This window comes from Martes martes (assembly GCF_963455335.1).
Source record: "Martes martes genome assembly, chromosome: 12".
Taxonomy (NCBI): Eukaryota; Metazoa; Chordata; class Mammalia; order Carnivora; family Mustelidae; genus Martes; species Martes martes.
The window spans coordinates 53,408,481-53,552,659 of record NC_137900.1 but is presented as its reverse complement, the minus strand read 5'-3'; the positions used below and the strand labels follow the sequence as shown (position 1 = coordinate 53,552,659).

The following is a 144,179-nucleotide window of genomic DNA, read 5'->3' as shown; positions in this document are numbered from 1 at the left end:
AAAAAAAAAAAAAAGAAGTCTCTAGTCAGTTAATCTACAGTCTGTGTTAACATCTACATCTGTATCCTACTTTTTAACGACTATGGGTAGTCAATTGTATAGAACCTATAATATTGATATTCCATTGTGTGAAATGTATAATACAAATGAAATAGACACATCTGAGTTTTTAGGTTGATTAGGTGTTTTTTCTGCCATAAATTCTGTGATTAATGGAGTGTGAAATCTAACATTTCCTCATATTAGAACAGGTACATCCTTAGCATAAACGCCTGTGCACAGAGTAGCTAGCAGAAAGGGTCTGCATGTTTAAAATTGGTAAATACTGCAAATGCCTCCAGAAAATGTTCACCCTTTACATCCCCAACTAAAAAGATAGGAGTATATGTGTTTGTCCTCACACCTTGCAAAAGTTAATCATTTATCCTATTCAGAGTGTGAAAGTATAGGCTAGAAATGAAGTTATTTAAATTATTACTATGAAGACCTTCTTTTTCCTCTCATTTTTTAATTTCCCTTTTTGCATCCTTCTGCTCCCTCTTGTTGGCCCATTCATCTGCAACAACTTTTTGCATCTCTCCTTTTAATGCGTTGCAGATGTTTTCCTCAGTTTGTCACTTGTACTTCAGCCTTATTCATGAAGTTGTTAATAATATAGAAGGTATTTTCTTTTTTGGTTTCTGGGTTTTGTGTTATGCTTAGAAAGGCTATTCTAATTTCAAGAATATAAAAACTGTTTATAATTTCTTTATGATGTTTTAAAAATATACAGCACTGCAAATAGACTTAAACATGCATTAAAATACACAAGGTCACATGAACAGACATTTCTTGAAGACCTACAGATGGCCAACAGACACATGAAAAGATGTTCAACTTCACTCATCAGGGAAATAAAAATCAAAAGTACAATGAGATACCTCCTCACACCTGTCAGAAGGGCTAAAATAAAAAACATAAGAAACAACAAGTATTGGTAAAGATGTGGAGAAAAAGGAACCCTCATGCAGTGTTGGTGGGAATGCAAACTGGTGGAGCCACTGTGGAAAACAGTATGGAGGTTCCTCAAAAGAATAAAAATAGAACTGCCCTATAGTATGTACTACTGGGTATTTACCCAAAGAAGAAGAAAACACTAATTCAAAAGAATCTAAGCACACCTTTGTTTACTGTAGCATTATTTACAATAGCCAAATTATAGAAGCAATCCAAGTGTCCATCAGTAGATGAATGGATAAAGAAGATATGTACATACCTTATATTATATATACCTACATATATGTACACATACATATATACACAATGAAATATTACTCAACCATATAAAAGCATGAAATCTTCGCTGTTTGCAACAATAGAGATGGATCTAGAGTGTATTATGCTAAGCAAAGTGAGTCAGGAAAAGACACATACCATATTGCACTTGTATGTGGAATTTAAGAAACAAATGAACAAAGGAAAAAAAGAGACTAGCCAAAGAACAGACTCTTAACTCTGGAGAACAATCTGATGGTTACCAGATGGAAAGTGAGTGGGGGATGGGGGAAATAGATGATGGGGACTAAGGAGGTCACTTGTGAGGAGCATGAGGTGATGTATGCAAGTTTTGAATCACTGCATTGCACACCTGAAACTGATACAGTACTGGATGCTAACTATACTGGAATTAAAAACTTAATAAGATAAACATTTAAAAAAATATACAAGGTCATGTAGGTTAGTATTTTTATGGTATTCTAAATTACCCCCTTTTCAAATTAAATACAGCACACAGAAATTGAACATAGAGGTCTAAGTACATATTTTGGGATATTTGCAATGGAAATAGAAAGGATTTGTAAATCATTAGGGTTGTAGTCAATGATGATGAAAACTCATTGACTCACATTTAGACATACTCTAGACAGAATACAAAATACATTAGCTTTGGAAACTATGAAATCCTGATCTAGTTAGTAGTTCAGTAAACATAACTTTATTCCTAAGTTGGAATTGGTTATGAAGATGTTTAGTCTCACTTGTTGGGTGCTTGTTTTAAGGTAAAGATAAAGTCTTGACTATGCTATATACCTTTCTTGTGTTCTCTTATTTTTTATGAAGCAGAAAAAAATAACTCATGGTGTAGATTTTCAGTGCCATTCCAACCAAAATTCCACTGGCATTTTTCAAAGAGCTGGAGCAAACAATCGTAAAATTTGTATGGAATCAGAAGAGACCCTGAATTGCTAAGGAAATGTTGAAAAAGAAAAACAAAACTGGCGGCATCACACTGCCTGATTTCAAGCTTTACTACAAAGCTGTGATCACCAAGACAGCATGGTACTGGCATAAAAACAGACACATAGACCAGTGGAACAGAGTAGAGAGCCCAGATATGGACCCTCAACTCTATGGCCAAATAATCTTCGACAAAACAGGAAAAAATATCCAGTGGAAAAAAGACAGTCTCTTCAATAAATGGTGCTGGGAAAATTGGACAGCTATATGTAGAAGAATGAAACTTGACCATTCTCTTACACCATACACAAAGATAAACTCGAAATGGATAAAAGACCTCAATGTGAGGCAGGAATCCATCAGAATCATAGAGAACATAGGCAGTAACCTCTTCGACATCAGCTGCAGCAACTTCTTTCATGATATGTCTCCAAAGGCAAAGGAAACAAAAGCGACAATGAATTTTGGGGACTTCATCAAGATCAAAAGCTTCTGCCCAGCAAAGGAAACAGTCAACAAAACAAAGAGGCAACCCACGGAATGGGAGAAGATATTTACAAATGACAGTACAAACAAAAGGCTGATATCCAGGATCTATAAAGAACTTCTCAAACTCAACACACACAAAACAGATAATCATGTCAAAAAATGGGCGGAAGACATGAACAGACACTTCTCCAATGAAGACATACAAATGGCTATCAGACACATGAAAAAATGTTCATCATCACTAGCCATCAGGGAGATTCAAATCAAAACCACTTTGAGATACCACCTTACACCAGTTAGAATGGTCAAAATTAACAAGACAGTAAACAACGTGTGTTGGAGAGGATGTGGAGAAAGGGGAACCCTCTTACACTGTTGGTGGGAATGCAAGTTGGTGTAGCCACTTTGGAAAACAGTGTGGAGATTCCTCAGGAAATTAAAAATAGAGCTTCCCTATGACCCTGCAATTGCACTTTGGGTTATTTACCCCAAAGATACAGATGTAGTGAAAAGAAGGGCCATCTGTACCCCAATGTTTATAGCAGCAATGGCCACGGTCACCAAACTGTGAAGAGAACCAAGATGCCCTTCAATAGACGAATGGATAAGGAAGATGTGGTCCATATACACTATGGAGTATTGTGCCTCCATCAGAAAGGATGAATACCCAACTTTTGTATCAACATGGATGGGACTAGAAGAGATTATGCTGAGTGAAATAAGTCAAGCAGAGAGAGTCAATTATCATATGGTTTCACTTATTTGTGGAGCATAAGAAATAACACAGAGGACATGGGGAGATGGGGAGGAGAAGGGAGTTGAGGGAAATTGGAGGGGGAGACGAACCATGAGAGATTGTGGACTCTGAAAAACAATCTGAGCGTTTTGAAGGGGCAGGGGGTGGGAAGTTGGGTGAGCCTGGTGGTGGGTATTAAGGAGGGCACATATTGCATGGGGGCACTGGATGTGGTGCATAAACAATGAATTCTGGTACACTGAAAAATTTAAAAAATAAAATTTTTTTAAAAATTCATGGTCTCAGGAGAAAAGTTCTTGTATGTTCTAGATGTGTCCGGAAGCAGTAACAGCAGCAAAACAACTGAATTGAAAAAGAAGGAAAAGAGAAGTGGTAAGCTTAGGGTAATGATGACAGACCCTTGACCGTGTCACCTTAAAGAACTAAACATAGCATAACGCAATTACTAAATTGCTGTTGTTTATGAAGGATCATCTGCACACCATGCATACTTGATATCCTTTTTAAAGTTAGTATAAATAGATGAAGAAATGGGCTATACTTAGGCAGCATTTGAATTCTCAACCTCTTTTTTTTTTTGAGAGGGTGAGAGCTAACATACATCCAGTCAAAAAGAGTCCTGCTTCTCAAACTCAACATGCATGTAATTGCCTAGGAATTGTTAAATGCAGATTCTGCTTCAGCGGGTCTGGGAACAGCCTCAAAGTCTGAATTTATAACAAACTTCCAGGAGCAAGAAACTAGAGAAAAGGTGTTACTTGAATTTGGTTGTATTTTGAATAAAACAAGATGGTAGTACTTGTCCTCCAAGTACTTGTCTGAAACAAAGTAAATGCTTCTAGAATCTCTTAATACTTCTTACACAGAAGAATTCTTCCTTTTATAAAAAAGATTTGCCAAAGGTGGTCTAGCGAATTCTGCCAGTTTTAAATAATGTATTAGGAGAAATTTTAAGAATCCATTAGTGTGAGGCACTTTAAGGGTTAGTGATGCTGGGAAGAGAACCTTGAACTTGTGCATTTTGCCCGTGTGAATGTCACCATGTTTCCTGCTTGTCAGCTTTTGCACTCTTATCTCTGTGACTATTAAGAATCAATAAGCATGATTTGGAACCAGAGGACCTGAGTTTATATATCAACTGTGCTATGTAACCCTGGTCGTGTGTCTTCATTTCCCTGAGCTTCATCTCCCTCGTCTATAAAAATGAGGTCAATATGTGTGCCCTTCTGGGTTAATATAAAGTTTAAATCAAAGTCATTAGGATGGTTTTTGGCATGCTTAATATGCACTGGCTGTTACTGACCTGATTCTTACTTTCCCTTCTCTTATCCAAAGTATAGGACATCATATGATACAGGGAACAATATATATGTATGCATGTATATGTATATATGTCTGTATATTCACACGTATGTGTATATGTGTGTATGTATGTGTGTATATATATATCTTTTTGTCAGAGGATATGGAGACTTGGATTCTTTTAGGCTATTCCCTTACTTAATGTTAATTAGCATCCTAGCTTTTCATGTCTGGAAGGATTAATAGACTCTAACTTTACCACTCCTTTAAATGTACTATTTAAATTTTATTGAACAGCCCCCCCGCCTTTTTTTCTTAGCACTCACAGGAATTATTCTCTACAGATCTCTAAAAGACTGCCTTCGAACCAAAGAACAGTTACAGGAAAATAACTATCCCCACCCCAACCCTGACAAACCAGGAAGTGTTCTTTTAACCCCAGGCATGACAAAAGCTCTTGTGAATGATAGTAAGTCTATGGGGACCAAAAATGATCTTCGTTACTTGCTAAGGTTGGAACACTGAAAGGACTATTTCCCTTTCCACTTCATTTCCATTACCTATGTAGTTTAGTTTATTTTCATAATTTATTGTATTGAATATTAATCATTTCTGGTAAGTACTAGCATTATCTCCATTCACAGGTCAAATGACTTGTCAGAGTTCCCTCTGAAAATAAGTGGTAGAGCCAGGATTTGAACCCAAGGAGTCTGATTCTGGAGTCCTTACTCCTAACTACTATTCATATACATATGCAGTGTCATCTTTGAATACTTTACATCTTTGGTTAGGAATTCTTATCAAAAGATTTACAATTGCATTATTATTCTACATTTTCTCTAAATGCTAGGCATGGTTACTTAAAACTCATTCCATCCCCCCACCACCAAAAATAAGAAAATATAGGATACTTGATACCACAACTGTCAAATCTTAGGTCCATTAGAGTTTGAAATGCAATTATAGGTATATTTTTCAGTGACTATAAAATACCTTTTGTATCTTTAGAATTTTTCTCGGGATTATCTTCACCATTTGTGATACCTTTTTTTTTTTTTCTAGATCCCCTCACCCAGTTAAGAACACAGGCTCTGAAGGAGGAAGGCAAATGCAGGTTTGGATGCCGGTTAGATGTGGATAAGTCACTTAGCCTCTCCCAGCCTTGGTTTTCCGAGTTCTGGGTAATGGAGCTACCCCATCAGGTTGTTTTGAGCATCTGTTCCAGGAACGCATGTGAAGCACTTGGCACAGCGTGTGCCTCAGAAACGCATAGTAGGCCTTCAGACAAGAGCTGCTTTCATCATCATGGCCAGTTTGAGGAATATTTTTCAGAAACGGGTCTAGTGAATAGCTCAGATATACACCCAGCGACTTAACAGGTATATACAGGTCACCGTGTGTCTGAAAGGGATAAAACAATACAGAAGACTTGCATCCTGTTTCAGGAGCCACCATGGGCTAGCTCACATGGTTAATCAAGTTGGCTGCAGTCTGACTGTGGGGCTAAACCGGCAATTCTCTGGCGCTGGGCTGACTCTGGAGGCAGACGGGGCATGCCTGTTTGAGGAGGGGCCCGGGCTGCCATGAGCAGGTCACCGGCAAGGATTCCTTGGAGTCGCCCTGCGACTTCTCCTGTGACTTCATGGTCAGCGCTGCACGTGCTGTCCATGCACGACCAAGAACACGCGGGCGGTTCACTCCCTGCACTTCCATCCGTTCTTCTTTTCTCTCCATAGATTCACAAATAATGTCACTTCCTGCTTGGGTTGAGCTTCCAGGAAGATACATTGTCGTTGTGGGGAAACACACGGCGTGTCCCCCGCAGGCAAACACAGCAGGGTGGAAGACTGTCACTACCACTTTGGCCCGGTGCTGAGTCATAAAGGCACGTGCTGGGTAGCTCGGCTGCCCTTCGTTGACCAGCCAGTGCCCAAGCTGTTGAGAGAAATGTGGAGTCAAGTATTCCATTTGCTGTATGTATAAACGCGGTCCCGTAGCGAGAGACGCACCCACTGAAGTCTGCGCCTCTGACCACCACTTCCTCCCCTTGCGGCCCGCGGGCTCAGGAACTCCAGGCCGGGACAGTTGGGCAGACGGACCTGCAGGCGGTCAGCTCCACCCCCCCCCCCGCCCCCACCGACTTCACCTGCTTTGCACCTGCTGGGCTTGGAATGGTCTTTGCCGCTCTGCCCAGCAGCGCCGAGCGAACATGAACCCTTGATCTCTTCCCCCACCTGCAACACGGTAGATCCACTCCAGTCCCCTCCGCTGGGCGGTCTGCCTACGCAAACTGGAAACCTGGGCTCGGTCAGGAGTCTCCTTGTCGCGCACATTTTCGTCCCAGCAGCGCGCGTCTCCTCTGCTCTCCCTCAGGAATGTAGCTTGAGCCCGAGCGGCTCCACCTCTCCTACCCCTGCCCAGGTGCTGGCCACCCCCATCTCTGTCCCCGGTTGCTGCACCGTCCTCCTGCTCAGTCTCACGGCTCCTCCCAGCCCCCCTCCCATCTATTTTTCACCCCCAAGCCCCCAGGATAACTTTTTGACAACACATCTGCTTTTGACATCACTCTGCCCTACTTTGATGAGAACAACTTTGGTTTCTTGGCTGACCTTGCCTGATTCTTCCTCTGCCCCCATCTTCCACCCTGTTCCTTGTTCCCTTCCCAGCGCCCCCTCCCCCGCCCCCGCCCCCGCCCCCCTGCCCAGAGCCTCCTCCCCTGTCGTTCCCTGTGCTTGTGCTGTGGCTCGGGCCTTCTTACCCTCTGTGTCTCTGCTTAACTCCTCCATCATTTCCCAGCCCCATCCCAGCTCCGGGCCTCTTGCTTTCAGAGTGTGTAACCATGTTTAATAACGATCTGGTCCTTTATCTGCCATCTCTGAGAGACTGTAAGCTCTGGGAGGGATGCCCGTCTGTTCCTGATTTCTCTCCCCATTGTCTCCCCAGCACTTAGCATGGTACTAACGCATAGGGACTGTCAGTAAATCTTTGGGTGGGTGCGTGGACACGTGAATTATTTATGTAGAATTTATGTAGAATTATTTATGTATTATGTAGAGATGGGCATGAATACAAGTGAGTGTACGGAATACTATGAAGAAGATAACAGAGCAGCGGGCTTGATTGAATGACAGAAAAAAATATGTGGATAAAGAATAAAGTAAATCAGGCAGTTTTGGCCCCAGTGTTTAGAGCATGGAGGGCTTAGTTTCACAGGGTGGAGGGACTGTGAATTCCCAAGGGAGGAGAACAAAGAGGGAAGATGCTACAGGAGGAGTCAGTGTAGCAGGGAGACCGGTTGGGCTAACCAGGCAATACAGCATAACAAGCAGAACGAGGACTCTGGAGCCCGCAGACCCGAGATTTGGGGATTTTTGCCACCTGCTTCCTCTGAAACACTGGGCAAGTTACTTGAGCTTTCTGAGAATTTGGTTCTACCTTTACAGAATGAGCTTTGTGTGGCAATTTGGTGAGCTGACGTGTGCAAGTCCTGGCTTATGATAAATGCTGCGTTAAAACTGGATCTCTGCCTCCCTTTCTCATCGCGGGAGGAAGGAAGATGGAGCTGTGGGGTGTCAAGACCGGACGAGGGAGGTAAGGCTGGGTGAGCAAGAGCCTCCGGGGCCAGCCTGAGAAATTCGCATTTGATCAGTCATGTGCAAGGGAACAACTTGAGGAAAGTGATAGAATGAATATGTGTTTTAGGAAAGTCTCTCTTAACCACATTTTATAGGAAAACTGGTGCAGAAACCCCTGGAGGCAGAAGGATTTAATAGGCAGCAGTTGAGAGAACGTTGCCTTGGCCAGAGGGAAATGGGCTGAGGTGGATAAGGAAACAGATGGGACGGCAGATGGTGGTGGGGTAAGAAAAGAGTTACGAAGGCTTGGGATTATGGCTGTGAAAATGGGCAATGTGCCTGAACGAAGATCCAGAAGGAGAGGGCATCAGGGTTTCGTAGGTCCAGCCAAGGCTGGAGGGGACATCTGAGTTGTAGTCTCAGTCTGTATAACTGGGTGATGTTTCTTGGGTCGGATCAACAGCTCAGACACGGGAAGGGAGAAGCTGGTCGTTGATAGCCCCAACCAGAGGACTCCAGTAGAGAGAAAACGTCAAGGAGTAGAGAAGGTCAAAAAGAGAGTCGAGGTAAAGTCAAAGCAGAATAAAGAAGCCACACTAGGGGCACCTGGGTGGCTCAGCTGGTGAAGTGTCCGACTCTTGATTTTGACTCTGGTCGTGACCTCAGGGTCCTGGAATCAAGCCCCTTGTGGGCCTCCCCACTCAGCACGGAGTCTGCTTGAGATTCTTTCTCCCTCTCCCTTTGCCCCACCCCCACTCTCATGTGCCTGCACTCTTTCTCTCAATAAGTAAATAAATAAAAATCGTAAAAAAAAAAAAATGATGCCAGAGGATTGCTGAGGGACCAGGGCAAAATGAGGGAAAGAGGAAGGAAGGGAATGGAAAGCGTTCAGGACATTGGTAATTGTACTTCACCTTCCAAGTGGAACCCATAAGAACTCTGCTTCCAGAAGTTGATTTTTCTGCTTATTATGGAATATCTAAAACTAAGACTATGTGGAGTGGTACCATCAGATCACGTGCACAGCAATGTCCTTAAAGGTCTTTGAGGCTAAGGTAGGACACATGCCCTGGGGGAGAGCCACTTTTGCTTTATAGAGTTGGGCTGTTTTGATTTTTTATTTGTTTCTGGTTTGCAGTCCTTGGTGGCTTAGAGACACAGTACAGCTGTTGGGAACGTGTCCTTGGACCTGCTGGGTGTCCAGTCACCAAGGTAGGGCTTGTCACCAAGACCGCTGCCTGGGTGAGGACCAGAGGTTTGTCTCCAGAGATCAAGAAGCCTTTGAAAGAATTTGAAAGAATTCATTAACTAATTTTTAATTGATGAAATTTTTATGAGCGTAATCGCCCCTGCAGGAATATACAGTAATTTATTTGGCCCTGTTTATTTCAGCTTCATGTTCATGACCGGGAAGAAAACCTAGAGGGCTTCGTGAAGACTTCTATCAAGTGCCCACCTGCCAACGGTAATCCCAGTGTATTTGCTGTGAATTGTGAGGTGGTATGTCAGTGTTTTCTCTCTTACCCTTCTTGGAGTAATTATAAGGAAATTATGGTGGCGCACCCTTTGTAGCATGACAGTACTTCACTGGGCTTTATCCCCATCCCGCATAGCTCTGCGGTGTAGTTCATGTATTTTCAGAAGCAACTGAAGCTGAAGAGAGTTAGGCCACTTGGAGGAATTCTATACTTAGTAAGGATAGAGCCAGGAATTGGCCCTTGGTCCTCCTTTGGGTTATTAATTTTTCTTTCTATATTACCAATGGTGTTTCTACTCCTCAAATTGCTGAAATTATATGGGTGGAAAATATTATAAATAGTGCTGTTATCCCCAGAGTCAACATAAAAACTTGAATAAAATTTTCAGAAACTATTGTTTATAGAGACAGTAAAATATTTGTAGGGACTTGACTTCATATGAGAATCAATACAAAAAAGTAGGGAACAAACAGAACTTGGAATCCTATGACCTCAGAAGCTCCACCCCTCCCCCACAGTCACCCCTGAGCAAGAGTCCCAGATGCTCTAATCTGTGAAGTATGGGGTTAATCATTACTCCATGGTTACTGTGAGAATCAGATATACTAAAATAGGGGAAAGTACATTGGATGTGTCAAACAGCATGTGAACAGTTGTCTCTCCCAAAACATAAAATTTTTATTCCCTGTAGTATATTTGGAGAGCAGATTTGTAGAGTTTAATTATGATAAATATATAAGGCATTGTTCAGTTTGAAGCTTGGGTCTTTAACTAGAAACAATTAAGACTGCTTCAGGCTTTGAAATCCAGTATCCTTACTATGTTGTCCTCTACAATGCCATGTTTATACATTTATGGTAAAGATTTTCTTTTTTTCATTGAGTAAGATCTGTAACTGCATCATCCAATATGGTAACACTCAGTCACACTAGCCATATTTCATTCTGTTTGAGAGAGAGAGAGGGAGCACACATGCAAACAGGGGAGGGGCAGATGGGGGGAGGAAGAATATTTTTAAAGATATTATTTATTTATTTGAAAGAGATTATGAGGGTGCCTGGGTAGCTCAGTGGGTTAAAGCCTCTGCTTTCGGCTCAGGTCATGGTCCCAGGGTACTGGAATCGAGCCCCACATCGGGCTCTCTGCTCAGCGTGGAGCCTGCTTCCCTCTCTCTCTGTCTGCCTCTCTGCCTACTTGTGATCTCTGTCTGTCAAATAAATAAATAAAATCTTTAAAAAAAAAAAAAAGACCTATAGGACTACACGCTCATTTGCTTATAAAAAAAAAAAAAAGAAAGAAAGAGATCATGAGCAGGGGGAGAGGGCGGGAGAGAAGCAGGCTTCCCACTGAGCAGGGAGCCCGATGCGAGGCTGGATCCCAGAACCCTGGGATCAAAATCTGAGCTGAAGGCAGACCCTTAACCAAGTGAGCCACCCAGGTGCCCTGGGATGGAGAATCCCAAGCAGTCTCCATGCCCAGTACTGAGTCCAGTGCAGAGCTCGGTCTCAAGACCCTGAGATCATGACCTGAGCTGAAGTCATGAGTCATATATTTAACTGACTGAGCCACCCGGGCACCCCTCATACCTGTGGCTACTGGCTGCCATACTAAACAGCATAGAAATAAAACATTTGGTCATCATGGAATGTTCTACTGGATAGCACTGATTCTAATAAAAATAATCATAAAGACTAAGCCAAGAAAATGGAATTATTTTATTAGCAGAAATACTACTAACATTAAAGAAAAGATAAAAGTTTAGAACATCTTTTATAAGACTGTCAGACTGGCTCTTTTTTTTTTTTTTTTTAAAGATTTTATTTATTTACTTGACAGAGAGAGAGAGATCACAAGTAGGCAGAAAGACAGGCTGAGAGAGAGGAGGAAGCAGGCTCCCGCCAAGCAGAGAGCCCGATGCGGGACTCGATCCCAGGACCCTGAGATCATGACCTGAGCCAAAGGCTAAGGCTTAACCCACTGAGCCACCCAGGCGCCCCCAGACTGGCTTTTGTTAGAAATCCAAACAATACTAAATTGTCTATTCTAGTCAGAAATACTCCTTTGGGATATCTCAGATGTTAAAATGTTTACTCTATATGCTGTGTAAGTTTACTATGTCCCCCTTTATAGTGCTGTACAGCCAGAGGTTTGGAACGTACTCAAGTGACCGTGGTTGATCCCAGCCTCCAGGTAGTCTGTGATACGTTTGTGAAACCAGATGAAGAAGTCGTTGACTATAACACCAGGTATATAAAAGGGTTGACTTTGAGAATGTAGAATATTCAACATGTAGTTTAGGTGAGTTTTAGCTTAATTCTTTTATTGAGTCAATGTTACAGCAGGAGTTACACTATTTTCCTTTAGTTCATTCATTTGTTCAAAAACATTAATATTTTATGGAGTACCTTGCTAAAATTATGCAGACAGACACTGTGTTAGACCCCCATGTTACAACCGTTAATAACAGGGTTTCAGCCCTCATGATGTTGACGTGTGGAAGTGGTAGGTAGGAGCTAGAGAGGTAAAAACATTGAATAAAATATTTTATTCATTGTTCCATCATTAATCAGTTCCTTTTGAAAATGCCCTATTAGCCATTTCCATTAGGTAAAAATTCCCATTGGATAAAAATTTCTGCAATCTTATAGACATGTCCCTGAGTATACATGGCTTTGATATAGCAGGCAAAGTAATGGTTCGGTGCAGATTCTATTCTGTGAATCATTATTATTAAAATAAGATGTATTTCTGACCCAAACTCAGTGCTAACTTGAAGTGGTACAATACAGATGGACCTTTAATTTTTTAAAACCTCATATGAAATAGCAGTGATAGCACTGATAAATTGAATTTGGGTTTCCTAAAGGTTTATAAGCCATATAACATGACCTATTTATATATTCCCTCAAATATAAAATGGCAAGGATCTAAATTTTCACTTTAGAATAAGAAATATTCATTATTGATGTTACTGTATTTATTGTTCAATTTAACACATTCTCCAAAAGTACTTAAAATTACTCAATTATGTGTGTGTATATATATATGATTTGTTTACATATATAAACAAATATGACTTGTATATACACGTACACATACGTAGTATATATAATGTATATAATATACATAATATAGTATAGTATATATACTATCTTACATAATATTGTATGTAAAGTGTATATCATATAATATATAATGTGTATACATCCATAATTTGGGAACACAACAAAGCAAAGTGGTCATGTAAATTAAAAGTTGTTTTGATGATAAATATTGAGAATATGTATAGAGAATTCTAATAAGCATTTTTAAACCTAAATTCCCTCACAGTTCATAAAAATGGTTATATGCATAGAAACTTAGTAAAGGTTGCTATGATCAGAAAATACTAATATTTGTATACCAATCTTTCTCCTGACCTCTTTGGATTTTTTTTTCCTACTCATTTTTGCCACATTTAAATAGCCCTATCGATTTAACTGGGGTGGTTTTTTTTTTTTTCAGCTTTATTGGGGTATATTGATAAACAAAATTGTAATATACTTAACGTTACTATACTTCCAATGGTACTTATTCTTTAATGGTTTTAATGGGATCTTTCCTAACTGCATTTTGGAAATATTTGGTAATTATTGATACTCATAGTGACAAAATGATAACTGAAGGGCTTGCATTATAAATAATTTTTGAGTCTCAAAAAAACTTCAAATACATTCAATGCATTGAATTTTTTAAAAATGTTTTAAAATAAGTCCAAGTACCCAATGATAATTTCCTCTTAATCCAAATATTTGATTATTTATCAAATTCTCTAAGCTTGATGATGGAGCTAGGTATCTTTTTTTAAACTATTCAGGTATAATTGGCATACATCATCAGTTTCTGGTTATATACAATATAATGATTTGTCATTCACATGTGAAATGATTAAAATAAGACTGGTTACCATCTGTCACCATCAAAAGTTTAAAAACTTTTTCCTTGTGAGAACTTTTAAGATTTACTTTTTAAACAACTTTCAAATTTACAGTACAGTCTTAATGATTATAGTCCCCATGGTGTACATTACATCCTCTTGACTTAAAAGTGGAAATTTGTACCTCTTGGTCTCCTGAACCCATTTTTTTCTACCCTCAACTGTCCTCCCCTCTGGAAACCACCATTCGGATCTCTGTATCTGAATTTTGCTTTGTTTGTTGATTTTTTTTTATTTTTTATTTTTTTAGATTCTACATATAAGTGAGATCATACAGTGTTTTATCTTGCTCTGATTTATTTCACTTAGTCTAATACCCTCAAGTTTCATCCATGTTGTCACAAATGGCAAGATTTCATTCTTTTATAGAGCTAAGTGGTATTTCTTTGTAGATATTATGTTGCATCTTCTTATCCATTCATCCATCAGTGATTACTTAAGCTGATCCATATCTTGACTGTTGAAAATAATGCTACCATAAACACTGGAGTACATACGTCTTTTCAAGTTAGTGCTTTTTATATTCTTCAAATAAATACCCAGAAGTATAGTTAGTGGATCATATGGTAGTCCTGTTTTTAATTTTTTGAGGAAGCTCCATGTTTATCATAGTATATGGCTATGCATCATATATACTGTATACTGGCAATATATTGGCTGCACCAATTTGTATTACCACCAACAGTGCACAGAGGTTCCCTTTGCTCTACATCCTCACCAACACTTGTTACTTTTTATCTTTTTGACAGTAGCTATTCTAACAGGTGTGAGGTGGTATCTTACAGCGGTTTTGACTTGCATTTCCCTGATGAGTGATATCGAGCATCTTTTCATGAGTCTGTTGGCCGTCTGTATATCTTTGCAAAAATGTCTATTCAGATCCTCTGCCCATTTTTTAATCAGGTTGTTTGGGATTTTTTTGTTGTTGTTGAGTCGTCGGAGTTCTTTATATACTTTGGGTGTTAACCATTCGTTGGATAAATGATTTGCAAGTACCTTCGTCCATTCCGTGGGTTATTTTGTTGATGGTATCTTTAACTGTGCAGAAGCTTTTTAGTTTAAGGTGGACCCGTTTGTTTATTTTTGCTTTTGTTGCCATCACCTATGGAGTCAGATCCAAAAAAAAAAAAAGTCTAAAACCAATGTCAAGGAGCTTTTTGCCTGTTCTAGGAGTTTTGTGGTTTCTGGTCTTACAGTCAAGTTTTTAATTCATTTTGAGTTAATTTTTTTAGTGTGATATAGAATGGTAGTCCACTTTCATTCTTTTGCATGTGGTTGTCCGGTTTTCCCAACACCAGTTATTGAAGAGACTATCCTTTCTCCATTGTGTAGTCATTCTTTCTTTGTACTAGACTAATTGATCATATATGCATGGGTTTATTTCTGGGCGATCTATTCTGTTCCATTGATCTCTGCATTTGTTTTTATGCTAATACCCCTTACTGTTTTGATTACTATAGCTTTGTAATATTGCTTGAAGTCAGGAAGTGTGATGCCTCCAACTTTGTTGTTCTTTTTCAAGATTGCTTTAGCTATTCCGGATCTTTTGTAGTTCCATACAAATTTTTACAATTGTTTGTTCTGTTTCTTTGAAAAATGCCATTAGAATTTTGATACAGATTGCATTGGATGTGTAGACTGCTTTGAGTGGTATGGCAGTATTTACAGTGTTCTTCCAATCCATGAACATGGAATATCTTTGCATTTACTGGTATCCCCTTCAATTTCTTTCATCAGTGTCTTAGTTTTCAGTGTACGAGTCTTTTACCTCCTTGATTAAATTTATTCCTAGGTATTTTATTCTTTTTGATGCTTGTAAATGGGATTTTCTTCATTTTTTAAGTGAAATTTCATTATTAATGTATAAACAATGCAATAGACTTTTGTATATTGATTTTTGGGCCCTGCAATTTTTTTTAATTTTTAATTTTTTTATTTTAATAAACATATAATGTATTTTTATCCCCAGGGGTACAGGTCTGTGAATCGCCAGGTTTATGGGCCCTGCAATTTTACTGACCTCATTTATTCTTACAGTTTTTTGGTGGAGTCTTTGGATTGTCTATATATAAAATCATGTTCTTGTTGCTCTAGCTAATACTTCCTATACTATGTTAAATAAAAGTTGAGCCATATATATTTTGTTCACAGGAGACAATAATATCAATATACACTTTAAGTTAAAAATACCTTCCCAGGGGTGCCTGGGTAGCTCAGTTGTTAAGCCTCTGCCTTCGGCTCAGGTCATGATCCCAGGGTCCTGAGTTCGAGCCCGCATCGGGCTCTCTGCTCGGCAGGGAATCTTCTTTGCCCTCTCCCTTGGCTTGTGTTCCCTCTCTTGCTGTCTCTCTGTCACATAAATAAGATCTTAAAAAAAAAAACAAAAACCTTCCCAGTACTTTTATCTCTTGGTTTTCTCCTAAATCACAATAAAGCATAGAAGTAGCCATGCTTCTGGACAGTTATTTAGAATGGGCTTCATGGAAGCCACTAGAGTGTTTTCTGCATGTATTTCACTGGTCCTCATAAGCCATTAAGATTGGTAATTAATTCTACAGATAAGACTAGACCAGAAGGTTAAGTAACTTTCTGAAAATCAAATATAGTAACTGTAAAGAAGATGGTGTGTGTGTGTATGTGTGTGTATACATACATACATATATATGATATTATTCAGCCATAAAAAAGAATGAAATCTTGCCATTTGCAACAACATGGATGGAACAAGAGAGTATAATGCCAAGGGAAATAAGTCGTCAGAGGAAGACAAATACCATATGGTTTCAATCATATGTGGAATTTAAGTAACCAAACTAGTGATCGTGGGAGAGAGAGAGAAACCAATAAACAGACTCTTAACTATAGAGAACAAACTGATGGTTACCAGAGGGGAGGGGGGGAATGGGGGAGAGGTGAAGGGGGGTAGGAGTACACTTACCATGATGAGCACTGAGTAATGTGTAGAATTGTTGAATCACTATATTGTCCACCTGAAACTCATGTAACACTGTATGTTAACTATCCTGAAGTTAAAATTAAAAAAATAAATAAAACAGTAAAAAAAAAAAAAGTAAGTAAGTAGTAGAGTCATAGCATAATTCAAACTTAGGTTATCTGAACTCTCCCTAGGACTCTTCCATGCTACCCATATTTCATGGTTAGGCTTTATTATTTTTTATTATTTGAGTATAGTCAACACACAATGTGGCATTAGTCTCAGGTATAAGAGACTGTGATTCAACATTTCTCCGTTATTCTATGCTCACAAGTATCACCACTCAACACTACTAAAATATAAACTATACTCCTCATGTTATACCTTTTATTCCCAGAACTTAATTTACTTTGTAACTAAAAGCATGTATCTCCCACTCCAATCTGCCCATTTTGGCCATCCTCCCATCCCGCTTCCTTCCGGCAACCATTAGCTCTTTATTTTTATAGGTCTATTCCACATGTGAGTAAAAACTCAGTCTGACTTATTTCACTTAGCATAATACCCTCTAGGTCCATCCATGTTGTCATAAATGGTAAGATCTCATTCTTTTTTAATGCTGCATAACATTCGTGTGTGTGTGTGTGTGTGTACCACACCTTTATCGATCAGTGGACACCTAGGTTGCTTCCATATCTTGGCTATTACAAGTAAGGCTGCAGTAAACACAGGGTTGCACATATCTTTTTCAAATTGTGGTTTTGTTTTCTTTGGGTAAATACCCAGTAGTGGAATTACCGGATCATATGGTAATGCTATTTTAATTTTTTCAGGAACTTCCATATTGTTTTCTGTGGTGGCTCTTTGAGGCTTACTTGAAATGGGGGACTAAAACTCAGATTGTACAAAGAGAGTTCAAAGGAACTCTGTGAACTCTTTGTCTCCCTCCTCCCAGCTTTCCATTAATTAATCCACATTACATTTTATAAATATAAGCTGGTAAAGGATAGCTGATGATCATAAGTAAGATCATTGTTTTGTTCAGTGAATATTTGTCACGTTGGGTCAGTGATGTGTTCTAACTCTAACGGATGAAATCCAGCGAGTTACTTTCTTGCATTGTGTGTTTTACTGGGGCAGGTTTTCTGGTGTCGAAGATGACCTGAGGAACACTAGAATATCGATCCGGATGTCCAAGCCACCCTGTTGAACCTATTCAGTGCTGACACTGTACTAATTGAAGATAGCTTTGAACGGAGTCTGTATGCTCTTAAGGTAAAGAACTACAGCCTCGTACTTTTACAGAGCAGTATGAGTTAAGATGGTAGTCCTTACTATTGCGTTATCATTGATGGTTGATTTGCCCTGTTAACTAAGAAGGAAAGAATTGCTGTCCATGTTGATAATATAGTCCAACCATCAAAAACTAGAAGCAGTATAAGACAGCTAAAGTCGGGGTGCCTGGGTGGCTCAGTGGGTTAAAGCCTCTGCTTTCGGCTCAGGTCATGATCCCAGGGTCCTGGGATCGAGTCCCGCATCGGGCTCTCTGCTCAACAGGGAGGCTGCTTCCTCCTCTCTCTCTGCCTGCCTCTCTGCCTACTTGTGATCTCTGTCTGTCAAATAAATAAATAAAATCTTTAAAAAAAAAAAAAGACAGCTAAAGTCATTTGGCTCATCCAGATCAAAAAGAAAATCCATTAGTTAGAATTAAACCAAAATCATTGTTTGATATTATCTTTAATATTCAAATATTCAAATGTTAGATAAACTAAGTTTATCTAACAGGTTATTTTATTCACCTACTTGGAGATACTTTCTCGTGTTAAGTCCAGGTAGTTCTTACAGGTGGGCTCAAAATCAAATGTCATGTTCACTTTTCTTGGCATGATAGACTTGAAAAATCTACCCCTTAATATACTTCAGGTTAAAATGATCTATTCTTTGCTCTAGAACAGGAGTCCAAACACTGCAGCTGGTGCTGGCCACCTAGTTTTGCAAATATTTTTGTTAGACCCACTGCCCCCATTCACCTCTGTATTTTCTGTGGCTGCTTTCATGCTACAGCAGCATTGTTAAAGAGTTACGACAGAGACTGTGTGGTCTGCAAGCCCAAAATATTTACAGCTTGACACTGTGAAGAGGTTGGTGGCCACCTCTGTTCTAGAACACTGGTATCCAACAGAACTTTCTATATTTTCACTACCTACTACGGTAGGCACTAGCCACACTTGGTTATTGAACATTTATAGTATGTCTAATGTGACTGAGAAGATGATTTTTTCATTTTTATTAAATTTAAACAGCCACATGCAGCTGGTGGCTTACCACTTGCACAGCACAGCTCTTGAACTTTGGAGACATTTGCTGATTATTTGTTTTAGCCACCCCTAGGACTTACCTTCATGCTGAGAAGGGCTAGTTCTTCTTTAGTGCAAGAATACAAATACAGCTATTTAAATTTCATAGGTGAATGTCAACCTCCTTCTCTGTAAAGCACCTGGCATTCAAAGTATAGATCTGTTTCCCATAGCAGTGTTGTCTTTGCACGTGACAGGTAATACTAGGATGTGCCTCCCCCCAGACCTACCAAACTATGCGAAAAGAGAGGTGGGGACAGACCTAAGTTGTCTTTGAGAAAGTTATTCCAGGGACGTCCTTCTGTGGCCCAGAGACCTCACCGCTCAAACTGAACTTCTCACCATGACTCTGTCTCTCCTTTTTCAGGAACCATTCTACCCCACCTGTCTCCTGGATCAGAAAATGTCAAACTGTCACGATTCTTCACTGTAATCAGTCTGTTTCTTCTGCCGAGGTAACTCATGGATGTTCCCGTTTTCCTCTATTTCTACCACCATCTTCTTTTATTTACTCAATACCCCACAGCCAGGAACTGGTGTCTGGTTGGTAGTTGACTCATTAAGGGAAATTATACAGTACTTCACAAACATGGCATACTAGGCGCTTACTGTTAACTTTCCAACTCCTCATTTTTCAGTGAGTGTCTAAATTACTCTTGAAGCTCATCTTCTCCCATGCTCCTTTCAAAATACAGCTCCCCTCCGCAAGAATCCAAACTGGTACCTGACTTTCTAGACTCTCAGTTATCTGACTGCTCTGCTTTTCATCCTATTTTCTGCTTTATGAACTTCAGTGGAAATGTATGCATCATCTTTCATGTATAAGCACAGGAAACTTGGACATAGATGGGACAGGGTCCTTGTCCATGCCGCCTCCCCAGAAGCAGACACGTAAACACTAATATGTGATGGGACATGTGCTAAGTTGAGGGGTGTCCCCTTCAGTGGCGTCCCAGGGTGAGAGGAGCCTGGCTCTGCATCTACCCGTCTTGGTTGGAACCTGTCTGCACATGCTGCCCCCTGGTGGTGCTTCCCGCAGGAAAGTGGATCCGCAAGTCAGACTGCTTGGGTTTGATTCCCCGGGACTCTCCTAACTCTGTTTTTCATCTCTCAGAGCTGCAGTTCCCTGGGCTGTAACAAGGGCCAATATCATAAAAGGGACAATAAAATATCTACCCCATTCGGTTGGTCTGTAGGTTGTACTGGATAATCTATGTGGAGAGCTTAGTGACTGATAGGTCACAGCTGCCTCACATTCCTTGCCCGCGGAGCATAGTTCTCCCTCTACAATGATCATTGCTGCTATCAGTGTGGTTATTTTGCGGGGGGGAGCTTCTGATAGCATTTTCTCGTTCACTTGACAGCTAATTCCTACTTCAGTTGTGGACACGACAATTCTGTTTCCTCGTTGGGGACGCTTGCCTCACAAAAGATCCCTTGAGTCTAGTGGCTGACCACCTGCAGAGAATCATTCAGGACTGTGATAAGAGCCTGTTCCCTCATGATTAATATCAGGATCCTAAGTCTGACTTGAGTAAACAAACCATGGGATTCGTGGTAAAAACTTTGCTCCCTGAAATGCTAAATGTAGGTTTTTCTTTACAGATTCCCTCCTAGGGTGGAGAACCCTAAAGCATCTGCGTATGTAGACACCACTCAAATACCCACTGCCTGGTGTCGTCCTGGATCTCCCACAGGCATCAGAACAGCCAGGCCACAGAGAATGGTGGCCAGGTCGCTGTTCAGCAAGTTGCCTGGTCTTGGAGTTCACGTATAAAACTTCGGTGGGTGTGGAGGTCTAATTCCAATCTAAATTTTGCTGGGTACCTCTTTTCATGCCAGCTCTTCATTAAATGAGATTCCAAAATGTACTGGGGTCAGGTAAATTACACCCAGAGTAAATTGTGTGTGTTGTGTTAGAAAAACTATTGTTCAAATTCAATAGATTTCATCATATGTGCATATTATTTGTACTGGCTTGGTGTGTATCTTGCTCTCATCACATCTTGTTTTTTTCTGATGAAATACACCCAACAGTAAACAAGTTAGTCAAGTACATCGAGTATAGCTACAACCACACTGTTAGTGGCATTGCCATATGCACAGTTGAGCAGTGTCTGCCTTGGAAGGGAGGTTACTCTGTACATTCACGCATACCCATGTAGGCTCCTCTTTGGCACAATAGAGAATTCTAAGAAAACTAATTCTGCCTATTTTAAAATTTGTTACAGTGCTGTGTTTCTAAAGATAACTAAGATATGGGAAGGCCCTCTGACCGTGTCATTAATTGTACAACATACCAGCTGGACCCTGTGGTCTTTATTCTTTGATTCTTCATCTGTTAGACACTACTGCTATCTCACGGTGGGTCTTTATCTGTTTTGCTAAAAATACTCACATCTCAAAAAATTCCCACAACATTCTATTATAAAATGTAATGTGTTCTATTGAAAACCGTCTTGAACCTTACACAGGAAAATATTTCATGTAACAAAAAACAGCTTATATAAACATACTACCCCATTTTTTCCAGAATAACACAAATGAAAAATACCATACCATTTTAGACATGGTGATCATATGATTTTTCTCATTTAACCTCCTACATCATTTATTATTCTCATCAGAACTGTAGGCTTTATATTTGGGGTAAATTTTATCCCCTTGTACTTCGGGTCATTCTCTGTGTAGAAAGTTGCACTTTTCAAACATAGCACTATGTTTGGCTTTTTGCCAGATCTTTTACTAATACCTCCCATTTTTTTGTTCTCTGGAAAAGGGGTTTACAGAGAAGGTAGCAATGTGCTATCTTGTCACAGCAAGGTAGTGACAATGTGGGGAGAGCCTACATAGGAAAAGGGAGAGGTTTGCTAATCTAGATTTATGTATAATCTTTACAAAGCATTCAGAATCGTGTGTTGGTAAGTGCCCAGTGTTAATTTTTTATAAACATGAACTCAAGGCTTCGTTTTGAGAACCGCTGTGGGTAGTGTCATGGATGCAGTCATTGTGGGTCTAACACGTTGTCTTCTATTCTGTACTGTTTGGAGGTCATAGTTCAAGTGAAAATGCAACCACCTTCATGGAACTGGTTCTCTGGAAGGTTAAACAAGACCTGAAAGGAAAGGAGTGATCGCTCTGCCCAAGCAGATCTTAAATTCCTGCAGTGTGGTTTCAGGGACGCCTCTGCGGCTGGCAGTAGAGTTGGGTCTATGACGGTAGGAAGTTTCTTGACTTTTTTCTTCAATTTCCACAGTTCATTTCAAAAGTTGTGAGTGGGGTGGGGGGCGGTTAATGGGGAGGATTAAGTTGCTTTGAATTTTCAACTCCTCTTGATGGATCTAGGGTGACAGGTTTACAAAGGAGTACAGTATACAGTTGAGCACTGACCTCCTCAAGGGTCACGTCTCTGGTTACGTACAGTTCTTTCTCTCCAAATACCAAAAACTATCATTACCTAACACATTTTTTTTAGGTCTCATATATAAATAGATTTTCCTCACAAAGTAAATGTAAACTTTTCAGTGTACTCTGTTAACATAAAGCTTTGGGTCATTTGGCTGTTGGGTAATGTGTTTGTATTCTAACTGGTGTACTGTGACTGGATTTTAATTCATAACGCATTTTCTTCAGGCAATGTCCTAGAGATCTTCCGAACACACTAACCTGTGTTCAGTGCTGGACCTGTCTCATTCCTGTGAGGGGTTAGCTCCAGCTTTCTTGCTTTCTCATCATGGGGAAGTACATGACTTGATTCAGTTCGATTACCCTCAAGTATGAACCTTCATACTTTGTATGTATGTATGTTGCTAACATGCTACAAAATTACAAAGGTTTCACTGCCAGTAGTACAGGAGAGTCAGAGTAATTAATAGGAGGGCCTCTGGTGCAAAGTATACCTGTTACCTTCTGACGGTTGCTTGTGAGGAGATGCCCTCAAACATACGTCAGTTTGGCTGCCTTCATTGTGACTTACAAGTAACTCAGTGATGCCTGAACATCTTTTTCTTGCTGTCCCAGGTACTTCTCAGCTATCTCTCTTGTCATGTACTTGATGTAAAGTAAAATAATACAAATTTTGATCATTATGAATTTAAGTAATATATAATGAAGAAAGTCAGACTATGGCGGGGGAGATTTGTTCCAATGCCATATGCAAAATTTGAAGGGATTATCTGCATTTTCAGGTCCTCCTTGCTTAGTTCCACATACTTTCAAACCAGGGGCTGTCAGGAGTATCTCTACAACATGTGGTAAAAAGCCCAAGGAGCTAGTGCAGATACCTGGACCTGTCAAGGGCTCTTCACCGCATTTCCGGCTGCTGACTCTGTCTGCTGGCAGCCTCGCGTGTGTTCTCTCCCCTGGAGAATGCCGTTGGGAACAAAGGGCCCTGCTATCATCTCTGAACACATGAGGTGGATCAAGTGGCAGGAACAGGGAATTTTATGCTCTGTGTAGACCAATTTCACACTATCCCAGTTAAGAGATTGCCGTTCTGGGGCACCTGGGTGGCTCAGTGGGTTAAAGCCTCTGCCTTCGGCTCAGGTCATGATCCCAGGGTCCTGGGATCAAGCCTGCATCAAGCTCTCTGCTCAGCAGGGAGCCTGCTTCCCCCTCTCTCTCTGCCTGCCTCTCTGGCTACCTGTGATCTCGTCTGTCAAATAAATAAAATCTTAAAAAAAAAAAAAAAAGATTGCTGTTCTAAGCCCTCAGTGGACATTGGCGCATTACTGGAGGCACAGGGTGCTGCTGCAAGAGAATGCGCTTGCCAGAACACTTCTCCATGTTTCCAGTCCTGCCAGCTGGAGGCCCCACCCACCGCGCTACAGGCATCTCACTGACACAGTTATAGGGCGGGAACTTGACATCAGGCATGACCTAGGAGAAACATTCCCAGACAAAAAACAGGTACGCAAGACATTTATTCACTTACTATGAGATCTCACGGCAATGTGTGCCTACCGTATAAACTGCAGACTCACAGCTGATCAGCACGGGAACTTTACAATGTGCAGTACGTGCAGGGGTGTTCTGTTGGTACGAATGTCACAGGTCTCCCAAATAGATCCCCAGGCTTCCTACTCAATTTCTTAAAATACACAAAGCAGTGTCACCAGAGAAACTAAAACTAAAGTCCATTGATTTACCAAACTTGTACTTCTTTAAAGTTCCTTAGACACGCACTGAAGGAGAGTTGAGTCCCCTTTTAGACGGTAGCACTCTGGATTGACCCGTGGGCTCTGGACACACATGACAGAGGGGTCCAATGACTAAATGACATTGAAATGGCTTCTACAGTTGAGGGATTGAAGAATCCCTTTTCAGTGTTCAACTATGTCCTGATAGAACGAACATGTTTCCCCCACTTTCCTCACCGGTGCCATAAGGGTTGGTGTGACGTTTATTAACATCTTTCTTCTATACAGCAAAACATTTTACAGCATTCACTATGAAGGTAAATATCCAAAAAAAATCCAGAATGATAATGAGTTAGGCATCATAATAATTGTACTCACACACCTTCCTGTAAAGTCCATATTTTTAGAAAAATATATTATTGCATATGAAACCACAAACAGGCATTCTGAGTTCAGCACATTCTTACTCACAACGGTATATACAGTCCTAGTAGAGTCGAAGGGTCCTACAGATTCACACGCACAGGTTTTTGTGGTCTCGTCCCAGACATACAGCAATATATATACATTTGTATATTCTGTGTCCCCTCTCTTGGCAGAGTCTTGCTGGCTTTCTTGGCATCAAGGGTCTGACGGGCCGGGGAAGGGGCAACATTACGTACAGATGGGTGTGGTTTGTTCTAGGCGGCTTCCTCAGCGGAGCAGTCGATCCCGGCGTAGGCGAACTTCTCATAAAGCGTGGTATTCACGTAGGTCTACGAGAGCAAGAGTGGTGTAGAACCACAGTGGTTAGAACTCAACAAGTGCCCTGCCACTGCCAGGGGCAGGAATCATCAGACCCTAGTTTTCTTAACTTGTTTTGATTCAAATACTAGGTACCTGGGTGACGTTTTTCTGTCCCCAGACCCCCATGTTGTATTTGCCGGCTTTCTTCCTGAAGTGCATCCCTGGCCTTCTGCACCTAAGACTTCACACTCGTACTCTCCTCAGTCTCTAGGCCATTCTTTCTTGTCCCGGTGTGGTCCTCCCCAGAAATGTCCCAGTCTCTCAGGATTATTTCTCAGTCCCCATTTCTCTCTGACCTCACCCACATCTCTGGTTTAATTACCACTCGGGTGGTGGTAACTTTCCGTCCAGTTCCATAACCTAGATTTGTCTTTTCACCCTCAGATCTGTACAGCCAACCACCTGCTGGACCTTTTTATAGAATTCCTGCCCCTGCCCCCTAGAAACCTGCACACCAGGCTGTACCGGTTACCGGCTGTGTGCCCTTGGACACATCATTCTCACCTTTGTATAGATTTCTTCTGCAAAATTCAAGAGTCAGGCTCCATTCTGATGAGGTTCCTTCTAACTCAGAGGTAATTCTATCTGTTGTACTGAGTGACTCTCTCTTTAATGGGAATCTGATTAACTCGGACATTGTAACATCCTCAGAGCTGGGGGCCATGTCCTTTATGTCCCTCTATTGCCTCAGGCTACACCCAGCCCGCCTTGTTGAACTGTATCAGCTATTTCTTTTTAACGATACGGGACATGTGATGAACTGTGACTCAGGAGCCTGCCCGGAACTCTGCACTCACCTTGCGTTCTTCTAACATCCTGTTTAAGGACACCAGGATCTGGGCAAACGAGGGCCTCTCGTAGGGCTTCTCCCGCCAGCACTGTCTCATGAGGTCATACCTGTGAACACAAAGGGTTAAGCAGTGAACTCCGTGACTCTGCTTCAGTCCTGGGCCTGTCCTGCTGTGGGGCACCGAAACGGGAGAAGAGAGGGAGCCATTTCACACGTGGGCATCTGCGCTTAAGCGGCAGCACAGGAGTACAGCATCGAGTTTCTCTCTGGCCTCCCCCCTCCCCCCACCGGTCCCCGTTTCTTCTGTCAGTAAAACTAGTGCCCATCCTGAGTGCCATTCCTGCAGGATCTTGGTCTCAGCTCTTCTGATCTGGAAAGAACCGACTCATGCATGCATCTAGGGCAGCATTTCCCTTGGAATGCCACATCTCTCAAAATGTTAATAATTCTTTTTTTTTTAATCTTTTAAATAAATCTTTTAAATAAATTTGCAAGATTCCCACCTATTGCGTCTCCTCCTTAGGGAGTAGTAGAGTCAAAGCTTGAGAAGTCTTGCCCTTACAAACAAAAAACCTGTGTAACCTGACTTAACCTGGAACTTGCCCAACGTAAGCAACCATAGAATTCCGTCCCTCTTATATTACCTCTTTGCATCTTGTATGTCCTGGGAACACCATGTGGAAGCACTGGTCTAAGGCAGTACACCCCCCAATGTGGTCAGCACCATTTGCATTAAAATGCAGATTCCTGGGACCCACCCTACACCTATAGAAGCAATGTCGGACTATCCTACTATCTCTCTGATATGAGGAATTTGAGAGGCAGGATGGGGGGCTGTGGAGGGTAGGGAAGGAAAAAATGAAACAAGATGGGATCGGGAGGGAGACAAACCATAAGAGACTCTTAATCTCACAAAACAAACTGAGGTTTGCTGGGGGGAGGGAGGTAGGGAGAGGGTGGCTGGGTTATGGACATTGGGGAGGGTATGGACTATGATGAGTGCTGTGAAGTGTGTAAGCCTGAGGATTCACAGACCTGTACCCCTGGGGCTAATAATACATTGTATGTTAATAATTTTTTTTTTTAAAAGAAGCGATGTTGGAGGGTAGGACTCAAAATTTCACATAGGAAACGAATGTCTTAAGGGAAACCTACAGGCACAGAAGTCTAGCAACCTGGTGTAGTCTAGGTTCATGCCTCTCGTACCAGAGACCTAAGGAATACCACGCTTTCTCAGAAAGTAACTCCATGTGGACAATAAATTCTTCGCGGAGCCCAGCGCCTTGTCCTTTCACATCATGCCCTTCAGGCAGCAGCTCCTTCAGGGAGTTCTGGGAATGGTGGTTTCACAAAAGCTACTCATTCGTCCCTAGGAAATAATTCTTATTCCTGGAAAATGATCCTTGCAGAATCAAGATTCTGTGATTTTAAAGAAATCCATCTTCCTAACGTCACAGCTCTGAAATCTCTATCTCCAAAGCTAGCCTCAAGGTTTCATGCATTTATTTATGAATTTCAGATCTTTTCTGCATTTGGGGGCCTTTCCTCATTTCCATCTTCCTGATATCATTGCCTTAAACTCCTGCTGGATTTCTATGCCGATAAAGCTCTTCACTCCCTGCCCACTGCACCATGCTCTGAGTTTAAGGAGCCCCCTACCCCCCTCCTCAATTTTGGCTGTTTGGGATGGCGACGTGTGTATGATTCAGATACCCCTTCCATGAGAGTCTGTGTGTTCAAGAAATGCGGGGGAGGTCAAGATGAAATGGCCCCAGTGCGGAGGCTGACTTACACCTCATCATCACAGTTCAGGGGCTTCTCCAGTCTGTAGCCCTGGGGCAGCTTCTCGTAGAGCTCTGCACATGTCATCCCGCAGTAGGGGGTGCCACCTGGAAGACAGAAAACCACGTCACCCTCAGGCCCTACTAGCTGGCACACAGGGTCTCCTGCCTCAAGCCTCTCAGGCAGAGAGATGGGGAGAAAGGGTGTGGCAAGGGAGGTGCCCACCCAGCGTGACCCTCCCCTCTGAGCAAACCCACCACACAGCACAGCTGCCCAGATGCCACCAACCGCGTCACAGGGCGGCCATCCCCTTGGTGGAAAGATCCAGTTCAGGGCTCCCAGGGCTATTACTCACAGGGCTATTCTCCTCCCTGAGTCAGCCCACACAACTTGTCTAGCGCACCAATGAGCGGTATCTTATCCCTACTTGGGAGTCTGCCGTTAGGTTATCCACTTCCTGTTTGATCTGTAATAGTTACTGTCCAATGATAGAAAACTTGGAAAGTACAAAAAAGTAGGGAGAGAGCAAGCAATAGTGTGTATCACTCTGGTGTAGTCTTTCCGGGTTTTTCATGGGCAGTATTTATACAACGGGGGTCCTAGTGTAAGGCAGTTGCTGAGTTTTGACACACACGTTTTCACAAGCTATTAACTGGCCTTCGGAAAGGACTTCTCACGGCTGTGTAGTGTGCCGTCTTCAAGTTGTACGAGCGATAGTTCTGGGACATCTCTGCGCCCACAAAGACAAGCTCTAGTGTAGCTCACAGCCACCAGGTTGTTAGTATCAGGTATGACATTAGATACAGGGCTCTCAAAAAAGAAAAACGGGAAAAAACAGAAACCTATCAAATTCTATTTCCCAGTCCTATCTGGTGGTGCCACGTAAATACAGAAATACGTAAAAATGGCACCAGTGGAATGACACAGCAAGGGGGCCCGGGAGGGCCGGCTCCAGGCGCCTGAAGCCTCGCCGTAGATGAACGTGGACACTCACCCAAGGAAACGATCTCCCAGAGCAGCACTCCGTAGGACCACCTGCAGGGGACACAACGGGGAGACCAGTCACCAGCAGACAAGCTGACAGGTTAGTTTCCTGCCTCAAAAGTCAGGGTGACTGATACTTTGCCGAAAAGGAAGTGTTAAGTGTGTGCTCCCTGGGACAGGGCCCCGCGAGGGCATGTGCTTCTCTCCTCTTCCACCAAGATCAGGAATCTAACAGGGAAACCGCGTTAGAGGCCCCACTCGCTTCAGGCGGAGAGCACGGGACAGCGTCAGGGCGGCAGGGGCAAGTCCAAGCTGACAGACTAGAGTTAAATTCCAGCTCTACCACCTTGACACTCGCATGACCTGGGACAAGTTACTGAACCGCCTGAGGCCTCTTCGTGTGTTCGGAAAGTGGGGACACCAGCTGCTGCCTCAGTCACAGAGAGGAAGTGAGAGGACACCCCAGAGGCATGTTGCATGCAGTGAGGACACAAGTACTCGCCAGCCCCCGGCCCTTCCCCAGGCAGAAGTTAAACTCCCTGGACAAGTCACCTCAACCCTCAAGGCCTCAGTTTCTCCTGCCGTCAATAAAGGTATGGGCCAGACAGCCGAGGTCTCGCTCCCAACCCTCCCTTCCACCGCCAGCCTGAGACTCGTCCCTGCAGGCTGCGAGCAGAGACGCTCTCTAGACCCAGCCTGCCTTCTGCCCCTGCCACCTCTGACCCCAGCAGCTGGTCTGGGCTGCCCCCTCACCCCCCACCTGTAGGCGGAACTCAGTCGGGGATGTGGAACCACAGGAAACCCCACACGCCCCTTGACTCTCTGGTGATCGAGAAGTCACCACTTTCCCTTGACAGGCAGAAGGAAAACCACAACCTGCCCCCAATGATCTTGACCATGAGAACAGTCTATCTACTCTGAGGCTGTATTTTGTAGACTATTAATTTATTTCCTGGGCTTACAAACTAGCTTTATTCTACAGAGGGACATCATATTCCTGCCTCTCATTAAGACCTCTGTCAAATGCTTACTTTCCTGGGGGAAAAAAAAACCCTCAAAATAAAAGGCGTACTCACACGTCACTGTTGGTTGTATACACACTGTAATTTAGTGACTCGATCGCCATCCAGCGCACCGGGAGCCTTCCCTGGAGAGAACAAAGTGAGATGCCACTTAGTCAAGACAGGGACCCTGCCCAAGGCATGTAGCTTGCCTGGAGCCCTGCTTCACCCAAGCACCACGGGGAACTCTACTTAGAATTCCCAGACATATGGGGTGGTAGAATCAGGAATTGCTGTCTGTATGTGCCACGCACAAGAGCATTCTCAAATTCAAAGACATGCAAAGATTAAGCCCTGCTTATTTCAAGGAGTCCCTACAGGAGTTTTACGTAAAGAAGAAGAATTGTAAGCATGGGCATGTATGTGTGTGGATGGCTGTGTGCTCTCTTGGTGGGCATTTCATTTATTCACTTTGTGTCTCTCAGAGGTTTGAAAGGGGAGGGAGGCAGAGAAACCAGGAATTAAACTGTAAGGTGGGAAAGGCTCAGGCGATGTCAGGTGACCAACTGTGCCTGGAGGAGATGGGGCAGACTTTCAGACAAGGGGACCTCGGAGTTGGGTCCTATAAGATGTGTAGGTTCAGCAGGTGGCCTGGGGAGAGAAGAGCATTTCAGACCAAAGGGAACGGTGCGCATGCACATCAGTGGAGGAAGAAATAATTTCCTGTCAGTGCAGTTTTCACTGGGTTTGGAGTGTGGTGAGAGACACTCATCCTTTGGGGGCCCGGCCCTGACTCTATCCAGACTGTCCCCATTTCTTTAAGTCCAACCTGGGAAAAATGAATGTGGACTGGACACTGGGAAGTTTGACTTCTAGGTTTTAGTCCTAGTTTTACAGTGATTTGGGGGCTGCCTTCCTAAAGACCCACCCAGAGAATTTCATGGGCCCTCCTGAGAGATGGCTGCCTCCCTTCCAGGGTTTTGTCCAAGCTCCAACAGTGGTGTTTCAGCCCACAGGAGCCAAGAGGTGGGGCCACACCAGCACTATGTGGGGGGTCTTTTCAGCCCCCCCGAAACAGGAGCAGGCATTCTCCCAGACCAACCATCCTGAGACCAGCTGTGCCCTGGTCCGCAAAAACTATTCCTGAACGTGCCCTTGTCTCCCAGATCTTTGTGAAGTAGTGATATTCTGAAGCAGTGATATTCTGAAGCTCTTTCCGATCGTAAGGCCTGATTGCTACCTTACAGGTCAGTTATAAAACTGTCTCTTCTCAAACCTCCTCCTTCAGTGTATCCTCAACATTCGCGCCTCCCTCCACTCCATGCCCACCACTCCCCACCACCAACCCGTTTTCCTAGCTGCTTCTTCCCCTCCACAGGAACGGAAGGCGTCATCGACATTTTCTGTCTTGTCTTTGCTTCTAGGTACCTGCTAGCTTCTGACCTTACTTCTGACCTCACACCTCCCAATGACTAATTTCCATGTTCACTTTTTTATTTTTCTCATTTGACATCTTTTGGGTCTTTCCACTTCCACCTGTTCCCCTTGCTCTCTCTCCTGGGTTTAGGCCACCATCGCCTCTTACCTGAGGACAACCTCTTAACTGAGCTTCCTCCTTCAGAGTTTACTCCCTAAGGATCAGTCCTCCTCACCACGGCCAGACCGATCACTCGAAATGGCAAATCCAGCCGTGTGGTTCCTTTTCTTAAAGTTCTTCAGTGTCCCTTATTGTCCCAAGATCTCAAGTCCCTAATTGAATCCAAAATGTTTTAGCTGGAATTCAAGAATCTACAAGAAGACGTTATAACCCTTTCCTCCTCCCACCCTAAATTTTAACTCTCCTTCTCTGCATTACACTCCAGCCGCATTGAATTACTTGACCTGAATGTTTGCCTCTAAGTGTTTATATAGACTGTACCCTCCAGGTCATCCAATTCATTCCTGTGTCTCCAATATCTATTTAACATTTGTAAAACCCAGGAGCTGGCCTCCTCCAGGGAGCCCTCATGACTCCACTCGGGCTCAGTTCAGTGTGTGTTCCTCCTCTGTGCCCTCCTGGCCCTTGGCACTCACCCACCGTTAACAATTGTTCATTGTGCGTCCGAGCTCTTTAAAAGTGGAGACTAGCTCAATTTATGTTACCCCAAAACCTAGCACAGGCATGAAACACTGTAGTCATAAATAAACCAATGATAAGGGGATGGATCTATCCATGATAATAAAAAGCCCCAAATCACTTAGTATGTTGGTTTCCAGCATTTCCAATATTAGCATCACCTGGGGGACTTAAAAAACAGAAACTGATGTAGGAGCCTCATCCCAAGGCAGCTGAATCATAGTATCTCAGCCATAGGACTCCGCATCCGTACTTTTTGAAAGCTTCCCAGAGATTCTGGAGTGCAAGGAGTGGAAAATCGCGGATTTAAAGGGTAGGCCAGGGAAGGTGGCCACTCTGCCCTCTGGTGGTAACTCGCCACACTACACCCTTCTTGCCGGGAGCTTGCTTCTCTCCATTCCCTCACCTTTCCTCAGCCCGGGCTGTCCCTGTGTCTTTCCTCCTAGACCTGGTGCTGCCACAACACTTCACCCAGCTGCTAGCAGACAGAATTAAGTTCTGACCTACCTAAGTGCTCTAACCCTCTAAGCATTTCCCCCAAACCTTCCAAGACTGCCGAAATCCCTGCCCTTTATGAAATGCCAAGCAAAGCAGCATTTTTCTTAGGAATCGGAGGACAGGATCCAGATAAAATGTGTAGGTTGTGGGGTAAACTGTGTCAGTGCCTCTACCCCATCACCCAGAGCACCACAGCCCCCCAAATGCCAGACAGAAGCAAGGAGAGGAGCTCTGTGAAGGAGAGCCCAAGCTTCAGGTGGCCCAGAAGGAGCACGGACAGTGGGAGTGAATGGGTGAGGGGCGGGTCCTGGTTCCTTAAGACAAGCCCAGTCCCTCTGCAGAGAAACATTGCCTGTTTGGGGTCAGGCAAATTCAGAAAAACTGAAAAGAACAAGAGAAAAAAGTATTACATGGAAGCCAGCCGTCAAGGAGGTGGCTATGGCTTCTGAAAGCGTTGCCATCGATAAGCATCTGGAGTCCCACTGGTTGTGTGCAATGGTCTCTACAGGCCGAAGGGGCCCCACTTCAAACCCCCATCCAAAAAGGGACTGGAAAGATCCAAAATGGTTATGTTCACTGGGATGGTAACCATATAAAAATATGTATGTTTGTGGAAGGCAGTAAGTAAAGGAAAAATAAAATGGGTCAAGGGAGTGAACAATGGGTCATTTCCTTTTCAAAACATTCTTGAATATTGTTTATTATCTTGTCAGTAACTAAAATAAGTATATTGGGAAAAACAAGAAACAAAAAAAAGACCTGAATAAGAGGATAAATACAGAAGCCTGAGCCTGGCGAGACACCTTGTTACCCACAAACATAAAGGGACCGTGTGAAAACTGCCGTAGTCACAGGGAAGCTGAGCCCGAGCAATGTCCATCAACCCTCGGGAAGGGGGAGCCGTGCCACTGGGGTAGAGCCACCAAACACATGTGACGACTACAGGATTTGTCAGTGCCAAGGTCCCGCACTCACCCACCCACACAGGGAAAGCAAGGGTGGCGCCATGTTGTCACCCAGCTCTCACGTCCCTGGGAGGGGCATTTCTGGGGCTTTATGATTTACACTGGGCCACAAAAGCAGAAGGAGTCCACTTCTCTCCTACTGGGGGGAAGTTCTCCTGGGATCTTGTACGTCTAGATTGAATATCACTATCTGGGAGAGGAGGTATCATCAGGAGAATGTGGATTCGATGTGGGCTTGGAGAGACAGTGGAGAACTTGTGCTGAAGAGGGACATCTTCCGTAGGCTTTAGAAGTTATGAATTTCTCTCCAGGGCCTCCTTGTGATTCAGGAACCTCATTAATTTATTTCCTTTATATTTGGAAAGTATGTTAAATGCCTTTTTTTGCCCTTCCTACGCTTGCTGTACATGAAAGGGGGTTGAGGGAGCTCCTCAGAGGTTTCTGGGTGAGATACTTAAGGGTCTGGCCTAGAAGCAGACCAGAGCCCCTACACCATGAGATTTGCGTATACCATCCCTTGGCCACATGTGACGGTGGCTTTTCACTGGTAAATGTGGAGCCCTCGGTCATTTTAGGAATCAAAACTCTGAAGGGATGTTTGCTGGGCCAGGGCACTAACTCCTGGGGTACACAATCAGGTGCCCGAGTCACCAAAGAATGGAGGTATTCCAAGAGAAGGGCCATCGCGAGAGGGAGGGGCCCTGGGGAGGACGTTCTCCGTGTCTGTGCTCTGAACTTACCATCGTCTTTTTCACATACACTTCTTGACCTCGGGACAATCCAAAATCTGCTATTTTGGCTACATAGTTTTCACCAACTAAAATGTTCCTGGCAGCCAGATCCCTGTGGATAAACTGAAATTTTAAAAAACATCATGTATTTTCAGCATTTTTGCTTGTTCGCTTCATTCTGCTGGCACAGAGCCAGTGGGGCAAGAACTCTGGGAAATAGAGAAGGGAGGATCCCAAGTCCCTTAAACTTCCCCCTCCAAAATCCTCAGTGGATTCTGCCAAATGACCATGTCTTGCCATGTCTTGGGAAGCATTTCATGGGGGAAAAGAAAGAAAAAGAAAAAAGAAAGAAAAGAAACCCAGGTCACTAAATCTTCCTGTTGTCATGCAAGTCCTCTGCTACCGTGCGTCGTTTGGACCCAGGAGAAGCTGGGTTAGGCACCCCACCAAATGCATGTGCCGACATTCACTAAATACAGGTATTGCCAGTGTTCGGCCTTAACTTCTATACAAATAGAACGGTAACAAAGCCATGAAAATTTGGGAGATTCTAAGGGAATTGCTGGGGAAGAGGAATTGAAAAATGCATAGATTTAACTCAACTCTAATTCTGGAGAGAATTCTAAAGGAAAGATGTCCAAAGCAAGGTCCTTACAACAAACCTGTTTTTGGCTCAAGTAGTCCATACCCCGGGCCACATCTGCTGCGAAATGGAGAAGCTGCTGGGAGGACAGTGTGGAGGCGGTGCTGTTGGCGATGGCAAAGGCTGGATCGGTCTCCAGCACTCGGCTCTTGCGCAGGAAGTCCAGGAGGTTTCCATGGGGGGCATATTCGATGGCCAGGTACAGGTAGCCTGTGGCGAAAGGGAGAGACATCACCTTCTCAACAGCTGTGAAATTTCTGAGATGGGCGATGGTCCTGGGAACTGCTTATAAAACTCGGTATCTAAAAGCAATAGGTCTAGCGGTACCAACCTCAGGAATGCTGGCGACAGGAGGAATGGAAGTTCCATGCTCCTGTCATGCTTAAAGGGCACCATGCTTGAACCCGGGGTCCCCTCTTTCCCACACCCCTTCCTCCCGCCGCCAGTGGACTAACATGGAGGCTTCCTGAATGCTTTCACCCTCTCAGTAAGAAGAGCAGAATGAAATGAACGTGTTTCCCTTCAGAAGCTCTAGGACAGCAGGTGCACGTCATCTTTTTTTTTTTTTGTCAATATTGATGGAGAACGAATATGAGCCAGGCATGTTATTCCATTTAGTCTCTAACTTTTCTTGAGATTATTTTAAAAAAAGAAAAAGATTCCGTATCCATGGCAGAAGGACTCACACCAGGTAACATTCTCTCTCCTGCTTCTACTCCTCCCTGGAAATTCGTACTCAGTCACCATATTGCTGATTAGCTCACTGGTCAGCACAGTCTAATGTCAGAAACTGCATCTTGCTTAGAGAGATCAGAAAATTCAAACTTTTAGAGACAAATAAAACAATAGATCCTCGAACAAGTTATGGTCCATTGTCTTGGTTTTATTCCAAATTGTTTGTTTTAATAAAATTACTTTCTTCCATAAAAACATTGATCTCTAGAGTCAATGAAAAGTAGACTGATTTTACTGTCTTTTAGAGGTAAATTTTTTTGGTATACCATTTTTTTTTAATTTAAAATGTCAAGTGATTGTAAACTTCAATGACATTCTAAGACAGTGAAATTCGGGCCAAAAAAAAAATGTCTAACACTGTACCATGTTGCACTGTAAGTCAAGATACACCTCAATGCTTTCTCACTTCCTTACTGAACTATAAATTTTAAGAGCCAACCAGTTATGGGCTAAGGTGATGACAGAGCAAAAATTTGGAAGATACATATTTTTCTGTTGATGGTGGTTACTTTTTTTTTTTTTTTAAACTTTTCATTTACTGTTGTCCCATGCTGATTACTCTTTTCAGGAAATACCTCAAAAATAAATGTCATTACTTCATTATCTAACCTAAGGGACATGATCTGGCTTTCAGAATTACACCCTTATTGGATCACAGAATGATATATTGTTTGAAGTCCCAGTATTTTTAGTTTAATAAATTGAGGAAAAGGAAGTAGTCTCTTTTCTATTGTTGCTGTTTGTGCTGCAAAGTCAACAAGAGGTTGTCAAGTTTGTAAATAATGGCTATGTGGAGCTTTTTCGTGGACGCGAACTTTTCCATGAGAGATTAAGTGAAAGCATTCCTGCAGAACTAGAAACCCAGGTAGCCTGGAGATGTAAACTCATGGAAGTACTCAGTAATATCTGAATTAATAACATAAGTTGAAGGGCGCCTGGGTGCCTCAGTGGGTTAAAGCCTCTGCCTTCGGCTCAGGTCATGATCCCAGGGTTCTGGGATCGAGCCCCACACCAGGCTCTCTGCTCAGCGGGGAGGCTGCTTCCTCCTCTCTCTCTGCCTGCTTCTCTGCCTACTTGTGATCTTTCTCTGTGTGTCAAATAAATAAATAAAATCTAAAAAATAATAATAATATAAGTTGAACTTTAAGAGTGTGACATAGGGGGGCGCCTGGGTGGCTCAGTGGGTTAAGCCTCTGCCTTCAGCTCAGGTCATGATCTCAGGGTCCTGGGATCGAGTCCCGCATCGGGCTCTCTGCTCCGCAGGGAGCCTGCTTCCTCCTCTCTCTTTCTCTGCCTGCCTCTCTGCCTACTTGTGATCTCTGTCAAATAAAAATCTTTAAAAAAAAAAAAAAAAGAGTGTGACATAGGGTAGTTGTAAAGCTCCACCATAATTATACCAGTAATGGTTTTGGAAAAAAAATAAAGCTCAATCAGATATAAGCTTATTATTGTTCTTATTTTATCCTAATCATCACCAATGCTTTCACATTACAGTTGATTATTGGCATTCATGGATTTCACATTCAGAGTATCAGTGTCTTGGGTTTGGAGGAATTAAGCAATTAAGCAATTAAGAAGAGCCAAAGCACTTCCTGATGCTGAAGGCTTCCCCGATTTACCTAAGCAACAGCAACCAAGGAAACCTCTGGGTCAGCAAAGATGGGAGTTTGCAGCAACCATGGGAATGTCCGGGCAGTAATGATGAACCACATCAGAGGGCAAAAGATCCAACCTCGAGACCTACCTCCAGAAAGTTGTCAGACTTCAGCACAGTTTATAAATGGGACTAGACATTCCAATTGAGATGGCAACTTTTTTTTTTAAAGATAACATTCTTAAGATTATTATCTTTACTGATTTTAATAAGGACTGTGCCTGTTTCAAAAGAAAAAATTCTGGCAGGAAAGATAGGAAAAGTGCATCTTACCACGATGTTCACACGCTCCCAAGAGATTGATGATGTTTGGGTGGTGGCCAAGTTTACAGAGAACCTCCAGTTCCCCAGCGAAGTCCCTGTGGTCATCTTTGGAGGCATATTCTGGGAAGAAAGTCAAGAGTTGTGATTCCCTCTCTGTTAGACCTCTTTGGAAACAACTGTCCTGTCCTGCTCCCCTCAAAGGAACTTCAGAGTCACCATCAGGTCTAGAAAACTGTACAGAAACCAGAGATTACTCTAGGAAGAGTACTTGGAACTGCTGACACCCTGGGCTGACACTTCTTTGTTGTTGGGAACTGTCCTGTGCACAGTAGGATATTTGGCAGCACGTCTGGCTTCTCCCACTAGATATCAGCAACCCAGCCAAAAATGTATCCAGATGCTGCTGAATGTTCCCCCAAAGGGCAAACCCACCCCTGCTTGAGAACCACTGCTTTAAACTTTTCCTCGTTTCAACTCTCAAATACCCCGTGAAATGACTTGGTAGCGACAGAGTGGCCTCCGCTTTAGACTCTACCTATTCTAGCTGAAGCTGCTGTCCAGCAATAAATATGCTGAGCAGGAGAACCAGTTTCAGGGCAACATCACAAAGAATGCAGACACTTTGCTTTATTACCATAATTATAACTCGCTTTTCCACAAAGCAGTCCTGCTAAAATAGAAACTCAAATCCAACAGCATTTATATGGAAGTGCTTGGTGGTCAGGAAACTGAGTTGCATTTGTTTCTAGTCTTTTCGTCCTGTCTCTCCCTTAGCACTTGGGTCAGAAGAAGGATCACCAGGACCAACCAGGCTGAAGGGAAGGCGCTCTCTGGTTGTTGCACAAACCGATCAGCCTTGGTCAGTGACAAAGCACTCTAACTGCTTTTTTAAAAATAGCATTGCATAGGAAAGGTGGGAGAGGGGGACTGTTAGGTGCTGGTGGCTCTGTGCTGGCCTGGATGTGCTTGGAAATTACAGGAATGTTTCATAGGGGCTAAGGGTACCCATAAAACTAGCTAGTAGGCAATCATAGGCCAGATACCCTGTTCTTACCACAAGAAGCCCGAAGGTCAATGCCTTGGGAGCATTTTTAAAGATTTTTTATTTATTTATTCAACAGACAGAGATCACAAGCAGGCAGAGAGACAGGCAGAGAGGAGGGAAGCAGGCTCCCCACCGAGCAGAGAGCCTGATGCGGGGCTCGATCCCAGGACCCTGAGATCATGACCCGAGCCAAAGGCAGAGGCTTTAACCCACTGAGCCACCCAGGCGCCCCCCCCCTTTTTTTTTTAAGATTTTTTATTTCTTGGGAGCATTTTTAAAATGAAGTTCTTTATAAGCAAGTTGTCCCCCTACTTCGGTAATTGTCCTCCTCGGAATGCATCACTCTCCCCATGACAGTTTCTGCCCTGATGCCCCATTTAAGCTATTTCACCCCTTCACATGGGCATGAGACAATCAGGTTCAGTTCAGATTTTAAAAGCCTGGCTTTTACAAGATTCTATACTCTGTTCTCTCATTCTGTCCTTACTGTACGCCAAAACTCCCCATGACTAACGTAGCAAAACGAAAAAGAGATTTATGGATGCTAAGCAAGATTGTGCGTGTTTGTGTGTGTGTGCTTGTGTGTGTGTGTTTGAAACATACTACTATCCCTAAGCACAGACACTATTTTATTTGTTTTATTTTATTTCTTTTCTGTCAACACTGCAAAAAGCAGCAATGACATAATGAGATTTAGGGTTAATTCCAACTTTAGGTTCCATATTGTCATCAAAAAGGAAAACCTAGCAGCAACCTTAGAGAGCCCGCTTTGTGAAGGTGACCAGCAACAGAAGCTCATGACATTCCCTACTCCAATTCATGGCTTTCCAAGGCCGGATGCTATACAAACAACACTGTGGCTTCCTAGTCAAGCCACACATAAACTCCTCACGCAAGAGAACACAGCCGGGACCGCCAGTGAGCTAGTCAGTCTGCTTTCTCGCAGGAGGTATATTAGCCATCTTGGTAAGTGGGTAAGCACCAAGCAGTCCTGAGATGAACACAACTGGAAAAGATTTAGTTCTTCTGACCTTAGGTCGGTAGCTTTCAAACTGGAGCATACAGAAGGATCACAGAGCACACATGTTAAGAACACAGATTTTCACATGTCCCCCCAGAAATTCACCTACACTAGACCCGACAGTGGGAGAGGCCAAGAAGATGAATTTCTAACAACGTCTCCAGGAGCTCTGTTGCAGATCATCCACGAAGACAGTAGTTTGCAAAGTGTGGTCTCCAAACCCTGGCATCAGCATCACCTGTGAGCTAATTAGAAATGCAAATCCTCTGGCTCTGCCCCAGACTTACTGAATCAGAAACCAGGGTGGACCCCAACAGTTTGTTTTTAACAAGCCTTCCAGGTGATTCGGATACTCACTCCATTTTGAGAACCACTGCATCAAGAGATACAACGGTGCTCCCCTGAAGTTAGCCGTGTGTGACAGAGATCTATCTATATTGTCCCATCCCAACGAGTCGAGACAGTAGCATGTAAACAGCTCATGCCTTCATATTTATGGCCTGGCCCTATCACTGGCTGACCTCAAAGGAACTACCACCTGCCATTGTTCAGAACAGCTGTATTTGACATCATGCCAATTTTCTGTTTAAATAATTTAAGACCATAGCGGAAAGATTTGACAGGAAGTGAAGTTTTCTCCCCACCCTAGTGAAATGCTGACTTGATCTGGTCAAGCACTGACCTTTCATCCTCTTGATGGCAGCATCCATCCGTAACCCATCCTTCTTGATGCGCGCCTTAAGAACCTGGCCAAAATTACCCTCCCCGATCACATCTTGAAATTTGATGTCATTCCAGTCAAGCACTGGATAAATTGTAGGATCCGGGTTGTTTTTGGCCTTCCTGTTCAGGGCCAGAGTTCCTGAGTTGAACTGCACAGCTGGCTCTTCCCTCTGGAGAAACAATTTTTTCATGGTTTCGTGTCAGGATTTTTCATAATTCTAATGTGCATAAATATTCCTGGTTTGTATCCAGACCAAGTAAAACAAGAAATTGTCTAATTCTAAAATGCAGATGGAAATAGGTTTCATCTAACAGGCTGTCTAAAGGGCTGCATGACGTAATTCCAGGCCTCAGGTGGGAGGCACGCTGCAATCGATTAGCAATGTCTGCAGAGCACAAGGCAGAGGGGAATAACAGCAAGTATGCCACAGGATGGCACATCCCCGAGTTAGTCACACTTGAGTTTCTGCTGAGCTGGGGAATGAACAGGTGTTCAGTTCTGCTTTGGAAAAGAACTCAGAGATCCTGTCTGGGGCAGTAACAGGCCGTGCATCGCTAAGAGCTTTCCTTGCATTATCTTGGTCTACTATTGACTCTTACTCTCTCTGACTTATCCTAAACTTTTGAACCTCTCAAGCCCACTCTGGGGCAGACTCTGGCTCCAGGATGACAGATGCATACAGTAAAGCCCAACATAGCATCCCCTTTTCTCCTGAGTTTGAAAGACTGTTGACATATCAGGACAAAGCAGTGGGACCATGAGCAGCTCCAGCACTCCCAGCCCCCTTGCTAGTATTTCTTCTCCAGAGACAGCCTGAGTTGAGTCACTTCTGGCCTGGAGTCAGATAACAAAGCTCCCCTCATCCTCCAAGGAGGGGACTCTCAGGGATTTGTGGACAGGAAGCTGCACCTCATCTGGAATGTATAATTATACCCAATGGTTTAAACATGGAATTGATAAAGTCAGGTACAAATTCATTTTACAGAATTTGAAACCATAATCGAGTTTCTAGTTTGAAACCACAAACTAGAAAAACGTTCTAGTTTTAGAAAAATGTTCTAGTTTTAGAAAAACATTCAGGCTATAGCATACCAAAGGAATCAAACTGGGTGTATACTGGTCAGGTATGATTTTGTAAGCCTTGGTTACTGGTCAAAATTTCTAGATGAAAGAATGGGGCTGTGCCAGGTATTATAAACTATGACTGCAGACTGATGGGTACACAAGAATGGAGAGACACATGTGAACATAAAAATTCACATATATTACACATATAATATATATAAGCAATAATAAGACTGGGAGATATTAGAAGAACCAAATAGGAACTGGAAGTAGGAAATGTGGGGAAAATTTGTCTAGCACAATACATCGTTACCCATCACACTGAGGTCTGGTTATGTTCATGTCCTTCCTTATTAACAGCATTCAATTCTTCATATTGCAAGACTGGTCCTCCTGGTGACTCATCACTATGATGATAATACATCTCATTTCGGCAGGGCAATAGTTCTGTTTTAGCCCTGGTTTCCTAAATAATTATTAAGAGCAAACTTTCCACTCTCAAATTCATTCCAGTTTGGACAACAAATTACATAGTCATATTGTTTATCTCCCATTTCATAATGGAAGTCAAAGAGAAGATGAGACCTGCCTAAGGGAAATATTTGCTTTACAAGTAAATTTCCTGGTCCACATCTTTTTTTTTTTTTTTTTTTTTTTTTTTTTTTTAAGTAGGCCCCACACCTAGCGTGGAGCCCAACATGGGGCTTGAATTCACAACACTGAGATCAGGACCTGAGCCGAAATCAAGAGTTGGTTGCTAAACCAAGTGAGCCACCCAGGCACCCCTCCTGGTCCACATCTTTAAAGTGAAGATTCTGTATACATGCAGACTTGTACTTAATAGCTAGTAGGAAGATGAGGCACTACCACGTTTTGGAAAGCTTGGGCCATTCTCCTTTGGACATTTGCCCTCTTCAATTGCAACATGATCAGGAAAGCCAACAGCACCGTCAGGCAAGTCATTCCCGCCGAGCCAAGGATGGCTATAAGCAGCATCTTCCCACCTCCAAGGTCCACTGGTGCTGCACAGAACACAGGAGAAGCAGCAGGTTTAGTTTAGGAGAGAGAAGCCAAGACCAACCTTGGGCAACATCATGGTACAATGGATATGTAATGGCAGCCCTGGCTCTGCCAACTAATTGCTATGGGATGTTCAGCTACTCATTTATATGTTCTGAAACTCAGTGGAGAGGAGTCTGACTCACAGGACTGTTAGAAGACCTAAAAAAAGAAAGGGAAAAGTGCTAAGCATTAGTTATTACCATTTGTCTCACTTTTACTTCCAAGTAAAGGCCCAAGCAGTAGCACATAATCAAGTAGCATCAAGAATCACTAACTAGATAAAACTTTGGGAAGGTGGCTAAACATCCCTGCACAATTTCCCTAACTAGAAAAGCTCTCAAGTCTTAAGTTGCTGAATTTAAATCTGTAAGTTATCTTGCCTTTTTTTTTTTTTTTCTTGTTTAAAAGCTGATGGAGAAAATCCAAGAATACCATTGGGAGAGTGAAGGAAAGGAGGAGGGGAAGGAGGGAAAGACAGAAAAGAAAAAACATTAAATTAGGGCTTAAGTCAAAATCAACTGTTAAAGATTATGCTCTAACCCATTTCCCTTTATTTAAACAAAAAAAAATTAAATGCAATATATTTTCTGAAAAACAGTATGTAGAGCAAGACCCTATGTTCTTACAAGTACTCTTTTGTGATCACCTCTCTTTCCTTCCTTCTCTCTCGAAGCATGGTACATAAAGACACATCTGGAACAGAATGGTGAGGATTTTGTTGCTTTGTTATGCCTTGTTTTTAATTTTTCTGTTTGTATTTTACATATAGCTTGGATTTAGGGCCTGTATACATTGTACCAAAGCACAAATAATTGTAAAAAACAGGCATTAATTAAGGGTGTCACCTGAAAACTGCAACTCTCTATAACTGGCAGACTCCTCATTCCTTGGACATTTCAAAAATATTCCAAAGAATCAGCTCTGAAAATATGGCATGGTTCCTTTTATTTCTTTTTTTTTTTTTTAAATATTTTATTTATTTATTTGACAGACAGAAATCACAAGTAGGCAGAGAGGCAGGCAGAGAGAGAGGAAGGGAAGCAGGCTCCCTGCTGAGCAGAGAGCCCGATGCGGGGCTCGATCCCAGGACCCTGAGATCATGACCTGAGCCGAAGGCAGAGGCTTTAACCCACTGAGCCACCCAGGCGCCCCGGTTCCTTTTATTTCTTAAGTAACCCTCAAAAACCAAGAAGTTTTTACTACCAGAAGATTTTCTGTAAAAATAAACTCTAGCCCAGATTATAAATCTGCAAAACTCTCCATCTAACCTCACTCTGTGTTCCCCTGCACACATTGCCGAGGGCTGGCAGGTGCCATTGCAGACAGAGTTCAAAGGGAAGGTGCTCTGGGAGCTGCAGCGCCCCCTCCCCACCAACCCTGGTCCCTTATCCACTTAACTACATTCAACTCGCATTATCAGCCATAAACACTGAGCATCGTGTGCCTGGCACTCTGAGAGATCTCCAGCTATCTCAAAAAGCTTACTCTCACTGGAATGGGGTTTAGTGGTAGACATGGAGACATCATGATTTGGATCCAAAAAGTAAAAACAAAACAAAACCAACCAACCAACCAACAAAAAACCCCAACTTAGAAGAGCATAGTGTCCTCAAAGCTAAAAGAGGAGTTCATTTGAGAAAGAATGGAGTTGGTTCTTAGAACCTCCCACTGAAGCACCCGCACAGGCCTGCCTTCGCTAAGCAGGTTCCACGTTCTTTATCCATGGAACGAAATTCATATTCCTCTGAGCCTCCATTTCTGTATGGGGAGTGCTGATGGGCTAATTTAGGCTTAACAAAAGAAAATGGATCAACAGGGTAGCCCTCCCAGGGGCATTTTCATTTTAAGAACCTATCTAGAGTGGTGCTTGGGTGGCTCAGTGGGTTAAAGCCTCTGCCTTTGGCTCAGGTCGTGATCTCAGGGTCCTGGTATCAAGTCCCACATTGGGCTCTCTGCTCAGCAGGGAGCCTGCTTCTCCCTCCTCCTCTGCCTGCCTCTCTGCCTACTTGTGATCTTTCTCTCTCTCTCTCTCTCTCTCTCTCTTTCTGTCAAATAAATTTTAAAAAATCTTTAAAAATATAAAAAATAAAAATAATAATTATAAAAAAAGAACCTATCTAGAGATGGTGAAGCCTATTTGGACAAATGAATTATGTCACATCACATACATATGAGGTAAGTATCTTAATGAAGATAATGGGGCTTTTCTAATACTCTCCAGAAACAATCCTAGGTAAATACCTGTCTACTTTACCAACCTTGAGATTTAGAAAGGGTCATCAATTCATGAGAAAAGGTTGGGTTGCTTGACCCTATGTTGTTCTCTGCAAAAATGTCCACCTGGTAGGCTGTTTCAGGCTCTAGGCCCTTGAGCTGATACTGGGTAACGGTGGCATTCTTGATCTTCACATCAATGTGCTGGTCTTCATTCTTGCCCTGAACCTTGTAACGGATGATGATAGAAGAAATAGAATAGCCATCCAAGATTGTCCAAGAGATCATGGCTGTGGAGTCTGTGATGTTAGAAATCCTGATATTTTCTGGTTGAGGAGGGAGAACTGGAAATTTAAAAAAAAAATTCACTTAAGTTACACTACCATCTCTTAGATTATTATGGTTTTAATGGCTACTTACTGTCAGCACATAAACCAAGAAAGGCAAATAGGTGTTTTCTTGGGTAGTAATTCCAATCAACTGGAAGTGGACTCCATGCAGACTTGACAAAATGGCACAACACAGGAAAGTGGCAACACATATTTCATCATATATTTTCTCATCCTTGCATTAAATTAAGACATCAAATTCTGTTACAACTAGTAGAAATTGGGCAAAGTGTATGGACAAATTCATCAAAAAGCAGAAATCCAAGTGCCAAAGAAAAGATACTCCACATTGCTAGTTATCAAGAAAATGAAAATTGAAATTAACATTGGGGTACCATTTTTTACCTTTGAGATTATGAAAAAATAAAAAGGTCTCCACCATCAAGTGATAGAGATATAGGGAAAAGATATATGAACAGAGATGGATGTAGGGAAAACGATACTCTCATATACTCCTGGACATTGCACACATTGAACGAGAAACATTGCCCATCAGTTCTACTTCTGGACATATTCTCTAGGACAGCTCTCACATCTATGCACCTGGAGACATGTACAAGGATGGTCATTGCACTTTTGTTTGGGATAGTTTAAAAAAAAAAAAAAAGAGGGGAGAACATGGTACACAAAGGAAACAACCTAAATGTCCACCTCAAAGAGAACAGATAAATAAGACCATATGGTCAGAACATAGAATGTTATGCAGAAATTTTAAAAGTATATGTCAGATCTCAACAATGAACATGGATAAGATAGAAATCATAGTGTTAATTCAAAAAAGCAAAATGAAGAACAGTCTGTATACATATGTGCACTTATGGATGAATCTAACGTATCGAGCTGATTCAACCTTGAATGGAAAGATACACAGCAAACTCATAATTGGATTGTCTCCGGGGAGCCAGCCGTAAAATGAGAGTAGGGATGACAGGCCAAGGGCCCTGTGATCTGGATTGTGCTTTTACTTCCACAAACCAACAAAAGAGCTGAAAACAAGTATGACAAAATAGTAACAGTTGTTAATTCTGGGTGGTAGGAATGTGGGTGTTTGTTGAATTACTCTGTGAGTATTCTGTAAATTTCACGAATTTTTAAAAATTGATGAAGAATCCCTGAATGCCACCATAACAGGTGAGACTTCCACATGTCACTGATACAGGAGAGTGGCTGGAGGACCACAGAGCCCGTTTCTACACCTGGTATTGAGCAAGTGGAGATAGGCAGCTGCAGAGGGGAACCTCAGACATCGGGTGTTGGCAAGGGACCCCATGATCCTAACCTAAGTGAGAGTCCGTGTGGCCAAGACATATTTTATCTTTCCAAGGACTCCAAAATACACAGACACAGTTCTAATGCAGTGACGCAAAACAGAACTCCTTGCTTAATGACGAAAATCTTTCAATACTACCAAGAAGTTCCATCAATTTTAAATGACCAATCTGAAATAGAGGAAATCCTGAGTTGCAGAATATTTTGAAAGAAAAGAGGTTTTATTACTCTCAAATGTATTTTATAACCCTAAGAATTGTCTACTATGAAGATTTTTCAAGCAGAATTCTTCGACTTTTAAGATTAGGAAAGACCTATCTAATTAACCAGCATCTGTGGGTCTGAAGAAACAAGACGATCCTGAAAGCTGTCCTATAACAAATTAAACATACCCTAGAAGCCTTATTCATGTTATTAATTTACTTAATAGATAACCACATACCAAGGAAAGGTAAATTTTAGCACAGTCCTGCCTGAATTATTGCAAATCTAAATACATGGGGCTTTCTTAAATATTACAGGTTATTTAAATGGTTTGGTGTGTTGGGATGGGGACACTAATTAACCTCCATGCACACTTAACTGCCTTTTATGATGTCTAGCAAACAGGCTGGACTTGATGGTAGCTAAGTCCAAGCAGCAGCACCCAAATGTCATTCGGGCAAGGCTGGTGCCAGGTGAGTTACTTACTGTCGCTAAGGGTCCAAGCGATGAGGTCTTCACTCCATTCCCCCTGGGCCTTGGTGTTGACTCTGGCTCGGACTATATACTGCTCCCTGGGGTGTAAATTGTTAAGGAGCACTGAAGTCAGGTTGCCTGGAACTTTGATATTCTGCTGGTCACTATTCATTTGCACAGACCTTCTCTCCACTTCAACATAAAAGTCATCTTCTGAAATTGGAAATATTGGTTGCCAGGTCAAATTTAGAGTGGTCTGACTTTTCGGTAGGAGGATGAGACCTCTTGGAGGTGGGAGACCTGGGAGGAACCAGAAAGATCATGATTTCTTTAAGATTTTATTTTTAAGTAAACTCTACACCCACCATGGGGCTTGAACTCACAATCCCAAGGTAAAGAGTCACATGCTCTCCATGTTGTACCAGCCAGGTGCCCCTAGATCATGATTTTTGTATCAGGTGAAGCACAAACAGCCCCAAAGAGCAGCTTTACAGAGTAACCTTGGCATCTAGAATAATAGACAACTTCACAAACCATCGAAGAAACACAAGCTAGCAGCCATGCCATACTTTTTTTTTCTATCAAAATAGCAAATATTTATAACAATTCTATTTTTTTAAAGATTTTATTTATTTATCTGATAGGGAGAGACACAGAAAGAGAGGGAACATAAGCAGGGGGAGTGGGAGAGGAAGAAGCAGGCTTCCCGTCCACGGAACAGGGAGCCTGATGTGGGACTGGATCCCAGGACCCTGGGATCATGACCTGAGCCGAAGGCAGACGCTTAACGACTGAGCCACCCAGGTGCCCCTTTATAACAGTTCTAATTTGTAGTTTGAGTAATTATAATACAGGAACCCCCTTAGAGAACAACTTGGGAGTATTTTCAAGAGTTCTAGAAGTAACCGTCTGCTTTGGCCCTATAATCTGACTATAGACTATATCCTGAAGAAATAATTTTATCCTGATTTATCCTGAAGAAATAATCCAGAAGAAGAGAAAAACCTAAGTGCATGAAGACATTCATTGTGGCATTATTCAATAATAGGAAACAATCAGGAGAAACCTAAATGCTCAAAATAGGAAAACACTTTAATAAATTATGATATAACCATCCAATGGATTAAAATAGATCATTGGGAGTAGCATGGGAGGCCAGTAAAAATATTTGTAATACATGAGAAAAAACTCTAGTTGCAGTTTGGTAGAAGTCCTGGATACAGTTGGTGAAGGATAGGGAGGAAACTGATAAAAATTCAAACAGTGGATGATCCAAGGCCGTGGGATAGGATGGGTGGGTAACTATTCAGCGTTTCGGTTATGATTTTGAGCAATATATTTTAACGCAATTTCAGGGTTCCTTCCCTGGAACAAGAATTTCAAACACCGGAACAGCCATGGTGGCAGGGCCTGGCCTTGCCCTGCTCTGATCACAGCAAGGGACTGGCTCTGACCACACGCTGCCCTGACCGAGACCCTGGGCTACCAGACAGGTACCTGAATGCAAACAACATGGGTTTTGAAATGAAAGAGAGAGGAGCCCGCCTAGTTTTGCGGCCTTGGGAAAATTCACAAGCTCTCCAAGTTCACATGTAACACGAAATGGAAATAGTTATCTTTCAGACTCAGGAGGAACATATGGCATAATGGATGTGAGAATGCTTACAAGAAGTCAGGGACTCTTATATAAACTACTTTCCCTCCTTCCTCCCTCCCTTCCTTCCTCCCTTCCTGTCTTATCCTGTGTCAGTGGGCATAGGACTCTGAATTCTCAGTTTATAATAACAGTAAATTGATTTTTAAATTCTAGATATTAAGTATTTTCAAAACATGCAATAGGGATCCTCTAACTCATGTATTCTCAGTGGCCCCTTTTTGCTGCACAAACCAGCAAAAACTGGTTTGTGGGATATGAGAATATTTTAGATATTACAATGGCTTATGTAGGGCCACAGTATATAAATACATCTATGGTATTAAAATTCATGGCAGGGGAGACATTAGGACAAAAGAGACATTTTGTCCTAAGGACACATATCTAAAGGGGGCAGTAGTTGAAGGAGGAGGAGCAGGCGGAGGAGGGGAGGGAGAGGAAGAGGGAGAAAAGGTTGAAAAACTGCTATTTTCGGTTAGAGGTGAGAGAAGGGGTCTGTTTCCATACATCAGGATGACGACCTGTAGCCTTTGCAAATATAATCGTTATTTTAACTATTTAATATTAGTACATTTATGACTCTAAATAGCTCTTATTCTCTATAACCTTCACAAGTTGAAAGAGGTGATGGTAACTCCTTTCCTTATCTCTGAAGTTCAAGTTCTAAAAGAAGCTGCTCAGAGGAGCCAGACAAACTTGGAACGAATGACAAGGCAGAACAGAGAGCTCTGTTCTGCTTTGACAATAAGAGCATATACGTAAACCTCCGAAGCCTAGGCTTGGTACAGAAGAGTCACTTGATAAATGGTCATTTCCCCTTTCCTTTCCTTTTCTTCAGGAACATGACTTACCCTTCACCCCTCCCTACCTGCCCTTTTTCTGACTGTGTTCAGAGTGTGATCTCTCCCCTCCCAGCCCCCAACCCGGGCCTCCTGGCTTTCACCATTAAATCAACATACTTATAAATAGTGCAACTGCCCGATGAATTAAAAAATAAACATCAGCAAAATTCAAATGATGGGAAAAGAAGAACCTTCAAGAATTCCCTCCCCACCTACCCCTGAGAACTACTTTGAAATATTCCAAGAGACTTCTAAAGACATCCTGGCTGGAATGTACTCTGAATGCTGAAGACAGTACTGTGTGGGTCTGTGAAGTGTTTTATGATCTGTTCCATAAATACTTTCCATCTGAGTCAGATTATGACCTTCCCCTTTGATTCATTAACACTGGCAGAGAGAGAATTAACTACATTTGCCTTTTAGCAGCAACCTGAGCACAGAGCAGAGGCCCCTTTGATCTCTTTATCTTCCAACTTTTATATATATATGTATATATATAGCGCTTCTGGTGTTATTTTTTGTATTTGCTACCTGGTGAGTTCCAGGAAACCATCCCTTATTTGCACACTGCTTCCCCAAGCGCTATTACTCAGCATGTACAGATCGAGGATCAATAACAAGTACCACTTGTCAACTTCTTAGAGCTGCGAAGTCTTAAGCCCGACCCCTACCCCAAACCTACTGAATTGGAAACTCTGGGGGTGGGGCCCAGACATGTGTTTTAACCAGCTCTCCAGGTAATTCTTAAGGATACTAATGTTTGAGAACCACTGATTTAGAAACATGGAGTCGTATGTACAATATGAAGTAGCTTAAGGGGGCACCCGGGGGGCTCATTCGAGTAAGGATCTGCCTTCAGCTCAGGTCATGATCCCAGGGTCCTGGGAATGAGCCCCACATCGGGCTCCTTGCTCAGTGGGGAGCCTGCTTCTCCCTCTCCCTGCTGCTCCCCTGCTCCCCCTGCTTGTGCTCTCACTCTCTCGGACAAATAAATAATCTTGAAACCAAAAAAAGTAGCTTAAGGAGGTAAAACGGGCTGCCTGTAGGAGGCAGCGCTGGAGGGTTGGGAGGTGGAACAGGGGTCTGCTGTTCTTTAGATGAAAGCCTTTTATCCTATTTGATGTTTTAACTCTGTGCATGAATTACTTTGAAAAATTAGAAATTAGTTTTAAAAATAAACAAACTGGGATTTCTGAAGTACGTATGTGGCAAGAGTCTGACTTAGGCCTTTAAGATGGAAACAGGAAGCTGTTGGTAAAACTCAGGAGCCAAGCAGTTGCTGCTAAGTAAATCCCAACTCCTAAGGGATGGCCCTGACTTCCTGAAGGCTCATCTGCTTCCTCCTCTGTCCCCGTACTGCTGCAGACACCCTCCCCCAGGGACAGAGACCAGGAGTGCAGCCCAAATAAAAGACCGCTTTGGCTCCAAGCTGCCAACCTTCCTGTCACTTTCCCACCCATTCAAAAGCAAACTCCTTCCCCCTACATCTCCACCCACCCACTCGCCCACCACCACCCTTCCTGGTCTTCCTTCCTCTTTCCCCTTCCTCCCCCCTCCCACCCAGTGCAGGAATAAATGCTGTTTGCTTCCACTGACCGATAGAAGCAGTTGTGAACCGTCTCACGGGTCCCGGATGCCCTTCCCCGCCCTCTCCACGCCGGACCAGCTGCACGCAGAGCTCGTATTCTGTGCGAGGTTCCAAATAGTTGAGTGTAACAATCTCATTTGTCACTGAGAAGAGGGAAAGTTCAGGAAACTTAAGTTGGCATACTCGTACATTGTTTGAAGTGGAATGTTGTTACTGTGATGTGAACTGATGGGATGTGTTTGGTTTTTCAAAAATACAATGTTCTAAGTGAAACAGCAAATCCCCCCTTTAGGGCCTCACCATTCCTAACATAAGGAAAATGAGGCTTTTTAAAGGAAGTTTCCAGATTACGATCTATACATTAATGTAAGTCTCTCTGAGCCACTGAATCACTTTTGCTCTAGGGATTTTGTCTTTTCATTTATAGGATAAAACCACACAAATCTTAGACTTAATGGGGGGGGGAATCTCAATTAAAATAATATAATTTAATTGCCACTGTTTTTAAATACATAGTGATCACAATCAGACTATCAGGAGAAGAGATTCTTTGAGGGTTTGCTTACAAAGACCAGAAAGCAGATTTGTAATAATCATACCATTTACAAATGAAGGGCTCTGAAGTCATTGAAAATAGATCTCATTAACAAATTGTACGTGCATCTTTTCTCCTTAGCTATTTGCTTTAGCCACACTCTGTTCTCCACAGGTATTGCAAAAGTACTGCCTTACCATATGATAAATTTCCAGTTGGTAAGAAAAAAAAAAATTGGGCTGGGTTTACAAGTTCTTAAAAGAACAGTTTGTGGATGTCCACTTGCAGAAAGTGACAAATTATTACCATCATATAAAAAAAAAGCTGCTTTTTAATAAAACCTCTCCATTGATATTGTCAACAGCTACTTTGCAAATCAGCCTTACGTCACTAGGATTCTGAATTTTGGCTGAGTCTACAATAGAATGTGAAGGGCTCGGTAACAGTGCCATGACTTAATTCCACATATCCAGGTCAGCTGGGTTAATATGAAGCCCAAAACTCCTTTTGTTCTCCTTTTTGTAACTTCCTCAATTACCTACATACAGTGCCTAGAGGGCCCTTTTTAGGAAATCACAGGCATAGTGAGACTAGAAGATTGGTAGGTAATTAACTCTGAAATGGAATCTTTGGCTACAGCCACTACCCTGGGGCAGAGGAATGAGAGTGCAAGAAAGGATTTCTGTATTTCTGTATTTGAGGATTTTTTTTTCCTTCTGGTGCCACGTCTTTAACTGGAGTCTTTCCTGTTCAAACCTTACCTTGAATATGCCGCCAAGCCTCATAATGATTAACAGGTTTGTACAGAAGCTTCTTGGATTTGATTGGTCCATCCCCAAAGTAAGGCTCAGAGCTGATGTTGATGACAGCAAAATTATGTCCAGTGTCAATCACGTTTGGGGCATTCAGTGGCTCTGGAAGAACTGAACAAAATTCTCAACAATCAGATTAGTCTTTGGAGTTTGATTACCTGTACTTTGATGAGGACAGAGGAGAGGTAACCTTACATTTCCAACAAAACCCTCTTGAGGCAGTACATAGGGAAACACTGGGTAACTGCAGGAGGAACAAAAGGCAGGGAACGGAGTCTGACACCTGACAGACTGTTTGTGACAACTGAGTAAACCCCGCGATAGCTCCGTGGTTTCTCAGGGCCGTAAGCATCCCGTTATGGCTCAAGCCCATGGCGGGCATGCACACAGTCCCAGTCAGCCTGCAAATGACAGAATGACTCCTCCACTGGGGGCGCCAGAGTACTCCTCGCACATTTTGACTATGGAGTACCTGTACGAGAAAAATTAGACTGCGCCTGCGCATAGTAGCTGCCATAAACCATGCGTAATGATATGCAAAGTTTTTGGAAGTCCCCGTCTATTCCCAGATGCTTTCAAGAATATATCACCTGCCCGTTGTGACTACTTATAAAAAGCAGAACTCTACATCCAGCCAGGACATCTCAGATCCTGTATCTGTGTGTACTTTGGCTTTGTAATATAACTTCTGCTATACTCTGAATTCCTTGAATTCTTTCTCATGAGGAAGTCAAGAACCTGGCACTGGCTGGTGGTTGCGGTCTCAGGGCCTGAAAACTCCCTCAGTCTCCCTTACTACTCTTAAGAGTTCTCGGTTCAGATTCAATGCAGTCACCTGCGCTGTGATCTCCTGGCTTTGCTCTTTCCCCTCCCACCCACTATCCACAAAGTACTTCTTAAAATATGATCACTCCTCTGCTCAAGACCTTACCATGGATTCCCATCATGTTTAGAATAAAATCTAAAATTTATACCATGACCTATCAGGCCTGGCACATTGAGCCCCTGCCTCCTCTTCCCCTCACTCAATACCCTCCAGTATCACTGACCTTTTTTTAATTTTTAAAAAATTTTTAAATTCAATTAGCCGACATACAGTACATCATTACTTACAGAGGTAGTGTTCAATGATCCATCAGTTGCGTGTAACACCAGTGCTCATCCCATCACATGCCCTCCTTAATGCCCATCACCCAGCCACTGACTTTTCAATTCATCCAACTAAAACTGTGACAAGCTCCTTTCTATCTCTGTTCTTTGTAAGTGTTGTTTTCCTGAAACCAAAGCCCCAGGCCTCCCACCATTCTCTGTTACCTCTTAACTGATCATTCATTAATCAGCTCTGATGTGATTTCTTTACAGGGGCTATACTAGAACCTCAGTTAGGCTTCAAAGAACTCAATCTTTTCCTCCATTGCAATTTTCAGAATTTATTATTCTTAGAGATTTTGTGTGAACATTTGATATTGGACTTCCTCTCAACTATGCATGGTCTCTCTCTCTCTCTCTTTAAAGCAACACAAATTGATTCTTATAGTTCTGGAGGTCAGAAGTCAGACATGGGTCTCACTGGGGTAAGATCAAGGTGTTAGTAGGACTGTATGGAGCTCAAAGGGAGACTCTGTTTCCTTGTTCTTCCCAACTTCTAGAAACCACCTACATTCCTTCACTTGTGGTCCCTTCCTCCATCTTCAAAGTCAACAATATCATGTATCTTGAACCCTTCTTCCATTGTGATATCCCTTTCTGATGATAACTAGGTAAAATTCTCTGCTTTCAAGGACTCATCTGATTAGAGTGGATCCACCCAGATAATCTAGAATAATCTCCCCATTTCAAAGACCATATATTCTCAATAGGGTGAAATAACACCCCCATGTAGGTTAAAATTGGTTCTTGTGGGATTAAAAAAGCCTCAGATATTACAAAAGTCTGTGGCCCTTAAAAGGCCACAGTACATAAACAGATATGCAGTATATTCATGAAACAAACTGCTCCAAAACCGTCCTTTTAGTAATTTATCATTATAGTTTTTTGTCTTTTAGTAATTTGTATTGAGATATACATACTATAAAGTGCAAAACTCTTAAGTGTATTTCATTCGAGGGACATTACTTGTGCACACACCCATGTACTCATTACCCAGACTGAGACAGGGAATATTTCCAGCCCCCAGGAAGGCACTCTTATGAGGAACAGGGAACTATTCAATAGGGAATTATTACCCTGGCTTTTGTCACTATCAGATAGTTTTGCCTGTTCTTTATATAAATGGAATCATAAAGCATCTATTTTCATTTGCTCTTTATTACGTTATGATATCCATATTGTTGCAGGAATTAATTCTCTTTTTATTGCTGTTTTATATTCCATTGTATGATGTTATGAGCTGAACTGTATTCCCCCAAAATTCTTAAGTGGAAGTCTTAATCCCCAGTACCTCAGAAGGTAACTCTATGTAGAGACAGGGTCTTTAAAGAGGTAAGGAAGTCAAAATGGGGTCATTAGGGTGGGTCCCAATCCAATACTACTGTTGTCCTTATAAGAAGATTAAATTAGGACACACACACAGAGGGAAGACCATGTGAAAATACAGGGAAAAGACAGCCATTTATGAGCCAAGGAGTGAGGCCTCATGAGAAATCAACTCTGCTGACACTTCGATCACTTACCTAGCCTCCAGAATGTGAGAAAACAGATTTCTGTTTAAGCCTCCTCATCTGTGGCACTCTGTATGACAGCCCTAGCAACCCATTAGGTATGAATATACTACAATCTATTTCTCCCTTATCATGTGGTTGGATAATCAGGTTAGTTTCAGTTTGGGACTATCATGAATAAAACTGCTCTGAATATTGAAGATGTCTTTTTGAACATATACACTCATTTCTTTTGAGCTTATACCTAGGAGAACTGCCAGGTCCTAGGTATATGTAGGCTAACTTAAGCATACATTTTCAGTTTTCCAAAGTGGTTGTACCAACTTGTATTCTGATAGTAAAAGCCTTGCAACTTTTTTTTTTTACTGTGATTAAAGACACTGACTAATTTATCAAATGGCTATTTTGATTTTATATCTATCAGTAAATATGACATGAAGAGGTATCAATAATTTAGTACTACAGAGGCTTCGATGCATTGATATTATGTGCTGTGTCTTCCACTAAAAAATAAAAATTATAACCACAGACTCTTAGCAACATGTTTGTTTTTGACTTTTATTTTCCATGGGCAGCAAACATTCCAAGAAGCTTAAAAATAAGGTAATTTGTCTTGTCTGCATATCATTTCCTTCCTTTCAAGAACATGCAAGATACAAGAAATTATTTTGATCATGTGAATGTTCTACTGAATAAAATAGATCAGGGCTTTTTCCAGTAATTCCAAAAAAAAATATTAAAGATTCTGTGACAGTTTATATGGATGCTCAGAGTAGAGAATCCCAACCTACAAGGCTGTATTTAGGCTAATGTCGTTACTGGTCTCTTAAAAAAGATTATTATGTTCTGGGCATTTACTTTTATTTTATTTATGGAAATTACTTCTCAGATAGCCCAAAGATTCCTAATCAAGCAACCAAATGGGTAAAATACAAGTCATCATTGGTTATCTTGCTTCCTAAACTCTAACACAGGAGACAGAGAAAACGAAATGGTCTAGAAAAGATCATCCAGCATTTGAGTCAGGATACCCAGGTTCAAAACTAAGATTTACTCCTTAACAAATGTGCTACTTTATACAAGTTAACTAAACCCTCTGCACCTGTTTTCTGACTGGTAGAGTGGTGATAACAATATCTATTGCATACAGTTCTTATGATAATTAAATAAGATGAACTGTGTGAAGCACTTAACCCGGTGACTTTCTACAAAATACATCCAAGAGCTGTTAGCTGTTTTTGTCTAAATGCGTTCCTAAGAAACTTCCAAATTTAAAATTCCTTGTGGTATCTATGTATACCAGCCAAGATAATTTGGATTTACCTTCATGTTCCTTCTCCCTCTCAAGCCACAAATGTATACCCATCTACTTAGATCAATGTAAATTTTGGAATCCTAATTCATAGCAGGAAGAATATGCACAATGCTGAATACGTGAAAAAATTATTGTTCATTATATAGCATAGCCTGGGTTTCATAATAAGTGAGTAATTCTCAAAGTATTTTCCAAATTATTCTGTACAATAATGAATAGGAAGTCACAACAATGATGAAGTCAAACTTTTCATGTACTATAAACACGACTAGACATGTTGTGCCAGACACAGTTCCAGGTGTTTTGCATATTTAACAAATCTTCACAGTCACCCTGAGCAGTAGATGAACTAAACTTTATTTTCAAATAAAGAAAGGCTCAGAGAAGTTAAACTCCTCTGCTCAGGGCTATACAAAAGCTATCTTGCTCTTAGGGACAAAAATCAAAGCCAGGGCTGTGTGACTATAAAGGTTATCTACTTAATCCCTCCCTTCCATTTTCATGCATATGAAAAAAATTTTAAAACCTAGAAAATACCCAAAAAGGCATTTTAGTGTTCAGATAACATTTCTATCTGGGAGCAGCACCCAACCAGACATAAACACTGCACTGAGGAGGCCAGCTCTTCCTCTAGAAAATGGAGCTTACCTTTAACAGAAATGTTGAAAGGCTTTTCTACCATCCCAGCCACGGTGTTCACACTGCAGACCCAGACTCCTGAGTCAGGGGGGAGGATCCGGTGGATGGTGAATGTGGCCACTGACAGATGACTCGTAAGGTTGAAGTCTTTTGGCTGGAAGGGTCAAACACAAATAAAAGCTTCTAGGGAGGCATAAACACACGAAAGGTCCATAAAACTGACCCCATCTCATTGTTTGATAAGAAGTTTTCTAGGAGAGATTAAGAGGCCAAATGCAATGCTAGTATAATCATTGGCTTATTTCCAAAGCTATTGTAGTAACCCTGAAAGTTTATATTGGATTGACGCCCTCTCAGATCCTGCTGTTGTGTTTGTGTGTTTGGGAGTGTGGGGTAAATACTTACAGGTTAAGAACCCAATTCCTTTCAACTGCTCTGGCAATATTTGTTCCTTCCCAGTTTAATACAGAGATGGCTGGGTGAGAGGACAAAATGGTTCCCCAAAATAACTGAGGAGCTATCGAGTGCAGTGTTGTAGGAAAAATCCGGGCTCTGAAGACACATGGACCTCAACTCACATCCCTACTCTGTCACTCTTGACAATTCCTGAGTCAACGTCACCCAGCCAATTTCCACTTCTCTAGTGAGGGGGCAGGGAATAATAAGCAGCACATATACAGCACAGCTGACCCTCCCTAGGGGGCAGCTCTTACTTCCATTAACTCAGGCAAAGGCCAACAAGATTTTAAGCAGCTGTCAACTGGCTTCACTGCCTAAGGAATTGTTTGAGGGGAGTCAGGAACGGCTGACGTGTGGAAACCAATAATGGCACATTCCACATATTCAGCAACCAGGAGCCCCTGGCATCTACCCTCTTGTAAGGTTGATTTTCAGCTATCTTTGAGAGGAAAAAAAAAAAAAAAAAAAGATAACCATTTCAAAATGTTTAGATAAGAAAATACATCAACTTCCTGAGGATCTCTGGTGACACAGAGAAATTTGGGGAACTCCTATCTGGGCCGCATTGGAGATTGCTGGAAGCGAGAAGGGAAACGTATTGGAAAAGTTGTTTAGTCCTTTCCAGCAAAGAAGTGCTCTGACACCCCCTAACCAGAGCTGAGCTCCTGCCACAAGGGCAGAGTGAAGAGGTTGGGGGCCCAAGGAAAGTATTCGATCCAAGGGATTCCACGGTTTATGGTTTCTGAATGGGAAGTGTGAGAGCAGATCTACCTGCAATCAATGAAATTAGGCTGAACTGCCTTCTTTAATACTCTGCTAATTTTTGCTCCAAAGAACACAATAGAAGTAGATCAGTCATCAAATTTCCATTTCCTGATACCACATGGAGGTAACACAAGAATCTCCTGCTGATTCATGTGGCCACACCTTGCCACACCCTTTGGTGGCCACAAGACCACCTCATTCTTCCTGATAGATGTTAGCCTGAGGGGATGTACTGTGAGGAGTAGCGCCTGCATAGCCTGACATATTCCTCTCAACACACACAGTTGGAAAACTCTGCGGGAAGAGTGGGATGGTTGGCACTCAGCTTCATCACTTCCACTGTGGTGGTCTCTTTCCAACCTTGCCCTGTGGCACTGGCCAGGCTGCGGTGACTCTGCTCTACCTCCCCAGGGACACGGCGTTCTGTCCAAGGTGACAACACACTGGCTTTGGAGGATGCAAGGCCAGGGTGGAACCCAGCCTGAGGCGAGGCGATTGCTACACTGAAAGCATCTAGTAGTGTCAGAAGCCAGAGGAAGAATAACTCCTACATGGAGCACTGTCCCATCCGGCTTCACGAGAGTCATTTCTTCATTGGCAGGTAGTGGCCAGCCAGACGCTTTGCAGATGGGGTTGAATTTACCGCTGTTAACTTCTATGTGATCCGGCAAATCCTCTATCTTTGGGATCATCCTCGGTGTGCCTGCACGGGGAAAACAGCACTGTGAAATCTCATCTTTGACACAGCAGCAACAGAAGTAAAAGCAGCTACCATTTGGCAAGTCACGTCCCCGGTAAGAACTTTGCAAGTATTATATTGTTTTATCATCGTGTAATAAATTTGTGGGAGAATGCTATTGTGGTCCCATCTTACAGATGAGAAGACTGAGGCTCATAGCCCAGAATCAAGCTCAGATCTGTATGAATCCAGAGTCTACACTCTGCCATAATGCCGTGCTCCCCTCAGTGGATCTGGGATGGACAGTCTCTACATTAAAATGATCATCATGACCAAATCATCCCTGGTCTTACGTTTCAGCTCCCTTTACTTTTTAAGAGAATGCTGACCAAAAAAAAAAAGCAAAAACAAAAACTCGGTCCTCTTTGACTCTGCAAACAACCCCACAACGTTGCTGACCAATGTGAGCCTCCCTTTTGCTCTACAAGACAGAGCACATTCAATCTGCAGATGGCGAGCAATGAGGACCATGGACACTTAAACGCAAGAAATGAAGTGGAACAGAACTAGTCCCTCAAACTGGTTTCTAGGCAACAGCCCAATCACTAGTGTTGCCACCAACACTGAAAGACACTGTCTCTGGTATCAACAAGGGTATCAGGACTCCTTGCCTAATACCTACATGGTAGAGAATGAATAATCCTGAAATACAATGATTTTATTCTGAATTGTAGGGTCTTAGAGAAACTCAGACCCTTTGTAACTAAAAGTGAGACGCAGTAGAAACCAGTCCAGCACTTCGTGAAGAGTGTGGGTGATGGAAATGCCCCCCAAGAGCAGCAGGGACTTACGAGCTGTTGGATACTGGTGGGGGTGGGGTAAGGCGGTGGGGCCGTGCTGAACACAACATTCATATTTTATATTGTTGTCCTGTTTCCCGGGCCTGGAACGCAATGAGTAAAAGGTATGGAGCAGGGAGGAAAGAGGTCTGAGAACTACAAGGGTAATTCCCTGACCTACCTGTAGACTTGAAGGGATTGTGATTAGAATCTACCAGATTTTTCGGCTTAAGAAGTGATTCGCGTAGAAACTTTAAAAAGCGCTTTGACACTTTGAAGGCAGTTAAGTCTTTCCTGAACTGTCGCCTTGCATTTCCTGCAGTCCGCTGGAGGGGAAGGTGGGTCTGTGGGTGGAGATGGAGGAGAAGCCAGGAAGGGGGGTGCGGGGCTGCTCTCTGAAAGCCAGGGGCCTGCATCTAGGTCTGAGGGTCTCCCACCTTTTGCAACTTCAGGCTCAGCAAAGGTAAACGGTCATGAAATTGAAAAGTCAAATCCTTGGGCGTGTTGGCCGCCTGTTTTCAACTCAATCCTCCCGCAGCCCCAAGGCCTTTCCTTCCCTTCCTAGACCCTCCCAGGTTCCTGCCCTGCGTCCAGGAGTCCAAACAGGGCGGGGGGCAGGGGACTGAACACAGTAAAACGAAGCCAAAGCCTTTGAGAAAACAATTGTTGGTATTTTCCTCCCATATTTGTTCTGAATTTAAAAACGAACAGAGAAAAAGCCGTAAGGGTCTTGGTCTTGTTGCTCTGAGTGTAGATTTCCTTCTGGAACATTTAGATTTGTAGGGTTGGAAAAGTTATATAGGTTCATTATTTTTAAATTTTGAAAATATATAAAAATATATATATAAATAGGTTTCTTTTCATTTTATAAAGTATATTCTTAACAAGCTTTTTCTGTCTAGACGGTAAATATTTTCAGCTTTGCAGACTGGAAGTTCTCTAATAACGAACTCCTTAACCCTGATGTACAGTGTGAGCAGCTAGCGAGTACTTGTTCTGAACGAATTAGTGTGGCTCCTGCCAATCAAATTTTCTTTACAACAACAGACGATAGGGAAATAAAAAGGATAAGTGCTATAGTACAGTTAAACCTCAAAAACAGTATGGTCTGTGAAAGAAGCCAGTCACGAAAGACCACGGAATGGGTGTTCCCATCTACAGTTTATGCGGTGTCAAGAGAGACAAAAAGTAAATTCAGGGTTGCCGGGCGTGGGTAGGGGGGAGGAGAATGGGATCTACAGCCAATAGGTACAAGGTTTCTTCTGAAGGAGCAGAAACATCCTAAAATTAGATTGCAGTGACGGCTGCACGACTGTGTAAATATCACTCAATTGTACACTTAAAAGGAGTGAACTTCATGGTATAGAAATGATATCTCAATAAAGTTGTTAAAAAAAATGGCGGACTGGATGGTCTGTGGGTCAGAGTTTGTGGACCCCTTTGCTCTACGGTAATTTCTGAACTAGAATTACTTAAAATTGCACTTTGAGGCTTCATCTTTTCTCTTTTTGCTTCCTTTTTCTATCTTTCTTTTCAAAAATATCCTTTGTCCAAATCCCTCCAAAGGAATTCTCCCCTGCTGTGCATACCCTGGGAAAAGATGGGTGCCCTGGAAGGGAGCCGATGGGGTAGGCAGAGCCCTCCGCAGCCAGTCGCCACTCCCTGCTCCACAAAGGGCGCGTGGTTTATTCTAGCAGAAAGAGGAATAAAGGCCGGGAGGAGGGCCCGTAAGAAAGGACAAGAATGTTGTCCTTTAGAACTTGGGGTATATTCTTCCCAATTTCTGGATGGAAACAGAAGTGGCTTGAGGTATTTGGGCTGCTGGGGCAAGAATTATAACTGGGAAAGCCCAGTGCAGACAGGCTAAACATGGCCCTAATTACAGTGTTACCTTGCTTTACCTTCTTTCTCACACTGCAGCCCTTGGCGTTCTGGAGAGCAGAGACATCCTTGGAACCGATCGCACAGCTCCCCGTGGGTGCACCTGCAGCTAAGCCTGCAGTCTGGCCCGTAATGACCCGGCTGGCACGCTGTAAACCAAGACCCCAGAACCATGGTGAACAGAGACAAAGGGAGAAAACGAAGGCTGTAGGTGGCCAGGAGGTGATGTTGGTGGGTCCACAGAAGAAAGCTCTTCCTCTATTTTCATAGCCCAAATCCTGTCTGGATAGGACCTCAGAGCTCTGATATCTAGAGCCCACTAAAAAAACACAAATCTCTATGGCCTTTCCAACTCAAAGTGTGGTCTGAAAACCAGCACCGTGAGCACCATCTGGGAGTTTTGGGAAACTCAGACCTCAGGAGCCAGTCCACACCTATGGAGGCTGTGTTTTAATAAGAACCCTAGATGATGTGCCGGAAAAGCACTTTCTCTAACATCCAGAGTCTTAATTATGAAAACATCACTAACTTGCAATGAAAACATCTGTGATTCAAAACCCTGTAGCTCAGGGGCATCTGGGTGGCTCAGTCGTTAAGTATCTGCCTTAGGCTCGGGTCATGATCCCGGGGTCCTGGGATCGGAGCCCGCTTCTACCTCTCCTACTCTCCCTGCTTGTGTTCCCCCTCTCACTGTCTCTCTCGCTCTCTCTGTGTCAAATAAATAAATAAAATCTTTTAAAAAACAAACAAACCCATAGCTCAGCACTGGATAGCAGAGTGAACAGTCCAGGTTCATCCCTCGCTCTGATCTCTTGCAAGCTGGATCTCCCGGGTGTACCTGCTGGAACGTTTCTGTTCAGGGGTGTGACTGGCACGTACCTTCGTTGCACTGCAGACCCTGCCAGCCCGTGGCACAGGAGCACCCATAGGGGTCTGGGAGACAGAATACATAGGACTTGCAGCCCTCTGGTCCACTACACCTTTCTTTACAAGTTCTGCCAAACGTGTGCAGCTCGCAAGCTTTGGTGGGAGAAAAAGATGAGTCAGAGTCAAATATTCGACCCCTTGAAACCTATGGGTCTTCTTTTACGGGTCTCCCCTAGACTAGTGAATATGGAAAACAATCCAATCTCAGCCGAGGCAGGGACAGCTTCACAATGCTTGGCAATAAAGAACCTTTAGGAAAGGGTGCCTTTTTCCAATTCTCACCGAGTTCCTACATGGCCTAACATGGGCCACTTAGTTTCTGTTCCCAATAGTGTCCAGAGTTAAAATTCCACATCCAGCAATGATGGCTTTTTAAATGCAGAACTTGCTCATCAAGTGCTCCTGACTTACCCTTCTCACAGGTCTTCCCCATAAACCCAGGGGGGCAAATGCATTCTCCCGTATCTTCATGGCAGACACCGTTGTTCTTACACTCGGTGCAGACACGGTTACATTCAGGTCCCCACTTCTGAGCTTCACATCCTTTTAAGAAAAACAAGGCTCTGCTGAGTAGAGCACACTCATTCCACAAACCTTTACTGAACACCTACAACATGGCAGTCATTTCAACAGACATGAGTAAATGAAGAGAAACAAAATACAATCTCAGTTCTTTAAAACCTAATAGTCTTCTGTGGGAAACAGACATGGAAACAGGACATGAGGATAGCAACAAAGACAAGGCGGGGTGCCCGGGTGGCTCAGTCAGTTGAGCATCTGCCTTCCACTTGGGTCATGTTCCCAGGGTCCTGGGCTCAAGCCCCACAGTCAGGCTCCCTGCTTTTCCCTCTCCACCCTGCTTGTGCTCTCTGTGGCTATCTGTGTCTCTCTATCAAATATATAAACAAAATCTTAAAAAAAAGAGAGAGAGAGAGAGAGAGACAAGGAGTACCTAATCCTGTCTTGGGGATGAAAGGAAAGTTTCCTGGAGGAGGTGGTATGTGAGCAGAATCTGCGTGACCACATAATCAGCAAAGAAGATAAGCTGCAGAGTGTGTTCCAAGCAAAGGTAAGGCAGGGGAGGAAGGCCTGGCATTTTCCAGAGCTGCAGGTACGATCAGAGCTAGATCAGTGGTTTTCCAAGTGTGATCCCTGACCACTAGTTTCTCCATTACCTGGGAATCTGCTAGAGATGCAAATCTCAAATGTACCCCCCATCCGTGACCCACTGAATTGGAGGTGCCTAGCAATCTATTCTTACCAAGTCCTCCCGATAATTCTAATGCATGCCAGAGTGTGAGAACCTCTGGTCCACAGTCTGTAGAGACAAGATGTGGCTGAAGGAGTGAGCAGTAGCTGTAGCATCCACCCATTTTTCAGGTTAAAAAAAAAAAAAACAGGAAGTAAAACAAGCTATATAAACCTAAAGTACAAGAATGGTAAAATGTTCCTAGATTCTTATTTACTGGTTACTTCTTTCTAACATTTAGTGATTTTAGATGATTTTTTTAGGTTTAAAGACACCTTCTGATATAAGGAAAAAATGCAGGGGGATTGGGATGACCCTTTGTGGTCAGCGATTTAATTTCTCATCTGAAAGGAACTAGTGTCTTTGTCCCTGAATGTTAGTCTCACGGTGGTAAGGTTGGACCTGTGCCTACAGCTGATGTAACTTAATAATTTCTTTGGCAAGAATTCCTGGTTATCAGTATTTTCTCTAAAACAATCAGGAAAACTGTCTACACAGACCCTTTCTTACAGACTTCCATTTAAAAGATAAAGCTACAAAATGTCTTAAAGTTAATATTTACATGCCTTACTATATAAAGGGAAAAATACTTCTGCACAATTAGTGATTTCTTGAGAGCCAGATCACAGTTATTTGCACGTTTTGAAAACTAATGATGGCAGCCCATGGAGAAGAAAATGAGCTGCTTATTACACTGAATTATGTCTTTAGCTCTCTACTTATCTATAGACCTTTCCCAGCTTTTTCCCTCATCCTGAGAAAGACAAAAGAATAAAGCTTGAAGGGAAAACTGAGGTGATCTCCTAGAGACAGAGAAGCTAGGAAAAGTGTTGGTTTTTTTTTGTTTGTTTTGTTTTGTTTTGTTTTGTTTTAGAGAGAGATAACAAGTAGGCAGAGAGGCAGGCAGAGAGAGAGGGGAAGCAGGCTCCCTTCTGAGCAGAGAGCCCAATGCAGGGCTCGATCCCAGGACCCTGGGATCATGACCTGAGCTGAAGGCAGTGGCTTTAACCCACTGAGCCACCCAGGCACCCCAGGAAAAGTGTTTTTTTGATAAGCAACAAGATGCAATCAGGCTTCTGCAATTTTCATCAAAAGCCCTGAGGTTTTATATTTTTAGGAAACCAAATATTCATGCATACAGAGAGAAATCCTATAAATTCATTGGTTCTAAGAAATTTTTTGTCAGAGAAAGAATTTATATTAAAAAGAAATCCTATAAATATAACCAGTGTGATTCTTGGCACAAAGTCTAAGGAACTTATGATTTACTCCTAGGTTTCAATTTGTCCTGGACAGATACCCTAGAGTTATGAGAAATGGACAAATGCCGTTAGCTGGACCTCATTGCTTAAAACATCAAGTAAATCATACTGGCGAAAAATACTCTTAAACTGGATGATTGTGGCCGAACTCAAACTTTCTTAGAATTATTTTAGATATTAGCAATGCTTCTCAGTTTCACCAAAATACTCCTAAGCAAAGGAACGACCACGTGCTCCTAGCAGTCTCAAGAGATAGCTAGAGATCAAAATGTGTTTGAAATCTTTCACTTTATCTTAAAACTTCAGGTGAGTTTCAAATTCTAGTCTATACTAAGTCATGACTGTTTTGACATTAAAAAAAAAAGTTAAATCTTTTACCATATGTCAACATCTGGTGTTTCTGATATTACTAGAAAATGTGCCCATTTTCCCCAGACTCTGAGTACGCCTGGTACACAGTGCTATATAGGCTGGAGAGAAACACCTAAATGAAATGAAGTCCAACTGTGCTCTTGCCATTTGGACTCTTCCTGAGAGTAGTGGAATAAAAGAGGACTCCACCTGCCTAAACCAAGATGAACCACACTTTTCACACTTCCACTGTCGTAATGCAAAACGATTTATCCATTTGCCTATGTAACTGCTCTGAGAATTACCCAAGGGACAGTGATTCATCTTCTCATCCTTGTATTTTCATACCAACACAATACTAGGCACAGAGTTATGATTAATAGATTTTTGTTGAATGAACAAATGAATAAATATAAGGTAAAGAAAAAGAAAAACTGTAAGATTCCAATCATTAGAATGACGGAGCAGCCCAAATACTTAGACCTGGGTTGTTTCATATCATGAATACATGGGATAGCCAGGAAATTCAAGGCCAGTTTTTCTTTCTATAAATCAATTTCTTATAAAAACTACTGGTTGAGGGGTGCCTGGGTGGCGTAGTGGGTTAAGCCTCTGCCTTCAGCTCAGGTCATGATCTCAGGGTCCTGGGATTGAGCCCCACATCGGGCTCTCCACGCAGCAGGGAGTCTGCTTCCCCATCTTTCTCTCCTTCTGCCTCCCTCTCTGTCTACTTGTGATCCCTCTCTGTCAAATAAATAAATAAAATCTTTAAAAAAAAAAAAACTACTGGTTGATAGTTACTCTATATTTTGATAGTTGTAAAGGGGGGGCAGAGTGTTTACTAGTTCTCTACCTCATGCACGTTTTCAAACATGAGAATAGAAATCCCATTTGAGAGTTAAATAGTCTGTACAGTGTAGGATTTACAAGAGACTTAATGTGGTTTTTTAAAAAGATGTTATTTATTCATTTATTTGAGAGAGAGCATGAGGGCATGGGGGAGGAGCGGGGGCGACAGGGGGAAGAACCTTAAGCAGACTCCGTGCTGAGCACAAAGCCCGATGAGGGGCTTGATCCGATGACCCTGAGATCATGACCTGAGCTGAAATCAAGAGTCGGATGCTTAACTGACTGAGCTACCCAAGAGCCTCACAGGAGACTTAATGTTTAACTAGCTATTAGACCAATCCAGAAGGCCCAACTCATCCCCGTGTATTAGATACATTTCAGGGAGACTGCCCAGCTCACTGTGATGCCTCCTTCTTAGGGGAATGAAGCTGCTATTCAAGTGTGAGGTCCTGGAGTCTGTGCTGTGGTATGTTGCCCTCACACTTGACTATAGCTCATTGGTGTAAGCCAGTATACATTTGACATATATTAGGCCAATCTGATTCTTTATCCTGGGAATTGAAATTTAGTAAATAGAAAAACATTGCTGAAGCACAGTTAGAGTAAGCGCAGCCTCCTTGAGGGAAAGTCCATCTGCCCCCACCCAGGCTGAGCCCCAGATCTTCCCTGGGGCCTATCTTTTCTGGAAACTTCTTTGTCAGCCATTCTACCAATTTTCTAGAGTCCTTAGTAAACTTCCAACCAATCCCCTCGTTTTTGCTCAAGTAGTCAGAGTCAGTTTCTGTTATTTGCCACTAAAAATCCTAACGACCAAATCATCACAGATTGTGGCCTCTCAGTCACTTACTCCGGACTATCAGCCTGGTGAAGGCTGAGGTGAAGAGGTTTCCTCCTATGTACCTGGCTGAGTACACTCCAGCGTCCTGGGGCTGAGCGTGAGGCAGATGCACTTCTAAAATATCAGGTACTTCATGCCGGGGCACTGAGTGGATGAAGGAACCTGGCAAGGGAGAAGAGTGGAGAACAGTGAGTCATACGCAGACACTCCGTTTCCCCATCTGGCCCCTCCACTTCATCAGCTCTGACTGGATACAGAAAACGTGCTCTAGCAAATTGGATGTAGAAGAACGAAAAGGCTGAGCCATGCAATGTGCTCCCCAAACTGAGAAATTACGGTGATAGAGCAGATTGGTTAGTCTATGCGATCTACCACCAAAGGTATGAAGATAGAGGTGAGGCTTAAGTGCTTATCTTCTGCAGGAAGAGATGAACAGGCAAACACACCCCACCAACTAATCAACTAACCAGGAGATAACCTAGAATCGCTGCTGCAATCTGGAAGTCCTCTCCACCCACAGAACTCAGCATAGTCCCCATCAATATTCCAGCTGGATCAGGCAACTGCCACCACGGGGTGCCAGACCACAGCTGGAACTGGACAGATCAATCAACTAACCAGGAGATAACCTAGAATCGCTGCTGCAATCTGGAAGTCCTCTCCACCCACAGAACTCAGCATAGTCCCCATCAATATTCCAGCTGGATCAGGCAACTGCCACCACGGGGTGCCAGACCACAGCTGGAACTGGACAGATTTGTAAGACACAGTTGGACTCCCAGACCTACTTCCAGTTGGCTTCCCAGGCTCAATCTGGTAATTTCCTTAACCTTGCAATCTAGCAACCCTCAGTTTACATGGCTGAATTTGGGACCTCACTTATCACATCATAAGGGGGGTCTATTGTACATTCACAATTTCATATTATACACTCATAAATATGGAATGTATGTACATTCATTTATGTATATGAATCGCTACTTAATTAAGCAACCAACCACGGTGCCTCATAGAGCTTCTTTAATAAGATTCAACTGTCTTGCATCATTACAGCTTTGCATGAAACATCTGCCCCCAAGACTGCACCCGGATAATGACCCGATACGTTTCATGCTATCTAATGTCTCACACCATGGTGCTGGCAGGCAATGAAACACATACTCACCATTCTTATAAATCACTGCATCTTCTTCTTTAATCAACACCTTTTTGAAAGATATGTTCACATTATCTCCCCTGTCCACAGTCATGGTTAAAGTAGCTGGTAGGAAGGAAGCTTTTGAAAGAAAGAAGGAAAACAAATAAGAAAATGAGGTCACACGTTTTCTCCAGGAGCAAGTGAACTTGGAACTTCAACAGATGGGGGATGGTGCTTGCCAGAAGTCAGCTGATTTGTTGGACAGGAAAAACGATGACAGCTAACGGATTTTAAACTTCATTAAGGTTTTGAAAAATGTGATGAAAGGAATACTCATTCTCTCCATAAAAATATAAATACATATATACACACACTATACATAAACACATTGTTTTCATACAACTAGTTGGGGAGATAAGGACTTTATGTTGATAAGTATTCGATATCAAACTAAGACCTGACATTAGCTATAAACTATAGTAACAATGGATCAAACATCCTTCTCCAATCCCTACCAAGTTTTCCCAAAGTGGAAAAGAATAGAAATGGTTAGATATTTGCCAAATGGCTCTTCCCTTTTGGGTCAAGGTCCTTCTGGGTTGTGTCGATCCAACTAATTCTAATTGCTTTGGAATGCTGCAAGCATTTCTCAAATGTAATCAGCACAATGCTGGACTTATTACTAATGATGTAAATATTGGAATATTGGACAGTAAGGCAAAGATGAGATCCAGTATCGTCCTTTCTTCCTCTTAATTTTGTGTGTGTGTATGTATACATGTATGTATGTATGTATGTATATGCCTGAGTCCTTTGGTTTGTTGGACAAGGTATGTGGATAAAATCTTCTAGCATTCTTCCAGCCACAACAGTTTCTGAATTCCCTTAATTTATGCCATAATCTATAGAGAGCCACAATTATAAGAATAAGGGGGGATTGATTTTAGGCTTTATTGAGGTAAGTCAATTATTTAAAATTTCAGCCTTATTGAGGTAAAATTGACATACAAGTTAAGCCAATTTTTAAAATTTAAGGATCACTACTTAAAGAAGAGAATCAGAATATGTAACTTCCCTAAACATGGAGGCCAGGAGGGACATAAAAGGGGAGAAAAAAGCCCAAGTAAAAATCACAGCATACAGAAAAGATAGATTCTGCCAAATGTATGTCCAAAGCCAGAGAATCCTAGAATGAATTTTTTAAAAATACATTTTATATATACATATATATATGTATATGTACACATACACACACACACACATGCTCTTTTTCATAACCAACACATTAAACATAGTAACACATAAGACTGAGGGAGGGGAAAATGTACGCCAGACTCACTAATTCAAAGCTGGTACTCCAATAATTATGTCAGAAAAAAATAATTTACTCTAAAGCCAAAACAAAATTTTAAGGATAAAGATGGTCTTTACATGATGATATAAAAAATGGAAGATCTAGTAATCATGAACTTATATATTCATCTAACAACAGGTTCAAAACCCACGAAACAGAAACTGACAGAATTAAACGAAGAAACTGACAACCCCACAAACATTGTGGAAGCTTCTCAAAACTGATCCATCAAACAGACCAAAAATTACTGAGTAGCACAATTGAAGATCTGTTGGCTGTTCACAGATCCCTGTACCCAGTTCTAAGACCATTGTCTCCCTTATTAAACCACAAGGCACATCTCCATAAATAACATAGAATCAATATCCCGTAGAACAAATTCTCTGACCAGATGCACCTAAATTAGCCATCAGTAGCAAAGACCCCTATGCCCTGAGGTTTGGATCCCTAAGGCATTTCAGCCCAGGAGCAAGCCTTCTGCAGACAGCGGGGTGAATCAGCCTTCCTTCCTGGCTCCTCTGTGGCTCTCAGACTGGTGCCTTGAGAGAGGCTGATTAGGTACGTGCACACCATGGGCTTAGAGGGCTACCCTGGGTGCAGACGATGCCTTGAACTGCACTCAGCAGGACTCAGTCTTAGGTTCATCTGCCTGTTCTTGTCTGTCTGCACACCCAGGCATGGTGCCCTCCCAGGACACCTAGAGGGGGGATGGGACAGACTCAAGGGCAGTGGGAGCGCTGGAAGAAGACAGTCCTGGGCTGTCAAAGTGGCTCCACCACTTACTGGACCTCCTTGAAGGAGTTACTTAACCTCTGAACATCTCAGCTTCCTCGTCTAATTTAGAAGTAAAAGTATTTGCTTTGAAAGGTTGTTGGGAATATGAAATGATGGATTCCAAGCCCTGGGGGACTTAGAAGCGATCAGCATCCTTCCCAAATATAAACAAATGACAGCAGGGCTGTGCGGACATGTGCAATACGGACAACAGTGGCAGCTCTCTCACGGGGACTGAGACGGATCAAGCACGCAGGGAAGGCATGAACGACTGGCAGGGGGACTTGGGGCTCCTGCTGGCAGTGACAAGGGGTTTCCTCAAGCAGTCCCGACACGGGCGGCTCCTGCTCTCTGTAGCAGGAGAACCAGTGAGAACCTTTTGTGACCATTTTATACTGTTGTTCCTTTCTCTGTGGTTTGTTTTGATTTTCTGCCCCTTTGTTTGAAGGTCTGACCGTGGAGCTGACCATGGAACTTCTCACTCAGCATCATATCCTGAAAAGGAACGGCCATTCCCCACGAGGCTCAACTCCAATGGGGCTTTTCTTTTTCCTCCCACTCTGTGGCTCTTTCTTATTTTAGACTTTGTGCCTTTTAAGCTCCCTGTTCTCCTTCTTTCTTTTTTTTCTTAAGATTTTATTTATTTATTTGTCAGAGAGAGATAAAGCACAACCAGGAGGAGCAAGAGACAGGGGGAGAAGCAGGCTCCCCGCAGAACAGGGAGCCCTATGTGGGGTTCGATCCAGGAGTCTGGGATCGTGACCTGAGCCAAAGGCAGATGCTTAACCACTGAGCCACCCAGGTGTCCTATAAGCTCCCTGTTTCCTTAGGTAGAAACTCGGTAACAGCAGAGTCCACCCCATCCATCCTGCCCACTCCTGCATTAATGGCTCTAAATTGACTGTTCTCTGCTGAGTACTAATATAGGGATCTACAACCTTCACGCTGAACTTTGCTGACACAGGGGCCCCGCTGGGCTACAGTATGCACAGATTAATGTCATGTGACTTGACTGGATCATGAAAATAATAAGCACCTTTCAATAGTGCTACGATCAGGCACGACTTTTTCTTAGCACTTTATACAGATATAATTTTCACAATATCTCTATCAGATAGGTACTACAATTATCCTAATTTTACAAATGAGGAAATTAAGGTACAGAGAGGTAAAGTAACTTGTTCAAAATCATGCAGCAAATTCAAGGGAGAGTCGGGATTTGAACTAGATTCCTTGGCTCTGGAAGCTTTTCAGAGGCTATATAATGTTAGTACTCACAAGGCTTTAAAGTCCTAGTACCTTACTTATCAATGAGATTGCTAGGGCCTGAATGTGAAGATCACTTGTTCAAGGTCATTTGAATGGGCTACTTAATGGACAGAACTTAACTAAGAACATGATTCCTTAAGCACTGATGAAGAGAAGAGGTCATAATGACACTTATAAACAAAGATATTTCTCACTGATGTAAAATAATTGAGCTCAATTTTGGGTATCTCCTTTAATGATAGAGACTAAGGGTAATAACATAGTTTTATGCCCATTACTTTTTTGTACAGTGTCACAAGTGTGCTATAAAGATGGTATATCCATTTGTCTACCCATGTGGGAGATGGAGTTAAGGGTGACTTAGTCCCTTGCCCCAGGCTTCCTGACAGTGAATCCATGTGAAAGCTGAGACACAAACTCAAGACGCCCCCACTTGCTCAACAACGCTAGCTCTCCAGACCCATCTCACTCCAAGTCCATGGCCTCAGCTCTCAACGGCAGCCATTCTGAACTGTACTCAGCTCTACAAAAGGACCACGGATCACTCACACCCAAGTCATGAACTTCCTCTCCTTGGCTCCTTCCTTCCCCCTATGTCTCACCAAGTCCCACTCATCCTCGGCCCCCACGTAGATGTCCGTTTCTCCAGGAACTTTACACATCCCCTGGGATCCAGGATGAGTGCCCCAAGGCTGCTCTCCGAAGGCCCTGCATATCCCCATGCCAGCCCCCGCAAAGCGCAGCTCCCCTGCTAGCCCGAACACTCCAAGACGCAAGTTCACGTCTGTTTTGAAAGGCAGCTAGGGTTAGGGCCTGGCTTCTGGGATCAGCCTGAGTGAACCTTTCCAGATCCAACAATGAAAACCAGGTGTGTGACTGCATCTAAGTTGCAACTGATAAAGCCTCATCTATTAATACAGGTCCTAACAGTCCTCATCAGAGATACATTTGGTAAAGACTAAACTATGCAGTAATGTCTATAAGATTGCTAGGGGAATGTCAGGCACAGAATTATTCAGGAAATCTTACCGTGACTTCAGTTCCCATGTGTGACACAAAAGGAGGCCCAAGAGTACTTGGGAAATGAAAGAATATATGAATCAGATCTCAAGTTTTCCTATTTTCTTTCTGCTTCTAACACATTCATTTGTGTTATTTAGATAGAAATGGCTCCTCTCTATCAACTTCACAAATCATATTTGAAAGGTTTGGTGTTCTTAAAGTAAAGTGATTTCTCAGATGAAAATAGGAAGGAAATAACCTATGCTTCCTCCTGATGGAACACTGAAACAGCCGTTTGGATGTGAAAGTGTCTCAGACTTCATTTATACCTCCCTACCCCCAAACGAAATCACCACTGAGGTTTGAACAAACTGCTTTTGATTTTTTTGCTTGATGCCATTGATAAAAAACGGTTTGACTGTTTGGCGTGTGCGGGCCAACATAAGCGTATTTTGGCCCATCTCAAATGGATTTTCCACTTCCTCCCCAGATGCACGAGTCAGCAGCAAGCTGGACTACATTGTTGTTTATCCTACCCTGCTATGTCCCTGCGTAGGCATCTCTGAGATCCTCTGGTGTTTTGCTAGGGAATTAATAGTGTCACGAAGACAGAGCTGCGCAGGTTTTCCCGATTCATCGTAAAGGATAACACTTTCCTCCCACCGCATTTCAGCTACTGGATGGTCAGCGAAAGAAACAGAATCAGTTCAACAGCCCGAGATGTTATTAAAATGCAGGAGGGAAAGCGCTACCTCTTTTCCTATTTTGTATACATTTCCACAATTACGTTAATGGATGGTATTACATTTTTCCACAACTGAGTAGAAAAATAGTCTTACTAAATTATTGCTTATTCCATGGCACTGTGATGATTATTGAAGACTTACTAGGAGCCAGATAGATTGGCCATCTCCTTTGATTCTCAGATGTCTGGGGTAAAATCTCTACCTCCATTATTTTTTTCCAAGTGAGAAAAATGATTTCAGTGAAGGAGTTTTCTCTGCATCCTATGATTCAGTTGCAGAGAAAGCCTCAAGCCTATGTCTCTACACTGTGCCCTGGGTTGCCCTGCAGGCTTTCCGATGGACTGGCTCTACCTTATAAAACACGGGCTCAGAATGGAGGAGGGGGGTTAACAGCAAGTGGGAGGGATGTGCCAAGCATATGGTAATGGTCACCCACACAGGCTCAACAGTCAGGTCACTGGTCATTTAATCCCATTCCCAGGTACCCGGGTGGCTCAGTTGGTTAAGTGACTGCCTTCGGCTCAGGTCATGATCCTGGAGTCCTGGGATCGAGTCCTGCATCGGGCTCCCGGCTCTGCAGGTAGTCTGCTTCTCTCTCTGAGCTTCTCCCCTCTCATGCTTTCTCTCTCTCTCTCTCAAATAAATCAATAAAATCTTTTTTAAAAACCCCATTCCCACCATTTACAAACCACTATTGTTATTCTGTAACTCACTCTGCAAGGTCTCATTTCACCCGAGCTTTTAGCAACACGTCTACCGTAGCCATCCACTCTTCATGTAAAGGCACTCATGGGCACGGGCTTTTGGTATACACCATTTTATTTAAAACGTCAGACTATTTTGAAGGTATCATTACACTCATTTCACAGGTGATGAAAAATGAGACCAGTGGATGTTAAAGAAATTGTCCAGGGCCCCAGAGCTGGTAAGTGGTGGGGAAAGAATAAAAACTCATGAGAAAAGGCGTCTAAAAGTCATCTTCTCTCCATGCTTTCTCGCTAGCAAGCCTGCCTTCACTTCATTGAGCTGAATTTAAGCTCTCCTTTCCCTGCGCTGGCCTAGACCTTCAGTTTGGAGCAGTCGTTACGGTTGGTCTTTGACTCCCAAAATTCTGGTTTTGGGAGTTTTATACTCTGGTTTTATACTCTGCAAGTTCTTACTTCCATACTGTCAAGGACAGACCCATACCAGCCTGAAAAGGGCACAGTGGCACCCCACATTTCATTCCTACGAAGGCACTGGGGCCCACGTCTCGGATTATCTTCGTTCTGAATGTGGAAACATCAGCAGAAAGGCCTAACTCTTGACACAAGTCAAATCCCGAAAGACACGTGTGGAACATAACAGGGCTGACTCTTCAGCTCTGATAGCTTTGGCACACCTCACATCCCTTTGTTCAAACTCTCTTCCCTCACCGGAGAGCTGCATTCCTGGGAATGTCTGTTGTGCACTTTCCCACTCACCCTAGTGTCATTTAAAGGTGACCAGTACAGTTTTGCTAAGAAAACATTTTCCTTTATTTGTAATGAATGGTGATTTTATCACTTTTGACTTTAAAATGAAATTGCTGCCTTCAAATCTTTTAATTATCACAGCCCAGAGGAACCTTACCACCTGGGACCTTGTGGGAAATGCACCATCTCGGGACTCTCCTCAGAGTCTGCATTTTACCAAGACCCACAGGTGGTCTAGAAGCTCATTCAACTTCGAGAGACACTGGTCTAAAAAAAAAAAAAAAAAAAAGCAGACTCCTAGCTAAAAAACAGCCCATCAGAGACACATATAGAGCTGTGTTATTTATGTGGATCAGTCTAGCAATGAAAAATCAAACCCTGAAGAGTTCACAATGTCATTATCTCCTAAAATGACACTTTCTCAGGCCACAGTCCCTGTGGATATGATGACATCAATCTGGAAAGGATTCCTTTAGAGGTATGACCAGCTCAGAAAAAAGGGTTGACTTATGAGTGGCCAGATCATTCCAGTCAGAACAAGGAGAGGTCATCTCTGCTGGAATTCTGTGCCTTCCTCCCAGCAAGCAGCATCAAGATACCAGGAGTCTACCCACCTGTCCAGGCCTGGGAGCCTTAGGGCAAAACAGAACCATTAAGGAATATATGCACAGCTGCCTTCTCCAGCTGTCATCAGTTTGGTGGACGAGCCTAAAGACTTAGCTTAGAGCCACTTGTATTTTGGGACAAAGGTTCCATCCCATCACTGCCTTGTGAGGCGGTAGCTAAGAATAATGTGCCCCTTTGCAGAAACCCCTCAACATCTCCCTTCAAAATTCCAGGGTTCTGTGAACTAAGTGTGGCCACTCAAGTGCCAAAATGAAACCATGGTCTCTTTCCAAGAATGGCAGCGGCTGAAAGGGCCCCAGTGCTTCAACCTTCCCTGTCTCCATCATCTTTGCCATTTAATTGTGGGAGGCCCAGCCATTGTAAGCTTAGGCTCAGCTATTTGACTTTCTTGAGCAAAGAAATGAGACAGGAGTGAGAGCGCACAACACTGAGGCTAGGTTTCAAGACACCTTGTGTGTTTCCTCTTGTTGTCTTGCACTTCTGCCGTCTCCGTGAGAGTGCACCTAGCTAAACCTGCAAAAGGGAAATAGACGCATGGAACAGAGCCAGGTTGGTGCAGCCAAGGCCGGCATGATACGCCTATGGTCGGCCAACATCCACGTGTGAGAAAGCCGGGTCAGGAACAGCAGAGCCACCCAATCCCCCCAGCTGACTTAATGCTCACAGGCTGTGAACGCTTACTGTGGCGTGCCACTGCGGTTCTTGGTTGTGTGGGACACAGCACGACCACGGCCACAGATAACCGACAGACTAAGGAACCAGTTAAGTTATTGACAGTTATTTAAGTTTCTTATTTCTACCACATTGTCCCCTGAAAACAGTGACTTCTGTTAAGAATACTCAGGGGCAAGCAAAACAAAGAAACAAATGAAAACTCAACGAGAAAGCTCAAAACAGCTACTATCTTGGCATGGACAGCTGTCTTCATCTCTGTGATTTCCCTACTCCATACACGTAACATGTTCCCATCTCCATAACATGTTCCCATCTCCATAAGGGCCACGGAAACCTTAGCACAGTATGTATTACAGTTCATCTCATCTCAGGAACCAGGCACAATGTCTGGCGAAGGGGTCGAACGTGGGTGAGGCGGACTGGCCGGTGTCTTTGCTCCCGAATGCTATGTGCGTACTAGAGACAAGCAGCAGACCCCTCGGCCCCCGACGAATGGGCGTGTTACCTTGCTGCCGCATCTTCATGGTCCGGATCCTTATTGCTTCTCCTCGAACGCGCCCTTCGCAGAAGTAGGCGCCATTGATTTTACTAGCCTTTTCTCTCTTCCAAACGACTTTTTTAGCCCATTCTCTGGTCACATCTTGAGTAACTTCCAGTGGATCCTGGTGCTGGTTCATTAAGGCTTCAAAGTCCCTTCCTATAGTGATGGGCTCATGGGGGCGCCAGCCAGAGGCGATGCAGGTGAGGGACGTTTCCGCATCAGACACCAGAGGTAGGGAATTGATCAGGATCAGGTCCATGGCACTGTCCACTGTTCCTGAAAAAGAAAGAAGGTGTGTCGTCCATGAGGAAGGATATTAATGTGGTTCCATGGGATAAATGGGGGCTTACCGAGTCCTGGCTGAAAATAGCTGGTGAGCCGTCTTTCTAAAATGCTACTGTTCCATAGGACAAAATCTGCAACTCTTTACTATGGCATCACCTAGACACTACGAGCCCCTCCTGCCCCACTGCACACTGCGGCTGCCATGGACTCTCAGTTATTCTCCATCCCCCCAAACAGAGCTGTGCATTATAGCTCTACCCACTCGTGTCTGTGACATTAGTTAGGTGTTCAGCAAATGCTTGTTGAGTTAAGTTCACAACAATAGCATTATTGCCACTAATTATTAATGAAAGTAATTATAATTATTAAAAATTAATGAGAATGTGGTACTCTCATCATTATCAAAGAATTCCATAGAGAAGGACTGAGTGAGGTCCACATTTCCTTCTGAGCCTCATTTGCCTCATCTCTAAAATGAAGCTAACAAGGGGGTGCCTGGGAGGCTCAGTGGGTTAAGCATCTGCCTTTGTCTCAGGTCAGGATCCCAGTGTCCTGGGATCGAGCCCCGTGTCTGGGTCCCTGCCCAGCAGCAGAGTCTGCTTCTCCCTCTCCCTCCCCCTGCTCCTGCTCTCTCTCACTCCCGCTCTTTCAAATAAATAAATAAAATTTTTAAAAAAATAAAGTTATTTTAAAAAACGAAGCTAACAAGACCCATTTTGCAGGATCCCTGTAAAGATTAAATGAGTTAAAGTACCGAACTTACTAAGCATTGTGTCTTATGGGGTTTACAATGACCATTATTTCAGTTCTCTTAACTCTGTTTCCTGAACACCTAGGCCCAAACCTCAACCGTCCCCACATGTGAAAATGAAATCCTATCTGGCCTTTAAAAGTTTTTCCATAAATGATGAAGCACATTTTAGAAAAGAAAATGCCTTCTTTTCACGTTCTCTCCCTCCCCTCTCTTCTCTTCTGATTTCCAAAGTTTCTAAGATGAACTAATGAAATCTCTGCTCCTCTCAAGTGTGGAAAACCAGGGATGAAGGGTATTCGCTGGCTCAGGTGATGGCTGATCCCCATGTCTACATGCAATGACCTGGGGGCTAGCGAGGTCAAGCACGATGGATGGCAAGTTCCATGAAGCACAGAAGCTGTTTTGTTCACACTGACGTATATAGGAGTGTCCTGCCTAGTCCCTGCACATAGGACTTAACAAATATTTGTTGAATGAGTGGGTGGTTGGGTGGATGGATGGATGGACCAATTTTATTCCAGATCTGCCTGGTTCAAGTTTACAACTCCGACTTCTAGAATAATGAGTTAAACGTGAAAGTGTTCCTCTGAGTCTAAATTGACATCCTTGCCCAAATTTAAAAGGCTGTTTTCAAAAGTACTAAGTTTAAAGAAAGAAAAAGCAAATGTTATAATTTTTATGAAATGCCACAGATCAATTGCTGAGTATCTAGGGCTGACTGGGATTCATCCACCAGATCTTTTTTGAGCCTCTGCTTATGTCAGACATTATGCCTGCCATGAAGTCCTCTTAGAATTTTAATGATAATTGCCAATGCTGGATGGACGCAATGATATTTTGAGAAGGACACTATTAGGAGTTACATTTTTGTCTGATTAATTAAGAAGAATGCCCAAATCAGATCTTAATGTAAGTGGGAATGAGAGCTATATATATTTTTTTCTTGTAATGTTAACTCAATATTTGGGACTGAGGGAGAAAATTAGCCTTGAATGGGTTTCCAAACCTGACCCTAAAGAAGCATGTATCTTGCTCCAAGCCTCAATGGTAACTTCACAATCTCCAGAGAAGAGACAGGGATTGTGATTTAAAAAAAAAAAAAATGCCGTAAGAAAGGATGAGTGAGGAAAACTAGCAGTGGAATTAGGGCCTCCAAAAATAACACTGGAGCCCAGCTCCCCTCCACACGTAGGTCCAGCTGTGCCTTGGAGTGAACACCACCTCGTCTCCCGCACTCACTCATTCCCGGCATGTTCCCAGAGAGAGTCATCAGAGGAAGGAAACACCGTAATTCTTTCAGCTCCAGTTCAATCCAGCCTCATTTCTAGGACCAGGTGAGTGACTTGCCAAAACTAAGGGATTGACTCTGAACTCACTGAACTTGCGCTGGCTCTGGTTTTTGAAGGATGTTAGGAAATAATAGAAAACGCAGCTGATTTGAAAAGACAGCCACACTTCATCTCTACACGGTTTCTGGGTATGGATCCAGTTTCTTTTTCCATTTTTTGCTCCCAGTTCTCTCCCTTTACTTTCAGTGACAGAAAGAGAAATCATGTACTTCTGCGGGTCCAGACTGGACTAGGCTTCCCTCCCCTCATTCAGCATGCCACTTACAGGAAGCCCTCTCCCACCAGTGAGTTGTCTGTCCTTGGTCATGCCATTTACAGTGAAGTGTCGGAAGGATTTTGTATGTGAGCTATGGAGATGAGAAGAAATCCCTACCAGATTCCTGGGATGGATCTTAAAAATCATCTACTTAGTTCTCCTAAAACAAGAGTATGCATTTGTACTTGCCTGCATATGCCTAAAGCAATTCTGGAAGGTGAGACGTGAAACTGAGAACAAGAGTGACCCATTAGGGGAGAGTGGGGTAGCTGGGGGACATGATAGGAGGAAGGTTTGTCACCATATACATATGTACGCTGGCTTTTAGAACCACTTGAATAATACCTACACATAAAAATCAAATGTAAAAAGTAAATGCTATTGCTTGTCCCTTAAAAAGTTGTATTTGGAAGGGAATCAAGAGCCAGAGGAATATATATGTCTCTCATCATTTGTCCCTCTATCCCAATCTCTTTGGATTGCATCCAAGTAATGTATTTTTCTCTTTGTCTCTTCTTTAGACTAGTCGGAAATGTGATATCATTCCACAATGCTGGGAGAAAGAACATGGGTTTAAAAAGAAAAAAAGAAAAAAACCCTTTGAGAATAGGGAGAAGAAGAGTAGCCACACTTGGCCTCTCAAAGAGAATAAAGAAGCCGGGGCCCTAACGCCATGGGTACAGCTGTGGCCTGTGGCTTCTTGAAAGAGTTCAGCCCCCGACACTGTGAAAGGTACACAGCTGGTGCCACAGAGAAATCTGCTACTGGGGACATGGGCCTCAGAAAAATCGCCAAAAGACGGACGGGCTCACACAGGTATCACCTCCTGTGCCTAACACCTTTTCCTACATTATAACTCTGTCTTCTCCAAGTCCCATTGGGGACTGGCATGGAGCTCGTTCACCTCAGGCACAGTCTGAAGAGCTCTAGTCCAATCCAGTGCTTAGTTCTTGACACATCTAGCATCAAGGCTAAGTTTGCTATGTAAGTAAGTAAGACGCATGTTGAATTTCAGGCATCTTTCATGCTTTGGGGATTGATATGACTTTTCCTTAGCAAAGACCTTGCAAACACTTTTTAATATTTGCCTAAAATGTGTCTTATTTATAAAGAAGTGCTTTCCATCATGACATGGCATCTGCCAAGTTAACAAACGATTGTCCATCACAGTTGAAGCCCAATATCCTAAAATGTTACTTCGCTCACTCTGTTATTTGTCTGCTATACAACACATCATCTAATATTTCACGGTAACATTTGCTTATTAAACTGCATTGTGGTACACTCGAAATGTTTATAAATTGTTTTTGCCCTTAGATTTTCTTATATTTAATATTGCGCTGAATAATGACTCATTAACTAAGACAAAGAAATATTTTTCTTTAAAAATAGTCATTGATGTGGGTGGAGTTAGAGTGTATTATGCTTAGTGAAATAAATCACTGAGAGAAAGACAAATACCATATGATCTCACTCGTGTGGAATTTAAGAAATAAAACAGATGAACATAGGGGAAAGGGGAAAAAAAAGAGGGAAGCAAACCATAAGAGACTCTAAACTGTAGAGAACAAACCGAGGGTTGATGGAGGGAGGTGGGTGGGGTATGGGCTAAATGGGTGATGGGGATTAAGAAGGGCACATGTGATAAACACTGGGTGTTATATGTGATGAACCACTAAATTCTACTCCTGAAGCCAATATTACCTATATGTTAACTAACTAGAATTAATCTTTTTAAAAAGATTTTATTTATTTATTCATGAGAGACAGACAGAGAGAGAGAGGCAGAGGGAGAAGCCAGCTCCCCACTGAGCAGGGAGCCCGACACGGGACTCGATCCCAGGACCCCGGGATCATGACCTGAGCGAAGGCAGCCGCTTAACCATCTGAGCCACCCAGGCACCCCTAACTAGAATTTAAATAAAAATTTGAAATAAACAAAAATAGTCATAGAAAAAGAGACACACAGATCAGTGGAACAGAATAGAAAGGCCAGAAATAAACCCACAATTACATGGTCAATTAATCTTCAACAGAGGAAGTAAGAATATGCAATGGGAAAACAACAGTCTCTTCAACAACGGTGCTGGGAAAACTGGACAGCTATATTCATGAATGAAACGGAACCACTTTGTTACACTGTACACAGAAAGAAATTAAAAATGAATTAAGGACCTTAATGTGAAACTTGAAACCATAAAAATCCAAGAAGAGAGCATAAGCAGTAATTTCTTTGATATCAGTCATAACAGCATCTTTTAGATATGTCTCCTGAAGCAAGGGAAACAAAAGCAAAAATAAACTATTGGGACTATATTAAAATAAAAAGTTCTGCACAACAAAGGACATAACCAACAAACTAAAAGACAACCTAGTGAATGGGAAACAATTTTTGCAAATGACATACCCAATAAAGGACTAGTATCCAAATATATATAAAGAACTTATACAACTCAATAGCAATAATAATAATCATAATCCAATTTTAAAATGGGCAGAAGACATGAACAGGCATTTCTCCTAAGAAGACATCCAAATGGCCAACAGATACATGAAAAGATGCTCAACATCACTCATCATCAGGGAAATGCGAATCAAAACCACAATGAGATACCACCTCACATCTGTCAGAATGGCTAAAATCAAAAACTTATTTTTTAACAAGTGTTGGTAAGGATGTGGAAAAAAAAGAACACTTGCACACTGTTGATGGGAATATAAACTGGTACAGCCACTGTGGAAAACAGTATGGAGTCTCCTCAAAAAATTTAAAAAAGAGTATGATTCAGTCATTGCACTACTGGGTATTTACACTAAGAATACAAAAGCACTAAATCAAGGGGATATATGCGCCCCGTGTGTATAGCAGCATTATTTACAACAGCCCAGTTATGGAAGCAGCACAGGTGTCTGCTAATAGATGCACGGGTAAAGATGCGGTGTATACACACACATATTACTCAGCCATAAAAAAGAATGAAATCTTGCCATTAACAACAACATTGATGGAGCTACAGAGCATGAGGCTAAGTGAAATAAGCCAGTCAGAGAAAGAAAAATACTGTATGATTTCACTCACATGTGGAATTTAAGAAATAAATGAATAAAGAGGGGAGAAAGAGACAAAGCAAAAAACTGTTTCTTTGCTATGGGGAACAAACAGATGGTTACCAGAGGGGAGGTAGGTGGCAGGATGGGTGAAATAGGGTAACGGGGATTAAGAGTACACTTAATGTTGTTTTAAAGATTTACTTATTTATTCAAGAGAGAGTGAGAGTGTACAGGAGCCGGGGGAGGGACAGAGAGAGAGAGAGAGAATGCTCACCGAGAGCAGAGCCCAAAGTGGGGCTGAATCTCACAACCCTGAGATCATGACCTGAACTGAGATCAGGAGTCAGACGCTTAACGGACTGAGCCATCCTGGTGACCCAAGAGTACACTTATCTTGAACAGCATCATATATGGATTTGCTGAAGCACGATATTGTATACCTGAAACTAATATAACACCATATGTTAACTACTCTGTAATTAAAATATTTTAAATTAAAATATTTTTTAAAATTATTATAGAAAGGATTGTGGACCTAAACGAACACCCATACAATAGAAATTAATTGATTTAGAAATTAAAGATGGAGCTATTTTTCAAATTGTATTATTTCAAGGAGTTATTTCTCGTTCTCTAAAATGTTGTTCCAGAAGTTTCTGAGACTGGTGGAGGTGAAACTAACACACATACATGCTCTCAACGAGCTACTCAACTTTTATCTGTTTATATTTACACTCACGTAAGCTTCCATTTGGGGAAAAAATTTGTTTCAATAAAACTACACAAAACCTCAAAGATCACTACTTTTAACCACTTTTCCTTTTACAGTTGAAAAAACTGAAAGGTTAAATATGACTATCAATGAGAATACATTCCAATGCAGTACAACATGCTTATTCCAATTAGCCTGTTGTCCCTCTCTTCCCACATTCAAATTCGAGACTGCTGCAGATGCTGAAGTTCTAATTAACCCAGCTCCCCCATCTTCAAAGCGCTGGCAGGCTAAGCAGAAAAAGCAGGTTAAATTATTGCGTACTGAGGCCATTTATTTGTGCTTCTTAACACCTTAGATTTGTAGTATTGGTAAAGTTTCAACGATACGTGTTTGGAATAAGATACCATGTCTTTAGAACAACTGTAGGTATGAGTTCTTAGAAATTTTATCTTGACCACATTTAAAACCTTTCCAAGGTGTTCTTGGATGTCTCAGCTTTGTAACAGCAGTAGATACCTTAAACTTCCAAATGTTTAAAATGTCAATGAACACTATCTTAACCAAAGCATTTTTAGAATGAGGGAGTTGGCAAAGAGTTGAAGAAGCCAAGACAACCCCCAAACTATCCAGGATATTTTTTTTTATATACTGTCCAGAAAAGGAAAATAATCTGTAGTTTAAAAACCTGCCATGAAGTCATTTATATGTCCATCCATCTACTAAAAAAATTTCCCAAGTACCTCCCTTGTGCCAGTGACTGTACTCCATCTTGGAGACACAACAATAAATAAAACAGATGATTTCAACCCTCGTGTAGCTTCCAGGCAAGTGTGAAAGACAGATGTAGGAAACTAGGTACATAAATAAATGTAACCCTGGAGCCATGATAAATACTATGAGAGAGAATGACAAGTTCTGATGACTATGGGATAGCATAATGGTGAACTTAATCAGACTTGGCTGGGGTGAGGGAATGGTTTGTGGATCAGGTAGATTTCCCTCAGGAAATGACATTTGGCCTGAAGGAGAATTAGACTTACTCAGGTAAAGCAAAATGGATATGAGAAGACAGAATACTTTTCCCCGAAAGGGTAACTACAAAGCAGGGTTTTAAGAATGATTAAGTGTTTGATAAGACTCACTTATAGAATGTTCTTTCTTAAATCTATCCTAAAGTTGGCATTAGTTTCTTCTTGTTGGATCCTAAGAACTACTAAAACCATTTCTATGTGCCTGTGCTAAAATATTTTTAGTATCTTCTCTGCTTTCTTGCCGCCTCTGAAGAAATCCAGTTCCCAGGCATGCTTCCAACACTTTAATCTCTTTTTGTTCTTCATGATCCTTTTATGTATGTAGTAAGTCTCCGAGGACTAACGTTATCCTCAAGGTTCCTTCCAAGAAGGTATTGGGCAATTAACGAGAAGATGCCAAAATGTACAAGACTAGAAATAACTAAAGGAAGTTGCTAACTTTTTTATTGTATAATTGGGAGTTTGGAGTTAGAGAAGGACATCCTTGATGTGACTAGGCTGTGCATCTCTAACATCTCACCAGGAGTTGTGCCAAGCCAGTTTGCCCAAAGGACATGCCTATTTCCCATCCCTGCCTCCCAGCCAAATAGGGTCCTTGTCTGTCCCCTGGATGAAATGGCAACCTCTCCCCACCTTAGAACACCAGAAATTTTCCATCCAGGATAAGTAACACATGTTCTTTTTTTTTTTTTCCTCCTGAAACATTTATTGGGCATTTGCTTATACCAGGCACTGTGCTAGGTGGTGAGAACATAACAGTGAGAAAAACTCAGTCACTTCCCACCTCTTGAGGTTATAGTACCTCCTGAGATAGGATAACTTAAATTAGAATAGATATAAATTCATACATCGAGCAAATAACAAATATTCTAACTTTACAGATAATTGTTTAGTGACATCATTTATTCTACCTCAAGATTACAACGTTGTCTGCCTAATTACAATTTCAGCATCATTCTTTTCCTATCGATTTCTTTTTGAGAGTAACACATGTTCTAGTTAGAATTAGCAACAGTCAGTTGGCAGGAAACTGTTTATTTCCAGGGAATAGGCAGAACGTCCACACAGTGAGACTTTACTGAGTATAAAGCACACATGTGCACTTACTTACAAACTCTGTTCCACATCGTGGGGGTGGCGGTAGCATGGTACCATCACATCAAGTCTTGTTTAAACTGAAGGGGACTTGAGAGACTTCCCAAAGCAATACTCACAATGTTTAAAAAGTAAACTGAGGCCTACAGACAAGAGACTCATCAGTGGTCATATGAAAGGCAGTGGTCAAGCCAGTCCCCAGTTGCTGATTTCTCTCCAGGGCCCTTTCTGTCACCAGGGATAGGAGTGTAACCAGACAGATCTTTAATGTGAAGGAGTTGGGAATGTTTACAGATCTGGCAGAATGGTACATGGAGAATCCTGGGGCTTGGTAGAAGCTGGGGGAAGGAGGAAAGACCTGGAGGAGAGGCAGCCAAAAATCTGGAAAGGATACAGGGCAGAGAGATTGGGAATATGCAGAAATGAAGTTTGCGTACCTCGCAAATACCCCCATGTCTTACAATGCTGCCTTACAATCTTTCCAGTCCACTTCACCCCGAGAGAAGACTGCTCTCTAAGTGGACCACATTCATTTGCGCCAGGAAATGCATTGGCTGTCAGAGGAATCCACACTTGGTGCCAGGCCACCAATTCCTTCTGGGCTCTTCTCCTGATTCAATCATCTGCCAAGTTCCCCTCCACCCTTATGCTGTCCAAATGTGTGCATGTCTACTTCTACAACCTAATGTCTTTATCTTCCAAGACAGAATTAAACAACTCTAACTCCTCATGCCTTGATCTCCAGATCCTGATAAAGAAGCCAATTTGATTCATTTGCCTGCACAAAAAAGAGAATAATCAAGAATAGCCTGATGTGACCACACACTGAGAACTATTAGAAGAGCAAACAAAAGAAATGAGTCTGTAATGGAAAAAGTTCAGAATCATAATAGTCTCTATGAAGAGAGTGACAAAGAAGGAAGGTAGCCTTGCCAGCAGGCCTCAGGTTATACCCTGTAGGGACAGAGCTAGCACTCCTTATCATATACTACTTAATAGGTATTGTGCTGGGTGTTTTACAAACACTGTACCCCTGAATTCTTATAATAATAGTAAAGAAAGGTATTTATATTCCATTTTATAGGTTTACTGACACCAACTCTTTTTGGGTTCCTGGACTCAATTCCAATGTGCAGAGAGGAGTTCCCCAATGTCCCACACCAAGCAACTCTTGGACACAAGCAAGTGTCTGAGAATTCCACCCAATTTTGACATTATGTACTCAGACACAGCATCAGATTTCCCAGAGTAAGGGCTCTGTCTTATAAGACAGCCCACTACCCACCCTCTACCCTGTTTCGGACGCCAGTCACAAGTCCTGGCTGTTATCTGTGCTTCTCCACCGGGCTACAGATCGGAGGTTCCCAAACCCTCGTCCTTGAACTTCAGAAGCCAGCGGCAAGTGCCGGCTGTTCCCTGTACTTCGGACTGACCGGCTACAAAGCAGAGGTTCCCAGGACCTCCTCTTAGGAGGTTTGCTAGAGTAATTTCTTTTATTTTGCTAGAGGGGCTCAAAGAACTCAGAGAAACAGATTTGCCAGTTTATTAAAGACATGATAAAGGATCCAAATCAACAGCCAGGTGAAGACGTACTGAGGGCAAGGTATGGGGGGAGGTCTGGGAGGTTCCATGCCCTCTCCAGGAGCACAGGTCCACAGATTCAGGTCCCTGAATCCCCAGCTCTGTTCTCATTAACCTGGAAGCTCTGAGTCCAGTTCTTTTGGGTTTTATGGAGGCTTCTTTCTGACTCATAACTAAGTCATTGGTGATTGGCTGATTCAAGCTCCAGCTCCTCATCTTCCCCCAGAGGGTAGGGGGTGGAACTTCAAGTTCCAGCCTCTAATGAAAAAAACACTATTATATGTGAAACTTAAAGTGTCAATACATATAATATACAAATAAATTAGTGTTGGGTGCCTGGGTGGTTCAGTCAGTTGAACGTCTGCCTTCAGCTCAGGTCATAATCCCAGGATCCTGGGATCCAGTCCCGCACCCCGTCCTTGCTCAGTGGGGAATCTGCTCCTCTTTCTCCCTCTGCCCCACCCTGCTGCTCATGTGCCCTCTTTCTCTCTCTCAAATAAAATAAAATCTTAGAGAAAATAAATCAGTGTTAATTCACAGATGAAGAAATACAAATAGCCAACTAGTAGGTTGAAGAAAAAATGGTTGCAATATTTTACATTTTCTTGGAAATGCACTTATAGGACATGCTTGCAGTATCTACAATAATTATAAAGCTACATAAAAGCTAACCCTAATTCATCACTTACTACATGTCAAGTGCTGCTTCAAGTGTATTACACATAATCATCATCATAGCAATCTTACGGAGTAGGAACTATAACTCTTTGTTCTACAAAAAAGGAGACTAAGGCCAAGGGAGGTTAAGTACGTGGTCAGTGTCACAAAGGTAATTAGTGGTAGAACTGAGGTTCAAATTTAAGCAGACTGCCTTCAAAGCCTATTAACAATTAAACTATACTCATATTACACCATTTCACATTAAAAAATGTATCTTTCAGCAATTCAGTGACAATAGGTCTTTTTAAGAAATAGTGTCGGAACAATTGGGTATCCGTATGCAAAAATAACTGAGCCCTGAAAAAAACCTCCAACCTTAAAAATTAACTGAAAATGAATCCTGTAAAATGTTAAAATAGGGGGGTATGGAAGAAAAATCTTCATGATGTGAGTTGTGAGTTGTTAGGGTTAGGCTGTGAGTTGTTAGGTAGGACACCAAAATTGTGATCCATATGGAAATAAATGAACAAATTATATTTTATCAACATTGAAAACTTTGGTCTATAAATGACAGTGTTAAAAGTAAGAAGACAACTACAGACTGGGAGAGGATATTTGCAAGTCACATATCTGACAAACAAATTGTATCCAGAAGGTATCAAAAAAAAAAAATCTCAAAACTAAACAGTAAAAAAAAAATTCATTTTTTGTAATGGGCAAAAGACTTGAGACGTTTCACCAAAGACAACATATGGATGGCAAAAAAGCAGAAAGATGTCCCATTTCATTAGCCATTAGGGAAATGCTCATTAAAACTATGAGATATTAAAATTATAAATTATAATTAAATTGTAAAAAATGAGATATTGCTATACCCCTATCAGAATGGCTAAAAACAAAACTATCAATCAAAAAATGCTGATAATACTAAGTGCACTAAGAAAACACAATAGCTGTACCTCTCATTCATTGCTGGGTGTAACATAAAATGAATGGGTCAATCACTGTGAAAATGCTTCCACATTTTTTTCATAAAGGCAAACTTACATTCATCATATCACCCAGCAAGGCTACTCCTGGTATTTACTTGAGAGAAATGGAAATGTTTGTTTCTGCCACGAATGTTTATAGCAACTCTATTTATTTATAATCAGTCAAAACTGAAAATATCCAAATGACCTTCAGTAGATGAAGTTATCGACATCCACACAATGGAGTCTTACTCAACAACAGAAAGGAACAAACTGTTGATCCTTGCAACAACACGGTATTATGCTGAGTAAAGTAAGGAAGCATCAGCAGGCTACATACCGTATGACTGCATTTATATGACATTCTGGAAAAGGAAAGCCTTTTATGGCTCAAGAGCAGATGAATGGTTGCCCAGGATTAGGAGCGGGAGAGATCGGGCTGCAAAGGGTCAGTCCAGTAAGACTTCTGGGGTGATGGAATGGTTCTGTATCCTGATTGTGATGACAGTTGCACAAATTTCTAAAACATTAAAACTCATAGGGCTGCACGCACACACAATTATGCTGTATGTTAACCTTAAAATTACAATAAAAATGTATCTTCCATAATTACTGGTAAAAATATGCAAAGACATGGCAAGGATATTTGTCACAGCCTACGGCCAAAAATTGGAAATACCATGAAATTCATGAATAGGAACATGGCTAAGTAAATGATTATTCTTACATAAATGGAATATTAGAAGTTTGCATGGATTTATGCCCCAGATACATTAAGAAAACAAAATGTAAAAAATAAATAAAAATAATAAAAATAAAGACACAGAACCATATGTGTGATCTCATCTTTGCAAACAGAGAAAAGCCTAGAAGTCATACACTGATTTAGTAACAGTGGTACCTTTGGATAATGAAATTGTCAGGCTTAGAAATTAAGGATGGAGTGAGGAAGAAGGGAGATATTCACTTACTGTGTTCAGTATCTGTTCAAGATGTTCACTTATGGTTGCCTGGGGGAGGGGGGAGGGAGAGGGTGGTTGGGTTATGTCATTGGGGAGGGCATGTGCTATGGTGAGTGCTGTGAAGTGTGTAAACCTGGCGATTCACAGACCTGTACCCCTGGGGCTAATAATAATAACATAACATATGTTATATGTTAATAAAAAAATTTATATGTTAATTTTTATATGTTTAATTTTTATATATTTATATAAATATATTTTATATGTATTTATATTATATATATTATATATAATATATTTATATTATTATATTTATATTTATAATATAATAATAAAATATATATTGAATATATAAATATATATTTATATTATATTATAATAATATATTTATATTAATTTTTATATATTTAATTTTTTATATGTTAATAAAAAATTTTTTTAAAGATGTTCATTTATTATTCATATAGTGGGGTTTTTTTTGTAATTTTAAAATATTTTTATTTACAGAAAAGCACACACAACTGATCAATCTAATGGCAGTGTTCTAATTAGTACCTGAGATGTCCGTTTCCATCCTTAGACTCTGAGCTCCCTCAAGAAAAGAACTGCTTTGCTCACCCTCGACTCTCCAGCATCGAGCACTATGTTTCACAGATAGCTTGTATTCTCGGTATGTTTATGTTGAACTGGAAGAATTCCACAATAATTGGAAGTAATACATCTTAAACCCAGGTGACTATTTTGTGAATTACTAATTGCCTGGCACCGTCAACTGGATAGCGGAGTAGTTAAAATCTTTGGTCTTGAAATCTTGTCTCATTTTACTCAACTGTGAAATGGGAGAATGAAATTTCAATCACTGACTTCTGTGTCAAGGACAATTTGTATCAACCTGCCACAAAGCCAATTTGATCACTGAATTTCTATCAACTCAGGGTCTGCATTAGCCTTAGGGGACAGTTGGGGTTTGGTTTTGTTTTTTTTTTTTAAGTCATCTTGGAACTAAAGCACCCACAGAAGGAAGAAGTGCTAAGGGCTTTCTGTCCTGCTGCGTGCCTACCCTCCCACACACTTCAAACCCACATGAGCAGGAAACAGGCCGGCCCTGAGCTAATGAAGATTCCCTCTGTTTCCTTCAAAAGCACTTTGATTCTTGTCCCTTTCTTACAAGACTGACCTTAACAGGAAACCAATCCTCTGCACATGCAAGTGATTCTAGAAAAGCAGTCTGACAACCAGCTTGGTGACACGGTGGCAACTTTGGGGGGCACCGGGGGCCACTCGAAGATAACACAAGCAGTCTTTCCATCGGCCTTTGCTAGCCTCAGGGAAATCACTCACCTAACCCAGTAGCCCCCCCACTGTGTTTGTCCCTGGGCCAGAGCACCTGCTCTGACATTTTCTTCATCATCTTTAACAGTGAGTCTGTGCGCCGTCTATATACCTCTCTACTTTAAACAGGACAATAGGTTTGCCTTCTAGAAGCATCGACCTCACCAATGGGGTCATGATCCTGACTCATAGTAAAAAAAGGCAGAGGCCCTCTAGCCTTGCATCATTTAGTTTAGAAATTCCTTTATGACAATTCTGGAATCTGTTGTCTTCTGGGCCTTACATGAATTACTTCTGTGAATGGAAGTCACCTATTTCTGGAAGCAAAGCAGCTTCTCTGGTCACATACCCTCGCCTTCATTTAAAAAAAAAAAAAATCCTTTGTACTTCCAAATTACATACACATTTGCCAGGTGGGATACCAACTCAACGTTCTGTCAGGTTTTCCCTGATCACACGGCAGCCTGAATGTCTCAAGGGGTGTTAGTCTGTGGTCTTCCTAAGAGAAGCCCTGAAGGCCACAGTTCGTGTAATCCCTGAGGCCCCTGCCAGGCCCCACACATTTATTCCAATGACAATGACATCATTTCAAACATGTCAGCACCTCTTCCCAAGGATTCAACTTTGGAATCTCTTGGCATGAGCCATACTCCGTGCCTGTATGGCCCTCCTCCAGGGCTTTTACGCCCACATTCAACTGGTTAACTGTTGCTTGGCCCACAAGCTAGGCTAATGCTCTCACGTAACGCTGGGAAGCGTCCCAGGGGCCACAGGGCAGGGGCTGTGTCTTAGGGACTGCACAGATGTGGCACCTAATGGGTATGGCCGTGTGAGAGGCTGTGATCCTACAGACAGCTGCTGCTGGGCAGTTAATCACTGTAATGGTTTAGAAGAACTATTCCTTTATCTTCCCAATTGGACAAGGTGGGATGTACTTAGATTGTTCTGGCATCAAGGAGACAGAGCCTGTCTGTGCATTCACTTGAGGGGAAGCAGTCCAAAAACAGGAAAGCCAGAGAAGCATCTCATGAAATGTCCGAGTCAGATACTCTGGGCATACATAGGCTGGGTCCTTTTTTTTTTTTTTTTTTTTAATTTATTTGACAGAGAGAGATCACGAGTAGGCAGAGAGGCAGGCGGGGGTGGGGGGGGGGTGAAGCAGGCTCCCTGCTAAGCAGAGAGCCCGATGCAGGGCTCGGTCCCAGGACCCTGAGATCATGACCTGAGCCGAAGGCAGAGGCCCTAACCCACTGAGCCACTCAGGCGCCCCGGCTGGGTCCATTTTTAAGTCAAATTTAGTTCACAAATGTGAAGGTCACAGTGTAAGAGTCTCAGCTACTAGGGTCAGGCTTTTCCTCAGTTCTATTTTGACAAGATGTGCCCCGCAGCAGCCACTCTCCTATCTCCTCCCCCCTAGCGCTGGGTCCATGGAGGTCTCCTGTGTTCCACAGGGTTCTGCTGGTAGGAAGCCCCAGAAGGAGACTGGTGGGTGGAAGGAGCGTGTGGTCAGGGCGTCTGTTCTCCCAGCATCCCCCGTGCTGAGCCATCTACAGAAGCCATGGCTCTGGTGGACTGGCCCGTGTTGCCACTGCTTTATCTGGGTTCAGTAACTGTTCCTTTCCCTCGTGCCTTCAGGTCTATGCTCATTTCAAACAACTCTCATTTACTTGTGATGTCTGATAACTAAAACAGATAAAACCAGGCTTCCTGTGGCTTGGCAGGGAAATCAGCCCAGCATTCGTCCCTACTCCCCCCACCTTGAAGCAGTCGCTGGAGTGCCTCTCCAGAGCTATTTGTTTAAGCATTTGCAAATCAGTGTGAAGTATTTGCTGGTCTGGTGTTTCAATAGCATTGTGTCAATTACACCTGAACAATTACTAAAACTGCTAGTAATACAATAGCCACCACTTACCAAGCACCTACTATCATTCAGAACCTTAAGTGCATTGTTTTACATAATTCTCACAACAACCCTGTCAATCATTTATATCTCTGTACATCAGTGGTGACTGAACCAAGCAACCCGTGACTAAGGGGGATCTCAAATGGAAAACACCCGCAACAGAGTTAGAATTTTAACTCTTCCTTTTCCCTGAGGGAGAGCTTGGCACAGGAGGCTCTCCATGTGCACTGGTTCAGTAACCATACACCTTCATACCAGGTCATCCCAGCAGAGGTAGGGGAGTACTCTGCGAGTAACACCGGCCATCCAAAAGAGCAGGTTTCCCTTGAATCTCATTTTCCATTCACTCTTCTTGCCAAAACTCAGCAAGTGGCTGTGGCCTTAGCCCCGAGATTATGGCCTGACCAGTGTTACGGAACACCCCATTTCCGTGCTCACAGTGATCTCACCAACTCCCAAGGCTACGGTTACCACTTATGCCAAATCGGGGTCTCCAGTCCTAACTTCTTCCCAGCTACAAACACACGTTATGAAAATGCCTACGGACCCCTCGACAGGCACCTCAAATGTCATAGGACTGTAACAAACTCAGCATCTTCTCTTGCCTTAACCTTTCCTCTCCTACAATCTCTTAAGCCTCCCGCTTTCCTAACAGATGCCTGAAAACTCCATGTTATTGTTGATGAGTCTCTTTCCCCCACTGTTTTTAGCCAATCATCGTGTTCTGCACATTCTAGCTTGACTCTTCTCTCACATTCAACCTTTTTCATGCCTTCATTCTTTCTCACTTGAACTACTGTGGGTTTATAGTGACCGTGATCTCTGTAGTCCCAGCCTCTCTGGCCACTGCTGACGCGGCTCTTTCTGCTAAGGACGCCCTTCCCTATGTATATTTATCTGCTCAAGCCCAGCCTCTTCTGAGACTCAGTTCAAATCTCTAAGGTAATAGGAATTTCCCTTCCATTTTGCAAAGTTCAAGAAAGTTCAGGTGCGTAGACTGTCATAACTGATAATTCAAACCCTCTATACCTATTTTTTGAATTAAAGAATACAGAGGACTTTAACAAATGTGAGATATTAAATTAATAACATCATGAAATAGAAATAGAGCCTACTAACACTAAATACTAAAGTCTGAATCTCAGATTTATTTTTGTTTTCTTTCAATCTTTTTTTTTTTTTTAAGATTTTATTTATTTGACGAAGAGAGAAAGCGAGAAAGGGAACGCAAGAAGGGGAGTGGGAGACAGAGAAGCAGGCTTCCCACTGAGCAGGGAGCCCAATACGGGGCTCAATCCCAGGACCCCAGGGTCATGACCTGAGCTGAAGGCAGACGCTTAACGACTGAGTCCCCCAGGAGCCCCTTGTTTCAATCATTTTATTTTTTCCATCATGATATGTGTACTCTTTAATCCCCATCACCTATTTCCCCCATGCTTCCACCCACCACCCCTTTGGTAACTGTCAGTTTACTCTCTGTAGTTAAGAGTTTGTTTGGAGTCTCTGGGTGGTTCTGTGGGTTAAGCTTCCTACTCTTATTTTTGGCTCAGGTCTTGATCTTAGGGTCATGAGATCAAGTCCCCCACTGGGTTCTGTGCTCAGTAAGGAGTCTGCTTGAGATTCTCTCCCTCTTCTCTTCCCCAGCTCATGTTCTTTCTCTCTCTCCCTTTCTCTTTCTCTCCTTCTCTCTAGAATAAATAATCTTTTTTTTATTTTAAGATTTTTTATTTATTTATTTGACAGACAGAGATCACAAGTAGGCAGAGAGGCAGGCAGAGAGAGAGGAGGAAGCAGGCTCCCTGCAGAGCAGAGAGCTCGATGCAGGGCTCGATCCCAGGACCCTGAGACCATGACCTGAGCCGAAGGTAGAGGCTTTAACCCACTGAGCCACCCAGGCAACCGGATAATTTTTTTTTAAGAGTTTGTTTCTTGGTTTGTCTCTCTCTTTTCTTTTTTTCCTAAGCTCATTTGTTTTCTTTTTTTTTTTAAAGACTTTATTTATTTATTTGACAGACAGCATGAGCAGGGGGGAGGGGCAGAGGGAGAGGGAGAAGCAGATTCCAAAGAGCAGGAAGCCCCATGTGGGACTAAACTGTGGGACCCTGGGATCATGACCTGAGCCAAAGGCAGACTCTTAACTGACTGACCCACTTAAGCACCCCTCATTTGTTTTGTTTCTTAAATTCCACATATGAGTGAAATCATATGTTATTTGTCTTTCTCTGACTTATTTCGCTTAGCATAATACACTTTAGCTTCATGCAAGTCATTGCAAATGGCAAGATTTCATTCTTCGTGATGACTGAGTAACATTCCATTGTGTGTATACACTACCTCTTCTTTATCCATTCATCCATCAACAAACACTTGAGCTGAGGATCTCAGATTTAAAGTGTCATCTGACTAGCACCTTTAGTGTAGCTTCTTTTAATTTTTTCCTAAAGATAAAACAAAGAATGAGGAATTGTTGCTACAGTGATCAGCCTATTTTCAGCATCTAACAACCACAAAGGCCAATAAAATTGGACTGAAAAATGTATGCATTTTTTATTATTAAAATATTTTTAATATCAAAAGTATCTCTTAAAATTGAAAATGTGTAGCTTAGATCTCAAATTCCATATTATGTAAGCAAGGATTTAGAAGGGAGAATGAAGGATGGGACAAAGTTTAAATGTGGTAAGTTCCTCATTGATATGCAGATGTTCAAGATATGGATTCATTATTTACTATTATAAATAGAGAAGTATAAGTTAAAGAATGTTTTTGACAAACTTAGAGTAACCACTAATGAAATTAAAAAACAGGATGTATATATCAAAAAATGACTAGAGAAGAGGCGCCTGGGTGGCTCAGTGGGTTAAAGCCTCTGCTTTCAGCTCAGGTCACAATCCCAGGGTCCTAGGATAGAGCCCCGCATTGGGCTCTCTGCTCAGGGGGGAGCCTGCTTCCCTTCCTCTCCCTCTGCCTGCCTCTCTGCCTACTTGTGATCTCTGTCTGTCAAATAAATAAATAAAATCTTTAAAAAAAAAATGACTAGAGAAGATTAATGTAAACAAAACATAAGTCAAATAAGCAAAGGACAGGGAAAAAAAACCAAACCTAAAAGGAAACATCAGGGAAGTATAAAAAACAGACATAAAACAGGAGGTTAGAAGTTAAAATTAAACAGGGGGTGCCTGGGTGGCTCAGTGGGTTAAAGCCTCTGCCTTCGGCTCAGGTCATGATCCCAGGGTCCTGGGATCGAACCCCGCATCAGGCTCTCTGCTCAGCAGGGAGCCTGCTTCCTCTTCTCTCTCTCTCTGCCTGCCTCTCTGCCTATTTGTGATCTCTGTCAAACAAATAAATAAAATCTTTAAAAAAAAAAAAGTTAAAATTAAACATATTATGATTTAAAGATAAGTGTTTACAATCACCTATGGGCAAATACTCTCAGAAAAAAATTTAAAATCAATTAATTAAAATTAAATTAATTAATTAAAATTAATTTAAAAATTAAAATCTTCCTAGATGATCCTTATAGGAGACTCACTTAAACTCACACAATCTTAAAAACAAAGAGATGATCAAGAAATGACAAGAAAAAAGAATAAAAAATAAAGAAAAAAGAAACCAAAGGTAAAAATACTAGTTTCAGACAAAGGGGAATTCAAGACAGAAGGCATGAAATGGAAATAGAATTAAATCTATATTATATTGATGGAAAATAAAGTCCACAATGAAAACACAGTGGTCATGAATTGTTGTGCTCTAAATCATATAGAGTCAAAAATATAAGGAAAAAAGGTAAAAGCAAAAAGAATATGAGTAAAGTACATTTTGGGGGACAGCATCACCTCTCTCTCAAATGTGGACTGATGAAGTAGACTAAAAATCAAACATACAATTATTATAAATTATACACACACACACACACACACACACACACACCTTCCAGGTATCTATAATTGTATACCTTAAAACAAGGAATTCAGGTTCTTTTTTCTCCAACCATCCAAACAGTATTTACCAAAATTGAGTACACTCAAAGGAGCAACACATTTAGTAAGATCAGCATGTAAGGTCAAACTGTATATAGACAAAATTACTTTTGACAATCTTTTAACTCATCCAGAAAGATAATGTGGAATTGTGTCACTAATCCACAAATGTAACATGTAGGTTTTCCTCCAGCACCGGAACAGATCAATGCTGCTTTGGATGAGAACCAGATAAAGGAGCTGGTTGGTATTCAGGAACCAGGTGACACAAAAAATACGTACTTCCGCACACACACAGCTCACAACCTGAGCATGGGAAGCAGTTGAACAGAGACTAGGCTCAGTGGAAGAGGGAGGGCACATGAAATTATCTGCACCGTTTTATATTTGTATGTGGTTTAGACCAAGCATACCTAGTTACATTTGCTTAATTTCCATTTGGTTTGGCTCAGAGGTAATATTCAAAATATTTAACAACCTAGGCCAACCAAATTAAAATGCACATTGAGCTGAGTGCCAGAAAATGTTCTGAAAGACTCTGATAGGCCAGACATTACCCTTTAGCTGCTGGATGGTTGGGAAGTCTACAGAGACTAGGCAGCCAAGGTGACAGGACACAACATTTACCAGAGAGCACAGAATTATTTCACTCTTTTATCAGTACAGATGAACTAGTACAAGACGGTGGAATGGCAGCCCTGCCGTAACTCATGTTGCGTGTGCACACACACACACACAAACTCAACTCGGTGAAGTCCAACAAAGACAAACCACCCATGCTGTATTCCCCAAACACAACCTAATGATCCCATACAGAGCATAATAAATCGAGTTTAATGATCTATCAATGAACAAGTGAAAACCCAACTCTTCCCAACTCTTCAAAATCATAAAACCATCTTCTAAATAATTTTCAGAAAAGACTGTAACTAAAAAGACAAGATTTCTAGAAAATAAAGGATAATCTTCTTACTTTCAAAACTACACGAGTCCAAAACTGCTTTCAGAGACAAATGTATAGCTTTAAATATTTTGCTTATTAATGAATATAAATAAACCAAGAACTCTGCTCAGGAAACATGTGTAAAAGAACCAGTAAGACATTAAAAAGGCAGGGAGAAGGGCTGGGTGGCTCAGTTGGTTGAGCGTCTGACTTCATTTTGGCCCAGGTCATGATCTCAGGGTCCTGGTCTGACCAGGTCCATGATCTCAATTTCCAGCCTGTGTTTGCTCTGTTCTGAGTGTGGTGCCTCTGTCTCCCTTTGTGCCCCCCAGCTTGCTCTCTCTCTCTCTCTCTCTAATAGATAATAAAATAAAAATTTTAAAAAATTAAGGCAGGGAAAAAGAATAAATAAAGCTAAATACAGATATTAATAAACTTAAAAACAGAAAAAAGAAGAATTCCAAGAGGTTGTTTGTGGTGTGGATAGAACTCACAATAGTAAGTCACTGAAATCTATTCAAAACCACATTGAGATACCACCTTACACCAGCTAGAATGGGCAAAATTAACAAGACAGTAAACAAGTTTTGGAGATGATGTGGAGAAAGGGAAACCCTCTTACATTGTTAGTGGGAATGCAAGTTGGTACAGCCACTTTGGAAAACAGTGTGGAGATTCCTCAAAAAATTAAAAATAGAGCTACCCTCTGACCCTGCAATTGCACTACTGGGTCTTTACCCCAAACATACAGACATAGTGAAGAGAAGGGCCATCTGTACCCCAGTGTTCATAGCAGCAATGGCCACGGTCGCCAAACTGTGGAAACAGTCAAGATGCCCTTCAACAGATGAATGGATAAAGAAGGTATGGTCCATATATACAATGGAGTATGGTGCCTCCATCAGAAAGGATGAATACACAACTTTTCTATTAACATGGGTGGGACTGGAGGAGATTATGCTGAGTGAAATAAGTCAAGCAGAGAAAGTCAATTATCACATGGTTTCACTTACTTGTGTAGCATAAGGAATAACATGGAGGACATTGGGAGATGGAGAGGAGAAAGAAGTTGGGGGGAAATTGGAGGGGGAGACGAACCATGAGAGACTGTGGACTCTGAGAAACAAACTGAGGGTTTTAGAGGGGAGGGGGGTGGGGCGTTGGGTAAGCCTGGTGGTGGATATTAGGGAGGGCACGTATTGCATGGAGCACTGGGTGTGGTACATAAACAATGAATCCTGGAACACTGAAAAAATAAAGTTTAAATTTAAAAAAAAAGATAAGAGGAGAATCCACAAAACAAACAAACAAACAAACAAAAAAACCCCTAAAATTGTCAGTGAAACACAAGGCAAATAGCTTGTGAAAGGATTTTTTAAATTTATTTTTAAAGATTTTATTTATTTATTTGACAGACAGAGATCACAAGTAGGCAGAGAGGCAGGCAAAGAGAGAGGAAGGGAAGTAGGCTTCCCGCTGAGCAGAGAGCCTGACGTGGGGCTCCATCCTAGGACCCTGGGATCATGACCTGAGCTGAAGGCAGAGGCTTTAACTCACTCAGCCACCCAGGTGCCCCCGAAAAGATGTTTTAAATCACCAGAAAATCTCATGTATAATTCTCAACTAATAGATTTGAAAAACATATATTCAGTGATTTTTATTAGGAAATATAGGTTCTTATAGTTAAACTCAAAAAATACAAAGTCTGAATTGGCTCGTCAAAAATTCACAGGGCACACTGGCTAACTGAACGTAATAAAAAAAAAATTAACAGGGCCAACCAGTTTTGCTTATGAATTCATTCAATACAACAACATGTTTTAATAAAAAATAGAAATCTACCAATTCCTTTAAGGTAGTATAATCCTGTTATCTAACCTCAAATAAATAGCTGATAAGTGAAAACTACTCCTTATCTCACTTATGAAAAAGTAAAAATCCCAAACAAAATATTAGCAAATCACTTCAGCCCTTTATTAAAGGATTCATTCTCTGTAAATACGTCTATAGTTCCCAGCGGGCAAGAATGGTGTTGCAGATCCCAGTTGTATTAATAGCTCAATATGAAACGTGTAGGACCTTTATGAAACTATCTATGAAATTTTACTGAAAGATAAAAAAAAGCTCTAAAGACACAGAGAAATGTTCTGTGTTCTGAAGTGGAAAGATAACTCTTCCTAAACTAACTCATAAATTTAAGATAATCCCAGTGGGTGGCACAAAAGGAAAGACGAGAAAAAAAGAGAAGGTCTGAGCAGTACCACGGGCCGCTAAAGGACTTTAGGAAGCAGGTGTGTCTGCATCGCCACAGGATAAACCCCACCTCTGGTTCAACTCAAGTGCGTTATAGTCACAAATGCATCATCTGTCTGTGTGTTGAACAATTGTTGCCTTTTTTTTTTTTAATTAAGGTATAAAAGCCTGAGCTGCATGTCTAGCTTGACACCAAGTTGGACAGAGACTGGAGCAGCAGGACAGAGTGAGGGAGGGGTGCAAAATTAAACGAAGACTGAAGCCAAACTTAGTGTAGGAGGGAACCCTGGGAATGGGAGTGCCCTGGGAATTCACAGGGGAAACCTGGTAGGAGGCATGTGAATTCCATAGGGAGGGTTATAAAATTCAATCTTATCTGGAAAATGTTAACAGTGGCTATCTCTGGATGGTGGTAGTAGACACACAGAATAAAAGATAAACATTTTTTTAAATGAAGTCATTGGAAGGAAAGCAAAGGGCTTGTGCTCTGCACGCTAAGTCTTGGATTTACAGTCCTGCCTCTCACTGTGGCGATGGGTCTAAACTCTGTATCAGCCCCCAGATGCCCTGCCACACCTATCTCAAAACCGATCCTATCACAGTGAAATGCCAGGGAGGTAAGCTTGGCTGAGAAGCAGAGCCATGCAGTTCCCAGTCAGAGCCTGCGGAATCCAGTGGCCGGTGTTTGAGTCCCAGATCTGCCACACTATTCATGTAACACAGACCCATCCTCGAATGACTGAACTTTCTGTGCCTTCGCGGCGTCATTGTAAAATGGACAGGAGGATCCTGACCACTTAGCATTTTGCTGAGGATGGATAAATGTGTAGATCTACATCATATAGAACGATTTTTGTAAATTCTATGATGTGTTAAGAGTGTGTGACAAATAGTGTAATAGTCAATAAACAGCGATGAGGAGGAGGACGACGACCTCAGGATTCCCTAAAGCTGTGAGACCGATGAGGAGAAAATAGGGTCTGCTGTCCTGCAGAATGGGCACGACTCCATCGTCTCGAAGGGGTGGTCCTGCTTGCAGAGCCCATCACAGGGAAAAGCTCAAGTTTATAGTAGCATTTTAATCCTAGATCCAGAGAAAACAGGGTCCAGAGAGTGAGCTGTCAAATACCATCCTGCACAATAATGGCGCACCAGGACAAGGATCCTTTTTAAAATTTATTTCACACCTTTTTGCTCTCTTTTTTTCCAGATAGTAACAGCTCAGGGAAGCAACACAAACAGAGGCAAGAAATGAGTCTCCCTCAGCCTATTAGCTTCTGAACATTCAAAACTATGTTCCTTCTACATCCGGCTTCCTGGGCTGTGTTGCTCAAGCCTCCATTCCTTTAATGGGTTGGAGCTTCAAATGGACTTAACTTCTAGTAGGGGCCCTGAAGTTTTAATCTATGGTTTCTCTAATGATAATGAAATCCGATTCTAAGAATGACTAAGTCTAAGGTCACCACTGGAAAACCAGACTTACCATCTGCTCTAGGAATGTAAATCCCAAATCCCTGGATTCTGAATTTTAAAAGAGGACTCATTAGCCAGAGCCCTAGGTTTCAAAAAGAATTTGATAGTCCTAAACTTGGCTCCTAAAGGAATTCAAAACTAGATCAAATTGGCTTTAGTTCTTAGATTATGTGATGTAAAATGTATTCAAAGGAAGATAATTTTTTTGCTCTATTATGTTTGCTTGAAATTAAAACTTGATTGCTGAGGTCTGAGTGGTTAATTTCAAAATTTTAATGTGTGAAAGGGATCAACACTCAAATGTCAATTTAAAAGGGAATACCTGTACATATTCAATAGATTTCCAAAGGACTTATTCAACTTCGGGTTTGTTGGCAGTAAATCTCACAGAATAAATGAGATGGTGTTAACTCCTAATTCAAGTATATAAAATATTAATATCCATACAGTAACAGTTCATCCAGCCATAATTCTGCCTTTTTTTTTTTCAAAAAATATTTCCCATAACACTAAGATCAGTGTTAGCAAGCTCATGGCTTAAAAATACATCCCCTTTATTCCTAGAAGAGTCTCTCAAACCTTCTCAAAACTTTATCAGCCTTTACAGATAGAAGTGATGACCTGGTTTCTGGTTTACAGTAAATAAAGAAACCCATCAGCTTTCCTATATCAGTTTCAAAACCTGTACTTGTAGCCAGTATTGAGCCAATAATTCCTCATAAGGGGTACGTGTCTACCCAGCCCAGCTCAGGGCCATCTTTGCCCGAGCGTATCTTGCAACTGATGTCAGCTATTTCCCCGTGCACTTTTGTTAAACAAAGGCGTCCTTTTACCAAGTGAAATATTATATAGAAGATGATGTTAACTACATAAAAAGTATAGTAACCTTGATTGAAGTTGGCAAAGTAGGGGCGTAGGGCTGGAGACCAATGGGCATTCACTCACTTTGGCCAGGTGTGCCAGACACACAGGTGCCCCCTGCAATCCCAGGGCCCCAGAAAGCAAATATGAGAGCCACTGGCCTACCTAATGGTAGATTTGTAGAAAGATCAGACATGCTGTGGTAATTAGTTTGCATACAAATACTAAAGGCCAACAGGAAGGTGACACTGGCCTTCGGGTTTGGCCACATCACAGCCACTGTGATAACACAGGAGGCCAAGAAGCAAGATTGGAGAGGGCACTGGGGACTGCCGTCCTCACCTTCCTCACACTCAGCTGACTGTGTCCCCTCTGGTTTACAAGGAGATGGTGACATGGAGAGCAAAAGACACAGAGCCAGAAGGACACAGCATTTTGAAAAATGCCTTCCTGGACATTCTCAAGCCTTGTGACCCTAAAACAAGCCATGACCCTCTTCTTCATTAATAGCAATAGGTCTTCTTTATGAACAAGTAACATGTAGAAGACATTCCAACTCCATTTCTGAAATTAACCTTCATCCTTCACACTTCCCTGAATTCTCACTTCATCTCTCAGGGTTAAGTCTAAGCGATGAGAGGCAGTCCAGGGACAAGAGGAAAGTATTTGTTTTAGGGCTTGGTTGAGTATAACATGGCACCATCAGAAGACCTGGCTTAGGGGCGCCTGGGTGGCTCAGTCAGTTAAGGGTCTGCCTTCGGCTCAGGTCATGATCTCCAGGTCCAAGGATTGAGCCCCGTGTCAGGCTCCCTGCCAATGGGGAGCCTGCTTTTCCCTCTCTCCCCTCATTCTCTCTCACCCTTTCTCAAATAAATAAAAATCTTATTTAAAAAAAAAAAAAAAAAAGACCTGGCTTAGCTCTGTGCTTTCAGTTTGTACAGCCCTTCTGATTTATGGTCGATGATGCTGTGGTTGAGACCCCTTTTTTGTCCCTCTCTCAGTTCCCATCATAAAAGGGAGCCGGCAAAACTGGGTTTATGCCTTAAGACAATAACTAACAGATGTTTAAAACCAAATAATCAAATCTGTATTTCTATGCCTCTCAGTCTGTCTCTTAATCTTTTTTTTTCTCTTGATCCCTTTGTAAATATGTTATTTCTGTATTTATATATTATCTTATTTTTATATATTAACATGTGTTTAATATATTTGTATATTTAAAAAGTATAAAATTCATTTATATATTAAAACGTCTTTCTGCATATCCAAATTTTTCAATAGGAACATGAAATACTTTTGTCAATATTTTTATAATCGAATTATTTTTACAGAAAAATATACATTTTAAGAAGCTAATGCATACAAATATTATAATTTGAAATAACTACCAGAGTTCCAATTTGAATAGTACTTTTTTATTCCCAAACATCAAAAATTAACTGAATCCTGTGAAAGAAACATTTCTCAGTCTCTCCTGGTCTTATTTCAATAGATCATCTGACTGGCCCAATGAAAATGTCCAAGGAAGAGGTTGCTCTTCCAAGAATCTTTTCCTGTATTCACACAGCATGAATTATTTGACAGTCACTAACATTTTATGTATGCAAAAAAGACAGCAGTCCTGATAAATGTGGGTTCCTTTCATGTTACTTTTATCCTTTAGGTAGTAACAATTTGAGAGTAAAAATGATCATCAGGGAGTATCTCTAAAACTACAGAAGTATTGTATTTAATCTTCTTTTTAAAACACTCAGAATGTAAACTACTTAAAAATACATATTCTTTTCATAAAATCTTTCTTTAAATACCAGATCAAGCCTATCCAAATCTGGACATTGAGATCCAAATACAGTGAGAAGAAATGGTTATGAGGAAACATTTTTACTCTTGTTAACATTTTGATGTATATCCTTTATTTTTTCTCCAGAGTATACACAAAGAGGAACTGCGGAAACCAACATATATAGGTTTTTTCCTAAATTTCCTAAATTTTAACTTAACCTTACAACATTTTAAAGTAAAAATTTGCTTTGCTTTTCTAAATTTCTATTTAAAGAGCTACAGTGTATGAAAACACACTCATCTCACCAACCCTAGCCATGTATTCTTAAATATCCCCAACTTGGTTTTTAATCTTCAGTAGTTTGATGTAGAAAAATAGTATCTTATTTTGATTTTACTTTAATTTAGAGAATGAACTTTTTCACAAGCCTATTAGCCATTTATATTTTCTCTGTGAATTGTTTGTTCCTCTTTTACTGTTGTTTATTTTTTGTATCAATTTCAATCAGCTTCATGTATGAAAATACTTTAGTTGCTTAATTGCCATAATTGTTGTAAATATTGTTCTCATATTTTCTTTGCCTTTTAATTTTGCTTATTGTTAAATTAACAGTTTAAATATTTATGTAGCTAAGTTTATTGATTTTTATTTTTGTGGTTTCTTCCACTGTTTTTAAACTTAAGAAGTTTTTCTCCACATAAAATGTCAAAAAACATTCACTTCCATCTTCTTTTGATGGCTCGATTTCTTGCATTTACTCTTTAATCTATTTAGAATTTGTTTTGGTGTGTGGTAACAGATGGATTTTTTTAAACAGTTCTTTTTTCTAAAACTTTTTTCTAAAACTTTTCTAAAACTTCTTTCTAAAACTTTTTTCTAAAACTAACTTTTCTGAAACTAATTTTCCCAGAACTATTACTCCTTTCCCCACTGATTCATATGTTTTATAGATAATAATATAATTTATATATATAAATTATATATAATAATATAATTTATATATATAAATTATTATATATAATAATATAATATAAACTTGGGTCTGGTTCTGATTTTTTTAGTCTGTCAATCTGTGTCTCCAGACTCTTGTTCTGTATCCCACTGTTACTATAATATAGTACTCTGCCCTTAAGATCTAATAGAGCTATTCCCAAGAATTACTTTCTTCCCCCCAGAATTTTCTTAACTGCTCCTTCTGCTTATTCCTCAAGATAAAATTCACAATTATTTTAAGTTTCAAAAATAGTATCACTGGAAATTTTTGATGAGAATTATTAGGAAGAAATGTTTAGAACTTAATGTGATGAGAATTACAAAACCTTGTAAAAGGTGTAAGAAAATGACAGTAAGTAAAATTACCTACCAGTTTTAAGGATGAAAACATTATAAAAATGTCTCCTTTCCCCCAAATCATCAGTTCAGCGGAGATCTATTCATTTATCAAATATCTAATATGGCTAGAGCCTGGACGAGGCGCTTAAGAAACTGTAGCAACCATGGGTCACGTGTCCAAGGTGAGAAAATACTCCAACGGGAGTTACTGGCAGTAACAGGGAGTGGTAACTCATCTGGGACCTTGTACTTCTTTATTGCTTACGCCAAACTATGAAGGAAAATATTTTACGGAGTGAGTATTTGGATAAGTGGGAAATGAAACATAGAGTGAAAACGCCGCAAAGCCATGCTGGACTCACCATACTGGGCTCCTGCTAAGTTTCCAGAGGAGAGGGGGCCGGATAAGTAGCTGGTCTATCATTGGCTGAGTGGTCTGTACAAGTAGGGGTGAGAATGGAATGGCCTGGAATCGTGCGGGCAGCGGAACAAGGGGAGAGAAGCTGGAGCTGGAGATGAACTTTGTCAGAGAAAGAGAGAGATGTCTATTTATGAACTCAGTACGTTCTGCACACTGTACAACACAAAGCATCTTTCCCTTCGACCCACTAAGTAGTCTACTACTCACTAACACCATGGGGTCGGATTGTTTCCTGTGTCTGGAGTCTCAGAGTGCTGGGTCTTGCCTCTAGGTGAACGCGGGCAAGAAGAGGCCTGCCGAAAGGTATCCGGTCAAGTCAGACCGCACAGTAGAGTGCTGGAGGCCCAGAGCCCTCCACCCCTGAACCCAACTTGGGGCCATACTGTCATCCCTCCATGTTTCCATGTCTGCTTGTCAGAAACGCCGTTCTGAACACCGCGTTGCCATCAGTGGAGTGGAGTGTCCCAGACAGATCCCATTTCTCTCGCTCTCTCCTGTGTTTGTCCTCTACTGTCTCTGGATATTTTATTACCACCTGAGTTGAGTCATTTGTATCAACAGTCTATCCTCATTTGTTGATTCTGTACCTGTCAATGTGCTTACAGTTTATGTACAATCTCATGTTATGTACATGTACATAACATGTTATGTACAATTATGTACAATCTCAACCCCCGTTGTGGCTTAGGTTGTCCTCAGATGCCCATGTTGCTAACTGTAAATCAGTATCCTCCTCACACAGTACCTAGTGCTATTTTTTCACATTTTTTTGTGGTATTAGTTGGCAATTTCACCATTTAAAATGACTCCTAGAGGAGCCTGGGTCACTCAAGCCTCTGCCTTCAGCTCAGGTCATGATCCCGGGGTCCTGGGATCAAGCCCCAGGTCTGGCTCCCTGCTCAGCGGGGAGCCTGCTTCTCCCTCTGCCTCTCCCCCTGCTGATGCTCTCTCCCTCTCAAATAAAATCTTTAAAAAAAAAAAATGACTCCCAAACAAATAAAAAGCACATCATAATACAGTCAATGATACCAGAATAGTGATGTAACAGGACAGAGGGCAGCTATGCTTCTAATGAACATAGCATAACGTATCAATATATCACATCGCTATATCATACACCTGAGATTAATGTAACATTGTGCGCCAACTGTACTAAAAAAAAATTTTTTTAAGACAAACCCAAAAGAGCCTGGGTGGCTCGGTGGGTTAAAGCCTCTGCCTTCGGCTCAGGTCATGATCTCAGGGTCCTGGGATCGAGCCCCACATCGGGCTCTCTGCTCAGCGGGGAGCCTGCTTCCCTTCCTTTCTTTCTCTGCCTGCCTCTCTGCCTACTTGTGATCTCTGTCAAATAAATAAAATCTTTAAAAAAAAAAAAAGACAAACCCAAAATATAAAATGAAATGGCCCCAAGTTTAGGTGTCCCCAAGTGTCAAAGTGCTGTCTCATGTTCCTAAGCATGAGAAAGCGGTGATGTGCCTCAGAAGAAACTCCGTGTGTTAGAGGAGCTCTGTTCAGGCAGCAGTTAGTGCTGTTGAGCTTGACTTCCATGCTCATCCATCAGCCGCATGTGCTAAATGATTTGCCTTTAAACAAAACACACATAAAACTAGGTGTATCAACTAGTTGACAAAAATGTGGTGACTTGCCTGAATCTAACCCTGTGTTCATGGTTTATAGAACTAATCTGAATAATGAGAACCTACTGGACGGCCATCGGTACGTCCCACCCCACTGGTAGCCCCCCTTAGCAGCAGGGACTTTATCTTCACATCTGCTCACCCAGGGTGGGGCACAGAGACGAGTTCAAGAAATGTTCATAGAATAGAATACGCTGGGAAGGAAGGAGTTGTTGCAATGAGATCGAATGGAATAGAATAACATTTACACAGATTCTTAGCAACAGGGAGCTCTTCAGAACATAGGGAAACATAAGAAATAATAATGATAGCTAATACTTATTGAGCTTTTTGTATGAAACTGCACTTGCTGAACCTCTGATCTACTTATATTATGTAATCCTCACTACTCTTAGAGGTGTAACATATCTCAATTCTGCAGAAAGAACAAAGGACTTGTCCAGGGTCACACAGCTGTCACAGTGTGTGGAGCTCCAGACCAGATTCTCCTGTCCCCACAGTCTGTGTTCATAACCTGGGTAGAGTGAAAATGTGGGCTAGGCAGGGGTGATAAGCCATGAGTTCCATCAGAAAATGTTATCTAGGAGAGAAAAAGAGGTTCTCTAACAGAAATCAGCCTGAGTCGCAGACTCCCCCCAGCTTTAAGGAAGACAGTGATGCAATTAATGGTGATCTTTTTTTTCTCCCTGGCTGACAACAAAACTATTTCTTTTTGTTTGTTTGTTTCATTCCAGAAGCAGCTGGCAGAATGCATGTATTACTCATGTTGGAATCACACTTTGCTGATAGCTTATGTACTCTAGAGTCACTCAGTGATCAGGGCTGTGGCCAGGCCTGTTGGAGATTTCTGCAAGCCTCTAGATGTGGCTGAGCCTCTGCAGCTGCTCTGGGTTTCTGGCTCTAGTTCCACACCTCTTGGCAGATTATTTGTGTGAAAAGCACTGCTGACTCTGGGTGTGAGATCCACAGGGGGAAGGGGGATGGGAGGGCCGGGCGGCACAAAGCAAGCCAATGCTGCTAGGGGGCCTTACAGCTGTGTCCATTAAGCATTTAAAAAAGAATACAAGGAATTTTTAAGTGGATGATATGGGGGCTCTAACTTAAGCAGCATTTTACTGCTGCTTAAGTTCATGACCTGAGCTGAAGGCATAACATGATAACAAAGTACCCTCAAAAAGGTAGTTTGATGACACAGTATGTGCATGAAGCTCTAGTTTCTATTGCCTTCCACATTCTCTGTTAAAGGGGAAAAACTTAGCCTCTAATGAACTGAGTGGGTTTGACCAAAGTGCTGAGCCTCAGTGTTGGCATCTATAAAATGAGAAAGTTGAACCAAGTCAGTATTTCTTAAGGTACCATGTGTTAGCTCCCTAGGATACACAAAAAATAAAAATAAAAGATTCTTGGATTCTCCTAGAATTGGTATTCAGAAATCCTGGACTAAATAATCTTTTAAGTCTTGAACAGTTCTATTATTCTGTTACTCCGTATAACGGTTAATGTGTGGCCCCTCCATGAAGACTCTATTCCACGAAGACCCCTATTACCATGTTTGTGAAACTAAAATAGTTCCCTAATACAGGTAACTTGGGACAGCATCCAGGGGCAAGAGAGGGTGTCTGTGATGGAAGAGTCCAGACTCTGTGTTATCTTCCTAGCACCTCGAGCCAGTCTTGGCAGAGAGGACCTCATATCTTCTACCAGATCACCCAGAATCAAGCTTAGAGAAAAGCACATGGTAACAGGAACCTGCCCGGATAAGGGACATCTCTCAGAAAGGAACCTATACTTACCTATTCTACTTTCCCATTTCCCACTTACTCCTCAACCCCAGCCCAGCCCATCCACCAAGAACGCTCTGCAGCACACAGTCCCAAATCACCCAGTTCTCTCTCTTTACGCTGCCCCCACCTCTACCACTTTTGATGTGGTTGAAATTCCCTTCACCCTTGGCCTCTCTTGTTGAATGTCTTCAGTTTCCTCTTCCTCTACCCATTTCACCCCTTAATATAGGTATCCCCAGACCCACTCTGCTGTCTTCTTCTTGGGCAATCTCATTCCCTCACACAGCTTCACCCTACATTATTAATGACTCCTAGAAGCGTCCCTATGCTGTCCCTGCCCACTCAGCCCATCTCAAACCAAATTACCTTCTCTTCCCCACTCATCTCCCCAGTTGTATCCCCTGCCACCTCCTTCAGTGTGCCCTGGAGTATAGCCACGTAGAACCAGTGTACCAATGATTCTTAAACTTTCCATTCCCCGTTTTCATGCTTTTTCCTCTGCCTGGAATGCTCTACTCCTCACTCTCACTCCTGATTTTCCATAAAACATAATCCTATTCATCCTCCTCAAACGTCCAGGATTACCACCCCCCCCACCATTTCCCATGCTCCCAATGTCTGCCTCCATTAAAGAGCTTTTCACCCAGCAGACCACAAGACACTGGAGGTTATGTGCCTCTCTTAACTATCTTTCTAACTGCATTGCCTAGCAGATTCCCAGGACATAGAAAGGGCTCAGAAGAATGTGAATGCCTGAATGTGTGACTATCACTGACATATCCATTCCTCCCCTGGTTGACAATGACTCCTGGTTTGCTAGCTGACTGCTCAGCCTATTTTCAGGGATGCCCAGTATGCCCAAGGGGCAAACTAGGTATCTGTGATTTATTAACAAATGCCCACTTCCCAGGCTTACTGGGAAAAGCAAGATTAGAGTCCTAGACTGTCCTTTGAGACAGGTTGATCACCACAGATGCCTTCACTTTGCTCATCTCACTAGGATAGTACTAATTTTATACCTAATTACTTTTCTATTTTTTATTTGGACACACAGAGTTCTAAAAAAGATTAGCTAACTCATTCACTTAGAGCAATGTCTCCCAAACTGCATAATTTATGTATCACAGTCAGATTCTTACTGACTCTACATGCTGCGTGTACAATTATTCTATTAACCATTCTCTTCAACTCATGTTTTCTTAGCTTTGCATTAGGAATATTCAAGAAATTATATGATTGATATATGTATAGATATATATGTGTATGTGTGTGTGTATATATACATATACACACACACGCATCTATTTATACTTACATATAAAAATGAGTAGATAGTTTAAGAATATGTTTCCAAGAGTCACATCAAATTATTTTTTTCTGGCCAGCAGTAATATATACAGTACACTTAGGGAAGCAATGGCTAGAACAATTAAACCAATGCAAAAACCATTTATTAAAGCATTTCTCTGCCATCCAGTATACTATGTCTGGTGGTTAGAATATTGAAATGCCCAATACAGCTCCCAGCCTAGTGGACAAAAGCAACAAGTAAACTGTTAATTATAATTTAATGTTCTAAGTACAATGAAAGAGGCAAGCTTAAGGGTGCCTACATGCGACCCCTCTTGGGCGTGAGTGCAAATTCTCCCCATCCCAGCCCTCGGGCCAGCTTCGCCTACAGCAGCCGCTTCTGAGCAGGCCTCCACCAGCTTTCAGCAGATGTAATCTCCAAGTAGCTCACCCAGAGCCCATGTGAGTACATCTCATTTCCTCTCCTGGGACTTCCTCTGGCTCAACAGCACAGGACACCAGCAGTAAGTCACCAGTTTCTTTTATCTACAGAACCTTGCACAAAGGGGGAGGATTACAAAGGATGAATGCCTCTCCTTTTCCTGTGCTACAGGTGAACAGTCCTGAGTCTCATCTCCTAAGGCTCCTCAGGATGCCAGGAGGATCCAGGATCCATAGCAGTGGCTCGCGTGATAACATATCCTAGCACAGTTCTACTCCCCTCGTCCCTCACTCCTGCTCCCTGAGATCACCTCCCAGATAACCTACCTACCCATGTGTCTTTGCCTCAGGCCACATTTCTGATGGAATCCCAGGCAAGGGCAGTCCCAAACCCATGCAAGAAGGTTCAGGGAGACTTCTTTGAAGACATGACACTGGAGATAAACCTTGAAGCATGCATAAGTCAGATGAAGAAGGGAAGGTGAAGAGGGCATTCTGGGCAGAGGAAATAGCACATACAAAGGCAGGGAGGCTTGGAAGCATATGTTTAGAAATTGCAAAGAGCCTGGAATGGCTGAAATACACCTCCAGTTTAGCATGAGGGACTGAGAATCCCAAGAGCCTGTTGAGGTAGGCAAAGACCGGCTCCTGAAAAGGCACTGATTACACCTGACGGCTATTTCCTCCCTGCCGTCAGTCTGAAGAGGCAGCAAGAAGGAATAAAACAGGTGGACTTTTAAAGCAACCCCAGAAGATGAGAAAGTGCTTTCTAGATGTGAGGGAACTAGACACAAAGAGGAATTAAGAATAAGAGCAGGAGTAATTAGAGCAAAGATAGTGGTGAAATGGGAGAAGAGCTACTGTCACACACACACACACACACACACACACACACACACACTTATTCTTGTTGGGTCCAAAAATCCAATAACGAGCTTGGTCAAAAATGAGGTGACTTCTATTTGGAATTGACAATTCCACCATAAATCATCAAGAACTAGGAATTAGGTTTGGGATAATTGAGGTGGGACTTATAGATGACAAATCATCCTAGACCCTCTGTTCACTCAAGACAAGAGAGAAGAAGGAATTGAGGGCTGGCCAGAGAAAAGTAAGGAGCACCATCTTGCTACCCCATAGAGGCACTGGAAGGAATTCCCCTACCTGACACTCCAGATTTTTAGCAAAAACCCAAGAAACCACAGCTCTAAGCTTTCTCTCCTTTCCCCGAGACAAGGCCAAATGTGGGGTACGAAGGCTGTTTCACCCAGGAAAGATGGGGAGCCCCATCTGGCATAGAATAGGAGTTGCCTGCCCTCACACAGATGAGCTTTGAAAAGACTGGCATAAAACAATGTAAGAGTCTGTAGCTCTGTTTATAAACAAACATTTAAGAGCATTTGGTTTTGCTGAGTACTGATCATGTACCAACACCATATTAAGTATTTTAAGTAGTATTTCTTTTAAAATCATTACCAAAACTGCATGAAGAAGTGTGGTCATCAGCCTCATTTTCCAGGAACCAGCCTGAGGTGACGGGTCTTGTCAGGACTATTCACTTTCAAGAGACAGAAACCATTCGAAATAGTGGAAGCAAATGAAGGTAACTGGTTCCCATAATTGGAAAGTACAGGGGTGGGTCTCTGATCTAAAACCACTGGACTCGAGGAGTCAAGATGGCGGAGAAGTAGCAGGCTGAGACGACATCGGGTAGCAGGAGATCAGCTAGATAGCTTATCTAACCATTGTGAACACCTATAAATCCAACGGGAAATCGAAGAGAAGAAGAGCAACAATCCCAGAAACAGAAAATCGATCACTTTCTGAAAGGTAGGACCTGCGGAGAAGTGAATCCAAAGCGACGGGAAGATAGACCCCGGGGGGAGGGGCCGGCACCAGGCAAGCGGCGGAGCGACGGAGCAAAAAACCGGGACTTTTAAAAGTCGGCTCCACTGGGAGACATCGCTCCAGAGGCTAAACTGGGGGGAAACCCAGGCGGGGTCAGCATAACCCCAGGACCCGCGGGGTCACAGAAGGACTGGGGGTGTCTGAGTGCCGCAGAGCTCGCAGGTATTAGAGCGGGGAAGCCGGCTATAGCGACAAAGCCGAGGAGTGAGCTCTAAGCCCGGGGTTACCTTGTGCCGGTCGCAGGCTGGGTGGGCTCGGAGCGCGGCCGCAGGCCGCGGAGACAAAAGCGACCCGGCGCTTTTCTCCAGCTCCAACAATTGACTGCTTTCCTCGAGGCGCGACTGCAAGCCAGGGAGGCGGGGCTATTGGGCGCTTTGCTCTGAGAGCGCACTGAGGAGCGGAACCCCAAGCTCTCGGCTCCTCCGGGCCGAGAGATTGGGAGGCCGCCATCTTCATTCCCGTCCTCCGGAACTCTACGGAAAGCGCTCAGGGAACAAAAGCTCCCGAAAGCGAACCCGAGCGGATTACTTAGCCCGGCCCCTGGCAAGGGCGGTGCAATTCCGCCTGCGGCAAAGACACTTGAGAATCACTACAACAGGCCCCTCCCCCAGAAGATCAACAAGAAACCATCCAAAACCAACTTCAGTCACCAAGAACAGCGGAATTCCACAGCAGGAGAAAGCAAATCCTACCTGGACAAAATGACAAGGCGGAAAAACTCACCTCAAAAAAAAGAACAAGAGGCCGTACCGAAGGCTGGAGACCTAATCAATACAGACATAGGTAGCATGACAGATCTAGAGTTCAGAATGACAATTCTCAAGGTTCTAGCCGGGCTCGAAAAAGGCATAGAAGATATTAGAGAAACCCTCTCCGGAGAGATAAAAGCCCTTTCTGGAGAAATAAAAGAACTAAAATCTAACCAAGTTGAAATCAAAAAAGCTATTCATGAGGTGCAATCAAAAATGGAAGCTCTCACTGCCAGGATAAATGAGGCAGAAGAAAGAATTAGTGACATAGAAGACCAAATGACAGAGAATAAAGAAGCTGAGCAAAAGAGAGACAAACAACTACTGGAACACGAGGAGAGGATTCGAGAGATAAGTGACACCATAAGACGACACAACATTAGAATAATTGGGATTCCAGAAGAAGAAGAAAGAGAGAGGGGAGCAGAAGGTATATTGGAGACAATTAGTGGAGAGAATTTCCCTAATATGGCAAAGGGAACAAACATCAAAATCCAGGAGATGCTAAGAACGCCCCTCAAAATCAATAAAAATAGGTCCACACCTCGTCACCTGATAGTAAAATTTACAAGTCTTAGCGACAAAGAGAAAATCCTGAAAGCAGCCCGGGAAAAGAAGTCTGTAACATACAAGGGTAAAAACATTAGATTGGCAGCGGACCTATCCACAGAGACCTGGCAGGCCAGAAAGAACTGGCATGATATATTCAGAGCACTAAACGAGAAAAACATGCAGCCAAGAATACTATATCCGGCTAGGCTATCATTGAAAATAGAAGGAGAGATAAAGAGCTTCCAGGACAAACAAAAGCTGAAAGAATTTGCAAACACCAAACCAGCTCTACAGGAAATATTGAAAGGGGTCCTCTAAGCAAAGAGAGACCCTAAAAGTAGTAGATCAGAAAGAAACAGAGACAATATACAGTAACAGTCACCTTACAGGCAATACAATGGCACTCAATTCATATCTCTCAATAGTTACCCTGAATGTTAATGGGCTAAATGCCCCAATCAAAAGACACAGGGTGTCAGAATGGATAAAAAAACAAAACCCATCAATATGCTGCCTACAAGAAACTCATTTTAGACCCGAAGACACCTCCAGATTTAAAGTGAGGGGGTGGAAAACAATGTACCATGCTAATGGACATCAGAAGAAAGCTGGGGTGGCAATCCTTATATCAGATCAATTAGATTTTAAGCCAAAGACTATAATAAGAGATGAGGAAGGACACTATATCATACTCAAAGGGTCTGTCCAACAAGAAGATCTAACAATCTTAAATATCTATGCCCCTAACATGGGAGCAGCCAACTATATAAACCAATTAATAACAAAATCAAAGAAATACATCGACAGTAATACAATAATAGCAGGGGACTTTAACACTCCCCTCACTGAAATGGACAGATCATCTAAGCAAAAGATCAACAAGGAAATAAAGGCCTTAAATGACACACTGGACCAAATGGACATCACAGATATATTCAGAACATTCCATCCCAAAGCAACAGAATATACATTCTTCTCTAGTGCACATGGAACATTCTCCAGAATAGACCACATCCTGGGTCATAAATCAGGTCTCAATCAGTACCAAAAGATCGAGATCATTCCCTGCATATTTTCAGACCACAATGCTCTGAAGCTCGAACTCAATCACAAGAGGAAATTTGGAAAGAACGCAAATACATGGAGACTAAACAGCATCCTTCTAAAAAATGAATGGGTCAACCAGGAAATTAAAGAAGAATTGAAAAAATTCATGGAAACAAATGATAATGAAAACACAACAGTTCAAAATCTGTGGGACACAACAAAGGCAGTCCTGAGAGGAAAATATATAGCAGTGCAAGCCTTTCTCAAGAAACAAGAAAGGTCTCAAATACACAACCTAACCCTACACCTAAAGGAGCTGGAGAGAGAACAACAAAGAAAGCCCAAACCCAGCAGGAGAAGAGAAATCATAAAGATCAGAGCAGAAATCAATGAAATAGAAACTAAAAAAACAATAGAACAAATCAACAAAACTAGGAGCTGGTTCTTTGAAAGAATTAATAAGATTGATAAGCCCCTGGCCAGACTTATCAAAAAGAAAAGAGAAAGGACGCAAATAAATAAAATCATGAATGAAAGAGGAGAGATCACAACCAACACCAAAGAAATACAAACAATTATAAGAACATACTACGAGCAACTCTATGGCAACAAATTTGACAACCTGGAAGAAATGGATACATTTCTAGAGATGTATAAACTACCACAACTGAACCAGGAAGAAATAGATAACCTGAACAGACCCATAACCAGTAAGGAGATTGAAACAGTCATCAAAAATCTCCAAACAAACAAAAGTCCAGGACCAGACGGCTTCCCAGGGGAATTCTACCAAACATTTAAAGAAGAATTAATTCCTATTCTCCTGAAACTGTTCCAAAAAATAGAAATGGAAGGAAAACTTCCAAACTCATTCTATGAGGCCAGCATCACCTTGATCCCAAAACCAGACAAGGATCCCACCAAAAAAGAGAATTACAGACCAATATCCTTGATGAACACAGATGCGAAAATTCTCACCAAAATACTGGCCAATAGGATCCAACAGTACATTAAAAGGATTATTCACCACGACCAAGTGGGATTTATTCCAGGGCTGCAAGGTTGGTTCAACATCCGCAAATCCATCAATGTGATACAATACATTAATAAAAGAAAGAGTAAGAACCATATGATACTCTCAATAGATGCTGAAAAAGCATTTGACAAAGTGCAGCATCCCTTCCTGATTAAAACTCTTCAAAGTGTAGGGATAGAAGGCACATACCTCAACATTATCAAAGCCATCTATGAAAAACCCACCGCAAATATCATTCTCAATGGAGAAAAACTGAAAGCTTTTCCGCTAAGGTCAGGAACACGGCAGGGATGTCCGTTATCACCACTGCTGTTCAATATAGTACTAGAAGTCCTAGCCTCAGCAATCAGACAACAAAAAGAAATTAAAGGCATCCAAATCGGCAAAGAAGAAGTCAAACTATCACTCTTTGCAGATGATATGATACTATATGTGGAAAACCCAAAAGGCTCCACTCCAAAACTGCTAGAACTTATACAGGAATTCAGTAAAGTGTCAGGATATAAAGTCAATGCACAGAAATCAGTCGCATTTCTTTACACTAACAACAAGACAGAAGAAAGAGAAATTGAGGAGTCAGTCCCATTTACCATCGTACCCAAAACCATAAGATACCTAGGAATAAATCTAACCAAAGAGGCAAAGAATCTATACTCAGAAAACTATAAAGTACTCATGAAAGAAATTGAGGAAGACACAAAGAAATGGAAAAATATTCCATGCTCATGGATTGGAAGAACAAATATTGTGAAAATGTCTATTTTACCTAAAGCAATCTACACATTTAATGCAATCCCTATCAAAATCCCATCTATTTTTTTTAAAGAAATAGAACAAATAATCCTAAAATTTATATGGAACCAGAAAAGACCTCGAATAGCCAAAGGAATATTGAAAAAGAAAGCCAAAGTCGGTGGTATCACAATTCCAGACTTCAAGCTCTATTACAAAGCTGTCATCATCAAGACAGTATGGTACTGGCACAAAAACAGACATATAGACCAATGGAACAGAATAGAGAGCCCAGAAATAGACCCTCAACTCTATGGTCAACTAATCTTCGACAAAGCAGGAAAGAATATCCAATGGAAAAAAGACAGCCTCTTCAACAAATGGTGCTGGGAAAATTGGACAGCCACATGCAGAAAAATGAAATTGGACTATTTCCTTACACCACACACGAAAATAGACTCAAAGTGGATGAAGGACCTCAATGTGCGAAAGGAATCTATCAAAATCCTTGAGGAGAATGCAGGCAGCAACCTCTTTGACCTCCACCGCAGCAACTTCTTCCTAGGAACATCGCCAAAGGCGACAGAAGCAAGGGCAAAAATGAACTATTGGGATTTCATCAAGATCAAAAGCTTTTGCACAGCAAAGGAAACAGTTAACAAAACCAAAAGACAACTGACAGAATGGGAGAAGATATTTGCAAACGACATATCAGATAAAGGGCTCGTATCCAGAATCTATAAAGAGCTTATCAAACTCAATACCCAAAGAACAAATAATCCAGTCAAGAAATGGGCAGAGGACATGAACAGACATTTCTGCAAGGAAGACATCCAGATGGCCAACAGACACATGAAAAAATGCTCCACATCACTCGGCATCAGGGAAATACAAATCAAAACCACAATGAGATACCACCTCACACCAGTCAGAATGGCTAAAATTAACAAGTCAAGAAATGACAGATGCTGGCGAGGATGCGGAGAGAGGGGAACCCTCCTACACTGTTGGTGGGAATGCAAGCTGGTGCAACCACTCTGGAAAACAGTGTGGAGGTTCCTCAAAAAACTGAAAATAGAGCTACCCTACGACCCAGCAATTGCACTCCTGGGTATATATCCTAAAGATACAAACGTGGTGCTCCGAAGGGGCACGTGCACCCGAATGTTTATAGCAGCAATGTCCACAATAGCCAAACTGTGGAAAGCGCCTAGATGTCCATCAACAGATGAATGGATAAAGAAGATGTGGTATATATACACAATGGAATACTATGCAGCCATCAAAAGACATGAAATCTTGCCATTTGCGACGACGTGGATGGAACTAGAGGGTATCATGCTTAGCGAAATAAGTCAATCGGAGAAATATAACTATCATATGATCTCTTTGATATGAGGAAGTGGAGATGCAAGGTGGGGGGGTTTGGGGGGAGGTAGGAAAAGAAAAAATGAAAAGATGGGATTGGGAGGGAGACAAACCATAAAAGACTCAATCTCAAGAAACAGACTGAGGGTTGCGGGGGGGAAGGGGGATGGGAGAGGGTGGTGGGGAAATGGACATTGGGGAGGGTATGTGCTATGATGAGTGCTGTGAAATGTGTAAACCAGACGATTCACAGACCTGTACCCCTGGGGATAAAAATACATTATATGTTTATTAAAATAAAAAAAAAAAAAAACCCAAAAAAAAAAAAAAAAAAAAAAAATAAAACCACTGGACTCAACACTCCAACAATCGCAGAGCGCCTGTCATGGTTCTGTTCTCTCTGTGCGACTGAACTCATTCCCTCCTGCCAAAGGCCAGTTTCTCTCAGCTGTCCAGGAAAGCTGGTAGCTCTGGGTGTTCAGTGTCCTCATTGGACAAGGAGAGCCTCTTGCTCACAAATTCCCAAAGAAAGAGTCTAACTGTCCTTGTTGGGTCATTCTTCCTCCATCGCAACCAACTGCTGTGGTCAGCTGAGTGGTACAGTCTGCAGTCAGTGATGGGCAGTCCCATCGGGGTCACATGGAGGGACTAATGACAGCTCTTGAAAAATAGGGATGCTAGGCAGTCCAAAACAATGCAGGTCTTAGTGTGTTTTTTGTTTTTTGTTTTTAAAAGATTTTATTTATTTATTTGACAGACAGAGATCACAAGTAGGCAGGGAGGCAGGCAGAGAGAAAGAGAGGAGGAAGCAGGCTCCCTGCTGAGCAGAGAGCCTGATGCGGGGCTCAATCCCAGGACCCTGGGATCATGACCTGAGCCGAAGGCAGAGGCTTTAACCCACTGAGCCACTCAGGCAACCCTTAGTTTTTAACCTTGGGCAAGTCACTTTTTGAGCCTCAGTTTTACCATCTATTTAAAAAATAATATTATCTATTGAGCAAGATTGTTGTGAGTTATGAAAAATCCTATTAAATACTTGCCACAGAGACATTTAGTCTATGGTAGTCATTTTTGTTATCCGGTACTGTTACTGTTTTGTGGTTGTTTTTGACAGAGGGATCAGAATTTGAAGCCCATCCCAGATTCCCAGATGTCTAAAGCAGTCCTGTCCCCAGGGCGGAGTCCCCTTTGGCTCTGCAGCCAGACGCCTTGCACAACCCAGGCCCCATGTGCCAAGGTTAAGCTGGTTCACCATCTGACGGCCGCAGAGCTCTGAGTGCCTCCCTGGCCCCAGCAATGTCAATACTGCCTTCCTGACTCCGCCTATTGTATCTGGAGAAAAGTGGCCGAGCATTGTCTTCCAGCACTCCCCCCAGGAAGCATGATATCACCCTCTAACAAAAGCGGGAAAGCTGACAGATCTGCTGAGATGGGTGTGACCACCATATACACCTCACTGCTCAAACTCTGAGCAAGGGCAGTGGCCAACAGAAAGCTAACAGCAGCCACCCACAGTGTCTGTCATCTGGCCGCCGGACAGGCTCCCCTGTCATATCCATACCATGTCCCACAGGGAACAGCCGGGCAGAAGGAATTCACTCCCTCTCATCAGCGGATGTGTTGAAAAGAGGACTCTGTCCATCTGGCAGACCCACACCCCCACACCTGCCCCTGCTGCCTTGGTAAAGAAACATGGAGAGAAGGATGGTCAGATTCCTGAAGGGACAAGTGGAGGTAGTGGGGGGATGGGGTGCAGAGGAAAGCAGGCACAGGTCAAGCTAAAAAACATTCTGCACGTGTACTAGGAGTTAAGGAATAGTCTGGCCAGACTGGTGGGAACTCGGTTATCAGTTTGAAATTCCAGAAATAAGGGAGGCAACTTTAGACATTCCCTTTCCTGAAGGCTGGGAATGATGCCAACTGATCGTCTGACATCCCTTCCAGTTCTGGTCCAGAGTGTTATGAGTGCAGCTGGTGTTCTGTAAAACAACACACCTATAATCTGGCGCCCCCACGTCAAGCCAAGGGGCTGTCACTCTGCTGTCCCCACCCTACTCTCCTCTTCTTAAAAAGCTCTTCTTCTTTAGCTGCTGCCACACCAATTCTCTAAAATTCCAGAAAAGAAATCTGATTGGATTTACTTCTCTTACCAACTCCCTGACTGCTTCTTCATAGAACTCTTGGCTTCCTCTTTTTCATCCCTTAATTTTTGTACACATCCATGACCATGGCTTCACTTCCCATAAACCAAGGATGCCTATGTCTCAAACCCTTGCCCAGGCTCCTTTATCTAAGCTTCAGACCCAGAGAGCTCAGTTTTGCTAAATATTTCCGTTTTCATGGAACCTCAAAGTGAACATGAACAAAATAACGACTGGCTCCATCTCCGCTCATCTCCAACCAGTTCCTTCCACTGCCTTTCCCAGCACTGTGAATTTTACCACCATTACTCAAACCAAAACCACGGAGCAGTACTTATTCTGTCCCCTATCACTCAATCTCCCAAATGCAATGCATCACCAACCCTTATAGCTTCACCTCCTAAACATTCTCAACACCCCTGCCCATCCAGGCCTTCCTTCCTGGAGTTTTGAAAAGAAACATTATTAGTCTGGGCTGATACTCTCTGCTGGGTTAACCCATCGTCCATACCATTATCACAGTGAATTTTCCAAAATATAAATCAGCTACGATAGGACGAGCACCATACTAAATTTCAACACATACAGAATGAGGTAGAAGTTACTTGAAATGATCTACAAGGCCCTTCCCTTTCTGACCCCAACCGTAATTCTCCACTCCCACCCTACAATCCAACCTTACTCGACTTCCTTGAACTTGCCTTGCTAGTCCACACGCCCTGCTCCCGCTAATGGGAAGTGCTGTCTTCCCTTTTCCTTTTCATATTCTCAGTTTTCACATCACTTGGCTGTGAGCAACTTATAATTACAATTGGCAATAATGGGCAATATCCACAACTATGTAGGAATTCTTGGAAAGTGAGGAAAATCTAACCTACAGATTGTTGCCAAATATTATTCATTTCATTCATACTACGTTTAGCAACTAATGAAGTTGACATTCTATGTTTTTAGACCTTTAGATTTTAAAGTTTCAGTTTTTTATTATTGACGTCACTAATGGTTTTTGTAGCTCTTGAAAAGCTTGATATTGTATGTATCCCTATGGTACTATTTATCACATCACATAGTTCATCTGCCTATACTCTTCTTTCCTACTAAAATGTGAAGGGAGAAAAAAAGACTCATCCTTTTTTGCATTCCTCATAAGTAGTACAGTGCTTGGCATAAACTAAATCGTCAATATGTCTTCATTGACTGAAATGATAGTTGAGTAAAGGAATGAATAAATGAACAAAGTAAAGGTGGGCAATAACTCAAAGGTCTATTGAATAAAGAGTCTATCTTTTGGGTGAAATTCAATAATAGTACAATATCTAATATTAAGTAAAGGCCAGGTTAGACCCATCGTCATGAATTTTTTTTATGTTTCACATCTAAGGGAATAAAGGAATTTTCTTTTGACCTTGTTCACATCATATATATATATAACATAAGCTAACCTTTTAAGATTTGAGCAAATACCACTTGCCCTTTACATGAAATTGGTTACTGTCATCCTATTATTTGTTAATATTATTATTTCAATGTGACTAAAACCTTTCTACAACATTCCCTCTTTCTTGCAGGCCTGCTGTGGCATACCAACAATTTCTTATTATGGCATATTCAACTCTATCCAATCAAGATTATTCAACATCAAATGCACACACTATAGAGAATAAAAAAGAAGTAACATCTCTTGCCAAAAATGTTAGAGGCTAATGTAGCTAAATGTATGTGCCCAAATCACAAAGACACAGCCTATATGGTAAGGGAACTGAGGATTAGGGGAAGATCATTGAGGAAAATTTGGCCTAGGCAGGTTGAGTTGAATATGTGTTTGCAGAGGAGGCAGGGAGAGTGTCCTTTCCAAATGGATGGAAGAGCATGAACAAGAGTCAAGAGGAAAGAATGCATAGATTGTAGAGATGAGCCTGACTGAATGCAAAGAGCCTAGAGCAAGGATGAAGAGGAGGTGAGGGGAAGCACTGGATAATAGCCCACATGGACAGAGACGAGCATAAAATTTGTGGAATTAGATTATGTTGATGTCTTTTAGAAGGAGAGTGCCTCTCTGAGCAGTGACTTCCCTACACGCTGGAAAATATTGAACTAGTCTTGAACTAGCACAAAGTTCCTCATAGAAACACTTATTATTATTTATTTATTTTTTACTATTATACTAGGTTCATTTATTAAGGAAGTTCTTACCGGCTAAGCTCTCTACTTGCGTCACGTGATGCTCATAATGACTTTGGGAAATAAGTCCTCTCATCCACAAAAGATGAGAAAACAGTGGCTTTGAGAAATCAAGTGACATTCCCATAGTCATCAAATTTGAGCTTAACCCCAGATCTGTGGTTTCACAATGCATACTCTTCACTGTTTCTCCTGGTTTTTTGTTTGTTTGTTTGTTGTTTGTTAGCTCCACCTCAGTCTCCAAGAGAAGTGGCTTCAGAAGAGTCATCATAGCACATGTACACATATGCTTTTTTTCCTCATAAGGCATGTTGATTGAGTTAAAATTCAGGAAACACCCAGGTAGGTTTCACTGGGCAAAGATGTTGGTGGCTTTTCTGAACTCTTCTCCACTTAAATGACCAGGGAAGAGCCACAAACAGTAAAATGAAAGGGATGTAAAAGAGAAGTGTCTTCAGATGATCCTGCTAGAGGATTACCCCATCTATGCCTCAACATTCTCCAGTGTGGGAGCTCACTCATCATGGGGATGGTGGTCCAATATTCAGAAACTTTCTATCAATCAAGCCAAACTCCCTTCATCCTTGTATGCTAGATCTAGCAAAATATAATGTCAGTCTATGGTGTCTTCTCTATGGAAACACTTAAAAATTCATCTCTTTTCTCCTGGCTAAATATTTTTCTAAAGCACTTACCTTCTTGCTTGCCCACTCTGTTTGCTGTCAAATTTCTCAATCTCTTCAGGGTTTAATGGATAGTCTCCGAGCAGTAACGTGACTACCTTTTTTTTTTTTTTACGTTTTTTAAAAAAATATTTTATTTATTTATTTGACAGAGAGAGAGAGAGATCACAAATAGGCAGAGAGGCAGGCGGGGGCGGGGGCGGGGGAGGGGGAAAGCAGGCTCCCTTCTGAGCAGAGAGGCCAATGTGGGGCTTGATCCCAGGACCCTGAGATCATGACCTGAGCTGAAGGCAAAGGCTTAACCCACTGAGCCACCCAGGCGCCCTAAGTGACTACCATTTCTAATGTGGACCTTATATTTCTACTAAAGTCAACTGTTGCAGCTTATACACTACATTTTTAGTAAACAGAGCACATGTTGGCACTTATGAATTGTGTGTATCACTAAAATGTAGGTATTATTCCCTAGAACTTTCAACAAACCAAGACTCTCACACTGAACATAAACGCATACATTTTTTGAAACCAAACTTCACGTTGATCCATTTTAAAATGCTATCTTTTGGGTTTGGTCCACTTATTCATCTTAGAGAAATCATCTGAATACAGATTCTGTGGCCTAACCAAAAAGCCATCTACAGGGAATAAGCAGGGTACACAATCATACACATCTTTTTAGTAGACAAATTTATAATGTCAGAAAAATTTGGAATCCGCCCATATGAATCCCCCAGAAGACACGGCACAATCTTCTGAAATGGACTTGGATGAGTACTTCCCTCCTCGAGAGATGTCTTAAAAGAACCAGAACTCTTGCAGGAAGCTCTCCCAGCATAGAGCTGAAAGGGAAATCCTGACATTTCCAACAAAGACAATGCTTAGGAGGGAGCATCTGTGAAGAAAGCAGAACTCCTCCCTGTGAGAGTAATTCCCAGGTGTGTCTCTAGTCCCAGCTTCTGGACCTCCACCCTAGATTACTCAGACCCGATATAACCTTCCAAGACCAGCCCTAAAGAGAAGGTTCCATCTGGGACCACTTCCCTGACCTTGTAACCGAATTTCCACTGTCATTCCAGACAAGATATCCACTATTAGAGATAATAGTTGTTATTTAAAATGCCAAATGAAACAAGAAAGAGATATGAAGGCACACTACTAGAGACTTACCATTGGGTCAGTGTTGATCATATAGGACATACTATGATAAAGCACAAAGAATAATATATTTTGTATTTCTGCATATACAATTCTTTAGACTAAACAGCCTGACTGGAGAGAATGGGAGAGTAGGGAAAAGCTAGTGTGTTTATGAGAACTTGTTTGTAAGTTGGCCATGATTCTCCATTGGGAGGGGAATGTACACAATCTAGGGAAGTCTTCTGAAAATTATATACCTTTTCCAACCCTTATGGGTCAGTATCTGCCACCCAGAGCCACCTTCATTGAGGCAAATGTGACATATTGTTTGAGTCCTCTATGTTCAGAGAAAAAAGGAATCAGAAACAACCCACTGGAATAGAGAGAGAAATGCATAAGCCGTAAGTCCCTTGTTCCATTAAGTGGTGCACCGCTGGAGTTTGGTGTAAAGAATGGCCTCCCCACGCCCCCCGCCCAAGAAAAGAATGGACTCTTATGCGTATAGACATGATCATGCTGGATTCTTGTTGCAATGACCAAGCATTGTGTATCCATGTCCATAGAGGGTTATGCTGGGGAAGTAAGTTAGGATTCCAATACAACAGATCTACCCCAGAAACCAACTTTGCTAGTGTCACCCTTTCTTTTCAAAAGGAGCATGAAATCCCTCTCCTTGAGCCTCTCCCTGTTGAAGTCAGGGCTATGTTTCCAGGGAACTAAGGTCTAGACACAGAGCAACTATTTCAGCCACATAATTTTTTTTTGTCTGATTTTATGTCTAAGCCTATACTGTAAAGTACCATGATCCAGTCACTTTGAGGGGAAAAAAACGGAATTAAAACTGTGTGTGTGTGTTTGCATGTGTGCGCACACAGGTGATTTAACTTATAAAGTATCTCAGAGCAACTGTAGCCCCCTGGGCTTTGCCCTACTGTAATCCCTGGCATAGAGTAGTTCCAGATTTCATGTTACTGATAAATATGTCACACAGAAAAGAAAGCAAAATAAAAATGGAATCATGTTAATTATTTGTTTTAAAGGTGCCTATTACTAGAGAAATCAGCATTTCTATGTTAATATAGATAATTTGTACAAAACACTGAAACCATCTCAGCAGTTTATATTACACAGTCTTAAGAATATTATTAAATCCTCAATATAATTGGGTGTTGAAAGCAAATTGAAAAGTTATAGACAAATCACCTGCAATTCTCTTATCTTGTTGGATTAATTTTTTGACTATTTAATATAGTATTTCAAACATACAGAATAATATGAAAATAATGTAACACATACTTATGCATGTTTGGATCCATTTCTAATAACATAGTCTGCACCATTGAATTCAGCACATTTTCCCAATTTGATTTCCACTAACAATTCTAGTTTCATTACAATAATTAGAATGTTTTCAAACTAAAAGGGAGAAGCTGCTGGCGATTAGAGTTGTGATTTGCACATCAAGAATTTCATTCCACTCTCAGCCAGAGTCCCACAGAGTGAGGGAATAGAAGAGGCATGCCACTATCTGGAGAATCTGAGCAACAGACATACCAGATCCAAAAAACATCCAAACCCACCATTCCTTAGCTCTCCAGCAGCTTTCAATACTCTCCTGTGCCCAGGGATCGGGGTAACTGCCCCAACTTTCGTCCCAATGGGATAATGAAGACTTTATAAATTACTACATGCCAAATATTTTTAAAAATCTAACAAAAATTATAAAGTCCTGACCCCAGCTCTAAGAGAAAAAGAGAAAAACCTAGCCTTTGGCTGTTTTGATTAAAATAGGACGTGGATAGATATGAAATCCTTATAGAAAAGCGTTTTTGTTCTCATTTAAAAATGACGATCTGCACATTGCTGTAAGTGGGTCCCATAATTCTCTGCATGAATTTCGTTTTTTACAAAATTATGGGAGTTTTTTTGAAGCAGGTAAAATGTTTTTGTTGTTTTTTTTTTTATAAGGAAACAGTCCCAAATGAGGGGCAGTCAAATAATGTATCGCAGTAAGTGGATCTCTACAAGTAAAGTGACCTGATCAGTTCTCATAGAGTCTGCAGCAACACAGGAGGCAATTATGCAGAAGGAAAACTCTAGAAAAATCAGTTCAATGCCGTAAAGACATTGCATTTTAATCCACACATAGATTAAATGGAAAGTCCTGGAGAAACAGTGCCTAAGCCACAGCTGCCCCTTGTTAACCAGTACTAACAGCTGGTGAGAAAGCCCAGAATCACTAACTCCGTTAAAAACAAACGAAATAAATAAACCAAAAAAAACTAAATTAAGAAAACAAAGCCAAACCTTACCAGAAAGGAGCAAGCTGACTCCACAGAGAACTAAGCCGGCTAAAGAGTCCATGCTTCCCCAAATCTCTCCATCCAGTTTCCACAGATGTGCATGAGGTCCCAAGGAGCCTTTCAAACACACAGAGGTTTGTGACTTTCCATTCGCATGTTCTACTAGGTCTTGTTTACAAGTCAGAGGCAAGAAGGAACAGCACAGAAGCGGGCTGTAACAGTCTCATTTCTGTCTGAGCACAGGGAGTTTTAAGTTCCTTTTTCCTGTTTCCTTTGTAGATTAGGATGGGAAAGGCTGTATCTTAAAGGCATTTGGTATCTGCAGGGCTAGGGGCACGGCAAGCCCTATCGGTCTTGCAATTCATCAAAACACTTCTCTATTGCTGTTGCTTCTGCCGCTGCTCTTGCTGCTGTTGTAGGGGTAGAGGAATTTTTGTTGGAAGTGTGTGTCCTGGTCAGCGTTTTCAGGAACAATAGGGGTATCCTCTCATAGGCGGGAAACAGAATAACAGCCGTCCACCTATGGATGGCATGCGGGGGTGACCAGCCCTTCTCAGCCTCCAACAGCAAATCCCCTCCGCCCACCAGGTCCACCTGGGATCCCTGACAGAGGGGCTTTCGGGTATGGGGTGGGGAGGAGTTTTGGCTTTTGTTTTCTCATTTTAACCCACGTGGTTTGCATTGGGAAGAGAAGGTTTCCATGATGAGAGAACACAACCCAAAGGCAATTCATTTGGGTAATTACCGGCGAGGTCAATGCACAACGCAGCCCCGGAGACCAGAGTCCAAAATTGTCGGCCTGTTTTCTTGCACACAGATGGTTTCTTTTCTGGCCAAGAGCCCAAAAATATCCATGCTACTGGCTATAGCTTTAATTTTTATTAACAATTCATCCGAAGGTGATTTCATTTCTTAAAGCACTTGGTCTAGAAGAGTTTTAGTGACGAAAGGAATTTCGTGGTTCTTGGCCAGTGGTGTTTCAGAAGCAAATTATACACAAAACTTTACAAATAACCTCTGTCAAAACCCAATATAAGTGATTCAATTGGGATAAAAATAGCATTCATAAGCCAAAAGGAAAACAGCCCTTGGAGTAACCATACCTAAAATGAGATCAGAAATGCTGAACTGATCCAGAAGATCATTTCTTCATAACACAAACTGTGACTTCAGGATAGAATGTCAATGTTCTTGTTCATTACCCTGCCTTCATGCCTGAGGAAAGAGCGGTCTGCTCCTCCTGACCTGCTCACCACAGAAAAAGGCAGGTGCTTGTTAGCCTTGCCTCCTTTCTGTCCCAGGTTTTAGCACATCAGTGATGATCTTGAGAACCATGGATGTTTCCGGTCTGCTCGGGTAGAAAGGCGCAGGCTGTTTTCAAGCACACCTGAGTTCAAATACTTACTCAGCCACATATTTACTTAATCTCTTGGATTCTCCGTCTCAACAGCTGTAAAACACAATAATATCTCCAACGTGGAGATTACATGAGGCTGGCACAGTGCCTAATTCATAGAAGGCTTTCGTTAAATGTTAGTGTGTTCATTTCCTTGAGTCTTTCCATTCAGTCAAGCAATTTCTCCGAAAGCCATTCTCTCATTTTATGAAATGGCTTTAAGTTTGGTGTTGTAAAGAATCAGGCTGGGAGTCGGGGATTCTGGGCTCTTGTCCCAGCTCTGTTCTTCCTGTGAGGCCTTGGACGAATCATTTCCCACCTGCAGGCCTCAGTTTCCTCAACTGTAAAATGAAGCATTTGTACTGGATGTGACTAATTTCCCTCCACTGGTAACAGTTCATAAGTCTAAATGACTAAACGGTCCCCTCACAGCATCCCCGAGTAGATTTCTAGATCCTCTCATCTGGGCAGTTCAGAGAAGACGAAGATGTTGGCTTCGTATCTCAGTCACTGCGGAACCTAGAGGGTCACAACATGCTTTATTTTAAGAACATGGCGGCTGAGGCTTTGTGAGCTCCACTGGCCCCAGGCCATATGCAGCAGCGATGGAAAGCCTTGGAAATAAACAAACTCCAGGGCACCTGCCTCCTCAGGCACAGCTTCCTCTGTTTGTGCTTGATGGCCACACAAGGAAGTCCTTGCTCACACGCCCTCCTGTTGGCTTGTTCTTGTGGGCCAAAGATGCTACTACCTCGCTTCCTTTTCTGGGTTATTTCCCTCTGTTATTCAGAAAAGCACCTCAGTTTCATCTTTCCCCCATTATCCAGAAAGATCTACACTTATTGTCCATTGTTAAGTTCTCTCTCCTTCCCTTATCCAGAATAGATGACTCAAGTTTCATTTGTAATCCAGAAATTCTGCTCATTTTGGAAAAGGCAATGTTGATCCATTACCCAAAAGAGCTATGTAGTTTGATCTCATCTTCCATGTAATCCTTTCCAATGCTATCCAAAGTATTGACCCCACTGAATAAAAACTGCTAGATTTCCTGAGCCTATGATTATTACATCACTAGTCAAAAGGCTGAGCAACTTTTCTCTGAGATGTCCAAATCTTTAGCGTGTAAATTCCCAGTGTAAAGTGAAGATTATTGAAGATGAAAGTGGCTAAACATGCTCGGCTCTCATTTTCTGCCCTGTGGATATTAGAACATGAAGAACTGATCAAGGAACAATACTACAAGATTCACCAGGAGCTGTGGGGCCAATAGGTTAGCAGAGCTGACTGGCAACATACTGGGAAGTTGCAAAACTGGATGGCATGCCAGAATTTCCAAGGGAAGGGAGAGGCCACTTCCACGTCTGGACAGGACTCTCCCCAGTACATAACGTATTAAGGAAATACCACACACTTGGACATGCCACAGCCCTTCTCTAGAAAGCTACCTGTCGCCATCATCAGGGCCTCTCCATCCCCTGAAGAGCTTGTTGGGGGCCAGCTGGATCAGCTCTCCACCCTTAGCAGCTTGGTCCACCTGGAAAGGTTGAAATTATCTTCCCATCCTTGCCTGACTAACTCCTTGCTACCTTCTCAGGCTCCAAAATTTCTTCCCTGACTGCTCAATTCAGATTAGGTCTCCCCTGTTCTCTCACAACACCATGCCCTTTTGTTCATGGTGCTAATCACAACTGGTAATCCTACATTTGTGTCCTTATCTTTTTAATGTCTCTTCCTCCCACCTCAAGTTGACTGTAATCTTCATAAGGTGGAAGATATCTAGATTATTCACTGAATTCTCAGAGCTGAGCATAGTATTTGGCACATAGTAGGCCTTAAATAAATACTTCATGAGCTAATAAATTACTCACCACTCAATAATAAATTGAGTAATAAATTATAATAATAATTATAATAGTTATATAATATATGTACTATATATTATATAATATAATATAATAATTATAATAATAAATTGAGCTAATAAATTACCCATTAGTCAATAATAAATTATACTCACATCTAGAAAGGCCTTTGGAGTTAGGCAAACCTAGATTCCGTGTTATAGCTATGACTAACTCACTGTATGACCCAGGCCATTCACATCTCTGAACCTCAGATTCCTCTTCTTTAAAATGAGGGCAGGGGGCACCTGGGTGGCTCAGTCAGTTAAGCATCTGACTCTTGATCTCAGCTCAGGTCACGATCTCAGGGTCATCAGATCAAGCCCTGCACTGGGCTCTGTGCTGGGTATGGAGCCTACTTAAGAAAAAAAGAAAAGAAAAAAATAAAATGAGTGGAAATAATGCCTATTTAGCAAGGTAATAAATACATAGTAACTGGCACAAGTGATATTTAATAAAGGCTCTCTACAGATTCTTTCCCCATTTACAGCCACCACTACCCGCCAGGACTGTTATATAGAACTATTTGCAATGCAGAAATGAGGTCCCACACAGTCTAAGTGATGTGTTCAGCTGTGGGTAGCAGAGGGACTATTAGAATCCTGGTCTTTTGGTTTCCAATTTTTGCAAGTTTAATATATGACTCTTTGTGTGTGTGTGTGTGTGTGTGTGTGTGTGTGTGTGTGTGTGTGTGTGTAGTTCATCTTTAGACTACAACATACTAAAAAGTAGATAAAGAGAAATATAGGAAATATCATAAACATCAACAGGGTATACCCAGACCTTAAGAAAGTATGTGAAATGAAACTTTGACAGATAATGGAAAAAGCTTGATAACACTGAGGAATGTAGTCTCTTCTCATTGTGCTTCCAAAATAGTAATTTCTAATACCAGGACCTGTGAGCACTCCACTGTCTTGCTCCAGGGAAATGAAAGGGAGCTTCCTTATGAGTCAAGCTTACTCAGTTTAATTTTATTTTTCTAGACATACTTACAACAGAACAACAACAACAAAAAAAAAAACACACCAGCAATGAGCAAACAAAATAAGCAAACAAGGCACTTGGCTAATTTTTTCTTTTCTATTCTCTGGTTTTTGCACTTAATATAGGAAAAAATATCCATAGGAAACATTAAAAATCTTTGAGACGGATTAACAAAAATATCAAGGGACAATAAAAAATGTGAAGAGGTGTAGAAAGTATACAGTGTTACTGTGAATTGGTTTCACATGTCTAGAGGTCAGTATCACAAATATGTAGCAAAAACCATAGATGTATATCCTTTAGCTGGGAAAATCCACTTTTATGATATATCCCAAGCAAAGGTCAAAGATGTGCTCCCAAATGTATGTACAAGGGCATTATAGAAGCATTGTTGACAATAATCAAAACATGGACACAACGTGAACAGCCAATAAAAATGGATTATTTATATAAATCATGATATACAATAAAATAGACAAAATGTCAAAATGTCAGCATACTGACAGTGAAGGATATAAAGATGTTCATGGTATATTGTTGACTGGGAAAAAAGTTTGATCAGTGTGAAATTTACACACACACACACATACACGCACACTCCTATATATATATGACAAATGTATATCAAAATGTTGAATGCTATTATTTCTAGTTTATTAGAAAACTGACAATATTTTCTTCTTTATTACTTTCTATAATTTCAACATTTTAAAAAATAATGAGCATATGTGTACAAATGAAGAAGACTGGGGGAAATCCTTGAGAGAGTTGACCCAGGGCCGTAGGATGTACCTTAAAACACCCATTGACAAATATGAAGGGGATCCAAGTGAAGCTCAGCATCGAGGAGGTGAGCAGATTCCAGTGTTGGTTTCCCACAGGGTAGTCTTGGCATCATCCTGCCTTTTGTAGGGCTGTGCTTACTGAACCTCCAGTGCCATCACATCTGGCTTCTCTAGGACTTTCATGAACTTTTTCGTGAACCCTCTGTACGTAATAGTGGCTAGCAGAAAAGGAAGGGTCTTCAACAATTAAGTCCTGGGCCTCTGCCAGGACACCACAATTAAAGTGGCAACACCCACTCTGGTCTAGAGCAGAGCTGATGGCTATGGAAAATATGGAAAAAAACCTGACCCTCCATGAGTCTCATTTACTCTAAATCTTTTTTTTTTTTCTTTTAGCATCTAAATGACAAGGACTATGCCTGTTGCTGTAGGAAGAGACGCAGATATAGAAGATGTAGTTTCGGCTTTTGAACCTCACAATGACACTGTCCTGGCATGACAACAATGTATCAAAACAGGAAAAGTTAAATAACAAAATCAGGCATTGTGTGGCTAAATACCAAAGGGTGGTACTGGCAGCAAAATTTTTAGGAGTCTTTGCTGTTGCCCCCAAGATTGCAGGGACTCTGTAATTCGTTCCAGATGATCCTGTGCTATTTTCTCAATGGCTTGGGGAAAAGGGTAACCAGGATGCCCCGTAACCACTATGAGACCAATATGCCACAGACAGAATAGACTGGAGGTATTTTTCATGAACTGCCCCCCCCACCCAGAGAACAAAACAAAAAAGACAAAAATAATAAGAAAAAAAAAAGAAAAAGAAACTTTTATCCATCCTTCAAAATACAATTCATACGTTGCTTCATCTGTGAAAACTTTCAGTTGGTAGTTAATGATCTCCAATAAACCACCCCATGACTTAGTGGCTTAAAACAACAAATACCTTCATAGTTCGTGGTTTTGTGGGTTGACAAACAGTTCAGGCTCACCTGGACTCCCTCATTTTTTTTTTTTTTAAAGATTTTATTTGTTTATTTGACAGAGATCACAAGTAGGCAGAGAGGCAGGCAGAGAGAGAGGAGGAAGCAGGCTCCCTGCTGAGCAGAGAGCCAGATGTGGGGCTCGATCCCAGGACCCTGGGATCATGACCTGAGCTGAAGGCAGAGGCTTTAACCCACTGAGCCACCCAGGTGCCCCTGGACTCCCTCATTTGTCTGTAGTCAGGGATTCAAGTTTTCTTGAAGACGTTCAACTAATTAAACGAGCCCATTAGACTGAGGTGGCCCTAGGCCCAGGTAAGTAAACCAAAATCCAAGCCTGTAAATGCCTCAAAATTATGAAATCAAAACCCTCCCTAAGGACAACCAATCAGAGCCAAATAGGCTTTAAGCTACAGCTAACCAATTTTCTTACTTTGCTTCCTCCTTTTCTCTATAAAAGCCTCTTTCCCAGCTGCATCCCCATACTCCTGTAGGTAGAGTGTTCCTAACCACTTCTGATACGGTGTTGCCTGATTCAAATAAATTTTTGCTCAAATAAATTCTTAACTTTTTTTTATATGGCTCAGTTTATCTTCTAACAAGACCTAGGCATATCATTATTCCTGCCACATTTTATTCACCAAACCAAGTCACCCAGCTAAGACTAGATCCAAGAGGTAAAAACAGACTTCATTTTTTGGTATGAAGAGTTACGAAGTTATAATGCAAAGGGCAAAAATTTTTCAAAATGAAAACTTTGGGTCATTTAAAAAAAAAAGTTACGTTTTTTGGGTTCTGTGCTGTGACCCCTCTCCTACATGATAATCTAGAGCTGCTCCTTCTTCTGTGGCCTCTGACCTGGGAGCAGAGGGAAAGCCATGAGAGGATGGACGGCTGCAGCATCCACACCCCGCTGGAGCACCTGCTGTGAAAAAAGAAAAAAATTTTCTTTGAGAAAGAGAGCACAGCAAGGGGAGGGACAGAGGGAGAGGCAGAGAAACAAGCAATCTCCCTGTTGAGCAGGTTGCCTGATGCAGGGCTCCTTACCAAGACCCTGAGATCATGACCTGAGCTGGTCAGATGCTTAACTGACTGAGTCACCCAGGCGTCCCTATCTTTTTCTTTTATATGCATTGCTTCTGTGTTGTATCTTCTTTTACAAATATTGCTTCTGGGGGCACCTGGGTGTCTCAGTTGGTTAAGCATCTGCCTTCGGCTCAGGTCATGATCCCTGGGTCCTGGTATCGAGCCCCACATGGGGCTTCCTACTTGGAGAGCCTGCTTTTCTCTCTCCCACTCTGCCTGCTTGTGTTCCCTCTCTCACTATGTCTCTTTCTGTCAAATAAATAAATAAAATCTTTTTTAAAAAGTATCACTTCTGTGCCAAACATAAGGTCACAAAGATTATTTTCTGTGTTGTCTTCTAAAAGTCTTATAATTTTTTATTTCATTCACTAATCCATTTGAATTTTTGTATGAGATGTCAGATAAAAGTTCAGGTCCATTTTCTTGCATGTGAAAGCCCAACCATTCTAGCACCATTTGTTGAAAAGACCACCCTTGCTCCATTGAATATGCTTCTCACCTTTGCCAAAAATCAATTGGCCACAAATGTATTGGTATATTTCTAGACTCTTCACTCTATGCCATTAATCTCTGTGTCTATTCTTTTGTGAATACTGTACTATCTTGGTTATTAGAGCTTTAGAGTAAATCTTAATATCAGGGAATGTAAGTCCTCCAACTTTGTTCTTCTATTTCAAAATTGTTTTAGTTATTCTAGTTTCTTTGTATCCTTCAGCTTACTTTGGATTTAATTTGCTCTTTAAATTGTAGTTTTTTAAGGTAGACGCTGTATCACTAAATTGATAGTTTTTATTTCTTTTGATACAATCATGTTATGCTGTAAGTTTCCCTCTAAGCACAGCTTTAGCTGCACCTCCAACTTTCATAAATTGAATTTTCATTTGCATTTAGTTCAAAATATTTTCTAGTTTCTCGTATAATCCATGAGCTGTTTACTTCCCAAATATTTAGGGGATTTTATAGGTATCTTTCTTTATATGATTTATAGTTTAATTCTGTTATGATCAGAGAATATGCTTTGTATGATCTCGGTTCTTTTAAATTCATTTAGGTTTGTTTTATGGCCCAGAATAAGGTGTATCCTGGTGAACATTCCACATGTACTTGAAAAGAATATGCTTTCTGTTGGTGGCCGAATATTCCCAAAATTAATTAGTTCCAGTTGGAGTATAGTGTTAATTAGGTCTTCTATATCCCTATTTATTTCTTTTCTACCAGTTATATCAGTTTCTGAAAGCAGAGTGTTAAAGGTTCCAACTATAATTATGGATTTGTATTTATCCTTTCAATTTTATCAATTTTTCTTCGTGTATTTTTTGAAGGTTATTTGTTAGGTTTATTCATATTTGGGATTGTTACATATCTTTGTAAATTGACTTGCCTTTAATTAATACTAATCTTTATTTCTGATATTTCCTGTTCTGAAGTCTACTTTGATATTGTGGCAATTTTTGAAATTTGTCATAGCAGATTTATTCTCTCTTCTTCATGGTTACTTATTCATTCCTCCACCCTAGAAAACTCCATATAGCTCAGGGGAATCTCCAGTGGGATGCTGAAAGCAGAGGTATTTACCAGGTGAACCATGATAAGAACAGGAGGGAGGTAGGATAGGCATTTCGACAAATGGACCAGTAGTCTGAGCCAAAATACAGGGGTGTGAAGTAATATACCATGTTAGGGGAAATGTAAATGATTGATTGAGCAAGCAGAAATAAGGGTGAGAAAGGGTTTGGTAAGAGACAAGGTGCATTAATCAAACTGGATTCTGATTTGGTCTACATTACTGAGGTCTATAACAATGTTTGCAAATAAAAGGTTTTATTTTATTTTATTAAGATTTTATTTATTATTTGACAGAGAGAGAGATCACAAGTAGGCAGAGAGGCAGGGGTGGAGTGGGGAAGCAGACTCCCTGCTGAGCAGAAAGCTCGATCCCAGGACCCTGAGACCATGACCCGATCTGAAGGCAGAGGCTTAACCCACTGAGCCACCCAGGCGCCCCAGAAATAAAAGGTCTTAAATCAAAGAATGTCAATGACCAAACCTTTATTTTAGGAAGATCACTCTGGAAACAATGGACATGTTAAATTTTTAGAGATTATAGCTAGAAAAACTCATAATAGATGAATATTGCAATGAGGCATTTAGAGATCATTAAAGTCTGAGCTAAGGCTCTACTAGCATCATAGGTGGAGAAAATGACAGGTATTAAAGTGATATAAATATTAATGTAATGAGTGTTAGGGGTTGACATGGAGGGAAGAGATGAGGGGTAAGTCCATGATTGCTGTTTTGTATAACGATATGTATATGGTAATATTCACTGTTAAAGGGTCATCCAGCTCATTTTTCAGGAAGTACTGAAAATTCAGCATAAAATTCTAGGATACATAGGTTTGGGTTGGATATTGGATAGCCAACTTTGGATAGACGCTTAGCTTGCAGCTCAAGAGAAGAATCTGAGCATTGCTTTGGGGATGAAGGAGGTCACTCAGATGGCATGCAAAGTGAGGGACCCCAGAGAAGCTACTACCATAAGAAGTAGATAGAGAAGGAAGAGTAAAGGAGTGAGAGAGACAGGACTTGAGAAGCAGGAAGGGGGCTTTTTAAAATTACTCTAACTGTATTTGTGACTCTGGATTATAATTCCTTGCTTCTTTTCAGACTTGAAGTTCTTCAGAGTCAAGCACAATGTTGTAGTCATCATTGCAGCTCCATTGGCATCATGCTTCACTCACAGATATTCAGTGAAGCTTTGGTAAATGAATACAGAAAGGCCCACACTTTAGAACAATTTGATCATTCAAAACAAAACAAGTAAAAATGTCCTTAGAGGGTTAGTGATAAAGTTGTTATCAAATTGCCTCTGATTCATTCCAGAAATACATCATAGTATTTAAGGAGTTGCTCTGTAGAAGTGCTGGAAGTACAGAACTCCAGAATCACTAATGGGGGGATCACAGGGACCCCACTCACTACCTATTTTACCCTTGGCTAATTCAGTTCTCTGAAGTCTAGTTTCCTCATACACTAGATGAAGGAAGGGGGAGGAGGACTTCTACTTTGAAGTAACATGTAATTTGTGTGAATCATCCAGCAGAATGCCTGATGATAGTTCTCATCATCATTATCATCATCAAATATAATACATACATTTCACAGATAAAAAGCATCAACATCCACCTATGACAACCATAGAAAAAGTTGAATCAGGTCTCCACTGGGGAATCTATCATGCTTTATGTAAAAAAAAAAAAAATGGTGTGCCTGTCTTTCTATCACAGTAGATAGACTGTGGGCTCCCTGAAAGCAGAAATCTTGTCCAGCAGCTATTTCTATAAAGGTTCATAGAATTGAAACATGAAATACAGAGCCCTTAAGTACTATTTAGGAGACATTGCAATTTGTATAGCATTAGTATTTTGGAAAACCAAATACAAGCAGTTTAACTAGTTCCTACATGAGCATGAGTTCATTCAATTCAGTGCCATTAGCACTGATGGATTAAATGTCCAGGAAGAGCTCTCTGAATTGAGGCAGTTTGCACATAAGTTTTTTTGTTTATTTTGGGTTTTTTTTGTTTTTTGGGGGTTTTTTTGTTTGTTTGTTTGGTTGGTTTTTTTTTGCATATGAGATTTATAGTTCCACATGTATGTGTCCATAGATGAAATTGAAACTATCTTGGCCAGGCCAGTCAGGAATATAGGCATCTCACTGTAAAATAAATCAACAGTAATTCTTTGACTTCTAAAACTGCCTGCAAAATTTTTAGAAACTCAAACCCAAATTTCTCCCTTTTGATTTTTTGAGGCTAAAACAGTAGGGAGTCATGAGGTGTTCTCTTATACAAGGCTTTGGCCACATGGAAGGCCCCCTGCCCTTTGTGACTCATTGCTACTCATCAGCTCTGTATTGTGAACTCTTGGCGTGGCCTGCAGTGCCTACAGGAGCCATCCTGCCAACCTCTCCAGCTTTATCAGGAGCTGCCTTCCCCTTGCCCTCTGCACTTAGGCACAATGGTCTCCTCACTATTCCTGGAACATTCTAAACACATAGCCCCATAAACCATTCCCCTCCTTGGGGCCTTTGTGATAAATTATCCCATTATCTTGAAAATTCTTTCAGTTGGTCACTTCAGTCAAGGGGGGAAGAGATGGAGAAAGAGAACAAATTAACCTGGAAAGAATGTTAGATCATGTATCATCTCTTCAGCCACACCCAACCACTGAGATAGTAATCACAGTCGTTCCTTTGAGATACAAAAACAAACAAAAAAACAATTGTAATGAGGAATTTAACAAAACAACTCAAAATAGAAACTAATTTTTTTTTAAAGTAAGAAGATTTTGTTTTGTTTTTATTTTCCTCCTGCATTTGGCAAAATACTCTTTAAGGCAGGAACATGGAGTCTCTTCGTGCTACAGATTTTTTCTAAAAAGGATTTTATTTATTTTTATGAGAAAGAGAACAAGTGCACGAGCTGGGTTGGGGAGGGCAAGGGGATAAGCAAACTCCCTACTGAGGAGGGAGCCCAATGTGGGCCTTGATTCCAGGACCCGGGTATCATGACCTACAGCGAAGGCATACACTTAAGAGACTAAGCACCCAAGGGCCCACATGCTACAAATTGTTTTAAAACGGGAAAGCCCATATTTAAATTGACTTCCAAAACCGGCATTCCAGAATCCCACATTAAGTTAATGTTACTTGATTATAATTATCTGTACTTTAATCTGGATTAAATTAAAAATCCATCATCAGAAAGAATTTAATCAATTATATATCTTCAATTTAAAAAGTAGACACATATTAATAATACCTACAGACCCAAGCACAATGTTTAAACACATTGATATACAATTTATGCTATGGCAGATTTTTTTTTCAAGATTTTATTTATATATAGAGAGAGAACATGTGCACAAGCAGGCAGAGTGGCAGGCAGAGGCAGAGAGAGAAGCAGGCTCCCCTCTGAGCAACTGTAATTTTTTAAACTGCAATATATATGAATTCTGCAGTCTATACCTACTAATTTCATGGCTCTCTTAAAGTTAATATTTACTTAATTTTCTTTAGTATGATATGGAAATATGGAAACATCATCAGATAAATCATCAAGTCAAAGAATGTAAGAACAAGGAGACTTTGATGCAGATGAGTTAAAATTTTCCAGGACAGCATACATGTAAGTGGCAGAGTTGGAGTATGAACAACACATCTGGTTTTTGAGTCTATGATCTTTCTACCTAATTGGTTTGATTCCTCATTTACAAACAAGGAACTGAAGTCTAGAAAAGTTATATTGTGTAGTATTTATTAAAAAGGAAATTCAGTTGGGTTTTCCAGTTGTGATTTCTCTAAAAATGCATATAAAATAAAGGAATAAAAAATATAAATAGAACACAGCCCAGAGGCTCGATCATATAGAAAAGAATCCACAGCAGAAAAAAAGCTCGGGGGAAAAATGACTCTTTCTGGTTTGTGTTGAATTTGAGTTGCTGCTAGATAACTTTGGGATTTTCAGGGCACCCTTCTTAAAAAATTCTCCAAATTATAAGAAGAACCACTTGGAGTTTCAGCAGATCTTGTACAAGTGTTTGTATTTGTTTATTCTAATTCCAAAAGTTTCTTTTTTTCCTTCCAGTTATGAGACCAAGTTGTGAATCACTCCTTTGACAGTTAGGTATTAGGTGTGTGCATTTCTTTGGCTTGATAGTTTAAATTGCCCTCTAATCATTACTCTCTTTGAAGATTTAGACTTAAAAGAAGAGATGCAGTACTTCTTAGTCACTCCCACACTGGGAGATATGCCTGGTCTGTACCTTCACCCGCTTCTCTTCAGTTCATTGAAAGCCTGATAAAGACCAGGCCTAGAGCTGGTCCAAACCTACAGTTGATGAAGAAAAGCAATTCCAATGTTACTGTAGAAAAACATTATATATCCTGCTCCTTTTCCTAGGAATTAAGGAAAATTCTCTCTTTTTGGAACATATTATCCACTTAATTTGAATTAAAGTTGTATTTTTTAAAAATAATAGTTTTTTATCTTTTAAAAAAGATGACAAATTTCTCAGTTAAAAAATATACATATACATGCATACATACATACATATATTTTCCAGAATGCTCTCATCTAAATCACAATAATTGTGAGACAAGGAGCAAGAAATGTTTCATTTTCAAACACTAAGGAAACATTCCCATTACCTAAGTTTCTCAATATTTTCTTATTTATAAAACATATTTGTAGAAGGGCTTGATTTATTCTTGAAATAATATAAAATCTTGTATCAACTTTGGTTTTTTTTAGGATATTATTTATTTGATAGAGAAAAACACAGCAAGAGAGAGAACACAAGCAGGGGGAGTGGGAGAGGGACAAGCAGGCTTCCTGCTGAGTGGGGAGCCCAAAGTGGGGCTCGATCCCAGAACCCTGGGATCATGACCTGAGCCAAAGGCAGACACCTAACGACTGAGCCACCCAGGCGGCCCTCAACTTTGTTTCTTTCAAATGTCATTTTCATGTTGTCTTTTTTAATTAATTCACTTGGCCATTAATTAATCAGGCTCTTCTCCTGTTGGTCTGTAGGAGAAAGATCTTTTAAGTTTTTGTTTGTTTGTTTACCATTTTGAACAGTTTCCTTTTAGCCAATTTTCATCTATCATATTTTTAAAGTTAGTGTGAAAATTAAATATGCCAATCTTTCTTATTATACATCTACCATGTATAAAACTCGTATTTCTTAACAGAAATTACTAATGAAGAAACATTTAGAATGCATACTAGCCTCTATTAGTATTCTTTCTATTAATAGTAATGGACTGATAACTTTGTTTTATGAAGATTTTTTTCATTCCAATTTGTAAAGCATATATTTTATGCTGCTCCCCTTAAAGATACACTGTAAACTTAGTGAATTGAACAATTAGCTCTGCTAAGACTTCACTTGGACTTGCTGAAGGACTTGATAATATATTTGTACTTTCTTTCACAAGGCAGCCTTTGTTCTTATCACTCTCTCCCCTTTCTCCACTCCTTACTACAGAAAATTAATGAAAAATGTTTAAGTGGTAAAAATCAGTATGCTGAACACCACGAAACATGTAGCCAAAATAAGAAGCCAATGAACTTGCAAGAAAAAGTATGTAACAGCCACATGATTGTATATTACCAGGATGTTCAGACATCCTGTTTTAGAACAGCACACTTATGGAGGGGAAAGTCACCTATTGATGAAAGTAAACTTGGAAAGATTTCTATTTTAGTATCCTTTCTTTTTTAAAGTCTCCTGCCTCCTGCCCCTATCTCCTACTCAACTCTACTTCCCAATTACAGTAATTAAAAAGGAGGACATATCCCAATGGAATGCATCTTTGTTTTAAACTTCCTTACCAGAAGTTTATTGTTCTTTTTTTTTTTTTTTAAGGTTTCACATTTATTGCTACATAACCGTTGTGTGTAAGTCGCATTTTTGGTACAAGTGACATAAGCTGTTTTTACATTTCTTGCTTCTAGTGGATAAGATTTATCAATATCTATTAAAATTTAAAATGCACATTCCTTTCAACCTACCGATCCCACTCCTGGGAATCTTTCCCAAAGAAATAAACACACCAGTAGATAAAGACATATAAGGATGTTTATTGTAGCATAATTTGTAGTGCCAAAAAATGAAAACAAAATGAATGCTCAATACTTGGAGAAATACTAGATAGATATTGTTAATCTTTTTTTTTTAAAAGATTTTATTTATTTATTTGACAGACAGAAATCACAAGTAGGCAGAGAGGCAGGCAGAGGGTGGGGGGAAGCAGGATCCCGACCAAGCAGAGAACCTGATGTGGGGCTCTATCCCAGGACCCTGGGATCATGATCTGAGCTGAAGGCAGAGGCTTTAACCTACTGAGCCACAGAGGTGCCCCTAGATATTGTTATTTCTAAATTATGGATTATTGTGCTATTAAAGTATGAATTCATGTTATACTCAAATGAATTAAAGGTATTTCCTCTGGGTATTACTGGGTGATACACTTGAGAATATGGCCCCATTTTTTTTAAGTTAAAGATCAAAATAACCTTGTATTTTCATACGTAAAAAAATATGAATAGGTCTGCATAGATTTATATAAATCAAGAGAAAAAATGGATGGATACATATTAGGCTGTTAACATGGGCTATCATGGAAATGGTGTATAAAAGAGGCTGAAGTGGGGGAAGAGAGATGATATTTTAAAAAATAGTTACTACTAAAGATGTATGTGTTCATATTTATGTATTATCTAAAATTTTATACATATATATTAATAAAGAAATGAACATTTTTATAAATAAAAGGCTTAGGCAATAATATTTGAAATTTGCACAAATCTGTAATAATTCATCGATAGAGACCAGAAGTAAAGATAGGAATAAATCACCTGAGGCAACTGGTTCTCTTAATGAAAAAATATTTCTTAGTACATTATAACCTTACTGTAATCTTAAAATGCCATTAAAACTTAAAATCTCTCTATTTCCATTACAGAATATCTGGGAATATATAGTAACTTCCATTTGATGATATTAACTGCTACAATTTCTTGGACATTTTTGGTGGCAGGCATTGTGCAGGTACTTTACCTTATTAGTTCACCTCATCTATATGCTATGAGGGAGACGTTATATTCCTTATTTTGTGGTTGCTAAAACTGAGAATTAGAAAAGGCAGGTAGTCCAGGGTTACCCAGCTAGCAAGTGGCAGGCAGGATTAAAACTTGTATTTGCGTGGCTCCAGAATCCATTCTCTTAACTAGTATTCTATATTAGTTCCCCATTGTTCTGAAACCAGATTTCCTCTGTATTGTAACCCTTTCTTCTCTTGAAAAGGGCTTCTTTGATACGTGGTGTACCTAGAAAGAAAAGACCATAAAGAAAAATTCTATGATGAGTGCTGCCTATCTAGTTTTGTTGACTATCCAAAAAAAATTTTTGGACCATCTAACACTAAGCATAAGTTTCTCAATACAGGATTTTATGGCAATGATAAAAATAATCACTAATTTATTTGAAAGTATCTGTTGAGTACCTACCAGGTACCTATGCACCAAGCATTATTCCAGGCATTTTGAGAATGAATGGGTCCACATTCTATTATATACCGATATATACTACAAACAGCACAGTATTTATAGTAGGGTTGTTTTATGTTTGTTAACAAAAACACAAGTGCCTACTAACATTGCTTAAGGCACTGCTGGATACTATAGTAAAAAAGACAGACCAAGTCTCTTCTGTTATGGAGCTCAGTTTCTAGGCTGGAGGGTGGAAGCAACATTAATCAAACACTTAAGAACATACCAGGAAGAGATAGAAATATAAGTGCAAAAAAGAGAAAGTCAATAGAGGGGGATAGGGCAATCTAGTCAGAAGTTCCCCAAGATCATGATCCCCAAGATCACAAAGAACTGACTTGCAAAGTATTTAGCAGTGAGAAGTCACTGGAGATTTTAAGCTGGGTAAGATTATGATCTAATTTGCATTTTTAAAATATCACTTTGATTAAAGTAAAAGATAAGGTATATATAAAATGTAAATTATTAGGATCCAAATCAGTAATAGGCAACAGATATAAACAGGTAATGCACAGAAGAAAAAATTAATGTCCAATAGTCAGAACAAAAGATACTTGACCTCACTAGTAATCATGGAAATTCCATTAAGACAACAATTAAAAAAAAATTCAAGTTTAGGGGTGCCTGGGTGGCTCAGTGGGTTAAAGCCTCTGCCTTCGGCTCAGGTCATGGTCTCAGGCTCCTGTGATCAAGCCCCGCATTGGGCTCTCTGTTCATCAGGGAGCCTGCTTCCTCCTCTCTCTCTGCCTGCCTCTCTGCCTACTTGTGATCTCTGTCAAATAAATAAAAATTTTTTAAAAATTCAAAAATCTTAAAAAAAAAATTCAAGTTTAAAAATACCAAATTCAGGAGTTCAGCATAACTACTTTGGTTAGAACTAATTGAGAATGTGCATACCCTACAATCTAGCAATTCTACACCCAGCTAATGAGTTATATATATTTGTACCAAGGGTCATTACTAGGATGTTCCCTGGGGCATTGTAATAGAGAAAATTACACAGTAATCTAAATGTTAATCAGTAAGAAAACTGAAAAAAAGTCAATTGTAGTTCATTCATGGAGTAGAATAAAATACACAGCAATTAAAATGAACAAGATCTGTAAGAATCAATAGAGATAGCTTTCAACAAAGCAATGTTTAATGGGAAAAAGAAGGTCCACAATAATATTTTCATGTAAAATTTGTAAGAATACAGAACACTATTCTTTTGTTTATAACTATTTACATGGAATAAAAATGTAAAAACAGCCTGAAAGGATAAACACCAAATTTAAGGGGGTGATTAGTTCTGGGCTATGGAAATGACAAAAGGAATGAAAAAGACATCACCATTCTTATAAAATCTATTTCTATTATATTTCAAACACCATTCATATCTGTAATGACAACATATTAACTTGTTAATTCTGGTGAGTATACTGACAATTATTATAAAATTCTTTGTATTTACTCAACTTCTTATATTTTTCAATAAAATAAAAAGTATTACCACAGCTGCTCTTAAAGAATGGATTGTAGAGAGGCAATAGATCAGTTAAGGTCCAAGAAAAAATGCAATGATGGCTTCAACTAGGATTATAAT

General features: G+C 41.5%; 1 protein-coding gene across 2 annotated transcripts; it reads right to left on the bottom strand.

Moving 5' to 3' along the window:
• Nucleotides 1-23,978: 23,978 nt before the first annotated feature.
• TEK (TEK receptor tyrosine kinase) lies at nucleotides 23,979-126,785 on the bottom strand. 2 transcript variants are annotated; one of them, XM_080820385.1, is made up of 23 exons: nucleotides 126,354-126,785; nucleotides 76,329-76,640; nucleotides 67,950-68,060; nucleotides 66,794-66,946; nucleotides 62,647-62,778; nucleotides 62,188-62,328; nucleotides 61,329-61,457; nucleotides 58,461-58,612; nucleotides 56,695-56,839; nucleotides 52,021-52,182; nucleotides 50,733-50,867; nucleotides 46,653-46,940; nucleotides 44,349-44,648; nucleotides 41,899-42,050; nucleotides 39,922-40,132; nucleotides 37,183-37,293; nucleotides 34,540-34,730; nucleotides 33,887-34,000; nucleotides 29,643-29,713; nucleotides 28,577-28,617; nucleotides 27,593-27,689; nucleotides 25,808-25,907; nucleotides 23,979-24,979 (listed from the first exon to the last, which is right to left on the bottom strand). In XM_080820385.1, the coding sequence occupies exons 1-23, from the start codon at nucleotides 126,403-126,405 to the stop codon at nucleotides 24,905-24,907; spliced, it is 3,375 nt and encodes a 1,124-aa protein (XP_080676511.1). In that variant the 5' UTR covers nucleotides 126,406-126,785; the 3' UTR covers nucleotides 23,979-24,904. The 2 variants fall into 2 exon arrangements, with proteins under 2 accessions (XP_080676511.1, XP_080676510.1); XM_080820384.1 differs by having other exon boundaries at nucleotides 23,990-24,979; nucleotides 41,896-42,050.
• Nucleotides 126,786-144,179: the final 17,394 nt, after the last annotated feature.

What these genes read in the sequence shown, in the direction of transcription:
- TEK (XM_080820384.1), bottom strand. Translation starts at nt 126,405, where the DNA reads ATGGACTCTTTAGCCGGCTTAGTTCTCTGTGGAGTCAGCTTGCTCCTT. An exon ending in CGCTTGGACCCTTAGCGACA is followed by an intron (nt 44,649 to 46,652) that starts GTAAGTAACTCA and finishes TTAAATTTCCAG; the next exon opens with TTCTCCCTCCTCAACCAGAA. An exon ending in TGTATGTGAAAAAGACGATG is followed by an intron (nt 29,714 to 33,886) that starts GTAAGTTCAGAG and finishes TGTTCTCTCCAG; the next exon opens with GGAAGGCTCCCGGTGCGCTG.